Source organism: Electrona antarctica (genome assembly GCF_951216825.1).
Source record: "Electrona antarctica genome assembly, chromosome: 10".
NCBI lineage: Eukaryota > Metazoa > Chordata > Actinopteri > Myctophiformes > Myctophidae > Electrona > Electrona antarctica.
In genome coordinates, this window is record NC_136791.1 from 50,176,334 (window position 1) to 50,299,137 (window position 122,804).

The window sequence follows — 122,804 nt, forward strand, 5'->3', positions numbered from 1 at the left end:
TACTTATTGGTTGAAGCAACTACATAACTAACACATTATTATTGTGAGGTGATTGAGCATGTAGTCCTTTTCATGATCTACCTGAATGTCACTTGGTAGCCAAACCAATTTGTTTTATTGAGGAAGTAATACACTTCCTGCAGGCGACCATGGGAAGCAATAGAATACAGGAAAGGGAAACTAACAAGTGCTCCTCACACACAGGTTCCTCAGTCCAAAGTCAATTAAACACACTCTTGATGTTCAAGCAATTTCAATTCGATTTTGGAATATTAGCTTGTTTTGGTTAATTATAAACTAAACTAAAATGAATCCTTCTAAAAATGAATCCAAACTCACTCCTTTAGCTTACATTTAACAGCCTTACTTAGGGTCTTTTGTATAATTCGCTTTTTCTGAATCTGGCATCATTGGTGGGAACTGCCATGTGACCCCGAGATTTGTTTTAATTCTAAAATGCAAGAATTGATAGCATACATGATGTACAGTATTAGAACTATCCCCCCCAATGTATTGAAACTAGTCCTGGTTGTCTTGAGGATCTTTCACATTGAAGACCTTAACAGGAGCCCTCGTACAAGGTTTCTTTGACTATGCATGCACCTCTTGGTACCACAGCACCTCAAAGGCCCTTAAAACAAGGCTCCAGACCTCCCAAAACAAACTGGTCAGGCTCCTACTTGGCCTCGCCCCCCGAACCCACCTCACCCCTTCCCACTTTGACAGGCTGGAATGGCTTAGGGTCGACGACAGAGTACAGCATCTTGCAATGGGTCTGGTCCACAAGATTCGATACACCACCAAGATACCCATGTACCTGTCTAAATACTTCCTTAATGTTAACGAAGTCCACACCCACAACACCAGAGGGAGTGCAACAAACCATGTACAACCCAGATTCGGCACAAACAAGGGACTAAATTATTTTCGCTCCCATGCCACCAAAATGTGGAACGCCCTACCAACAGTCATTAAGACATGTGAATCCCTTGACTCCTACAAAACCGCTCTCAAAGGGCACCTACGGACGGCTGCAATTCGAAACTGGCCCCCGTAAAATCTGAATCCCCCCCCCCCACCCCTTTTTCCCCTCACTGTATATGTCTCTTTTCCCTTTTTACCTCCTTTATGATGAATTCCTGTTCTGTTCTTTGACTATATAGTAGTGTCCATCTGTACGTCTCTAAATGTTTTGATGAATTGAACATGGTGGACCCTCTTGTAAACAAGTGTAATGCTCAATTGGGTCGTCCACTCACAGTTAACAGTCTTTGTATTGAGTTTGTGCTTGAAATGTACTGTAATTCTGCAAACTGTTAATAAATATTTCAATCAATCAATCAAAATAGGTCAACACAGTTAGGCCTACAGCCAGTTTGAAGGTTTGCACTCAAAAACATGACTAAAGCAAAAAGGCATTTAATCCAGATGTAAACAAACTTGGAAATGACACAGAATTCCACCACGTTCTACCTGAGGGTCCCAGATAAGTACAATAAGTTGGTAGAATTTGAGAAAATAGGCTGCTTCCATACTGTACAATCTCAGGCTTTAAAACAAATGCTGCCATCTAGTGGCCAAACGAATAAAGCAGACAGTCCTGATCACAAGATTTCAGGATCCCAGAATCACCAGTAAACTAATGTTCTGAAATAAACCACTCCATTCTCTCTGTATATTTAAGAATACTACCCTTCTGTTTACATACATCTAAATAGTTAGATGGGAATTAAATACAATCTATACTGAAAGTCAAGAGCATCTACATTTTCATGATAAATTGTAATGTATGTAGGCAGGCAAGTAATGTAACACATTTCACTTATATACAATCACAGATAACATTTTTGACTGGCTTTTTAATGCAAAATAATAAAAATTGATTCTGTATAGTTTTATACCATACAATATAAATCTCTAACATGGAGCGGGGGAAGTATAACTTCGGAAAATTAAATCACAATTGGTCTCTTTTTTTGCAGGGCATCTCACCAATAATAATAATAGCAATAATAATAATAATACCAAACCAAAGGCAAAAGAGGAAAACAATGAATTCAAGGATAAAACCAGTTCAGCCTGGGTAGAGAAAGTGCTTCCCATATAAAAAACACCTCATCTAGAACCAGTGTTGGAGAAGATGCAACAGTACTGCAGTATTTTGGAGAAGTCCAGCAAGATATGCGCCCAAACCATTTCCATTATTGCCAAGCCTTCACCGTCGTTCACATTGCATACTTTTGAGTCCATTCTCTGGCTAATCTGTTGTACCTGGAGAGGGGAGGTAGGGGAGAAACATTTTAGAGGACTAGTTCACTGAATAAAGGTTCAGATAGCACATTTTTCATGCTTTCATACTCACTTTTGTTTGTCAGATTTATAGATGTGTGCAATGTCTGGGACAAGAGGGTCATCTGGGTTGGGATCGCATAGCAAAGAGCATATGGATAATAACACTGAAAAAATGAAAGAAAAAAAATCAATAATCATCACATATCCTTTAACAAATACAAAACATTCTTGACAATGAAACCGTACTCAAATCCAGCCTGAAATGTTTGAAACCACACAATGCATTGTTACCCTTTGATATTGTAAGTGCAGGTGACCACTGTGACCTTAGGATGTCGAGGCAGATGCTACCATTGCTGTTTATGTTTGGGTGATAGATTCGTGTTGTGAAGGCTACCTGTGGAAAGAACACGACATAGAATGGGGCAAAAGTAAATATGAATAAAACAGAAAGAAAGGCATACATCTAATGAGATTTTTTTCTCTGGCCAATCAGAATCTGTGATGTAAATGGGGTCACCTTTGGTGGCTTAAAGGGATAGTCAGTGGGGAAGTGGATAGCCAGGAAGAACACCCCTCCTTGATATGGGCTGTCGGTCTGGAAGAGAAATGCATTTGTGAAACCAACTCTGAAGGGCTGATAGAGCCACACACAATAAACAAGCCAACATATTATCAATGTTCTTTGTCAGGGTGCTTTGTGGCCCAGCCACCCAGCCAGTTATTGCATGGACCATGCTCCTTGTGAACACGGAGACCCAAGTTCCAATCCAACTCCCGTCTTGTCTGTCGTTTCATGTCTCTCTGAAACAGTGGTTCTCAAACTGGATCCCCAAATCATTTTTTTTTTTTTTTTTTTTTTTGCGGCTTACGCCTTTTATTGGTTTTTTGAAGGGACAGACAGTAGGCTGACAGGAAACGGGAGAGAGATGGGGGAAGACATGCAGTAAAGGCCGTGTCGGGCTCGGGAGTCGAACCCGCGGCACACTGCGACTGGATTACCAGTCGGGTGCCCAGACGGTTACGCCGCCGCCTGGGCCCCCAAATCATTTTGAGGGTGTCCCCAGATGATTAGCTAATGTGCAAAGTTGTTTCCTCACACAACAGTAAACAAACCAACACAACAGTAAAATCTATGCAGGTTATCAGCAGATTCTGCACATTACTAAAGTGAATTTAAGGACGTTTAAGCTAAAATTAAAAATGAACGATTACACCATTTCTTCTTCAAAAGTAATTAACAAAACTATATTATAAATATTTTCAAACATTGGCCAAATTGGGAAATATTACCTGAGAAAAAAAAGAGGGGGGGGGGAGCTTTTAGCACATCATCTATTTTCACAATATTTATCTGTGGAATTGAGTCAAACTAAATGTAATGCCTCAACTCCTGCAATTCCAATTGCTTGTCAGGGTGGGGTCCCCCAGGTCCCCCAGTTTTGAGGGGGTCACGGCCTGAAAAGCCTCAGAACCTCTGCTCTAAACTACTCTTATCTAAAATAAAACATAAAATGGCAAAGGAAAAAAAGTATAAAGATCTTATTTGCCTGTCACTAGTTTATATTAGAGGACATTACATGTGCGGACACATGAAGACTAGAGTTGAAGGGTAACAGGTCAGGTCGCCCCAATTCCATCTCGCCCCAGATTTTTTCCGCCGACCTCACGCCAACAGCTCGGTGCGGCGGTTCTTGTATTCTTTATTTTGTTTTACTGAGAATAAGGTTAGAAATAACTTTAGGGTTAGGCATAGTTTTACTGGGGTTAAGTTTAGGAATAGGGTTAGGTTTAGGCATCCGTTTTACTGAGGTTGAGGTTAGGAATAAGGTTAGGTTTAACCGTTTAAGCATAATTTACTTAGATTACTTTAGGAATACCAGGCCGCGCTGTTCCGCCGGCTGTACGCCCAGGGCGAGTTGGCAAAGGGGTGAGCAGTCTCGTATTCAGTTGAAGTACTACTGGGCACTTCTATTGGAACTATGCTATATACAGTACAAGACTGGAACTATGTAGAAACCAGGTTGAGTGATGCTACAGGCTTGAGCTTGTAAGCACTCAGATAGAATGCACCACTCTATGCTCTCTGCGCAACAGGTAGGGTAGTTTGTCAGTCAAAATAAAACACTATTGTCTAAAAGCTCCAGAAGCAACTTGGAACAAAACAAAAAACCAGAAAAAGGGCTCACCGGTCCCATGATGGTAGCTTGCCAGTGAAATACTGCAGAAAGAAAGGAGACAAATACAATCACTGTTTAGGCTTCCAGAGATTAAAATAGGGTGCATTTTGCATCGCAAAACGCAGTTTATAGTTAAGGGACGCAATAAAACAAAGACCTCTGCATCCACGGGATGCACTACTGTACTGTTTTTTATTCTAGTTTATTTTGCTAGCTTTAGTTATAATAATCATTTCTTCTTCTGTTTTCTACATGAATTTAACCACATTATAACCATATAAAATTAAATGGGAGTTAAATGCTGAAATTTGCAAAAAATAGCAAAATATGACTCCTAACGTCGTTGAAGAGTGACTCATAAAATGTCCCTGGGACTCATCTAAAAGACCATCCCTGCATCCCGGGACTCATTACATTGAAAACCTATTTACATCACTGGGCTTCAGATTAATCCATTTTTTTAGACGACAGCTGCATCAGCAGCAAAATGCCCAAATTAGGTGAACAAAATGTGAGGTCTACAGATAAACATTGGCATTTCCATGTCTTAATTTCCACACAGTCAGTCTTACAGATCTACAAGACTTACAGTCCTCCCCGACTGGACCAGCTGAACACTGAGCTGGTGGGTCCCTTTGCAAGTCATGTAGCTCCTGTTAATATTAAACAAACAGAATAACAAATTAGAATCTGTGGATTACACATCACCACTGTTCAGATCTGTTGTGAATAATACCGTATATGAACTCCTCCATTAAGTATTTTGAATGAGCATCCCATCCAAAGATTGTTAAGAGTTTGATTTGTGGATGGAAAATATTCCACTTGGAATTGCCAAAATATAGGTCTGCTTTACACCAATTTTATAAAAATTAGCAACATAAAACAACAAATGTTGTCTAGAGTTAATCCTATCAAGAGGTCTTTGAATAAAAACCACTGATGTTTTTTTGTTTTGCGGTGTTTCACGCGTCTTCATGCTTTCAGGGCGTTATAATAATGTAACAGAGGAGTAAGCGTAAAACACACAACCCATTCCAGAAACGTTTGATTCAGGCCTATATCTTGTGTGGTAGCCAAAACGCCAAAGTTAGCTGGCTCTTAATCACCACAAATGACAACAGCGTTTCTAGCAAGCAGATTAAAGTCACTTGATGTTGTCAACATGTACAAAATGTTACCAACTTGTGATAAACAATCAGTTAGCTAACATTAACCGACGGACTTGATTACGATATGCTACTGTGTGTTTTTCCGTGAGCCCAACATACGCTACATTACGTTAAAAAATGGAATACACTCACCTTCTGTATTCTTTTCAAAGCCATGTCAGCCCTGTCGAATTGTATGTAGTTGTAGTGTGAGGTTTGACAGCTGTCAGTCACCGCTTTACTTGAATTCTTTGACTCGGCTCGGTGTTGTTTTGTTTTGAGAAATCGGTGATTTCTTTTGTTTCCGCTATTTGTTCGACGACGGAGCGGGCCCAATGGATTGTGGGATATGGAGTATCTAGTACGTTTCAGCATTTAAAGGGGCAGTTCAAATTTAAAAAAAAAGAAAGAACCGTGGCAGGAAAGCCACCAGAGGGCTCTACTGTTCTTGATCGCTCAGTTTAAAAAAATCACAAATAAATAATATTCCTCCACCTCGACCTCAAGACAGCCCCATGGAGCACTATCTCACACACACACACACACACACACACACACACACACACACACACACACACACACACACACACACACACACACACACACACACACACACACACACACACACACACACACACACACACACACACACACACACACACACACACACACACACACAGAATAGATCTGACCTGACCAGGTCAGATCTATCCTGACCAGTCAATATTGGATTGGTATATAAAGTCCACTTACCACATTGGCTGAATTGTCTGAGCCTCACTCTGAACTCCACTTATGATACATACGCTCCCTACTGATTGGTTGTCAATAGTGCATTGTGTAATGTAACCATCATCTAGAAGGAAAGGCATTCAAATACACTGACTGTCACTGAGTTCCCTAGTGGCTATTATTGAACTTTAGGAGAATGTGTAACAGAGGAGCACTTTGAGGGGTCAGCAGTGAGTTAAAAGAGGATCACTTTGAGGGGTCAGCAGTGAGTTAAAAGAGGATCACTTTGAGGGGTCAGCAGTGAGTTAAAAGCGGATCACTTTGAGGGGTCAGCAGTGAGTTAAAAGAGGATCACTTTGAGGGGTCAGCAGTGAGTTAAAAGAGGATCACTTTGAGGTCAGCAGTGAGTTAAAAGAGGATCACTTTGAGGGGTCAGCAGCCAGTGAGTTAAAAGAGGATCACTTTGAGGGGTCAGCAGCCAGTGAGTTAAAATAGGATCACTTTGAGGGGTCAGCAGGCAGTGAGTTAAAAGAGGATCACTTTGAGGGGTCAGCAGCCAGTGAGTTAAAAGAGGATCACTTTGAGGGGTCAGCAGTGAGTTAAAAGAGGATCACTTTGAGGGGTCAGCAGCCAGTGAGTTAAAAGAGGATCACTTTGAGGGGTCAGCAGCCAGTGAGTTAAAAGAGGATCACTTTGAGGGGTCAGCAGCCAGTGAGTTAAAAGAGGATCACTTTGAGGGGTCAGCAGTGAGTTAAAAGAGGATCACTTTGAGGGGTCAGCAGTGAGTTAAAAGAGGATCACTTTGAGGGGTCAGCAGCCAGTGAGTTAAAAGAGGATCACTTTGAGGGGTCAGCAGTGAGTTAAAAGAGGATCACTTTAAGGGGTCAGCAGTGAGTTAAAAGAGGATCACTTTGAGGGGTCAGCAGTGAGTTAAAAGAGGATCACTTTGAGGGGTCAGCAGTGAGTTAAAAGAGGATCACGTTGAGGGGTCAGCAGTGAGTTAAAAGAGGATCACTTTGAGGGGTCAGCAGTGAGTTAAAAGAGGATCACTTTGAGGGGTCAGCAGCCAGTGAGTTAAAAGAGGATCACTTTGAGGGGTCAGCAGCCAGTGAGTTAAAAGAGGATCACTTTGAGGGGTCAGCAGCCAGTGAGTTAAAAGAGGATCACTTTGAGGGGTCAGCAGTGAGTTAAAAGAGGATCACTTTGAGGGGTCAGCAGCCAGTGAGTTAAAAGAGGATCACTTTGAGGGGTCAGCAGCCAGTGAGTTAAAAGAGGATCACTTTGAGGGGTCAGCAGCCAGTGAGTTAAAAGAGGATCACTTTGAGGGGTCAGCAGTGAGTTAAAAGAGGATCACTTTGAGGGGTCAGCAGTGAGTTAAAAGAGGATCACTTTGAGGGGTCAGCAGCCAGTGAGTTAAAAGAGGATCACTTTGAGGGGTCAGCAGTGAGTTAAAAGAGGATCACTTTGAGGGGTCAGCAGTGAGTTAAAAGAGGATCACTTTGAGGGGTCAGCGGTGAGTAGGATGGCATATTTACTGTAGCACAAAATTATTGTATACATTTGTCTTGCTAAAGTGACTTCACTTTATAGTCTGGCGAATACATATAACTCCCTTCCCTTCTGGCATTACTGTGAGCAAATATCTTACACAGGAAACTGATTTTTGAGAGGCGCTAGCCCCTCCTAAGGTTTAATGTTTGTTTTTAGTTCAATGTCAAACGCCATTGACAATGAAGGGAACATTTACGTCATCTTGTCCCTAACACAAACATTAAATGCCATTAACAATAAAGATAATTTATTGTTTGTTTTGACACCGTTTGGTTTACATCACCATTACATCACCTAATCATAGCAACATGAGTTAGACTTTAATATATTAGCGCCCCTCACTTAACACAGGTGTGATTTTTTAACTCTAACAGTGATGGTTGTGTAATTAACCAATTTGTAGCTATGCCTGCTAATCCATTTTCACAATGCTGCCAAGCATTTTTGAGTGGTGTAAACCACTCCTACAACTGGCTTTTGTGTGCAGAAAAAAATGAGCATGGTTGCTATGTTCAAAATAATTTCTGACGTAATTAAATCACACCCGGGTGAACTGGATGACCGTAGCAACCATGCTCATTTTTTCTGCACAAAAAAAGCCAGTTGTGAAATCACATCCGGGTGTGATTTCATTACGTCAGACATTACGTCAGACCACAGCTGATCATGCTATATAAAACCTTACACCACTCAGTTCACACGGGTGTGATTTTTTATTATAAGCCCACCATTGAAGCTACATTCATAACACACCATTTTGATGAGCTAAATTCATTGAATTAACAGAGGTCAGTGAATGGGAGAAGAAACCAACAAGATATCACTGGTCTAATTATTCTGGCTGGCACACATTCAGAAAAGAAGTTGAAAGAAACTTTTTAAAATCAGTTTTGGACACACTTGCCTACACAGAGGGAACACGACACTTCTGTTCCAAAAGGACTCCCCATAATACAATTCTTTAATTAATTACTCAAACAGTGAGTGAGTGAGTGAGTGAGTGAGTGAGTGAGTGACTGAAGTGGGTGAGTGAGTGAGTGAGTGAGTGAGTGAGTGAGTGAGTGAGTGAGTGAGTGAGTTCTTTAAAAAAAAGCCACAAACATAATGATGAGTGTGTGTGTGGGTGTGTGTGTGTGTGTGTGTGTGTGTGTGTGTGTGGGGGGGGGGGGGGGTGCATGGGAACATACAAATATGAATGGTTGGTCAAGGAAAGAAGGAGGGAAGCTGTAGTGTGAAAGTGTAGTTTTGTGTGTGTTGAGGGGAATTCTGAATGGTGTGTGCACATTGTGTACATAGGCCTAATAGTAGGTTGCGTTTCAGTCAGTTTGCATGCCAAACACAGTCCATAATGATATCAGGATAAATTTGGATGCTGGCCTGTGTAGCCTACTGGCCTGTGTAGTGTGTACTGTTTTGGTCCTCACTCCATTGGCTACTTATGGCTTTTAGAACTGATTTTATAATATGTTGTTAAAGCACGGAACGGCCTTGCACCTGCTTATATCGCTGATCTTGTGCCCCCCTACGTGCCTATCTACCCGCAAGTTGGCCGCAACCAGATCGGCAGACCAGCTGCTTCTCAAGGTTTTCACCACAGCAAGGCTTGTAACAGAAGGGGATAGAGCAGTTGAAATAAGGGCTCCACATTTGAATGCCACAGACGAAAAACAGTCTAAGTCCACAATATTGATCCATAATGTATAACTATAAATGATAGATAAGGGTTCAGGATAACGAGGCCTTTTCGTGGAGGGGTCAGAATGAAATTGTGGAATCAACTTCCATTGGAAGTTAGACAAGCTACCTCACTGGGCACTTTTAAAACTCCTCTCCTAAAGATTTTATATGGCTTTTTACTAGAGTTGTATTGTATTGCCTTTGTTTTAAATTGAATTGTTTGTATGTGCTATGTCTTTTTGTTTCTTTCTTTTCCCATATATGTTTTTTGCTTTTGTCCCACATTGTGGATCTGCTGTGATTTGTGTTGTGAAGCACTTTGTAAACAAGAGCGTCGCAGTCCCGCCCCCTACCATGGCCCAGGAAATGATTCTCCGTTCATTTTCCTCATAGACATTTCAGAAAGTATTTATTTAAAGACGTTTACGCCGCGGACAAAGCCAACTCGAGTCGTGACAAATCATGACAACAAACACAATTTTTTGGGCCGAACAAATAATTAGAAAGAAGAAGAAAACGGCAGGTTACAACACTTTTTTTGTTGTTTTTCTTCTTTGTAATTATTTGTTTGGTCCAAAATATTGTTTGTGTCATGAGTTGTCATGAGTTGTCACGACTCGAGTTGGCTTTGTCCGCGGCGTAACAGTCTTTAAATAAATACTTTTTGAAATGTCTATGGGAAAAATGCATTGGGTTTCATTTCCTGGGCCATGGTAGGGGGCGGGACTGCGACGCTCTATAGCGTGTGCCAACGTGTACGTCACCAAGAGGGGGGCGGCGTCTAAAAGGCTAGGGACGGCCCCCTGGTGGGCATTAAATTCTAGCCCGCATCACTCAGAATAGAATGACGGTGGTATGTTTTTATAAATATTGAGCTCGTTCTTGGCGATAACATAGTGAACAAACACCAGGATGGATAGAAAGAACGTCGGGCCCAAATACATTACAAGGACAAGGAAAATGTTGTGAACAAACACGGCTGTGCTTAGATACTTTGTTGAACGTTATGTCTCTGCGCCCGTGCGCCGATCCAAGTCATTCTACGTCTTTTTGTAAACTCGTCAATCTGGGTTCCTTGATGCTGTCTCCATGCTGGAAAGCTGAACATCTAATTCCGTTTTCTGGCTCATTTCCTCGACGCGACCTGCTGTGGCACTTATTTACTGAGCAAGTCTGCACCATTGTGAGGTCAGTTTAGAAAAAGAACGTATACAAGCATACGGATGGTCGCTCAATGTAAACAAACCAGACAAGCCAGCAAGTATGGCGGAAGCTACCACGTGACACATATGTTGACGCCCCCTCCAGGAGATTTTGGTACACCCTATAGGCATGACATGTCATTTAATGACATGGCATGGCATGGCATGGCATGAAAGGCACAGCCAGTTAACTGTCAACACACATCAACCAGTGCCCTCATCCATTTCAATTCACATCTGTTTTGTATTGGATTTATTATTGTGCTGTCAAACTATTAATTGTAATTTGAAGCAGCTAGGGTCCCACCACCGCAAAGGCTAATTTATTAGACGGGCTTGCATGGATGAATGCTTTATTCTGATTGGTCAACCACTGCATTCAGCAGTGTTATTTTTCAATATTTACGCAGAACTCAATTACAGACCGCAGTCGAATCACACCCACACAGAGCATCAGGCTCATATGCGTTATACCTCCAAGATGTAGGCATAGCCTATAGTAAGGGCATTTTATCAGGTATTTGACCAATCTGGTAACTAAATCGTTACCAAGAAATTTCTTCACCAATGTGTTTCTAAAGGTGTCTAATAACATATACTAAAAGTTTGAAATTCAACTCCTGTGGGAAATTGAGTTATTAGCATAATATGTGACCATACCATGGTAGCATGTGACATATGAAACTAGGGGGTTTTCATGATTCTGAATCCATTCCAAGCATTAGTTTTGCACAAAAAAACACTCCTTGGGCTAAATTAGGCCATATCCACTTGACCAAATGTGCTGACCTCATCACGTTTGTGAGGCCGTTTTCCTCCCAAGGAGTGTTTTTTGTGCAAAACTAATGCTTGGAATGGATTCAGAATCATGAAAACCCCCTAGTTTCATATGTCACATGCTACTTAAAGAATGATTTGCCTTATATAGGATGTTATGGGTATTATGCTAATAACTCAATTTCCCACGGGAGTTGAATTTCAAATTTTTAGTACATGTTATTAGACACCTTTAGAAACACATTGGTGAAGAAATTTCTTGGTAACGATTTAGTTCCCAGATTTTCATAGATTTCTCTTACTACTAGGCCTATACAAAACATAATGACGTAGGCCTATGGCTTAATTGCGACTGTAGGTCGCAGTTTACTATGAAAACCTGCACGAGGCATCCATCACAACTCGTGACACGCTCCATATGGCCAGTACAGAATTCATTCCATACGTTGATCTGACCTCATCAAACCCTGTACACTATCAAGATACGCTCCATATATGGCCAGTACAGAATTCATTCCATATGTTGATTTGACCTAATCAAACCCTGTCAAGACACGCTCCATATATGGCCAGTACAGAATTCATTCCATATGTTGATTTGACCTCATCAAACCCTGTCAAGACACGCTCCATATATGGCCAGTACAGAATTCATTCCATATGTTGATCTGACCTCATCAAAACCCTTATATCTCCACTCTTCACATCACAGGACGCCAGACAGCAGGATGCGTATATACCTCTTCAGGATTCTACCTTCAAGACAGTAGTAGTTTTCATTGTAAATGTTTTGGTCAAAGTTGATCCAATGCCAAAGAGTCATGCATGTGGACATTCAGACATATTGTGTCAGTCTCATGATAACCATGTGGTTGAGAGACAAGAGTCACTTGCAAATGAACCAATTGGTTGGTATACAACACATGCATCTATGATCTCCATATTATGTGGAGCTGACTGTCATCACCTGGATCTCCATATATGAAGATCACGAGTCACGACACGTACTGGCCTCATTAACCCTGGATATCCGTGGAGAAGACTGGATCATCACCTATAGATCTGCACATGTATATGGAGCCGGCCAGCAACTCTATCTGACCTCACGGCTCAGGGCTCACGGACGGACATTAGATTCATCTTTTTTTTTAATGTTTTTTTGTGGCTTTCGCCTTTATTTTTTTATGGAGGGACAGACAGTAGGCTGACAGGAAATGGGGAGAGAGATGGGGGGAAGACATGCAGTAAAGGCCGCCGGGATCGGGAGTCGAACCCGCGGCACACTGCCAGGCTGGATTACCAGCCAAGGTGCCTGGACCATTGCGCCATGGCCCATGGCCCAGATTAATTTTTTAACTGCTTCTTGTTTCCGATTCTCGCCCATGGTATTACCTACCTAGGTTCCATCTTGCATGGAGGCAAATCTTTCCGGTGATAAAATGGCCACCAACGTAATCAAAAAGGTCAACCAAAGAACACCTGGAAGACCCTAACAGGAGCCCTCGTACAAGGTTTCTTCGACTACGCTTGCACCTCCTGGTACCACAGCACCTCTAAGGCCCTTAAAACAAGGCTCCAGACTTCCCAAAACAAACTGGTCAGGCTACTACTTGGCCTCACTCCCCGAACCCACCTCACCCCTGCCCACTTTGACAGGCTGGAATGGCAATGGGTCAGCACCTTACAGCACCTTGCAATGGGTCTGGTCCACAAGATTCGCTACACCACCAAGATACCCATGTACCTGTCTAAATACTTCCTTAATGTCAACGAAGTCCACACCCACAACACCAAAGGGAGTTCAACAAACCATGTGCAACCCAGATTCGGCACAAACAAGGGACTAAATTCATTTCGCTCCTATGCCACCAAAATGTGGAACGCCCTACCAACACTCATTAAGACATGCAAATCCCTTGACTCCTTCAAAACTGCTCTCAAAAGGGCACCTACGGACGGCTGCAATTCGAAACTGGCCCCCGTAAAATCTGAATCCCCCACCCACCCGTGTTCCCCCTCACTGTATATGTTTCTTTTCCCTTTTTACCTCCTATGATGATTTCCTTTTGACTATAATTATAGTTGTGTATATGCGTACGTCTCTAAATGTTTTGATGAATTGAAAATGGTGGGCCCTATTGTAAACAAGTGTAATGCTTTATGGTGTCGTCCACTCACTGTTAACAGTTTTTGTATTGAGTTGTACTTGAAATGTAGGCCTACTGTAATTCTGCAAACTGTTAATAAATCAATCAATCAAAAGTATATAGGCCTACTATATAGCTAAACAGCAGTAGGCTACACTGAAGAATGATTATGAAATCAGGCGAGAAATGGACAATGCAGTAACAGAATATTCAATATTGAATAGCACCTGGCATAAATTAACAATCGATGGGAAGCCTGTCATTAATTGAGAAATAAACCCCTTCACTTTATCATCTTGCATAAAGACCGGTTCGCTACCCCATCCCTTGCATTTGGGCTTCCCTGTATATGAATAAAGGTTTAGATTGGTAGATTGAATTAGCCTATACGCCGAACAAGCCCCCCCTATCCGTCACAAGTTCAGCAGCACACACATTTCAGAAGAACAAGAAGTTTTGACTGCATGTTTCCCAAACGGGTCGTATAGCTTATTCTTTGCGCGTTCACAGGACTCCGAGAGTGCCGCGCTCCCGAGCTTTGAGCATCATTTTAAGAGGAGGCGGAGGAGAGAGCAGTATAGCCTACCAAGTCTGCATCGAATGCTTGCAGCTTCTTCTCGTTGCAAATGAAATGACTTAACTGCACATTCCTGTATGTCTGCCGGTTGACGTATAGCGCACGCGAGGCACACACAACACAACAATTCTGCAAGGAATCCAGGAGTCCGATCGTGGTCTGTGGGCATTTTTCAGGTAGGCTAAATCATCAATGAACGACATTGCATTGCTGAGCCCGTGTTGCATGCTGGCGACAGACGGGAGAGATTGATTAGGCTACTATACGAGTGCGGGCGTTCTACCGCAGCTGTCCACGGTGCTGAAATGTTAGAGCCATGCGGAATCGGATGGGGGGGGGGAAGAAAGAAAACAACGTTTGTAGACTCGTGTAGAAAACGGGGAAGGTGAGATGACTTTGCTGTTTGTAGACTATACGGGCTATTTAGCGTCGTACAATAATCTTTGTGAGACGTTCACGTGTGGTGGCGTGAAGTGAAGACAGGATGAAATAGGTACATATGCTAACATAATATAAAATTCCTTACACTTCCAGCGTCTTACACACGCTTTGATTGTGCACCTTCATGCACTGCACCCGGGATGAGCGTGGTGTCTGCTATAGGAGTTTTGTGTTAATTTGAGGTATTTGTTGTTTGTGTCTGCATGGGTTCTCACCTTGGCTTTTCAAGACCTCTACTCCCATATTTCCTAGTTGTTGGTGCTATGGAATGGAAATCAAGCTTGATTTTAAATCCTCTATGATAATAACAATAGGCTATGATAACTATTCATGAAACACTTAATTTCAAACAAGGATACAAAGTGCTTTACAACAAAATAAAAACATGATAACACAAAATATAGAGATAAAGGTGTTCCAGAGTTTAGGAGCCCTGACAGCACAGACACCCTTGTATTTGTCTGCAGCCTCTACTCAGGAACAACCAGCTAGTTCTGATACTGCCTGCAGACCCCAGACCGGGCACAGGCTCTTAGGGGTTTAGTAACTTACAAAAATCTTAAAGTCAGTCAGCAGACAAGTCATCTGAGTTCCCAGAAGTTTTATTTTTCACCACCTAGGTGGGCGAGAAAGCAGTAACCAGTTTAAGGGAGTTGAAATAGGAATAATTATTCTCCTGGTTTTAGTTGATAGATTGATTGATGGATTGATTGATTGATTAAAAACTTTTAACAGTTTGTAGAATAAGCACAGGAAAGCACAGTTCAATACAAGGTCTGCGAAGAGGATTAAAAAAACAACCAAGAAAGCACTAAAAGGCTTGTTTTCATTGGGGTCCTTCAAATTCAATTCATCAGAACATTTAGAAATCAAAAGAAAAAATATGTACAGTAATATGTACTTCAACTTTTTACTGGGGCTGCAGTTTGGAATTGCAGCCGCCCGTAAGTGCTCTTTGAGAGCGGTTTTGAAGGAGAGTAGGGATTCACATTCCGTTACGACTGTTGGTAGGCATTCCACATTCTTGTGGCATACTGTGGGAGCGAAAATAATTTAACCCATTGTTTGAGCCGAATCTGGGTTGAACATGATTTATAGAACTCCCTCTGGTGTTGTGATTGTGGACAGCGTTGTTGTTTAGGAAGTATAGTTTTACAGGTACATGGGTGTTTTTGTGGTGGCCCATTTGCAAGTTGCTGTACTCTGTCGTCTACTCTAAGCCATCCAACCTATATGAGCAGAGGTAAGGTGAGTTGTAGGAGTAAGGCCAAGCAATAACCTGACCTGTTTGTTTTGGGATGTCTGGAGCTTTGTTTTCAGGGGCAGGGCCTTTTTGGTGCTATGATACCATAAGGTCCATCGCATAGTCAAAGACACCTTGAATTCAGATACCTTTATTTGCCATTGTGCACACACACACACACACACACACACACACACACACACACACACACACACACACACACACACACACACACACACACACACACACACACACACACACACACACACACACACACACACACACACACACACACACACACACACACACACACACACACACACACAAATTTGCTTTGACATTAACATGAGTGCATTCAATTCTTTTTTTCACAAATACCAACAGACACAAGACAGCACCGTGCAGGGAAATAAATGAGTGTCTTCAAAGTATTCTTACTGACCACTGAGGAGATCCTGTACAAAAACCATGTCTTTGGTTCAAGGTTACTTTATTTTGTCTTCCGAAGGAGACATTTGTGAGATTGGTTGAGTTTTTAAAAGCTCAATATTGATCTGATCTTACAGTACATATTCCTGAGATGAACAACGTGTGTTAATGTGGCTCTCAAAGTATATAGGCTGGGATCAACGAACCTGGCATTGTTGGATAAAGGACCATTGATGACTGGAATTTAGAATGTAAGTAATCTGGGACAATTATAAGAGTTTTCAGTTTTTACAGAGTTCATTTAAAGAAAATGATACGCTTATTACGCTACATAAAGGGTTGTTGGGCTTCACCGGAAGATATTGTGTATCATCTGCATAACAGTAGGAGATGTCTCCCTATGTCCTACAATGTCGGAAAGGGGAAGCATGGGAATCAATTTAACCTTGGTACAAAGTGACCATTGCAAAAGCAGTCCCAGATATGCCCACCCACTGCTGTAATGTATAGATATGAATATTGTTTGCACTCACTCAAACAACAAAATTATGGACCCCTCACCAGTGTCAGTATTCATTAAAAGATTATTTTTGACTCCAATATACAGTCTCTGTACTGAGGTGTTGTCATAACCCTGACAGTGTGAGTGTGTGCGTGCGTGCGTGCGTGCGTGCGCGCGTGCGTGCCTTGAGAAGATGCTGACCACAAGCAATCTCAAAATAATCAAAGACAGATTTGCATCTATATGGAAAATAAGTAAGAGACAATTATTTCCAACACATGACATGTGCATGAAATGTGGAGGGTATAATATCAACAGGGCTGAAGGTTTCATTTGAGCTTAACGTTTTATGGTTAGGGCAAAGTACATCAGTGTATGAGTCATATCAGAGCAGAGATCCCTTTAGCCTAAAGTAAAAAAAGGATTAAAACACTGAAGACATATTTCCTTTGAAGATTTAAACACATTAGGCCTACAATTTACAGGATTTAACCACAACCCTATTCTAAGCATGACATAATAGTTGCATGCTTGGAGAAGACGCGAATATTCAGCAAAATAGCAGATATACAAACTCATCGTTGTGATCGGTTATTTTCGATGAAGAGATTTTAATACACCCCTGGGAGACCCCGGTCACGGTCAGTGAGGTATATCTCATATTCACTAACTTATTGTAAGAGTCCATTTAGACCTTCAATGGTTGGTAGTAGCTCTGGTCCATATAGCTCTAATGCGTTGCATTTACTTCCGCCGCTCGCATGAATGCAGACCAGCCTCTCGTCTTTAGCGTAAATAAAAATAATGTTTTTGCTACTCACCAAAACAAAGGCGGGTTGTGTCATTAGAAAGCCTACTTTCCTTAGTGGAAGCACTCTGAGCCCCCCACCACACATATAAACGGTACTTTTTGGCCAGAAAGGGATTTTTTTTCACCGGAGGAAAAATATTCTCTATGAGGCAATTCTCTGGGCAATATCGGTAGAAGGCGCAGTGGAGTAACTGTAGGAGAAAACTATCGCACACCTAGCAATCAGGCGTAGTGGAGTAACTAAAAGTTAAAAAAAGTCGGCTGAAACAAAATCCTCTTTTGGACAAAAAGTACCGTTTATACGTGTGGTGGGGGGCTCAGAGTGCTTCCACTAAGGAAAGTAGGCTTTCTAATGACACAACCCTCCTTTGTTTTGGTGAGTAGCAAAAACGTTATTTTTATTTACGCTAAAGACGAGAGGCTGGTCTGCATTCATGCAAGCGGCGGAAGTTGAAAGTAACATAGCTCTAAATGAAACGCATTAGAGCTATGGACCAGAGCTAGGTTGGTAGTAGCCTACTGAAGTCCTGTGTTCCTCCACCTACGTTCAGCCCTCCCACATTCTCTTAAAATTGTGGATATTCTCACTGATCCAAGGAGATGACCCTGTATGCTTAGCTCTGGATTTTACAGCCTCTAATTTGGCATGTTGAATCCAACAGAGAAATGGCAATAACAACATACCGCTACACTTAAAAGCCAATAGCTGATAATAAAACAGTAAAAATCCCTCCATATAGACCAGGGGTTCTCAACGTTTTTGGCCGGGGACCCCCGAAAATGCTTTGGCAACGTCTCGGGACCCCCTCCCCGCCCCCTCCCGACCCCCAATATAAATTGACTGCTACAATACCCTTAATAATAGAGACAATACACCATAAATAAATACTGAAACCATCATCATTAGGGAAGGTGTATGCATGTACTATGTGTACTATATGTAAATTCTTCATTTCCACTTTACAGCCATTCAGTTGCAAAAAAAAAAAGTCTTTTTTTGAAAATAATTTGGCGACCCCCCGAGGGGTCGCGACCCACGGGTTGAGAACCCCTGATATAGACTATACCGTTTGTTGTACAGTAGTTAATTCATAGCGAAACTGGACCTGACATGGTGCTGCCATGTATTCATTTGATGTGCTAGCCCCCTTTTTGCACCTAGTTTGAAAAAAAGAATCCTCGCACAGACCTTGTCAGATGTGTGAACATGAGTGCACAGACTGGAACATGGCATGTCTATGCAGGTGATGCATCATAGAAATGTCAAATGGGGCAAAATTGCAAGTTATGATTTGAAGTCTGATTTTCCGATATGTCTCTACTGTCCATGATAGGAGCACCTGATATTTGCCGCAGCAGATTAGACTTCTAGATCATGGCACAGACCAACAGTGTTGGACAGGGGACCAATGGGGTAGCTGATGAGTCGCCCAACATGATAGTGTACAGAAAGGTAAGCAAATTAATTGTCTCCACCAGGCCGAAGGCATGGGGAGAGACTGTGGGCTCCATTTCCGTCACCGCTAAACCCCTTATCCCTAAACTTCTTTGCCTTTTTTTCCTATTTTGAAAAACATCTTTGAATAGTTCAACTAGCCAATCTACATTGACATGTTGTGAGCTTGTAGACTGGCTATTTTAACTATTCAAAAATGTTTTGCAAAATAGTAAAAAAAGGCAAAGAAGTTTAGGGATAAGGGGTTTAGCGGTGACGAAAATGGAGCCCTATATGTTTTGCACTCCATCCGTGTGTGTGTCCGTGAGTGTGTGTGTGTGTGTGTGTCCGTCCGTCCGTTACCAGCTAATCTCTGCCACCGTTGGCCCGATCCATGCCAAACTGTGTACACACACTCCCTGGATTCCACAACGGCCTGTTATAGCGCCACCATAAGGGTGATTTAGGCAAAACACATTTCTGTAGATTACTCATACACATTTTATCCATACACACAATTCGGTATACACCATCTTCATAGTCATGGGATCAACACAGATCTGCAACATTTCCCATATTCCATCCTAATTGGCTAAGATTGACTTCCAAAGCTCGCATGATTGGTCCGTTTCGAACAAAATGCCACAAATAACAAACACAGTATGCAATTTCCGTTAAATTTTACACCCACATTTCCACTAGGCCGAGGACGACATGCCACTCATTTTTTTCCAAATCAGCGTCACAGTGGCGCTATAACAGGGCAATTCCTGTTTTGATCTATAAATGCATCGATCTGTGTACAACTTTACTCGTAAACATTTTGCCAAACATCACACACACTCCTATCCTCCTGGTGGAGACCTGTGCCCACAAGGGCACTTTTTCTAGTTTGACATCTTTTTGGGTCAAACCCTCTAAGGACAACAAACACATTACCTATTTTATGAATTATGAAATACATAAAGACGAGAGGTGCGTAAAATCGAGTGACCCGATAGTTCAGGCAGTCAGGCTGCTCTCCACGCTCAGTCACACACTAATCTCATTCGCTAACCAGCTGTACACACTCATTCTAGGCAGTGTTTGTTAAGCAGAAGACCGGCCACTCTCCATACTACATGCTCAGCAGCATAGATCACAGCACCTCTTCTGTAGCTTGTCAGTGATCAAACTCCTTCTGCCTCCCCAGCCTCCTCCTTGTGGCAGTATGACTCCTCCTTGTGGCAGTATCTTTTAATTGTATGGATTTCTGTGGATTGTATGATGTTATATCTGTTATCATGCCCTTGAAGGGTTTAATGTTATGTCCATGTGTCATGCTTGCGCAGATAAATCTGTAGTATCACAGCACAGGACACTGGCAAATTATTGCAAAAATTAACGGCAGTTTAGTGATAATGTTCCATGATACAATGCTATGCAATGTGAGCTTGTGTGTGTGGAAAAAGGATGCAATACTGTACATGTGCATTACAACATGCATGAAATGCAAACGTACAGCTGTGCTGCCACTGAGATACCTTAATATTATGCTTGTTCCAAGGATCTAGAAAGTGATTAGAAAAGTCTATGGTATCATATGCGACGAATGTTCGTACATCAAAGCCAAGCCCTAATTCAGATGCCCTGGATAATTTCGTTGCTTCCTCTGATTATAGCTCACTGTGCCTCCCAATTTCTTTTCATATGCTGCACTGTAATATACAGAAGCAAAATCAGGGCAGCACTTAGCTGGATGTATGCTACAGGTAATTGTCATAACTTACTTCAGGTTGGCCATGAAATGTCTTTATTGGGGCTACGAAGTGATAATCTTCTTTGTGCTTGTGCAGGACTCTGGTGCACATTTGATTTCTTAATTGCATTCCCTTTGTTTTCATTCACTGTTCGGTGGATGCTCCTCATTCATCTGCGATCACCAGTGGCGTGCACAGATAGACACTAGGGGGTGCTAGAGCACCCCCTGCCCTTTTGGCAATGTGCCCTTTTTTTTTTTTTTTTTGATTTTTCAAAAATAGCAGACCTACAAGCTCGTAGCGCGCCACTCGGTGGCGCGCTATGAGCTTGTAGATCTGCTATTTTTCAATAGCTAAAGCATAACATAATGCTAACACCAAAAGGGGTTCCCGCCCCAAAATGGATTAAGGCAACCGGCCGGTTCCACGCGCTGCACAAGGTGCCCTTTTTTAACTTGAGCACCTGCCCCTCTAAATGTCTGTGCACGCCACTGGCGATCACTTCTACTAACCAGGAAACCAATGTCGTAGATTGCCGGCCGCTTACAGCACACACACCGTCTTAAGCAATATGACCATCAGTGCATGGCGAGGTGCATTTTCTCTCTTTGGCTGTAGCAGAAAGAAATGGCTGCCGTTTCTTTTTCATAATCCTATAAGTAATTTGATATGCTTCATAAATTAGATGTAATCCAAAAGTGTGTGTGGGCGGGATGGGCGTTATTGGTTAACAACATATACATTTATGGATGTGGATGGGTGGAAGGGGATATGGGATCACATCACTTATTTGATTAGGTTTCGATGTGATCCCATATATTCTCTACAAGAGCATCCATATTGACGTGTGGTGTTTCCAGACATTCAATTACATTTTGATGTCTCCTTCCCCCTGCTATTGATTCTGAAAATGATTTGTATTGAGATCTGAGCATGCAAATGCATACAGTATAATATCTTGAACATATAATTACATCAAGCATCCAGTACATATACAGTAAATGCATAGATTATACATGTCAGCAGACATACTCACACTTTACTTACTGTATATAATGTACACAACTATGTACATGGACACATGCTGTATGTGCATACATATATTCATAACATTATCTTAACCAAACCCTATATAGTTTGTTATGTCAAAAATAACTATCGATTTACAAGCTCAAAACCTGTGCATGAGCTTGTAGATGTTCACCAATAGAGGGTATGCGTGATGCGGAAACGCCTACTGAGTGGCAAAAAATTACTTTCTGGCATTGACAGCCCATACTGTATATCCGAACAGAATCTGATTGCATGACGTTAAACAACGTTAAACTCACTTTGCCACTAGCCTCGGTCCCAGGCTTACTTATCTGCGAAAAGAAAAGCCTGGTCACAACGTAAGGCAGAGAAGCTATCGGCGGATGTATCCTCCGGAACATCCGGATACGATATTTTCCCGACCAATCACAACACTTGTTTCATTCGCGGAGAATGGAAACTGATTTGTAAAGCATCAACGTCATTTCCTTGGGCGATACTTCCGCTAAAATCCCGCAACTTCCGCCCAAAAAAATTATAGTCTTTTCAGCGTAGGTCTTGCCCAGGGTGCTTTGCCACTCGATTTGCCATTCACTTCATGCATGCGCATACCCTCTATTTTTGGTGAGTGTTCACCTATTTTTGCCAAATGTTTGCCCAGGATAGACACACTAGAGTTAATGTGGTTAAATTTGCAGCTTTTTAGCCACATACCATGACTGGTAATAACAAGGACCAATCCATGCACTAATCAGGGGCCACTGGGAGGCTCTCTGGATGATTGGTCCCCAGTGATTGAAATCCATGAACCAATCAGGCTGATAGATGGGATGATTGCTGGATACCCATGCACAGCCAATCATCTGTCGGTCCTGACACACTGATTATGCGACAGGGGCGGAGCCTGCTGAATGTAATTGCATTCCAGCAATACGCTGGGGGTGTGCCTGCTCAATCTGTTAATTTCCCATGATGCACTTTGGTGTCAGGGAGCAAGTTGCAAGTTAGTTTGACTGATGGACCAGAACCAAGCCCCCAGGGAGGCTCTCCAACGTTGAAGCGCTCGGCCCTACTGGTCAGAGGTGGGACTGCAGGCGGAGCCGTGGACTTATGACTAGGAAACCCCGTGCAGCTGCAGGCTTTAACATGGAGCGCTCGTTTGCACTTCCGCATTCCGTGGGAGAGTCCGCTGAACGTGAAATTGTACGGCTGAGAAAGATTAATTTGTGTCGGATAAGGGCTTATTGGTGGGAAATACAGTACGTTCAGTTCACGTCATATGAATGCGTGACAACACTGGCTACCGGTAGTTCATTTCGTTCACCAAGACAGTAATATGGTCCCCACTCGTTTGGCACAGTACATATACGTGAAATTTCGGCCTTAAATTCAAGCGCGGGTTTTGGCTTACGCCGATGTCAACGTGTCATTTATCATGTGATCCTAAACAGCTCATTCTATCGTCAATTTGGTAGGAACATTGATAAATGTCACGGGTGAAACCGAGCGTTAAATAACGTCATGAATAACCAGAATACGACCAAACAACATATGGAAAGCATAGAGTTATATGATGGAAAGCCTGTCAGCTGGTCAGACAATGCTGCTCCGCTTGTACGACAGAAAACGGGTGCAGACGAAGAATATGATGTGATGTGAGTTTTGGCATGGCGTACGTCAAAGTTCAAAGTCACGTTGGAATGATAAATGCGGAAAATTGCAGGGATTTCCTGCGTTTCCCATTCCCATTTTTGCGTGTAAATCGCATTGATAAATGAGGGCCTTAGGTCGCCTTCACACCAGAAGGCTTTACTGGGATTAAAACTAATCCTGCTGCGTATTGTCGGAAAGTGCGTTTTGGCAGGTGTGAACTCACCTCATTCGAACTGTGATGCGGATCAAACAATTGTATTCTAGTTTGCCAAAAAACGGGGGTTAGACGAGCACGTTAATAAATTGCTTAAGGAAACATAAAAACACTGCAGTGTACATAATATTCAGTCCACACACACACACACACACACACACACACACACACACACACACACACACACACACACACACACACACACACACACACACACACACACACACACACACACACACACACACACACACACACACACACACACACACACACACACACACACACACACACACACACCTTTACGTCCTAACTATTTCTCGAAGTACAATTTTAACACCATAGATTTCACTGTGTAGTTTATGAATTGAACACATTGACAAAGTTCCCTGCTGCGTTCCCTTGCTGCGGTTGATACAGCACAGTGTGAATGCAAACGCAGCAAATAAAAAAATGCAAGAATGATGCAACTTCTCCCAATTGCAATCGCATCGAGACTACCGAAGTAGACTGCGACCTTAGAGACACTTCTCTGAGCAAGAGAGGTGGACCAGAGAAGTGGTCCTTCATGGACCAGGCCATGACCACTTGACCAGCGATCTATTTTCCAGGCGACCTCTCTACCCATTCAGCCATGGCTGCCCATATTTGTCTCCACCAGGCCGAAGGCATGGGGAGAGAGTATGTTTTGCACTCCGTCCGTGTGTGTGTCCGTGTGTCCGTGTGTGTGTCCTTCCGTCCGTCTGTTACCAGCTAATCTCCGGCACCGTTAACCCGGTCGATGCCAAACTTTGCACACACACTCCCTGGATGCCAACGATGAACCTCTGCCCCACATTTTCCAGAACGGCCTGTTATAGCGCCACCAGGAGGCCGCTTTGTGCAAAACAAGTTTTTGGACAGTACACCTACAGATTTTGTCCAAACATCACACAAATTGGTACACAGTCTCTCTAGAGCCATTCAACGAAACAGGTCTTTCAGATTTCTCAGACTCCATCCTGATTGGCTAAGATTGGCTTCCAAAGTTCGCAGGAGTGCTCAGTTTCAAACAAAATGCTGCAAATCATGAACACATCATGTGATTTCCGTGAAATTGTGCACGCACATTCCCACTAGGCCGAGGAAGAAATGCCACATGAACATTTTCAACTCAGCCTCATGGTGGCGCTATAACTGGCCGAAAAGTGTTTTACCTCTAACTGCATGGATCTGTGGATAACTTTGTATGCCAACTCCCTAGAGGCCAAGGAAAAACCTTTGCCTGGAATTTTTCACATCTGCTCTTTATAGCGCCACCAGGAGGCCGACATATGTAAAACACATTTTCTAATATTACTCCTTCAGATTTTATCAAAATTTCACGCAAATCAGTACACATGTTCTCCATAGTCATGTGATCAAGACGGGTTTGTTTGATTTATCATAATCCACCCTCATTGGCTACAATTGGCTTCTAAACTTTTCAGGAGTAGCCTGCTTTGTACCCGTTTTGTACAAATCGCCACAACTACTCAACGCAGCGTCCGATTGCGGTGAAACTGTGCATGCATATTCCCACTAGGCTAAGAAATGCCACTTGACAGTTTTCGAATCAGCCTCATGGTGGCGCTACAACAGGCCAAGCCGCGTCTCACACACACACACACACACACACACACACACACACACGTTTATATATTACTCCTACACATTTTGCCAAACATCACACACACTGGTGGAGACCTGTGCCCGGAAGGGCACTTTTTCTAGTTTATCCATGGTTTACTTTCATTACTATTTGATGTGTTGTATATACACCAAAAACATATGTGGGTTCAGTTATCCCCTACTGCTCTTTCATCCAATTTGTCCCCTGCTTCCCCATTTCACCTCTCAGACCACATTTAGCCACGGCTCGTGTCCGCGACCTGACCCTACACTTCAGAGCAAAAGTGGCAAAGTCAGTCACAGTGGAAATACCCCTTTTTCTTCTGCAATGGATTTCACTCAAACACAGTGCCGTGGAGCCGAGTGGATACCGGGTGGCGTGCCACAAATGACTCTTAGATGGAGATGACTTGGCAGTGGCATGCATTTCGCATCGATCAGCCCGCGCCAAGATGAGCCACATTCTTGGAAGAGATACAGTACCTTAATGTATTACGTTGCGAGGTAATGCACAGTGGAATGTGAAGCATCACTGTTTAACCACTTAAGCTCTATCTCAAGATAAAGAAAACCCAGGCCCATATAGCAGTAGCCTATACTGTCTCACTGTCGTGGGTAGAGTCCTATAGCTTGTAAAAATGAATTGCCATTTTTGGTTATGGAGCGGTTGTATATGTCTTGAAGTTGCAATTGTTTGCCTCCAATGATCGTACTACTGTACTTACTAGCGTGGTTGACTACCTGGGTGAGCTTGTCCCTATCTCAAACTGAGAACAATTACAAGTTCACAACGCCTCGCAAGTCACGATCCGACACATTGTGAGCTTGTAGATCGGCTATTTTTCATCATTTTTTAAAAATGGATCTGGAATTGATTTGCGTTTTTAAATGGTAAATGGTGCATTTATATAGCGCCTTTATCCAAGGCGCTTAGATTGTGCATTACATTCACCCCATTCACACACACATTCATATATACAAATGGTTTTGATACATGAAATTACGGAAAATTGGACATTTCCCCTGTAATTTCACGGCCAATATATAAGAATGCCAGGATTAAAGTGGCTAAGCATGTTGTATCTGTCTGTCACTAAATGTTCACCATCTTTGACAGAGAAGATACATCATAGGTTGAGATCAGACAGTCATCCCCGCTGACTATTCTAAGAAGCAGTAGTAGCCTATATAGAAGCTTATGTAATATACACAGAGGGAGTTAGGCTGCTGAGGACAGTGTGTTGTGGTTTAACAGTCTGCCTATTGGGAGTCTCTCTCTCTCTCTCTCTCTCTCTCTCTCTCTCTCTCTCTCTCTCTCTCTCTCTCTCTCTCTCTCTCTCTCTCTCTCTCTCTCTCTCTCTCTCTCTCTCTCTCTCTCTCTCTCTCTCTCTCTCTCTCTCTCTCTCTCTCTCTCTCTCTCTCTCTCTCTCTCTCTCTCTCTCTCTCTCTCTCTCTCTCTCTCTCTCTCTCTCCCTCTCTCTCCCCCTCTCTCCCCCTCTCTCCCCCCCCTCCCTCCCTCCCTCTCCTCTCCTCTCCTCTCCTCTCTCCCCCCCCCCCCCTAATGAAAATGGATGGAGGGTTAAGGTGTTGACCTGATAATTACTCTGGAGATGTGCGGTGTGTGCATTCTCCATTACAACACACGCAATAATGTGTGCGCACACACACACACACACACACACACACACACACACACACACACACACACACACACACACACACACACACACACACACACACACACACACACACACACACACACACACACACACACACACACACACACACACACACACACACACACACACACACACACACACACACACACACACACACACACACACACACACACACACACACACACACACCCTCTGCGATAACCAGATTTCAATTTTCAACCAATAAGACAATTCTCTAGTGACATTGAAAATGTAACTGCTCAACGCCAGTCCCCGAGTAAACGCAGACGAATAGGGATAGAAGGAGATTGACTACAACAGACACTTCAAGGCTGCCTCAATCTATCAAGCAAACGTCAATAAAAGTTGATAGATTGGCACTGGCAGCGGGTCATCGTAATTACCTGCAATATGTACGTACATTTCAACCCTTTTGTGATGGCTTCTGCTCACTCATACATAAACAATGCTGAATATCATAGTGTTTCACTGTGTAGTATACAGCGTGTGTTTCTTCATGCATGCTCACATGTGTGCGCTGATTAATGTTGTGGCGTGTGTGCACGCGTGTGCGTCTTGTGCTGTACAGTATGTAGGGCGAACGTTGCAATAGTGAAGAGTAGGCCTACTGAATTTTTCATGCAGGCCAAAAACAGCTCTGTGTGTGTGTGTGTGTGTGTGTGTGTGTGTGTGTGTGTGTGTGTGTGTGTGTGTGTGTGTGTGTGTGTGTGTGTGTGTGTGTGTGTGTGTGTGTGTGTGTGTGTGGAGCTCAGTGGAGGTACACAAGTTAAAAAGGTACGGTGCTTCAAGGATCAACGGGACAACAAGAGAGAAGAGGGGTGATCCGAGCACTATAAAAAGGTCAAAAAGAAGAGGGCAGATGTAAAATCAGGGTAGTTTAAAGCCAAATCCCTTCTTTTTTTCCTATTTTTCTAAAAATGTCTTCTACATCCTGACAGTTTTCTGAAAAAGCTATGTTTCTATGTCGTTCTTCGATTTTTCAAAAATAGCAGACCTACAAGCTCGTAGCGCGCCACTCGGTGGCGCGCTACGAGCTTGTAGATCTGCTATTTTTCAATAGCTAAAGCATAACATAATGCTAACACCAAAAGGGGTTCCCGCCCAAAATGGGTCAATTGTCTAAACAAACATTAAAAATGCCATTGACAATGAACGGAGAATTTATCATATGTGTCTGAGCAAATCACCATTTGTATGTCGGTGGGAACCCTTAATTGGCCAATAAGGGACCACCATTCTTGATGATGATGTATGATGATGTACGATGATTAGAGCGCACCTCACTTCACACGGGTGTGATTTTGTTTAACCTTTTAGTAGTGCTCGATCGGATCATCACCCCTCTTCTTTCAGAGTTTATAATACCTCAAGAAGGTTTCCCGTGTCCCACGGTACACTGTAAACTCGCCTGTACAACTACTGATTCCATACAAAGGCCCTGAACATTTTGTTCTGCGTTCTGCTCCCAAGTGGCATTGATTTTCAAAGGCCCTCCTTCAAATTCGCACCCGAAGGACTATACCCCTCCCCCTTCTTCCACACGAGATCCGATTGAATTTCTCCTTCTTGTCTCTACCCGCACCACAAGATCAGCAGCGGGCCTGATCTCCTTCCAAAGATGTAACTGTTCGCTGTGAAAGAATATATATTATACAACAGGTCGTTTCGAGGAAGCAATCTGATTGGCTGAAACAGCCTTCTAGCCGTGGTTCAAACAAGCACCACTCCACCACACCTAATCAAAACAGAATTCAGCTGCTCTGTTCTCCCAGAGCACAGCAAACTCAGTGGCTAGGCGATCTAGTTTCTTGGGACATTTGTGGTTGTAGTGACTACATCTGTCATTAAAAAAATGCTAGGATGATTGCACTCTCCCATAGTAATAAGGAAAAAACAACAAATTTTTTCCACTCAGTGTTATGGAACTCAGTAGTGGGTAGAATTTCCAAAATCAGCCATAACAGCTTGGCACCTCCTCCTCATCCTGGTCACCAAACTAGACACATTTTACTGTGGGATGGCATCCCATTCCTCAACCAGGTTTTGTTGCAAGTTAGTTAGTTTCATTACACTTACACAATTATTTTCATGGCAAAAATGCAGGTCAACAGTGGCAAATACATTAAAAAACAAATCTAGCGAGACATGGTATAATTTAGTGCCTTGAATGAAAGGTTTCTTGAGCAAGGAGAAGGAGGCCGAAACGTTGTATATCTCTGCTGTCGGGAGGAAACCTCATAACTCCAAAATGTTCATTTTTCAGGAAATGAAAAATATACATTTTTCAGGAAATTAAGAAAAACATATATTTTTAAAACAAAGCAATACAGCCTCATCAAAGTTGGTTTTGTCCAAAGCACTTTTTACTACTTTCCATTGGTTCAATATTTTCGAAACAACACACAGACGTAAAGGGTGTTCAATAGCACTGATTCATGCACAAAAAAAAAAGAAAAAAAAAAGATTAGTTATGAGGTTTCCTCCCAACAGCAACGATATGTTTTTTTTCTGCTCTGGTAAAGCTTTGTGCAGACTTTCTCCTTTTTCAGTTTATTTCTTTTGTTCGAGCTCCCATTGAATTTACTGGGATGTGTGTGTACCTCCTGAGTGACCACTAATATGTTTTGAGCACCCATCCATTAGCTGTTTTTCGATGAAGATGAAGAAAAAAAACTAAAATATATACGAGCATGCATTAGGTGAGTCATTTATTTGGACATAACATCCACTCAAGAGACCCAAGACCCAGAAATAGCTAAAACTTGATGGTTTGTGATAGAGGAAATGTACTCGGAGCTTTATGTTGATGTGCCACTGACGCAAGCTCGCCCCATTACTAACATTGTCCAATTTGTCCCCAACCCTAACCGCACGCAATGCCACGTGTCAGACCAATGTGGCATCGAAATTATGAGTGAATCCCCATTTCTCTATGGCTCAAAACAGCTCGAATGACAAAATATTGTTCTATAAGCCTTCTATGGTAAGTAGTAGTACAATAGTACTACTACTTACAATAGTACTAAGTATTCCCTTATTGTCTCCACCAGGCCAAAAGGCATGGCCGAGACTAGGTTTGGAACCTGTCCGTCCGTCTGTCCATCCGTCTTTTTGTTGTATTTGTAGGCATTTTACAGTATTAATAGATCAGAATTAGAAGTGACTCAGAAAAAAACCCCAAAACTTGATATTTCTGCTTTTTTTTCTTTTTTTTAACTTTTTTTTGCAGGTAAACAAAAGTACAGTCACAGTGTAAGGGTTCATAATACATCATTAATAAGCAACTGTTGATTTCTATATTCAATCCATTTCTCCCATTTTTCAGTGAATAACTCCTCTTGTAGTCTCAATGTACTGTATGAGTTAGTTTCTCCATTACAAATATCTCCTCCACAATGCTCAGCCACTACTCACAGTGTTTCTGGTTTCTGGTTTGTACCATAGCCTAAAGGCCTAAGAGCCATATTTTATCATATTTTTCTGGTTGCTTTGTGTATAGGGCTCCTACCTGTAGACACTCAAATATGATTTAAATCCCAAATTGGAAAACAGGATTAACTTGGCACTCACTTTTTCAGGGAAGGTGGCGCGGGGACATGTCTATTGTCTACACTTTGTTGGTGTAAATCAATAATAAAACTTGTTGGAGTATATTATAAATGACCGAAAGGCATATAAATGTTGATAAAAACTAAAACTAAGGGTATTTTGTCTATAATTTCAGTTAGTTTTGTGAACACACAATACAGTTTCAGTTTAGTTATCGATTTTCTATTTATCTTTATTTAGTTTCAGTTAACTGAAATGTTTTTTTAATTCTAGTTTTCCTTTTTTTAGTTAGTTTTAGTTAACTATTATAACCTTGGTGTCACGGTGGCGGTATACCGTCTTCAGTCAATACGCGAGTGCCAGTTTACATTGGCTGTGCTTTAATACGAGGTTGTCGATACAGCGCATCTTTTAGTGGTATTTGCTCCCTGGTGAAATGTGATCTTCATCTGCGGAGAGGTGATGACAATGCAAAATGTACTATAAATGGTAAATGGTGCATTTTTATAGCGCCTTTATCCAAGGCGCTTTACATAGATTACATAGATTTACATTCACCCATTCACACACACATTCATACACCGATTGTGGCGGAAGCCATGCAAGGTACCAACCAGCACATCGGGAGCAATTTGGGGTTCAGTGTCTTGCCCAAGGACACTTCGACATGTAGACATGGGAGGAGCCGGGATTCGAACCGCCGACCCATGGATCATTGGACGACCTGCTCTACCTCCTGAGCCACAGTCGCCCCCATACTATGATTCACAAATCAGGCATTTTGCTCTTACTGTGTCTATCACACATTGGATGGGAAACACTCTTCCCTTATGATACTCTCGTCATGAGAACTCCATGTCTCTGGAAACAGTGTATAGGGATATAACTAATATAAATATATATTTTTTTCAGAGCGATTTGACCAAGAATACATTGACAGCCAATTAAAATCCATCCGAATTTACAGGGCGGCAGGCATGTTCAACACATGCACATTACATTCAACATGTTTTCAGAATGTTCATAAGTGTGGTGTGGATGATCACATCATTATCATTATACATATAGTTACTGTCGTTATCTTATGGTATCATACATATATTGGTGTGGAATGGATGTCCCTTAATTAATAATACCCCATTGTTTTCTTACTGCCTTTTGATTCTTTCCCCGCATGGCAGGACGAGTGTCTAAGGCCTCACTCAGACCTTTACTGCATTGCTGTATGCTTGTTGGATGAATGTTGTGTAGTGTCATGGCCGCCCCAATGCATTTCCAATGGGAGTTACATGGTTTGACACAACATTTGTGTTGTATGAGGGGGAGGGGCGCAGTCGAAACACAGCCGAAAGCCATACAACAGCTTGTAGTCCAAAATGTGGACTACAAACCATGTGACTTCCATTGGAAATGCATTGGGGCGGCCATGACACTACACAACATTCATCCAACAAGCACACAACATTCATCTAACAAGCATACAGCAATGCAGTAAAGGTCTGAGTGAGGCCTTACACACCTCAAGGGCGTCATTGCAGTGCGGTGAGATTTGTACCAGTTCCCCCTTCGTAGGACTGTAATAAACAACAAGCCTAGGGCAAATGTATTAGTGCATATATACTATCGATCTGCAATGCATATTTATTAAGAGCTTGTGTACAAGCAGTGATTCGGTTGGAATGTGATTTACTTTCTCCTCTGTATTACTATGGCACGGCAGAAACACATGCACAGTTGAGTGATCGGAAACAGCATGGCCTCTGATATCCCACTGGAGGCTTCGCTTTCTTGGAAACTGGAGCGGCGGTCAAAGCACTAAAACAAATTCAACCGAGTGATGTTTTATTTTTAGCCTGATTTGATTTGTAGAACCTAGCCAAAATCAGTTGTGCGTGGGTCAGAGTGAGGGGTACTGAATACATTTGCAGATGCCCTCAGCTACAGATTGAAGGGTTCTTGTACTGCCTGTCTCCCTCAAGTTGCAATCAGACAGTAAGTGAAAGAAGGAGAGAGAGAGTCTAGTAAGAAACAGATAGATTTAAGCAGGGGAGAGAGAAAGGGAGAGGAAAAGAGAGACATTAGGGGGATGATCTATAATTGCCAGCTCAAACAGAAATCTTTTTGTGTCAGCTTGCCAGCATGGCGACTTCTGCTTTTGTGTATACAAACATGCATATGTTGTTTTGTGTACAATAGAGATGATTCTTCTCTCATTCATACGGAAAGTGGGGCAGCCACTGGAAGGAAATTTGACATTTAAGTCGGTGTTGGTGTGTTTGTCAAAGTAATCAGTTTTGCTAGCCCTGCTATTCCTCTAATTGGTGGCTGGCACCATATGCTATAGCCTACTGTGAAGGTAATCCACCACACAGTCGTGCTGTGCCGTGTTGTTTAGCAATGCACTGCATTTCATCTGCATTCCTGTGCCTTGCAGCTGGTACTACCGTATATCAATATTACAAGAAGCCTCGTTTTTGGTCTTCACTTAGACCTTCACAGAATGGTAAGAATCAATTAAAGGACCACTTCACCACTTTTAAACCTATCTTCATATAATAGGTCCTCACTAATAATCATGAAAAAATGGCGCAATTATTTTCTACTCTGTCTGTGTCTCATAGGAGGGCTGTGGGCAGTTCAGAAACAGTCTTCCAGTGACATCATCGATGGGGAATCCAAGCTAATATAAACTTCAGGCTTTCTAGTCCTGAAAAGTTGCAATGCGAAAATGGAAGCCATCGTTCTCACGATAATGAAAATCTAAACATTTTTGTAAAAAAATCTTGTTTAAAATAAATCTGCCTAATGATGTCACTGGAAGACGGTTTCTAAACTGCCTACAGCCCTCCTATGAGACACAGACTAAGTAGAAAAAAATCGTGCCATTTTATCATGATTATTAGTGAGGACATATTCTATGAAGATAGGTTGAAAAGTGGTGAAGTGGTCCTTTAAGGTGCATGAACAGGAAGGTGCTGGGACACACCTTGCTGGTGCAAGAAAGGTGTTTTGAGAAACAAAATGCAGTCATGATGGACACAGCTGAATAGTCACTGTGTACTACTCTGGCTTTGTCAGCACTGGCAATTCAGTCGTGACAATTTAACTCGTCCCCAGAGATTAAATACTGTAATCTTTCTGAGCTAGTCTATATAAAATATATATTTTTAGTACACAATTACATTGATTAGTCTGATTAACCACTGAAAAGGTAGTTCAAGTGATGTGTAAATAAAGGTGCTGTCTCTCCAGCTCTTTTTATAAACAGAGAACAAAGAAATACATTTCCAGGTGGGTTGGCAATTTCATCCAATCAGGATAGAGTACCTACCAGTATTCATCTATTTAAGGTGAGACCCTTGTTCCTTGTACCCTCACCTTTAATAAAATTGCTGTAAAAATAGTTGAAAAAAAAGTACCTTCGGAAAGTGGCGCTGATTTTACATATAAGGTGCACATGGAATTGTTTTTTTTTTTTTTGTATATAACTTTGTAATGCTACTGACGTTTGTGTGCAACATTTGAGCTGACAGGCCTTTTTTATGTCAATCAATCAAGTCACCTTAATTCAAGTGATAGATTATATACATTTAGGGGCATGCCATGTGGTCTACTGGTAGATCACGATCTACCTTTTGGGCACCCCTGCTATAGAGTCTATATCAATGACTACTATATCAGAATATGCAGCTTTTAAACACTGGTACTGTAACTTACATCACATTTTAGGCCACACCCCGTTCCAATGCGCGCACGCACACGGACACGCACATTACCGTACAATACGGTGCGGTGCGGTGCAGTACGGTACGGTACAGTACAGTACAGTACAGTACAGCCTGCTACAGTACAATATGGTACAGTACACTGGCCACCTGGATGGCGTGGCCTGGCGCTAGAGTGAGACCGGCCAAAGGCCGGTCGAATTGTCGTTTTAATTAAAATCAATTATAGATTAAAAGTTGTATAATCGATTAGTTTGATTAACTGCTACACCCCTACAAAAGATGCAGACTCTGGCTGGTATGTGTGTATGGTGTGTAGGCTACAGTGTGTACAGTGTGTTCTACAGTGTGTGTATGCTAGTGTTACATAAAGGGCCGAGGAAGGCTGGGTACTAAGATTAAGAGCGTGACTAATGGCCTCATGTCAGTCTGGTCATTTAATTACCTCTCAACGTCTAATGGGAGTTTACAGGAGGATCCCATAGTCCAGTGGGCTTAGCATGAAACCACTGCCTCAGCTGTCTCTAGTGCCATGGTTTTAACCCATTTTGGGCGGGAACCCCTTTTGGTGTTTTAAGCATTACGTTATACTTTAGCTATTGAAAAATAGCAGATCTACAAGCTCATAGCGCGCCACTCGGTGGCGCGCTATGAGCTTGTAGATCTGCTATTTTTGAAAAATCGTGAAAATGTGCCTCAAATCTTTGAATATATATTATTCCAGAGTGAACATTTGAACTCAAATCTTTGCTTCTGGGGCCTTCTGGAACAACATATTTTCAGATGCGAGTCGGTGGCCAATTACATAAAATGTTTTTGGGGGAAACAGAGGTTTTTCTGAAATTTAGAAATTTAGTCAGGATTTAGAAGACATTTATAAAATGTCGACGTCCGGCCTAAATTGGTTAATGAGGAGTGAGATGTACGCTGATGTTGGGAGTGCACGGAGACAGTGAGCGGACATGTGCAAGGAAAGAGATAAAGACCCGTTAACGGGCTTAGCTCCATTCTTGTGCTGCAGCTGTCTGCCTTCACCTCACAGCTCAGAACAGAACAGCTGTCTGCCTTCACCTCACAGCTCAGAACAGAACAGAAGAAGCTTTTCCATGCCAAGGAACCCCCGAATAGCCACAGCCTCTGGATGCAGCCCCGCTTTTGCGAAATGGCTTAAAAGAAATGAAACTAGAAAAAGTGCCCTTCTGGGCACAGGTCTCCACCAGGAGGATAGGAGCTAGTGTGTGTGATGTTTGGCAAAATGTTTAGGAGTGATATAAACATGTTTGTTTGTTTTTTGCAACAATTTTCTTCATTGTGTTGAGGAAATGCAGAGTCAGATCACTCATAGCATCTCTGAGGATAGAATTCTGGATGAGCAGGACATGTGCAGCATTTTGTACAAAACGGGCCACTCCTGAAGACTTTGGAAGGCAATCTTAGCCAAATCAGTGTAGAATCTAAGAAATCAAACAGACTCGTCTTGATCACATGACTACAGAGATCATGTATACCGATTTGCATGAGATTTGGATGAAATCTGTGCGACTAATATAAACAATGTGTTTTGCAGAAATCGGCCTCATGGTGGCGCTATAACCGGCAGATGTGGAGGGATGCAGGGAAAATGTTTTTCCATGCCTCTAGGGAGTGCGCATACAAAGTTGTACACAGAACGATGCAGTTATAGGTAAAACAGGAATTGCCCTGTTATAGCGCCACCATGAGGCTGGTTTGGAAAAACGGAGTGCAACTCTCTCCCCATGCCTTCGGCCTGGTGGAGACAATTAAAAAATATATATAGCTGATCTGATGTGACGCGTTGTGAGCTTAATAGTTTGGCAGCCAACAGGCTTATTTTGTTTAAAGTGGGAAATTTGGTATTGTTATTTTTATTGGCCTAAAATATTGTCTATTACATTCATGAATCCACTTGCTGACCGGCTGTCAGTATTGACTTAAATGACCAACCTGAAAATGTAGATGACATGTTCGATATAGAGGGTGCAGAAAACAACTTCTAGTTGTCCCTATTCGTTGTCCCCATTTAATAGAAGTATTGGCGGACTGGTCCCATTGAGTGAACAGAGTTTGCGTAACTCTGTCTCTGGTCGACTCCAGGCAGGGTTGCCAAGTTTATGTATTTCTAGCAAAACTTGGATTGTTTTCTTCCCACAGTTGCTTGCCTGGTTTTTGGAGGTTGGTTAGCTTATTTCTGTCACGACAGTTGCCAACACTGGCAACCATATTACTCTGCTGGCAACAACCTTGTGATTGGCTGTCTGCAGTAACACACTCTCATGGCTTGACAGGGAAGGAGTCCGGACTCGCAGTAACACTCACGGCTTGACGGGGAACATTAGTTTTGCACAAAAAACGGTCATAGCCGTCATCACAAATGTGATGAGGTGTTGTGGCACCATATGTTCTGAAGCAAATAAAGAGATAATTTGCACAAGCCACATGGTCGGGAGATATACTGGTATACAGAAGTAAGCAAGACCAGGCAGGAACAAACTGTATGCTGGGCATACATGCTGTACTGTATATGTGACAAGGAGAAAGATAGTTATGCAAACGCATATGATTACACAGCTAAAGGTCCCTGCACACTGGACACGTTTTTCTGTCGGTTTTCCGAAAAACGCGTCCAGTGTGCAACCACCTTTAGGGTGATTAAGTATAGTTATAAGATTATGTACAGATACTGGGTAAGCCTCGTGCATATAAATTGAACAATCACATCTCAGTGGACTAATGTTTGAATCACCTTGACAAACAGATGAAAGTGTGTACAGTAGGCATGTAACGATATATCGTATATCGCGATACATCAATATTATATCCCGATGATATGTATCGATTTATTAAAAATAAAAATCGATTTAAAAAAAAGGGGGTGGTAGTGTGTGATATGAAATGTGAGCTGTAATCATATTTGTCTCCACCAGGCCGAAGGCATGGGGAGAGAGTATGTTTTGCACTCCGTCCGTGTGTGTGTCCTTCCTTCCGTCCGTCCGTCCGTCCGTCCGTCCTTCCGTCCGTCCGTTATCAGCTAATCTCCGGTACCGTTGGCCCGATCCATGCCAAACTGTGCACACACACTCCATGGATGCCAACGATGAACCTCTGCCCCAAATATTCCTCAACGGCCTGTTATAGCGCCACCATGAGGCCGATTTAGGCAAAACACATTTCTGTAGATTACCCGTACACATTTTATCCATACATCACACAATTCGGTATACACTATCTCCATAGTCATGTGATCAACACGGATCTGCACCATTTCCCATCTTCCATCCTGATTGGCTAATATTGGCTTCCAAAGCTCACATGAATGGTCCGTTTCGAACAAAATGCCACAAATCACAAAAAAAGTGTTCAATTTCCGTGAAATTATACACGCACATTTCGACTAGGCCGAGGACGACATGCCACTCATTATTTTCCAAATCAGCCTCATGGTGGCGCTATAACAGGCCAATTCCTGTTTTTAGCTATAACTGCATCAATCTGTATACAACTTATGTATGCGCACTCCCTAGAGGCCATGGAAAAACATTTTCCCTGCATCCCTCCACATCTGCCGGTTATAGCGCCACCATGAGGCCGATTTCTGCTAAACACATTGCTTATGTTAGTCGCACAGATTTCATCCAAATCTCACGCAAATCGGTACACACGATCTCTGTAGTCATGTGATCAAGACGAGTCTGTTGGATTTCTCAGATTCTACACTGATTGGCTAACATTGCCTTCCAAAGTTTTCAGGAGTGGCCTGTTTCGTTCAAAATGCTGCACATGTCCTGCTCATCCAGAATTCTATCCTCAGAGATGCTATGAGTGATCTGGCTCTGCATTTCCTCAACAAAATGAAGAAAATTGTTGCAAAAAACAAAACAACATGTTTATATTACTCCTAAACATTTTGCCAAACATCACACACAGTCCTATCCTCCTGGTGGAGACCTGTGCCCAGAAGGGCACTTTTTCTAGTCCATCATATTCACGTGCTTTTGGAGAGAAATGAGAGACTCCATGCAGTCACTTTCAGTAGTAGAGGCCTGCAGAGGGGAGCTGTATGTGTCTGACTGTGCCCAGGTGATGGTCGTTATTGATGCCCATTAATACATCAAGGAAGGCACTTATGTTTCTGCACTGTGGTTGGGGGGGGAAGATAAATGGGGGGGGAAGATAAATAAAAAAGAAAATATAATTATTTTGGTAATTTTGTCTGGAAAATAATTGTGTTGAAAATATCGTGAAAAATCGTATCGTGAACCTCATATCATGATACGTATCGTATCGTGAGTTGAGTGTATTGTTACATGCCTAGTGTACAGTAGTTAGTATGGCCATGTATGTATATGGGAAATTATAGGTTTAAAGGGGCGGGTGCATTCAAGACATCAAACTCTAAGTCATACTAAATAATACCATTTTGCAATGTAGCTTTCATTTGAGGCACCAGAACATACCCCTATCCCGATCAATCCCAAAATTATGAATTTAATATTCCTTTCGGTATAGACTATACACATAAAACACATTTTCCATTACTGGGAAAATTGCATAAAAAGTGTCAAGAGCATTTTCTCTCTTTTTTTCTCTGGTCTTCCTGACCATCACATAAGGGGATTATCAATAGGTACTGGTAGATATTATAAATATGTGTTAAATTCCATACACAGATAATTATCCTACTAAAATGAATGTATTCTGGATAATTCTTGTAATTGATCAAACCTACTGCTGGTAGAAAAGGCACATTTTGTTTAGTTTTCTGTGATTCTCAAAATGTAATCTGGCTCTTGGACTGGGGGGGAAGCATTCTGCTAAAAAAAATAATTGGAAAGTAAATATGTATCTCTCTGGCAACCATATTTTACAGCAGCCTCAAACCATTAGCTACTGCAAAATCACAGATGTTCCTGTTTTTCTAACCTTCAAAAAGAATCAGTAGTAAGGAGCTGTCACTTCTGCACTGTATTATTTCCCTCCTCCCAAATGTTCTCCCCCCCCCCCCCCCCCAATGCAAGAAATGTGTTACATTATGTCATGTTTGTGTAATGTGTTTCTGCACAAGTCCACCGTATCTCTCGCTTTGTCAGTCATCGTTGCTGTCCCTCCCTCCCCAGACTCATTTTTAACTGCGTCCTAGTGTTCACACCTTATAACACTCTCAGCATCTATGTCTTTTCTGACTCCCTCCTCTTGCTTTGACTCCCACTCTCACTCTCCTCATCTCCCTTTGATGTTTCTTATGCACTCGCAATCTCACACCAACTTAACTTTCGCTCTGCCTCTCTCCTGGTGCGTGTGGGTGGTGCCTTGCCAGCGAAGCATCCGTCCATTCCTCTCTTCCTATCTCCTTCCCCTCTCATCCCTCTCCTCTCTTTGAAGTCAGCCCCAGTCAGCGTCTTTGCCACTCCAATCAGAGCTTTTATCCTCGGAAAGAGGAATAGAGGACTTGTGGTTTTTCAGAAGCACAATCATCTCCCCCTGTGTGAAACTGTACTGGGAGCACTTTAAACAAACAGTAGGCCTAGTTGGCCGTGGCGTTCTTCATCCAAAGTAGACTGGAGCTGTAATCATAGACATAACAAGGTAGACACCTCCTCCGGCTCTGGGACAATATGCAAAATGCAAAAACGACATCAGCCGCCATACATTACACAGTGTAATGTATGGCGGCTGATGTCGTTTTTGCATTTTGCATATTGTTCTATATATGATGTACAAATAAAGTTATTGTTGCCAGCAATCAATCACCGACTTCGGGTGTTGGCCTGATTGAGGACACTCCCTAATCCCCTGTCCCAATCTTTATAAATATCTGGTGTAACTCCTTGTATGTCATTCCCTGAAGAAGGCAACTTGTTGCCGAAACGTTGGAAAAATAAAAATGTGTTGGCATCGTGACTACGAGCTGTGCGGCCTCTCTCCTTTCTCAGTCTAATGTATGGCGGCTGCCATTTTTGTTTCCAATATGGCGGAGGCACAGCACGCCATAGATATAAAAAAAATAGATGCCTCATTGGCCGCTGCAGTTCGTTGGAGCCATGTGTGCATGTCGACGGGAGGGCGGAATAATTTACGGCGGAAGTGCGCAAGAAGTGCGGAAGGCACGCTACGCCATGCATGCCATTCAAATGACTACTGGCCAATCACAGCGCATCTTTTCCGGGACTTATCTAGTCTCGCGTGGCCAGACTGTTGCCTCTCGCAATTTTCAAATGCTTCCGTCATACAGTCTGGAGCAACGGAAGCTCTATCATGAGTAAGCCTCCTGCCCACTTCCGTTTTGTCTTTACAGTCGTGCAAATTTATCCTAATATTTTATCCTAAAATAAATCATCTAAGCATATAGCTTGCTGTTCAGCAGAAATGGAAATACAAAAATAAGCTCTAAAGATATTCGATTTCTGGAGGTGTAGTTCCAGACTCTATATAACATATTCGAAGATTGTGGAATAGTTGTCTATACTCTAGCTATGCGAGACTAGGACTTGTCAGACCCGAACATCCGCTCGGACACACGCGGAAGCTTCTGTGAAGCACCGCCCCAGAGCCGGAAGAGGCGTCTACCTTTCTATGTCTATGCAGCACGCTGCCAGTCAAATTGACTACTGGGTACTGGCCAATCATAGCGCGTCTTTTCCGGGACTTGTCTATGCTCTGGCGCCCTCTGGTCGTTCGTGTATTCGAAACCACCTTAGATTCTGACAAGTCCCGATAAAGATGCACTGTGATTGGCCAGTAGTCACTTTGAGTGACAGCGTGCCATGCCTCTGCCATATTGGAGTTCAATATGGCGGCCTCCGTAATTACATGTCGCTCCAATAAACTACAGTGGCGAATGAGGTATCTATAGGTTTCTACTTTCTATATCTATGGCTGTAATGGTGAACAACGCCTTCATTGCCCCTGCCTGTGTCCAGAGGTCAGTGGCTAGTCAATCTCTCAAGCGCAGTCAGACAACAAGCCATGCTAAAACAACTGCAACAGTGAAAGCCAAACAGCATGCCATAAAATATATTGATCAGCAAGGACAGTCACTTTATGAAGCCAGGCTGCTATCCAAGCACACAACATTTCTATGTATTTAACCTTGATTCAGTCCTCACCATCTGGTGGTCTGGACTGGTGCTCCTTTTAATGTTGCTTCTATTGTGTTTTTATGTAGGCTAAATGTGATTTAATGTGTCCTGTCTGGAAGTGATTGTTTGTTTTAAAGCTTTTTTTTATTTTTATTTATATTTATTCATATAACAGAACTCTGCACATGTAAGGAAAGAGAAATGTCTACCTTTTGCACGCAAAAAAACAGTATGGTTAATGGATTGAAGAGCCATTTTGTATTCATTTTCATAACTGCATTGCCTATAGCTGACGCTGAGGCAGACAGTCATATTGCTCACAACTCTATGGTTTCGGGGCTCAGAGCTGCTTCCACCTGCAGCCTTCCGAGACTCACAGCTTCACACATTAGTTCAGCTCACCAAGTACAGCCATTCACACACAGCCTATAGCCCAGTCTGTGCCGCCATCTTGACTTTACCTGCTTGCCATTGCTGTATTGTGGTCTTTAAACTTTAAACACCCATTGGCATGGTCTGTATTCACTAGTAACTAATGCTAGATATTCAATGCTTTATTTGGATTTAGGCTACTTTCAAAGTGTAAACAATTTACATATTTGTCTCCACCAGGCCGAAGGCATGGGGAGAGAGTGGAGAGAGTATGTTTTGCACTCCGTCCGTGTGTGTGTGTGCGTCCGTCCGTCCTTCCTTCCTTCCGTCCGTCCGTCTGTTACCAGCTAATCTCCGGCACCGTTGGCCCGATCCATGCCAAACTTTGCACACACACTCTCTGAATGCCAACGACGAACCTCTGCCCCAAATATTCCTCAACTGCCTGTTATAGCGCCACCATGAGGCCGATTTAGGCAAAACACATTTCTGTAGATTACTCGTACACATTTTATCCATACATCACACAATTCGGTATACACTATCTCCATAGTCATGTGATCAACACGGAGCTGCACCATTTCCCATCTTCCTTCCTGATTGGCTAAGATTTGCTTCCAAAGCTCACATGATTGGTCCGTTTCGAACAAAATGCCACAAATCACAAACACAGTGTGCAATTTCCGTGAAATTATACACGCACATTTCCACTAGGCTGAGGACATGACACAATTTATTTTCCAAACCAGCCTCATGGTGGCGCTATAACAGGGCAATTCCTGTTTTTACCTATAACTGCATCGATCTGTGTACAACTTTGTATGCGCACTCCCTAGAGGCCATGGAAAAACATTTTCCCTGCATCCCTCCACATCTGCCGGTTATAGCGCCACCATGAGGCCGATTTCTGCAAAACACATTGTTTATATTAGTCGCACAGATTTCATCCAAATCTCATGCAAATCGGTATACATGATCTCTGTAGTCATGTGATCAAGACGAGTATGTTTGATTTCTCAGATTCTACACTGATTGGCTAAGATTGCCTTCCAAAGTCTTCAGGAGTGGCCTGTTTTGTACAAAATGCTGCACATGTCCTGCTCATCCAGAATTCTATCCTCAGAGATGCTATGAGTGATCTGGCTCTGCATTTCCTCAACAAAATGAAGAAATTGTTGCAAAAAACAAACAAACATGTTTATATCACTCCTAAACATTTTGCCAAACATCACACACACTCCTGGTGGAGACCTGTGCCCAGAAGGGCACTTTTTCTAGTTTACTATGATTTGGAAACAAATACCTGAAAGAATAGAATGGTGCCAAAAGTAAATTTGATTCTGGGTGGTGGAAAATTGGCCCACGATAATTGAAGTCAAATTTGTGTCTTTCTGTTCCAACCTTGTAAACAAGGTAGGCTGATTAATTGCAGCTAATCTGCTAATGTAATTGGCAAGAAAATAAATAGCGCAGCAGCGTGCCTATGCATATTCCTAGGAAAGAATGTTGATATGGTGCTGTGTGGTGAGTGTCGTGCTGAGCTATTTGAAATAGTTGGACGAATGTGCTCTCCTCGACACAAGGTGCTTTTTGACTTTGTCAGAAATTATTTTCGAAACAAGCATTCTGATAGGCTGAGGACATCTAGGCAATAAGGTATGATGAATCAACAGTGTAGAGTTTGGCAGAAATAAATAAAGTCAGATTAACATGACCCTTTTGGTGTTAGCAATTAGCATTATGTTATGCTTTAGCTATTGAAAAATAGCAGATCTACAAGCTCATAGCGCGCCACCGAGTGGCGCGCTACGAGCTTGTAGGTCTGCTATTTAAAAAAAATCGAAGAACCACTGACATAGAAACAGCTTTTTCGGAAAACTGTCAGGATGTAGAAGACATTTTTAGAATCTGATCTCAGGTCAAAATGGGTTTAGGCACCATCTTCTCCTCCCTCCTTTCTGCTATGGTGACTGATGACACTCCCATGGCAGTCAAATGCTATTATCTTTGATGCTTATCTCCGCCCCAGGGTCCACCACACACCCTGGGACAAACAGAGTGACTAATAGTGGACCCAGACAGGGGATCAGCCTTCCAGGTTTTTAAACAGCTGGTGGATGGAAAGGACCATCTACCAGCTGTTTGAAAACCCGGAAGAGACAATTTACAATTTACAATTTAGGCATTTAGCAGACGCTCTTAATCCAGAGCGACTTACATTAAGCAATAACAAAAGCATGGCATACATCACATATATAAAAAGTAGTTATCATGAATCATCATCATCGTAAACTAAGAACTTAACAGTGGAGTATCTATGTAAACTATACATACTATACTATATTATATATTATACATGTGTACTATAAAGTGCTATGACTACATAAAATGCAATTCTAGTGCTGTCTACGTAACAAGCTATAAGTCTGTTTAAAATACTATCTAAGTCTACATAAAGTGCTAGGGGCTAGGCTAGGGCAAGTGCTACGGGCCATGGTGGAGTCTGAAGAGGTGGGTTTTCAGACTACGGCGGAAGATTGGGAGTGAGGCTGCAGTTCTGACTGTGATGATGGGAAGTGCATTCCATAGTTTTGGAGCCAGAAGGGAGAAGAGTTTGGGACGTGTGGAGCGTTGTCCCGGCGTTTTTAGTGAGACGCCTGCTCTAGGCGGCATCTTGCCACCTCTTGACGCTACTGTCTGGGTACACTGTGAGTGTGTCATACTATATGTGTGCATAGTGCATACTATATGTTTCTGTGTCACGTGGTGTGCGTGTGGATGTAGTGCACAGTGACATTTACAAGAAAAGGCTTGCTTATTTAGATAAATCCTGCAGTGCAACAAATCAATTGCCTTGGTAGCCAGCAGCAAGCTGGGTAGAAAAAAAACACCAAATGCCCAGCTAGAACATCTAGTTTAAGAGAAGGTGCGCAAGTCCTATTTGAGAACCGCCTAATGTAATAGAGCAGGGGTTCTCAACGTTTTTGGCCGGGGACCCCCGAAAATGCTTTGGCAACGTCTCGGGACCCCCGCCCCGCCCCCTCCCGACCCCCAATATAAATTGACTGCTACAATAACCTTAAACCATTTTGGGCGGGAACCCCTTTTGGTGTTTTAAGCATTGTTATAATTTAGCTATTGAAAAATAGCAGATCTACAAGCTCATAGCGCGCCACCGAGTGGCGCGCTACGAGCTTGTAGGTCTGCTATTTTTGAAAAAAAGTGAAAATTAAATTTAAAAATAAATCTTTTTTTTTTTTTTAAATAATTTGGGGACCCCCTAAAATAATTTGGCGACCCCCCGAGGGGTCGCGACCCACGGGTTGAGAACCCCTGCCCTATACACTACTTTCTGGTGGATGACTGGACAGGCTAACAACCTTTCCAATAGCCATATAAAGCTCCACCACAGAGCTCCTGGACATTTCCATTGCCTATATTTCCTCCCGTTTCGTGCTGCCTTCGCCCGGAGAAGGGATGTAATGTATTCTCCAAGCTGGCTAATGGAAACGTGTGAGGCTGTGAGCGGGGCAGAGTAAAATATGCCAGGTCGATTTTAACAAGGCATTAGGATACGGTGGTAAGGGTCTTGCTGCTATGAATTGATTTGATTTTGGTGCTCGATTGCATCGCCTTTGATGTCAGTGGGGCCCTGCTTTCCTCCGAGATCTGATATTGCAATGAGTTGGACTGAAGAATGTATCACTTTTAACATGGCTCCATACAGCATACGATTTTTGAAAACAAAAGCAGCATATTTTGTATTCAATTTATTCATGTGAAACACATTCACTTTCCTTGTGTCACCTTGGTCTGGTAACTTCAGCATGGACTGGGACTTGCAACCTGATTAACTTGGGAGTTGCCCCAGAAAACGAGTTAAAAATCCTCTCCAGATAAGAATTGCAGAATTTCCACCTCACTCGTGTTAAGGGAGGTGCCACATCTATTTATCTAGCTGTCGAATTGCTACGGCATCACCACCTTAATGGGTCCTATACCTGACGCCGGCAGCAGACCGACTGTCATCTTGAAAGGTTCAACAAAACCTGTCATCCATCATCTCCATAGTCTGTGTGAGTTACGTCACACGAGCTGCCCTTACAATTCCTCTGTGTGTGTGTGTGTGTGTGTGTGTGTGTGTGTGTGTGTGTGTGTGTGTGTGTGTGTGTGTGTGTGTGTGTGTGTGTGTGTGTGTGTGTGTGTGTGTGTGTGTGTGTGTGTGTGTGCGTGCGTGCGTGCGTGCGTGCGTGCGTGCGTGCGTGCGTGCGTGCGTGCGTGCGTGCGTGCGTGCGTGCGTGCGTGCGTGCGTGCGTGCGTGCGTGCGTGCGTGCGTGCGTGCGTGCGTGCGTGCGTGCGTGCGTGCGTGCGTGCATACGTGCGCGCTCATGTAAGTGTGTGTCCTCTCAGACAGCCAAGCCTCGTCTCATATCTTTTCCACAGACAGGGAAGTCAGAGGAATGTCAACCCGACAGCATCCAGCTGCTTGTACCTTATTGGTATTCGGGACACGCGTTAGCCCTCGCTGAGTCTGTTGCACGTGCCAAGGAGGAGTATCGGGGGGGGGCTAGTAGTGGAGAAGGGACAGAGCGAGAAGGAGGAGAAGAGGCCCCCCCCTCGCTCATGGTATCAGGACCTAAAAATAGACAACATCCCCTCCTTCTCCCATGCCTCCATTCCAAATCACTCTCCGCCTCCCTGACCAGCCGTCCCTTCCCCGTCTCTGCCTTTCCCCCCCCCCATCCCTCCTTTCCTCTCTCCTCTCGTCCTTCTCTCGTCTGCATGTTTGGTCTCGGTAAACATGTGCTCTGGAACGATAAGACTCCTCAAGTGCAACTAACACACTTGCCTTGATTAAGGACATTTTGGGGCGGGAACCCTTTTTGGTGTTGGAACCCTTTTTGGTGTTATGTTATGATTTAGCTATTGAAAAATAGCAGATCTACAAGCTCATAGCGCGCCACCGAGTGGCGCGCTATGAGCTTGTAGGTCTGCTATTTTTGAAAAATCGTTAAAATGTGGCGCAAATCATTGGATATATATTTCAGAGCGAGCATTTTTAACTAAAATATTAGCTTCTGGGGGGTCCCTGGAACTGCATATTTTGAGATTGGTGTTCCGTGGCCCAATAGAGATAATTCTGGGTGTACTTGACATTGAAAAGGTTGAGCACCACTGACATAGAAACATAGGTTTTTCAGAAAGATGTTAGGGTTTAGAAGCCTTTTTTTTAATCAAACTCAGTCCAAAATGGGTTAAGGACATACCATATAGGGAAGACATTCATGGTGAAATGATGCCTGATGCCCTCCTTCTCCGAAACAGAAAGCAATAACAGAAATACTGCGTGATAATCTGGAAATAACAAAACCTGCTGATGGTAGGAAAATGTGTAACACTGTCACAGAGCATGCGTAAATTCAACGACCAAACGCCATATCCTCAACACAGCTTTTCGTCACGCTCTATGCCATTTACAGTACAATAATTGCACAAGCTGATAAGGCTGCAGAGCTTTGTTTCACGTTTAATCTGTTAATTTGTGGCAGCAGGCTGTTTGAGTGATGAAATAGCCGTAGGTGGGAGTGTGCGGCCAACTTTGGCTTAGTCATCTTGCCTACCACCCGCCCACCAGGAGTGAGAGAAAGAGAGAGAGAGAGAGAGAGAGAGAGAGAGAGAGAGAGAGAGAGAGAGAGAGAGAGAGAGAGAGAGATTAAGTGATAATCAAAGGTAGAGCAAAAGGAACATCCTGGAGGGGAGGGAATGGCACATGTAGATGTAGTAGAAAGATATAGCTAGATGACTAAATAGATAAGAGAGATGGAGACTTTGCAAGAGAGAGAGAGGATTCAATCCTCTATTTGCCAGGAACACACACACACACACACACACACACACACACACACACACACACACACACACACACACACACACACACACACACACACACACACACACACACACACACACACACACACACACACACACACACCCCCCCCCCCCCCCCCATGAAGCATAGTAACATGGCTTTAGGAACATTTTAGTTAAGTTATAAGTCAAATAGAATTACATCCCCAGGGGAATCTATAGAAACAGAGCCCACAGGTGGACCCTGGATGCTGGGGAGGCGGTGGGATTTGCAACTTCATAAGCAGCAGGTTAGCAAGAGAGGCAAGGAGGCAGCAGCAGCAGCAGCAGCAGCGACGCAGAGCGTCAGCACAGCAGGAGAGAAGCCAGGAATGAGCAGGTAGGCAGAGAAGTTTAAATAGCCGCTCTGATCATGCAAAGAGTGCATGTGACTAGTCACCTGGTAGGCATGCGTAGAGTATATAAAAGGATAGAGACTGATCTGGCGTGAAGCTCCGCCCCCCCGCTATTCATGTCAGTGGAAGTTGCTCAGTGGCGTTTTGAAGCACCCGGAAGAGCCTTCTACTTCCACCTTTTTTTCGATTTGGGCACCAAAATTTGGTGCCCAAAATGCGGAAGTGCAAACGCGCTCAACGTTAAAGCCCAGCTGCACGGGGTTTCCCAATCATACTTCCACGGGTCCGCCTGCAGTCCCTCCTCTTACCACTAGGGCCCAGTGGTTCAACGTTGGAAAGCCTCACTGGCCCCTTGGTTGTCTGCCTGAACTAGCTACGCAGGCTGCGCATCATGTGGTGCAGGTGAATGATGCATTAATGGGAGATGTTTGCTAACTGAGTGTGAGGGGAGATGGGAAGAGGAGGAGCAGGACTTTCTCTTGGCCAAAAGATTCCTGATCACTTCATCAACATTCTGTTAATGTACCGTTATGTACCGTTAATGACCAATTGTTCGTTAATCTGTTATGGTTTCTTTTTTGCTTTCTTGAGACATTTTTTCAGCATAATATGAGCTCAGTTCTGGGGAGCAATAACAGTAGTATAGCAGCAGCAGTAATGTCCTGGTTCAGGAACATCTTCACTGTCAAGAGATGACGTGGAGATACATTAGTGTCTTCGGAAAACAGGAGATGCAAGAGATGATAAAGAGATCATTAGTAGCTTAGTCAAGTTGATTCTGCCGCTGCTGCTTTAACACCTTAAGGGCCCGGGGTTATTTAATCCATTAATAAAATGTGCCCATCGTTTATAGCGCCCGGACCACTTTTACCGACGGACCGGATGTTGTTGTGAATGTGTGTGTAGCAGCTAATAATAGCCACAACACTATCGATGCGATCGACAACAACGGGAGGTAAGAAGCAATCTAACGAGACTAGCGACTGGACAGCAGGGGGCCCGTCAAACACAGGATGTTTTTTCATAATTAGACGGGATGATTTAGATTGCGAGTTATTAACGTTTTAAAATTTCGTTGTCGTCGGCTAAACAGGCAGGGAACATTTTCGATGACGTTGCACTGTTGTGTAACACCGAGGATTGCGCAACATGCGCCTCTAGGCTGTGGAGCGATGTGACTGGTTCACTAATTTGACGGAGATTAATCAATCTCCGTCTCGGGCACATGACCGTAAGTACCATGACGGACATCTACGTCATGGGCCCTTAAACTGTTAACTGCTGCCAAGCTCTAGGAGAAGGTGATGAAATTGAAGACAGATAACTGGTACTACTATAAAACTAGTAAGACGCCTTAAAGGCGAGAAGCGACCACAGGGCTGAGACACTCTACCAGAATAATGTCACTTCATTATGTCAGCACTACAGCGGAGCGGACAGACGTTGAAATCTCTACCGAAGTCCTGATGTCACTCGCCCATCCCCTGGTCCAGGGCCGTAGAAGTTTAATTTTAAATTGTCTCATATAAGCATTGTGGTCCAAAAATAAATAAACTGTCTCAGCAATATTGTCAGGGAGGTGTCTCTGTGTTGTCACAACAGTCAGTCAGTGATATTTGATAGCGTAATTTTTTAATAATTCAACGGCAGTAACATTAGCGTTTTCTCTCATCAGTCAGTTGATTCTTTATATCCATATGAGTCAAACCACCGCGATCATTTGTTTATTTTTGGAACACAGTTCTTATTTGACACGATTATGAAAAGGTTGCGCTCCTGTCACTTTGGGGGATGCCTCGGTACAAATAAACTTCTCAAAATGTACAGAAACAAGGCCGTTTCTGAGGACATGCCTCAATGCACGTTCGCACAAAATACAGAAATGCAACAGTATAAGTACAACTAAAGCATGAAAACGTACACGTGAGGAGGAAAAGGGCAGCATTACAGGCAAGAGTAACAGGCAAGCATTACAGGTAGCAGCGTGTGTGTGTGTGTGTGTGTGTGTGTGTGTGTGTGTGTGTGTGTGTGTGTGTGTGTGTGTGGCAAGCAGCATTACATGAAGAGCGTATGACGGAAGCATCACGTGAAGCGTGACAGGCTTGAGTGTGACAAGCTAAGCTTCCTGCACGTTTTCTATGGTTGGCCCATAGAAAGCTATACAAGCACTACAGGCAAAGCGAGTACAGGAAGTGTGACAGGCTTGAGCGTGACAGGCTTCCTGCACGTTTTCATAGTAAGAATGACTCACGTCATAACTGCCAGGTGCAGCAAGCTCACTACAGTATATGGGTTTTTTTTATCTCCCATTGGCTTAGAGGATACAGCTTCACGTTGCAGCGTTCAGACTATGGGTTTTATCTCCCATTGGCTTAGGGGCACGAGAGGCAGCCAAAATATGTGCGTGTGTGTGTTTGTGTGTGTGTTAGGTTGCGCACAGGTGGTGAAAAACAACCATGCTTTTTTCGTGCTCAGACGCACCCAGCCAGCCAGCCACCCACCCACACACAGTCACTTAAGGAAGTGGTTGCACCATTTAAAAAGTGTCCACTAGGTCCTCACTAGTCTCAACATCGACAGTATAGCAACCTGGCTAAAAACCTGACTTTACTGGCATGATAAATATTAATATAACCAGTTGAGACCGTGTGTTGAAGCATCTGTGTTTTTACACTTTTGAACTTAAGACTTGAGACTGTATTTAACTTGCATTAACAAGACATACAGAGTCTCGGTCTAATTCCCTCCTGTGCAAATGAAAATGGCTCCAGGCAGTTTGCTTAATTAATTCAGTTATCTGGCTAACTGGCTTGAATCCACCTAATAGCCTACATCTGTCAATTTGAAAGAAGAAAAAAAAATAGATTTCTTAGTGGGAGAATTACTTCATCCTTAACATTGGGTTACAATGATATGCATATAGCTTGAGCAATGCCTACATCACCAATGATCAATTAATAATTAATCCCATTTGGTTTTCAGCTTTACAAAGCTCCAGCTGCAGTCCAACTGGTCAGACTTGAGCGCAGGGGGTGTCTTGCTCATGGATCCTTGACACATTTCCAGGGGCTTGAACCCATGGGACCTTCTGTTCCTCGGGCGGCCTCTCTACCCATTAAGCTATGACCCATAGCTAATGTTGCTGAGCTGTGATTGGTGTAACCGCAGCAGTGTGTGAGTTGTAATACCCTGCTAGATTGCTGGGCCCTTCGGCACTATACGCAGTAAAAAGACAGATGGCATGACCTTGCAATTTTTGAGCAAGAAGAGTTGTATATAAAAAAAACTGCTGCTGTGTCAAACGAGGACAAACGCCAGCATTTGTCTTCTGGGAAGGAAGAAGGCTATATAGCTGGTTGGCTATACCTCTCATCCATGATTCAATGCCCACGACTGTATCGTAGAGGGGGCTGTCCCATGGGGAGGGACATGCTGGGGTGTCAAGGGAAATATTGAGCTGCAGTCAACCGCCAATCTATTTTTCCTCAGTCTCTGGAGTTGGGGGGGGGAGGGGGGGGGGGGGGAGAGAGGGGAGGAAGCACCGTGTTCCAAACCGATATCTAAGCGGCAGAAACTGTTTTGTTTATACAGTATAGAATCAAGTGTGATGGGGGACACAGCGCAGGTGTTTTGGTGCAGTGGATCATACCGCCTTCCTTCATCAGGTTTCAAACTCCAGCTAAGTCACTTGTGTGACTTGTGTTGCTTCTGTTGTCCACACTCTTTCAGTGTTCCGATTTGTTTGAGACATTTTATTTTGCTTCTTTTCAGACATTAGAGAGTGTAAGGAAGAATATGGTAACCATTTACTATTTCCTGTTCATTGTTTTGCCATTTGCCAATGCAGTTGTACTTCTTAAAGGTGTAGTGAAACGGAAATGGTGGACATTTATTGTGAAGTTTCAAGTTGAAACACCGCTATGAAGTTTCTGAACCAATCAGAGCGTCGCATCCCTTCAGGCGATGGGACGGTAGCTAGGGAATGTTGCTATGCTATACGCAGCAGCGTGGTGTGTGTTTGTTTACAAATCAAATAGACAGCCAGCTCTACCAGTTTACTGTTATGTGGCTTATTTCTACCCTATAATGTTTTCAGATACATATTTTACCGTGATGATTAAGTTGAAACCGAGTAATACACTGTCTGGATGTTATCTGGAATGGGAATAAAAACGGAGGATTTCTGTAATGAATAGCAGCTGTGCTGCATGGATGCGCACATATTGGAGAGGATACGGGTGAGCTTCATGTTTATTGGCTTTTATCGATGTGGGCCTCGACACGTCATCACGCAGCACGTTTTCGTTTTCAGGAAGTAATAAAAAATATATTTTTATGGACTTTTGATATAAAAACACACAAAAATGAGAATTTTCCCATTTTTTTGGCATCCATTGTTAGGTATGCTCATATGATGACCACGGAGATGGTCTAAAAGTGTGAAAAACGTATTTTTCATTTCACTACACCTTTAACATGTTTACTGCGTTTTATTTTCATGAAAATACACCTGAAAATAGTCCCATCGTTTGTGTTTGAGTCGGGGAATGCATCACAGCGGACGATGCGAAACATATAAAGGAACAGATCAAGCAGGAAGTGGCCGACACGCACCCCAGGAGACCAATCATAGAGTATATAAAAGGATAGAGACTGAACTGGCGCGAAGCTCCGCCCCCCCAGCTATTCATGTCAGTGGAAGTTGCTCAGTGGCGTTTTGAAGCACCCGGAAGACTGCCGGAAGTACCGTCTCAGAACGTCTACTTCCGCATTTGACCACCAAATTTTGGTGGTCAAATACGGAAGTGCAACCGAGCGCTCAATGTTAAAGCCCTGCTGCACGGTCATGAATCCACGGGTCCGCCTGTAGTCCCTCCTCCTACCACTAGGGCCCAGAGCTTCAACATTGAATAGCCTCACTCATAGACATATATACATAGACGCCTCATTTGCCGCTGCAGTTCATTGGAGCGACGTGTATCCCAATGAAGGCGGAAGTGCAGTGCTGAAGGCTTTTTTTTTTTTAACAAATCTTTATAACAGTCATGACAATATACATTACAAAACAAGACAAACAAACAAACACAAACAACAAAGTTATTAACAATACAACATCAGAGCCAGGGGGGATTAGATTACTAACAGAAAACATTAAAAGAGTGAACACAAAGCAACAGTTCTCCGCAGCTTTCTTATTTAGAAGTGCTGAAGGCATTTGCTGAAGGCGACTGCGTCGCTGCCCGAGTGACGTCACTCATGTGAATCCTCCATGTCTCTCGCTGTCACTCAAGTGACTACTGGCCAATCACAGCGCGTCTTTTCCGGGACTTATGTTACGCACGCGGAAGCTTGACAAGCTTCCGCTTTGCTTCCGCTATTCTTCGCAAGGAATGTCGGGAAAATAGTGCCTTCAATTTTGACACACGCCTCAGAGCCGGAAGGGGCGTCTATGTATATATGTCTATGGCCTCACTGGCCCCTTGAGGCCAATAGCAAGAGGTCCCGACTTTGCTTTACTTCCCGTATCTGCGTGAAGTGGGCGGACACATTATTAGGAGACGGGAAGAATGTTGGAGTCTGTTCATGTCCAATGGGAGAATGAATGTGAACACAGTTTATGAACCATTCCTTATACTGTAGCTCCATGGTCACTGAACTAAATACTGGACCCAATCACAAGGCACACAATATTTCCAAGATATGCATACTAAAATGGCTTTTTAGTGAGACAAATCAGGGGAAGATCTACTTTGTTATCAACCTTTCTTTATCACAGCAACAAACTCTCGCGAGATTTGATGAGTCCGGAAGAGTCTCTCTGTCCATCTGAAATTTGACGGATGACACATAGGGGGCTCTGGCCCCATATTTAAGATGAGAATATGTGAATATGTGAATATCATAACGTGAAATGAATGGACATATTAAAAGTGAAATAAAATGTGTGTTCCAATGCTTAACACTTAGAAAGCCCGAGACGGAGGTCCCCGCCTCATTAATTAATTACGTCGGATGCCCGGGACAGAGACTAATCAAAGGACGGACCATTAGCACCATAGCAACAGAGCGCACCGCTCTACAGGCTGTTGGGCAACATTCGATGTCATTTCCGGTTGGGACGTCATCCAAAGTGGTCCCCCTCCATTTCAATGGATGTGATCGAAAATCTTAAAACGTGAATTCATATCTCTTGATCTAAAATCAATGCTTCCAATTCTAACCAAAGATTGTGTTTTTGACGGCCCATTGGTCGGGGGAGGAGCAAACCATGCCTACTTAGGAGACCATTTGTAGGATTTGCAGTCCATTGCGCCTCTAGTGGCTCCAATGAAGTTCGACCATCTTTATAAATTAATAATCTTTGACGCACCGTAGGCAATGCATTGAGCCTTAGCTTGGTTTCCCAGAAGCCTTAGATCCAAACCTGTTACGTGTCACGGATGACTGACGGAAACCCTGTATGTCTTAACCCATTTTGGGCGGGAACCCCTTTTGGCGTTTTAAACATTATGTTATAATTTAGCTATTGAAAAATAGCAGATCTACAAGCTCATAGCGCGCCACCGAGTGGCGCGCTACGAGCTTGTAGGTCTGCTATTTTTGAAAAATCGTGAAAATGTGCCTGAAATCTTTGAATATATGTTCTTTCAGAGCGAGTTTTTAACTCAAATCTTTGCTACTGAGAGGGTCCCTCGAACTACATATTTTCAGATGGGGGTATGCGGCCAATGTCATATATTTGGGGTTTCTTGACATGAATATGTTTGAGAACAACTGACATAGAAACATGTTTTTTTCAGAAAATACATTTTTTTAATTTCGACGTCAGGTCTAAATGGGTTAAGTTCAAAGTTAAAAAAACTGCGAATTAAACATAAAACAAAAGGCGAGTTTAGAGTGTTCCACAGGGAAAGACAAAAAGATGGGTTTAGTGTGTTCCGCAGTCAAACTGTTAAAATATATTATATATTAAAATGTAATTGCAGAGAGAAGAGGTTGAAGAAGTATCACACCGATGGATGCAGGATAGATACAAATGCAGATTGTATGCAATATACTGCACTAGCCTGTCAGTTAGAATCTAACCGTCAGTTAGAATCTAACCGACAGGCTAGTGCAGTCGGATCATTAGCGGCTTCTCAGTGTCACTGTCAAGGATGTTGCTAGCACTTTTTTGTTTTTTTGTTTAATAGAACATGATTGTTTTTCACCTGAGGGCATCCCTTAAGGACAGTCTCGCTCTCTTCAGTCATCTTCACATGGCACGTTCTGTCTGCCTTTGACAGGCGCACTATGTACCCAATTATCCCCAATGGGGATTTATTCTAATATTATACTCCAATGTCTTGGTGTGATTTAGAAATAAAGAGAGGTTAAGACATGCAGGGTGTGCACTAGGAAGGAAAACAAGGTCGCCATTATTCATGATTTACCCTCTGCCGTCCTGTGACAAAAGTATTTAGCTTGCCAGCGAGTAACTTTCCCATTAAGGTTTGCATAGAATTCAGGACTTTTAGTAGCTCAATTTGCAGATCAACTCATGCAATCGCAAGACATTATATATATATATATATATATATATATATATATATATATATATATAATACCCCCTTTCGTGTGGACTTCACCACCTTGGGCGGGAACCCCTTTAAGCTATTGAAAAATAGCAGATCTACAAGCTCATAGCGCGCCACCGAGTGGCGCGCTACGAGCTTGTAGGTCTGCTATTTTTGAAAAATCGAAGAACCACTGACATAGAAACATAGCTTTTTCAGAAAACCGTCAGGATGTAGAAGACATTTTTAGAATCTGATCTCAGGTCAAAATGGGTTAATTTGGAGGCATGGGTGACTCTGTGTTAGCCGCCACTTGTAATACCAATGTACCTTGGGAGTTCCTTGCCTTAGACTTTAAAGGAACCTGATGTACATCCAATGAATGTACTGCAATACTTCCCCATGAATCTGTTCACTATCTTCCTGAAGCCTTATCAGTGTACATCATTCCATCACTCACTCTCTCATACAGTTACTGTAGTGAAATGTTGGTAGGACATGACAAAGTGAGTGAGATCTTATTTGAAGATATGCAGGAATATACGTACTGTATCAGGATAGGATTACATGAATTTGAATTACATGAAATTGGATGATATCACACTACACAACACAAATCATGAGCAGGAATTGAGCCTAGCACAACATAGCACATGAAAAGATCCACCAATTCACCTAGACCCCCCCCCCCCCCCCCCGAGTTAGAAGTCAAAGAAAAGTTTAGAAGAAAACCTTCTGTCAGTTGTAATGAAGACATACAGTATGCTTCAGCACAGTTCCTAATGCAGCCTTTATCTCCCTTTGTTTAATATCCAGAGCCTTTGAAGTCACAGTAGCCCTGTAACCTACCCCAGGGGTTCTCAACGTTTTTGCCCGGGGACCCCCGGAAATGCTTTGGCAATGTCTCGGGACCCCCGCCCCACCCCCTCCCGACCCCCAATATAAATGTACTGCTACAATAACCTTAATAATAGAGACAATACACCATGAATAAATACTGAAACCAGATATAATCATTAGGGAAGGTGCATGCATGTACTATGTGTACTATATGTAAACTCTTCATTTCCACTTTCGGTTGCAAAAAAAAAAGATTTTTTTTTTAAATAATTTGGGGACCCCCCAAAATATTTTGGCGACCCCCCCCCCGAGGGGTCGCGACTCACGGGTTGAGAACCCCTGACCTACCCAACACATTTTTTTTTAAACTATTTGTTTACATTTTATGCTTGGAGAGTGTAGACAGGAAACCAAGAGCAGGGAGATGAGAGACAAGACTGGAGCGTTGAACCCAGCAGGTCCTCACTATACGAGGACGGGCTGAGCCACAGGCAGGCAGATTCAACTTTTGCTTGATGATCAAACACTGGACAAGAGCGCATGCCCCTGTTAATTAGACTCAATTCTTCAAAATCTACTCGATAGCAGCCGTGGCAACCACTCTTATTTTTATCTATTAGCGGGACGCCATCCTTTAGCGAGCTAGTTTAACCCATTTAGGCCTGACGTCGAAATAAAAAAAAAAGTATTCTGAAAGAATATATATTCAAAGATTTGCGCCGCATTTTCACGATTTAAAAAAATAGCAGACCTACAAGCTCGTAGCGCGCCACTCGGTGGCGCGCTATGAGCTTGTAGATCTGCTATTTTTCAATAGCTAAAGTATAACATAATGCTTAGTTAAAACACTAAAAGGTGTTCCCGCCCAGAATGGTTTAAATCAGATCAGAGCTGTCAACAGACCCTCAGTCACGCCTTCGGGAGCACTTCAAAAGCTGAGAGAGGAGCATCACATCACAGGTGTCAGTATCCATTGGCAACCATCTGGAAGGCCATCTAAAATGGAACAAAGACAGTAGTGAGAAATGCCACCTGTCCATCAAAGCTGAGCACGTGTCAATGCTGCTTCTGTGAGGAAAAGGTGTCACAGCAGCAGCTTTGACGCATCGCAGACCTCCCGCACTGGGAGTGATGGTTTGATTGATTGAATATTTTATTAGACAAACAGCACAATGTACAGTCAAGCATCACTTTTTTTAAAGGGGAATACCACTCATTTTCAACATTTTACTATGTCATTAATATACCTTAGAGCTGTTGTGTGGAAATCATTAAAAAAAGTCCCCCCATTCAGTTTCCTAGAACTGGAGGTCTGAAAAAAATTGAAAATGTTGAAAATGAGTGGTATTCCCCTTTAACCCGCTTATGGCCAGTTGACGTATTGACGTAATTAATCATTAAGTAATTTGTCAAATAAGTGGATACTGAGGGCATGGATGGTAAAGTTGCATTTACAATTTTGAATGTCAGACCCATCTTCTAGCCTGAGCCAGCCTATGCTGTCAAAATGCTCTGCATATGTGGGTCATGGGCCCTAGGCGTAGAAGAAGTCGGATTAGTTTGTTTTGGGAAGTTTGGAGCTTAGTTTTCTGTGCCATTGAGATGTTAGAGAACCAGGACATACAGTACAAGCATAGTAAGAAATGGGCAGTATGAGCCTGGCTCCAGCTAAAGTCCTGAGGGCCCTTTTCTTAACAAAGGAGGAGATTCTGCCCAAGAATCTTGTCCTTTGATTTACTCTTTTGATCGCCCTTGTTGCCATGCCCTCCCCTGTCAGTTTATTGTCAAGTATACATCCTATGTGGCCTCTTCTTTGCTAGAGATTACTATGTCATCGACTCGGACCTTACAATCATTTACATTTGTCCCGCTAAGGGAATAGTTGGACCCAAAAATAATTTATTCCGTTTTACCAAGATGCAATGAGAGTTTGTTGTCGGTAAACCAGGTTCGGATTTTGGCGTGTTCTGTACTGAGAGCCTCCAACCTGCGTTTCATGTCATTAATGTCAGAGTAATTTAGTAAGAGAGTGGCGACACTAGCGTTGACTCCCATTGTAACAATGGAATGCGGAAGTGCTCATTCTATCTCAACGGGATAGTTCCAGCCATAGGAGCAATGTTTGGAACTATAGCCCATAGGCACCTAACCTGACTCCGCCAGATGGGGCAGCAGAGAGTACACTGGGTTCCCCCCTCCTACTCCCATCTGGGAACTCTCAGGCAGACTTGATGCTCCGGCCACAAAACGGCCTGGCCAATCAGCAGCAGCTAGAGGCGGGATCAGGGCATACACAGTGCTGCCTTGATCCCGCCTCTAGCTGCCGCTGATTGGCCGTTTTGTGGCCGGAGCATCAAGTCTGCCTGAGAGTTCCCAGATGGGAGCAGGAGGGGGGAACCCAGTGTACTCTCTGCTGCCCCATCTGGTGGAGTCAGGTTAATAGGCACCCGCTTTGCGGCGAGATCAAAGCGTGCCGCTACTCTCCTACTCTACACTCTGATTAATGTATACGGTAGTAGGAAGAGTAACGGGCGACCCTAATATGCTTCCCTGGGGAAACTCACAGTTCACTGGGAGGGGGGAGTACATGGTTCCGTTTATGTCAACCATTTGTTCTCTACCTTCAAGGTAGGACCTCATACAACCTAATGATGTACTATCAAAACCAGTCGGTTTTAAAGGATTATTTTTTGTTTTATTATGTTATGGTTTATTTTTGCTTTCTTCAGATATGTGAATTATGTATGAGCTCAATTTTGTGGAGTCATTTCAAAGGGCACACAATGAAGGATGAGGCAGAGCAGAATTAAAGGAGAAATGAACGTGTTGGTGTCAAGGATAGTCTAAGAAGGATGAGACGCGAAGACCGTACGGGCGACGCCATGTTGCTTATGGTGCTCCATGGAAGGAAAGAAACATGCGCAGTTGAGACCAAGGAAGCTGAACGCGGAAGTGTTGGCTGCATATAGCCCATTGCGCATGTTTCTTTCCTTCCAAAGCAACATGGCGTCGCCCGTACGGTCTTCGCGTCTCATCCTTCTTAGACTATCCTTGGTTGGTGTGAGGAAACCTCTTTGAAGTGTGATCACATGACATGGATGCTGATGTTAAAATGGTACACAATCGTGGCCAGGAACTGGAGAATTAAGCGCATGCTGTCATTGCTGTGCTAAAAGGGCTATAGTCACTGATCAGTCAGCCTTGGTGAGCCTTAGATGAGCCATACGAGATAGATGCACGTTGGTTTAATGAGCAGGGAATTGCCCAGTTGAATTCTGGTGTGAGGTGAGTGGACGCAGTTATGCCAACAAGCCGATTATTATATCCGAGTTCTCAACAAGAGCACAGATATCCCTCTGAGTCTCAACCTACTGGCCTCAATTTTGCTTTAACTTTAACTGGAAGAACATTGATTTAAATGATTTGTGATGATTACTAGATATTTTTGTAATGATGCATAGATGAAGTTGGGACATCGAATAGGCTATGTAATTTTATTTGCAGTAATCTAAAATAGTACGTTTAGTAAACCAGTAGCCTGCCCTGAATAAAGTTTAATTGGATGGTGAACCTTGATGTACAGAGTAAAGAAGCCCCAATTATGAGGATGAACGTAAAGAAAGTCTCCTGCACCCAAGGCCAAGGCTGATACTCTGTATACTCTGTAAATTCCATGGAAGAGGAGAGAGTGATTGAAAGACTACTGTATACCGACTAAGGCAAAGAGCATTCATAGATCAAGGTACCTTCACTACAGGCGAAAAACTGTTTAAGTCCACTCCACACTAATTATCCATAATGTATAAATGATGAATAAGGGGTCAGGACAACGAGGCCATACACATTATGCATGCATGTCAGATCGTCTCTTTGGGTTTATGTATATATATGTTGCAGAGGCAGGGAAATATAAAATACTTTTTGTGTCAAATAAATTCAAGTGTGCATGTCATCTCTTCAGTTGTCAGAAGGTGCAAAGAATGTGGCAGACAAATGCTTGAGATGAGTTGAAAAGATTTCATTAAAAAGGAGAATTTCAGACTAGAAGGCTTTCTTACATTCATTTGTAGTTGTTACGTCTATAAGCCCTCAATGGGGGTTGGGTTTTTGTGCCAATTCGCTCATTTCCATCGAAATAAGTAGTAAAGTGTGCCGCTTGGGATACTATTTACATTATGAAGAGAGGATATATACAAAATTGATTTTTGAGCGATGGAAATGAGCGAATTAGCACAACACCCCAATGCCCCATTCAATTAAATGCAATTCAATTCATTGAGGGCTTATGGTAGGGGAAATAGCCAATAATGCGCTGTTGCACAAAATAACACCTGGACCTCTTTGGTGGGGACGTAACAACTACAAATAAAGGTAAGAAAGCCTACTAGTATGAAATTTAAAATCAGATACCATTTGGGAACAAACTTTCAGTGGTAAGATGCATTTTTAATCACTTAAACTTAGTTGACCGGGGTTTCCCAGGGCTCTATACTAGGTCCGCTAGTATTTCCCTAAAAGCTAAAAATAGAAGATCTACAAGCTCACAAGTCACATGTTGAAACTATCTGCTATGTTGCCAAATGTTCTCCCCAGAATATGGAGTTCAAGTGTTTTTAAGGCAACCATTGGTTGCGTTCTGTGTCACTGCTACATAAACAAAACTCCATAGGTTCTGTCTGCTTATGATAACAAATTGGATCGTAGAAAGGGTAAATCAATCTATGGAACAGGCAACAACAGGTTATAGTCAGAAATATTCTTTGACTGAAACAGAGTCCTGATTTTACTCTCCCCTGCCTGTGTAAATCTATCACACTGCCAACTGCGAGCATACTTTCTGGGAATAAATGCAGTCAGAGTGCCAGCATTCACAGCACCCCTCCCCCTCCTCGGTGTGATTGCCAATGGCAGTTACACAAGCAAACTGAAATTGTATTATGCTTCACTGTCATTCATTGCTTTTGCATTCCTATATATTCCTCTGCTACTGTAGGTATGAATGGGCAATTGGGCATCACTACAAAAAGGGTCCGTCACGCCGCTCTACTAGCTAAAATTGAGCAATAGCATGCGTTGCGTTGTGAGCTTGATGCTATTAGCATCAAGCTCACAACGCAATGCATTGGCTATGAGCAGTGAGCACTGTCCAGGCTATTTTGGCAGAATAGTTCAAGGCTGGCCAGTTCAGTATAATATATATATTTTTTCATATATTCTTTCGTCATTTTTTTTTTCTTAAGTAGACCATTTACCTGTTGGGCACCGGCCTACTCAGGAATTATGTAAATCGGGGTGCCCGCTGGCAAATGGTCCAGGCCTATGCCACATATAGGCTTTGGCCTGACAGCGCGTTGCATGTTCGAGTCCCGTTCATGACGACCGAGGAGACTGACAGAGGAGACAGACAGACAGACAGACAGACAGACAGACAGACAGACAGACAGACAGACAGACAGACAGACAGACAGACAGACAGACAGACAGAAGTACTTTACTCATTGTCCTCTCAACAAGTCAGAAGAACTTAGAGTGAAGCTATTTTGGTTGCTCAAAGCTCTATCTGGGTTGTCGCAGACTATTGCTTTAGCAACAACTAACGTGCAGTCACGTTCGTTCGTTTGACAAATTAGAATATCTCTCTACCACTGCAGATATATGGACTGCAAACACTTATTTTTCTGTAATGTCAGTCTGGCAAAGGAGTGTAGTTGATTTACTTGAATACTGCCAAAATGGTATTGTTAACTTTACGGTGTAAGAAGAGTGTACTCATTTTGTATTTGATTATTATTTATTTTCTTCATATTGCACAGCACCATTTGTTTTGAAGGCAAGTTGAGGCTACAATAAAGATGCCTGTCAAAATCTCTGACCATGTTTTATTGTATTGTTCTACATTTCATAATGTTAGGAGGGAGTTGTCTTTTCTCTTACTGTGCGACAGAATAAAAAACCTTCTTTTAAATCGTTTATATTATTATTTTTTAAAGTAAAGTAAAGTAACTTGAAATAAGTAACTAGTTACTTTTTTAGATAAGTAACTATAACTATAACTTTTTAAAAGTAACTTGAACAACACTGGTAGGCAGCTGTCAAAGGGCTGGTATAAGTTCGGGGGTGGGAGTCGGTGCTTGAGCACAAAGTATCTTAATTCGGGTACCACTTTTTATACTGCTGATATTATATTACATTATATTATTGATCTTCTCCTTACTGAACTGGCACACTTCGTCGGTCTTTCCCTGACACTGGTACACTTAGTTAGTCTCTTAGATCTGGCACTTCTGAGTTAATCTCCAACTTCTGGCACACTTCTGAGGAACTCGCTGGAACACTTCTGAGGAACTCGCTGGCTGGTACTTCTGTCTGACGCACTCGCTGGCTGGTACTTCTGACGCACAGTCGGTCTTCTGAGCTATACTTTATAGGGTGACGTGACGTCGTGGCCTGACGTCACACCACCAACCGTTTCCGTGGCAACACAGCCTATAAAAATATATCTGGTTATTGAAAACCTCAAGGGATGCGACCATGACTTATATACCGTGCGACCACTTTGACTCGAGTATATTAGAGTTAGTACATTGTGGATTGTATATCGAGATGGCAGGTATGTGACATTGAAAAGGACAAATCAAAACATGATGACTTGAGATTTACAATGCTAGCCCTTTTCACAAACTGATGGAGTATATTATAGTACATTGTGGATTGTATATCGATATGGCAGGTATGTGACATTGAAAAGGACAAATCAAAACATGATGACTTGAGATTTACAATGCTAGCCCTTTTCACAAACTGATGGAGTATATTATAGTACATTGTGGATTGTATATCGAGATGGCAGGTATGTGACATTGAAAAGTACAAATCAAACATGATGCCTCTCATAAGGATTGCATTGACAGCTGCAGTACACCGTTCTAACAGACCTGAAGTGGGGCCACTGTCTCATTTGGGGGTGTGAAATTTGTAATTGCTTAATGCAACGCCACCCACAGTAATTAAAAGGGGGACAGCTTTTTATTGAAGGAAGGAATGTATTTGAGGAAATACGGTATTAAAGAACATCTCTCATATATTATGTGTCAAAATTGCGGGGGTCCGCAGATCGGCGGGTCCAACGGGGGTCCCCGCGGAGGTCGGCACGGGGATCCGCGGTAGTCAGTGTGGGGGTCCGGGGTTACAGTGTCTCGACTGAGACTCAAATGTGTTACTGTTACCCATTAAATCAGCGGGTGTCACTGTTTTGCTGCTCTGCACTATTATGCTGAAATGAGTTAGCCTAAATAATTATGAGGCGCGGTGGCGGTGCTCGCGCGACCGTTTAGACGATGGCATATTAACCCATTCAGGCCTGACGTCGAAATTAAAAAAAAAAAATGTTCTAAATCATGACAATTTCCGGAAAGATTTGAGGCACATTTTAACGATTTTTCAAAAATAGCAGACCTACAAGTTCATAGCGCGCCACTCGGTGGCGCGCTATGAGCTTGTAGATCTGCTATTTTTCAATAGCTAAATTATAACATAATGTTTAAAACACCAAAAGGGGTTCCCGCCCAAAATGGGTTAATGGTTAATGTGGTTAAACGCTAACGTGACATGGATGCGTTCCAGGTCTCAATGGATTAAAAGTGTCTGGTTGCGTAGAGACGACGACTAGCATGTTGATCTGTCGTCTAGTTTTCATGGGCTTTCATAGACCAGCACTTTTCAAGCCGCTGGTAAGAAAAAAGGATTGATGTAAATCAGGAACGATGCAAGGTAGAAATGCATACCCCAACCAGTTATGCAATAGGCCTACCGAGTATACCAGTTGTACTCGTCTGTCTGTTGGCATCTCTTTTATGCCCATATATCACAAATAATGTAGTCTAAGCCAGTCTGACGTCATATTGATGACATCAGCATAGCCCATTATGGGGCATAACCGTCGGTTCTGCATACCCGGATCTCCTATAGATGGACGTATCTATCAGATTGGCAGTTCTGGACAACATCCGGCCACACACCCTCTGGTCCTCTGCAATGCACCGCGCGCACTGGATTTGAAGTTGGTCGGCCGGATGGTTCTCTAGATAGGCCTACGTGAACTACAGACGGACACAGACATAACATATTTGATTTGATATTTATGTTTTTTTCTTGTACTTTAAAACATTCTGTTTATTTATTGTGTCAAGCACATACAAGGCTATAAAACTTTCTTTATTGAATAATTATTTTATATCTTCGTCTCCGTCCTTCCTATCCTCCAACAGATTGGATGCTGGGAGCAGTAATGTACAAAAGGTATCTACGGGGCAGGACATAATTCTCTCTCGCTCTCTCTCTCTCTCTGATGTCCTTGTGATAGTGGTCCCCATCTATGTTGCTGTGGTAACACAGAGACGTATGGTAACCCAGCAGGGATTTAAGATTCATGACATTGGTTAAACAACCTTGTCAGAGGCAGACAGGCAGTCCAATAACTTCCAACTGTCCGCAAACTGCGCAAAGTCATTTTAGGTGAATGCTGTTCCAAGGCTCCAAGCTATATACAGTAGTCCTGTGTGGCCAGCCCTCAAGTCTTGCTCCACTTCGAATGGAGGTCTGGAGAAAGTCTCATTTGAAGCAGTGGATAGAAGGAGTGAGCAGCTCACTCGCTTGGGTGAGACTAATTAAACTGTGATTAAACTGTGGTTAAACTTGGGTGAGACTAATTAAACCGTGATTAAACTGTGGTTAAACTGTGGTTAAACTTGGGTGAGACTAATTAAACTGTGATTAAACTGTGATTAAACTGTGGTTAACAGATTAATCGCCCAGGACGAAGTTCTTTGTCCTTTCTATTAGTAACGCCCGACGCTCAGGACGAAGTATTGTCCTAAAGACGAAGTTTATTGATACGAGAACAGATCGCCTGGCTGTATAGCCCAGGCGCGCCTGCTGGGCTCTCCTCGGTGACGCGCAAGACTGAGACGTCATCAAAAAACTCCCTCCTCTGTTTAGCTGATGAAAACGAAAATCTTAAAACGTTCATAAATCGCGATCTAAATCATCCCGTCTTTTTCTGAAAAAAGATCCTGTGTTAGACGGCGCTCCGCGGTCCAGTCGCTAGTCTCGATAGATTTATTCTTGTCTCCCGTTGTTGTCGATCGATTCTAAAGTGCTGTGGCTATTGTTAGCTGCTACACAACATCATGAACTTCCGGCCGGTCCGTCCGGAAAAGGCGTCCGTGTTTATAAATCGACTGGGCGCATGAATGTAATGGATTAAATAGTTCCGGGCAATTAAAGTGTTAAACTTGGGTGAGACTAATTAAACTGATTAAACTGTGATTTAACTGTGGTTAAACTTGGGTGAGACTAATTAAACTGTGATTGAGTCGTGACAGGACCAGAGGCCGTCTGTGTTTTTCTGACCGCGGGTGCAAAGAAATTTTTGATTGAACAATTTCTATCCAACAGAAAAATGTAAAGAGAATTGTATTAAAACATTGCCTGAGATATGTGCCCTGCACAATATAAACAACACATTTGAAAAGCTTTTGTTGGTGTAAGTTACTTATTACTACTGTCACCATTGTTTGTTTCACGTATAATTATAGACGTCTCATTGAAGATGACGACATATGTAAGGTTTCAAGTATCTTGAAATATGTTGTCTTTGCTGATGACACTAACATCTTCTGTGCTGGGGAGAACCTTCAGCAATTGTTGAAGGAGGTCTCATTTGAACCGAGTAAACTAAAACTATGGTTCGATACAAATAAAGCACCTGAACAAAACAAAATTCATGATCTTTGGAAATAAATCAATACATTCAAATTCACTAGTTGAGTTAAAGATTGACAATGTAAACATAGAAAGAGTTAATGAGAACATATTTTTGGGAGTGATTATAGACGACAAATTCAGTTGGAACCCCCATATAAAATATATCCGTTCAAAATGAGCGTGTTGTATGAGGGGGAGGGGCGCAGTCGAATGCGCCCCTCCCCCTCACACAACACAATGTTGTGTCAAACCATGTGACCTCCATTGGAAATGCATTAGGCGGCCATGACACAACACAGCATTGATCCAACGAGCACAGAGAATTGCATTAACCATGTGAATGCACCCTTAAAATGTGTGAGGTGAATGGTGATAGTCACATGGTACAGTTATGTGTGACCTGGGAATCCAGGGGCACAGGAATGAGCTAGGGAAGGGGGTGTGCGAGGGGTGTACCTTCCCCTGAAACCAAACAACCACTCACAACTGGACAACCTAAGGAACTGCCTCACAGATATTAAACACTGGATGTCACAAAACTTTCTGCAGTTAAACGATACCAAATCGGAAATCATAATATTTGGTCCACCTGACTCCACCGCACAGATCCAGACGGACCTAGGCAACCTCTCCCACCTGGTCAAACCTCACGCAAAAAACCTGGGTGTGTTTTTCGACTCAGAATTCAAACTAGATAAACAAGTAAATGCAGTTGTTAAATCAAGCTTCTTCCACCTCCGCTCCATAGCCAAAATAAAACCATTTCTCTCCACTCCCAACTTAGAAACCGTCATTCATGCCCTCATAACATCCCGTTTAGATTACTGCAATTCCCTGTTCACCGGTATCAGTCAGTCAGCCCTAAACCGCCTCCAACTTGTCCAGAATTCAGCAGCTAGGCTCTTAACTGGCACCAAGAAGAGAGACCACATCACCCCCGTCCTGGCTTCCCTCCACTGGTTACCAGTGAAATTCAGAATTCATTTCAAATCCCTTTTATTTGTTTATAAAGCTCTGAATGGCCTAGCCCCTGCCTACATCACAGACCTGGTAAAATACCCGCCCACCACTAGGCACCTCAGATCCACAGACCTTGAACTCTTAGACGTCCCAACAACCAAGCTGAGGCTCAGAGGTGACCGTGCCTTTTCAGTTGCAGCCCCTAGGCTGTGGAACACCATCCCCTACTCCATCAGAACCTCCCCCTCCATTGACATTTTTAAATCCAGACTTAAAACCCTGTTTTACTCCCAAGCATTTGATTCCCCGTGACCTTGTTTGTTTTTGTTTTGTTTTTTTGTTTTTTAATAGTATATTGTTTGATTATTTTTTAATTTTCTATCTGTGGTGTTGATGAAATGTCTGTACAGCACTTTGGTACAATGGAAATTGTTTTTAAATGTGCTTTATAAATAAAGGTGATTTGATTTGATTTGATCTGTATTAGTTAGTTGATACTGTATGTGTACACAATAAGCACTATAAACACTAACAACTCCACAATTTGGTGTTCTAACATCTTCTCACTCGTGTTGTCAAATGAGACAGCGGTATAGGCTACTGAGAATGAACAGGGACCGAGGGACAGGACGAGCGGAGACTGTCAGCAAGTTAATCATTCGCAGTTCTCTCAAAAGTAAAATATAGAAATAGAAACTTCAAATAGCCTATACCTCGGCAGCTGTCCCACCTAAAGCAGTTTGTTAAACACAGAATTGACTGTTAAATAACAATAGCAGGTATTGGTATTTAGATTCTGACCAATCAGAAAGCAGTAAATTGGAACTGGTTATAATAGAGCGTCGCAGTCCCGCCTCCTGTCATGACGACGCCAGGCCCAGGAAATGAATCCCAATGCATTTTTCCCATAGACATTTCAAAAAGTATTTATTTAAAGACGGTTACGCCGCGGACAAAGCCAACTCCAGTCGTGACAAATCATGACAATAAACACAATATTTTGGACCAAACAAACAATTACAAAGAAGAAAAACAAAAAAGCGTTTTTTTCTACTTTCTAATTCTTTGTTTGGCCCAAAACATTGTGTTTATTGTCATGATTTGTCACGACAAGAGTTGGCTTTGTCCGCGGCGTAAACGTCTTTAAATAAATACTTTCTGAAATGTCTATGAGGAAAATGAACGGAGAATAATTTCCTGGTCCATGGTAAGGGGCGGGACTGCGACGCTCTATAGCCAGTGGGATCCGCTGTCTAACCGATAAGTGAATGCTCTTGTTGGTTATAATGTACATCTCACTGCAGCTCTCAAGGTCATGCCGTAGCAGTTCACAGTGTTTTGTAGCCAGGCTGCCTCAGGCGGTCTTCTCAGCTGCCATTTCGGCTCACATAGGTGTCATTTCTAATTCGAATCCTGACACAGAGGGTGCCTTCTACCACGCTTGATCCAAAAGCCATCGTGATCTTATTCATCTATTTCTGTCAGGAAATGCATCGCAGCTCTGGAGTCTGGACTATTGTAACTGTTACTCTGTACTCACTCCAGCATCCACCATAAAAAGTGTTAACAGAAGAACAACCTGTCTCTATAAATAAAACTAGACAGTTTAGTCTTTGCTTCATTTAAAACCTTTCTGTATAAACACTCTTTTATTTGATTTTGTTTTATATGTATCTGTACGTTAGTTGTTTCCATTGTTTATCCAATTTGTTCTTTTACACCGCTATTTAACCATTTTCACTGTACAACTATTTGTTTTTTGTTCTCCCCATACGGCTGTGGCAGCGCTAGACAGAGGGAACAGAGGAGACAGATGGGAGAGGGGGAGCAGGGATAGATTATTTTCTTTTTCTTCAATCTGAAAAGACTGCAGGCAGACATAAAGCGTGAATACTGCAACCGCAGCTTCAGGAATTGACAAGGGAAGCTGACTTTGATGGAAAAAACATGAGTCTTGTTAAAATGTACAAAAATGTATAAAAATCTACAGTATTCCCCCTGACTGACTGACATTAAGCCCAATGAACATTATGCCCAACTTCTGACAGAGGCAGAAATGTGTTTTTGTTCAGTCCAGTTCAGAGTAGGAGAGGAAACGGCTATATATGCTGAGAGGATTGAGGGAGAGTGAACAGTTAAAGCATTTTGACCTGAGATCAGATTAAAAAAAAGCTCTACATCCTGACAGTTTTCTGAAAAAGCTATGTTTCTATGTCAGTCGTTCTTCGATTTTTCAAAAATAGCAGACCTACAAGTTCATAGTGCGCCACTCGGTGGCGCGCTATGAGCTTGTAGATCTGCTATTTTTCAATAGCTAATAACACCAAAAGGGGTTCCCGCCCCAAAATGGGCAAATGATGCAAATAAAAAGAAAGAGCAGGGGGTGCCAAAAGATAATTACTATAGTTAGAATTGGTTACTGTTGCAAATAAGATGAAAATCTGAGGGTACTACCGTACTCCCACTGACAAATTGCCCAAAATTGACAGGACATACAACCCCATCTGAATATCTCATGTTGCATGTTCAGGGGCCTGGGTCACTGGCACTGCTCGAGACAAATACATCTTTGTGAAATGGGAGACTTGCAGCCCACTGAATTACAATGAAGATGCTGTGTATCAGATAAATTGGTTACCAGTTGTTCCTCTTTATTAATAATAATAAAAAAGAAATGCTTAGTTGGATGACGAAAGGAAGCAATTAAATGAGAAACGCTTGCCTGTCTTGAGAGACGGAAATGTTATGTAAGAGGAAGCTGTGATGTAATTACGGCGGCACAGTAAATTAATGTCTTCATCAAAGAATGAGGACTTCTCCCCCATCGCCCTAAATTTAGGTCACCATTAGAAGAGGATCATCATTTATCATGGGAAGGAATCTATAGTACCCGTACGCATGGGTATCTCTAGATTTTTGAGTGGTGCAAACCACTCCAACAACTGGCTTTGTACCCGTGTACCCGTGTTTGTTCGTACCAAAAAAACTAGCATGGTTGCTATGATTAGCAACCAAAAAAACGAGCATGGTTGCTATGGTTAGTATGTGACGTCACTGACATCACAGATATCACGTCAGAGTGAATCAATCTCTATATAATTGCACCACTCAGTTCACACGGGTGTGATTTTTTTAATACCAATAGAGTATCACCAAATTTGGAGCGATGCCCCCGATTTTGTAACCCATCTTTCACCGGCACTGGATCAGGGTTAGACGGTAGGTCTGGTCCATAGCTCTAATGCCTTCTTCCTGCACTGGATCAGGGTTAGACGGTAGGTCTGGTCCATAGCTCTAATGCCTTCTTCCTGCACTGGATCAGGGTTAGACGGTAGGTCTGGTCCATAGCTCTAATGCCTTCTTCCTGCACTGGATCAGGGTTAGACGGTAGGTCTGGTCCATAGCTCTAATGCCTTCTTCCTGCACTGGATCAGGGTTAGACGGTAGGTCTGGTCCATAGCTCTAATGCCTTCTTCCTGCACTGGATCAGGGTTAGACGGTAGGTCTGGTCCATAGCTCTAATGCCTTCTTCCTGCACTGGATCAGGGGTAGACGGTAGGTCTGGTCCATAGCTCTAATGCCTTCTTCCTGCACTGGATCAGGGGTAGACGGTAGGTCTGGTCCATAGCTCTAATGCCTTCTTCCTGCACTGGATCAGGGGTAGACGGTAGGTCTGGTCCATAGCTCTAATGCCTTCTTCCTGCGCTCGCATGAAATGCAGACCAGCCTCTCGACCAGGGCAGGAATTTCACGGCGGCCACGGCGGCCATGGCCGTCGTTGCCCCTCTCTTTGGCCTTGTGCCCCTCGAAAAAGTATATGCCCAGACGGCCACAGTGGCCGCGGTGCCCATGTGCCCCGACCGGCGCCCACAGCAGTTCATTTTACCGTTTTTCCTCTGCGCAATTTTCCAGTCATTACGGTAACCTTCCCCAAACGTCTCGCGCAGACTTGTATGTCTGTAGGCTATTGTAGTTGTGTTGCCATTTGCCAAGTGGTTTGATTATTTTGCGTTACTTTGCCTCCTCCCTCCTCCTCCTCCGCTCCATGCACGCATACACGCACTGACAGCTCTCACTCACACTGACACTCAGCGCTTCAGGATTATTATCACACAGAGCCCGTGTGTTAAGACCAACGTGACTCGTCTTCATGGACATATAAACTCACAAAACAACACCACGCAACAGCATAGACTGCAGGACTCCTCCACCATTTACCACGCTATCGTCTGCTACGTTAGTTGACAGAGTAAATTGTTTAAACAGCCAACGCTGGCCAATACACGGCTAATATCGCTAGCCAAACGCTAGTAGCCAAGCACCAGAGCGCGCTCACTGTACACCACGCGTCGCTCGCTTAATAATCATTCATTTCTGTATCAATGCGGACATAACGTGGTAAATGTTCATAAGCACACAATTGTACAAAATGCTTTTTACACTTGACTTATCTCCAGAGTCCTCAGTCCTGCAGCCCCACAATGCCATATGCCAGTCTAGCCTTAAAATCTACATTTATATGTTATTCAATATATTACTTTAGCACAAAATATAGGCTTTTCTAAACCAAGCCCTCATTCAAAAGTTATGTAAGTAATTAAGTAAATGTTATTTATAAAGCACCTTTTGAAACAAAGTTAGAAGGTGCTGAACAATTTGCACAGTATAAACAATAGAAGAAAATTAAAAACAAGGAACATATCACACAGTTGTGAGTGACTATAGCAGAAGAAAAACAAACAAGGCAGAACAGAAACATAGGGCTATAAAAATGAATGTAGCCTATTTAAGAAGAACTATTCTGAACCAATGTTCGCCTTTAAATTAAAAAAAATGTAATCATCCTTAACCTTTAAGCTAAAATAATGATGACCGGGGACTTAAAATCATTGTTTTAATTGATGGCCTTCATGCCCTGGCACTTGGCCTTGTGCCCTCAAAAAGTTGACCACACTAAAGGCCAAGTGGCCTTGCCCCTAAAAGGATGAAATTCCAGGCCTGCTCTCGACTGTAGCGAAAATAAAAAGAACGATTTCGCTACTCACCAATACAAAGACGGCTTGTGTGATTAGAAAGTCACTGCGGGTTATGAGATGTAGACGGACAATTTGTGTTGCAGCTATAGCTTAGCCTGGCTAATAAGCCAGACTCAAATCACACTGTCGTGTGGTATTTGAGTCTGGAGATGCTGTGTATGGATCTTATTTCCCAGGGGGCGGGTTCAAACATTTTCTCTTTGACGCAATTGGTCAGAGCTACTGTCAGTCAAAGGTCTCAAGCATTGAACGTCACTGTACCAAAGCCCGCCCATATTGCATACCGTGTCCCGATTGGCCACACCAGTTCTCTGGTGTAGGAAATGGGCGTACAATTGAGCCTCTCCAGACCGTAATCCGCCGGCAGGCAATTTTTTTTTTGCCAACGGCTGATTCGGTCTGGCTTATTAGCCAGGCTAGCTATAGCTACCATCATACAGTAGCTTTGTTGCAGAATCTTTTCTTAGAATTTGAAGCTACAACCAGTCAGAGAAAATTACACAATAAACAGAAAATAGATAGAAAGCGTTGCTAGTAAAAAAACAAACAAAAGCCAAAGAAAATAAAAAACCTGTTGGATACTCTATGTGTTTACTCTGAACAAAAAGGGGACTGGAGGGACAAAGACTGTCACTAGTTATAATCGATCGTGGAGGCCACTTGTTTTCTTGGACTGAAAATAGAAATAGAAAATTGCTAAAATGGGTCTTCATATATACCGTGGCACTACTGTTATACAGAGTGGTCCAAGCCATATTTTGTGAAACACTTTGCTAAAATGAATAGACGCCTTAACAGACGACGTCACACTGATAAGCAGTAGCACCAGCATGTGCACGCAGGCCGGCAGCACAAGAACACCACCTCTCATAAGATGCAATGGAAAAGTTCTAGCTGCACTCGCATGTAAAAAATGCCCCATCAAACTTTTAGATGTTGTTTTTCTCCCAGTGTGGAGGAAGAATGATTAGGATTTTTATTGTATTCTCTCACTCTTGAAATATATAATCCATTGGTTGTGTGTGATCAATAATAGCAATTCAAAGCAAAACCTACATTTGCCGTCATAAGAACGGGACGTGCGCTCATGATCACGGCAGCATGCAGAGCCTGTTTGTGCACGGCTGCACACGCACCTGCAGCCCATCAAGTATAATTTATGCTTCATCCCGGGTTGGTGTCGTGCACGCAGACCTATACGCTCACAACAGTGGCATGCACGACGCGATGTGAGCTTGTATATCAGCTGTTCTCTGCGTGCAATACTGTTGCGCAATGAAGTATACATGTCTCCTAAGCCAAATTCCAATACCGCAACTTTCACACTCGCTCACTCCCCTCGCGTCCTCCACTCGCTCCTCGGCTCCGCCCCCAGCGAGGAGGAGTGGAGGAGGAGAGGATTCAATGCGAGGACAGAGTGGTGGAGTGGATTTGCCTCTAGAATCGGAATGTACTCCGCTGTCATTTCAAAGCGACGGCACATTCCGCGATCACTTATGACGTGAATCAATTAAATTCAAAGGGCTTTATTCATAGATATATATATATGGCTTTATTGGCATGGGAAAACATACGTTTACATTGCCAGAGCAAAAGTGGTGGAACAATACAGTGTCACACAGCTGGATCACTGGAACTCTGAACCCAGAGCCGTACAGTCTACAGAATAGACAATTCATTTTTGTGCATGTAACCGAGGCCAATGTGTATGTATTGGTAACATGTGCAACAAGGCTATTTATTCCTGAAATAGTCAATAAGCGCCAGGATGCGCACACTTTTATATTATATGATTGTGAATGTGAAGGGAATTCCCGACCTGCCCGCAGCCCGCGTTCCTTTTTGCTCGTATAAATACCCCCCCCCCCCCCCCCCCCCCCCCTCGGACAGTCCCTCCTCCGACGGTTTTTGCAAATAACGGACACTATAACAGGAATTATTATAGGTAGTCTCTCTGACTTACATATTCAGTTCAGTCCACATATAAATAAATACATATTTGTCACCGTCATAAGGCGTCATTCATAGCAGTCTGTGCATTCAGGCATGCACAGAGAGAAATTAACTATAGCTTTTGAGGTGCGCACAATATAGCCTACTTTTATTATGCTTATATCACACAACGCAATAAAGCCAGTGGCTTGTTGTGGTCCTTTCACTTTCACATAGGCTATAGGCTACTGTATCATTCTGAAGCTCTGCTCTATTAATTCAGCGAAAATGTGTCTCTTCAACTGAACAAACAGCAAAGCTTTTTAGTTTAATGTGTGTGCGTGCATGTGTGTGTTGGGTCAGCGACAGCGTCTCATCAGCCGCAGCGGCCGAGAACATGTCAGCGGCCGGCAGCTAGTGGTTGGGGGGGGGGGGCGGGTGCATAGTATCGGGTTTCAAGCAGTGTTTTCTGTGCCACATGTGGAGGAGGCGGACTTATGTCACTGGAGAAGGAAAAAAACATGTACACGTGATGCGGAAATCCGCAGCGAGGAGACAACATACCCCACCGAGCCTGCACCTGATGTACACTCGCTCTATGCGGTCTCGGAGAGCCCACTCGGCTCCTCCACTCGACTCCACTCTCCTCCTCGATGGGGCACTTTAACAATCGGAACGTTAACCATTTCCGGGTCAAGCTGGAATGACCCCGAGTGATCGAGTGGGAGTGAGCGAGTGGCCGAAATTTTGGGTATTGGAATTTGGCTCTAGGGTGCACCTCACTAGCCAACACACAAGAGGAGGTTGACTGAACTGAAACCAGCACTCCCCAAAACAACAAGTTTGGAGATCTGTTGGGAAATGATTACATGAAACAGTCACCCGTGTGCCCAGTCCCAATGTTTGTAAACAAATAATTGGTCTATTGACTCGGTTCCGGAAAGACAGTCAGGAACCAGTGTTGAATTCGTTGACTAAAACTATGACGACAAATCGACTACCTTTTTTCACTGACGAAAACAAAATAAAAGCAAAATAAAAACTGAGGTGCGATGAATAAAACTAAACTAGACTAAATATGTCAATTTCGTGAACAAACAAAAACTATACTAAAATGTTAGGGACAAGAGATCCAGTTTGTTTGGTGGTTTTGCGCTCTGAAAATAGCAGATCTACAAGCTCACAACGCGTCATGCTGCAACGCACTATGAGCTTGCAGATCGGCTATTTTAGCATGCAACCATATATGTAAGATCAGGCATTACGATGCCATCAAGGCCTGCCAAACTACATTTGTCAACAAAATCAACTGTAGATTTTGTTTATTAAAATTGTATGATATTTAGTCGAATAAAACTAGACCAACACTCAAACATTTCAGATGACTAAAATATGACAAACTAAATTAAATTGTATTAAAAACAACTATGACTAGTCAGTCAGTACAGTGGGATTTGCCGTCTAACCCAGGGGTTCTCAACGTTTTTGACCGGGGACCCTGGAAATGCTTTGACAATGTCTCGGGACCCCCGCCCCACCCCCTCCCGACCCCCAATATAAATTGACTGCTACAATAACCTTAATAATAAAGACAATACACCATAAATAAATACTGAAACCAGATATAATCATTATAATAATAATAATAAACTTTATTTATAAAGCACTTTTTAAAACAATGTTACAAAGTGCTTTCCAATACAGGTTAAAATACAGTAGTAGAATAAAACAACAATAAGCAATATTAATACAAGTAAACAGGTGAACACAAAATAAAACGATCAATAATTTAAGTAAAAGCCATCGTGAACAAGTGGGTTTTTAGCTGTGATTTAAAAGAGCTCAATAGGGTGATTTGTCTTAGGGCCTCTGGTAGGGCATTCCACAGCTTAGGTGCACGGGCCGAGAAAGCCCGGTCACCCATGGTGACACGCTGGGTAGCCGGAACTACCAGGAGAGCCTTGCTTGCCGATCTAAGGCTACGTGTTGGCCTATGGGGCTCCAGCATATCTTTTATATAGATGGGGGCCAAGCCATTTAGTGCCTTAAAAGTGGTAATTCAAATTTTAAAATCAATCCTAAAATGAACAGGCAGCCAGTGGAGGGAGGACAGGGACAGGGGTAATGTGGTCACGCCTTCTGGAATTGGTTAATAATCTGGCTGCTGAGTTCTGGACCATTTGAATGGAAGGTGTATGCATGTACTATGTGTACTATATGTAAACTCTTCATTTCCACTTTCCAGCCATTGCAAAAAATAATAATAATAATTAATAATTTGGCGACCACCCTGAGGGGTCGCGACCCACGGGTTGAGAACCCCTGGTCTAACCAATAAGGAAAGGTCAAGGTCATTGCAGTACACAGTGTCTTAGCCAGTCTGCCTCAGGCACTGCAGCCTTTTCAGCTGCCATGGTCATTTCTCAGTCAAATCCTGAAACAGACGATTCCTTCAACCTAGCTCTGGTCTATAGCTCCAATGCGTTGCATTTAGAGCTATGTTACAGATGACTTCCGTGGCTCGTATGAATGCAGACCAGCCTCTCGTCTTTAGCATAAATAAAAAGAACGTTTTTACTACTCACGTTTAAAAGGCGGGTTGTGCCACTCTGAGCCCCCCACCACACGTAAAAACGGTTCTTTTTGGCCAGAAAGGGATTTTTTTCACCGGAGGAAAAATATTCTCTATGCAGGTAATATAGGTAGAGGGCGCAGTGGAGTAACTAAAAGTATATTTTTTCCCCGTTTATACATGTGGTGGGGGGCTCAGAGTGCTTCCACTAAGGAAAGTAGGCTTTCTAATGACACAACCCGCCTTTGTTTTGGTGAGTAGCAAAAACGTTCTTTTTATTTACGCTAAAGACAAGAGGCTGGTCTGCATTCATGCGAGCCCCGGATATCATCGGTAACATAGACCTAAATGCAACGCATTGGAGCTATGGACCAGAGCTACGTACCTTCAACCAGGCTTGATCCAAAAGTAATTCTTTTTTTCTTTTTCAGGAAACGCATTGCAACTACTAGACTATTATAACTATATTTACTCTGGCATCCATCCAACAGGTGCTAAGAGACCACATGTCACATCACATAAAAGACCACATTACCCCTATTTTATCCCCCATCATTTTGATGTTCTTTATTGGGGAAAAAAAAAGAAGGAAAAAAAAAGAAATTATATATATATATATATATATATATATATATATATATATATATATATATATATAGCCAGTGGTGTTTGACACGTGTCAAACCAGCTTTAATTGAGACTCAAAACTGTAATGTTGTCAAGAGGCAGGAGCTGCTCTGCTGACAATCTGACGGGACACTTGTTGACAGTATCATTATATCCTAAAACCTTTGTTGAGTGCTGTCGCATGCTTTTGTCACATATGAAAGGCGGGACAAGTCTTTCAATTATTTTCACTTTCACTTCAGGCAAGTGGTGACTATAAAGAAAGCTAAAAATGGGGGCATCTTCCCGGTCCAGATGGCTTTGAGTCAGCAGTCCTCCGAATTGATTATCCTTTTGTTCTTCAGTTCCTTCAAAGTCGGTATAGACTTATGTATGGAGCACTTAAAAACCAAGAGCCTGGCATTGTGTTACAAAGCTGGTTCTGAAATGTTGTGTAGAAATGGTGCTTAAGTTCAGACTTCAGAGCACGGTGAGTACGCCCCAAAGTGCCCTCTGTGATGGTCTTTGAAGTGTCCCAGCACTGTGGCATAGATAGACGGCCTGTGCTCATGCAGACAGAGCTTTTGTTTTGTCGCTTCATAGCTACTGAGTCCCATTATTATTCAATGATTCACACTGTGCACTCGCTCTAATCTGTAAAGAGGCTGCAAAGACACAGACGGCACTATGAGAAAGAGCGCGGGCGCATGCGAGAGAGAGAGAGAGAGAGAGATTCTAAATCCTCTTGTGAGAAACCATTTTGCTCCTCACAATATCGTCAAGCCAGAGAGTATTCCAACTTCAAGCACGTTTAGATCCTGAATATTTACGCTGATGGCATTTCACCAGGCGTGGGTGGCGAGGGCAGGGGTGTTTGTGTGAAGTATTGATCAGCTCTGCTCTGTTGTCCTTGTTTGCTCTGTGTCTCACCAAAACCGCTAACTCTCACAGAGAGAGGGGAAAGGAAGCAGGGACCTTTGTTAATCTTGCGGGGGATAATTCAGTTTCAGCTTCAACCAGCTGATGGCTTCCCAAATTGTCATATGAGAGAGAGAGAGAGAGAGAGAGAGAGAGAGATCACAGAAAGCGGGGCTATTTTTGGGAATGAGATTTGGTGTAGTATAGAGGGGAAAAAAAGGAGTGGACCTAGTAGAGCCCTGGGGGAAGTCCGGTCTACGATATACTGTATGGGTATAGTGTTTAACATCAGCAATGAGTCGGCTGCCGTTAGGAACAGCTTATAGACAGTGGTTCACACCACAGGAAATATTTAATCAGTTTGCCTGTAACAACCTGACAGCCACATTGGCTGTCTGTCTGTGTGTGCAGAATGCTGCCATAATAGTAAAACAATAGTGAGGTTGAGGTTTGGAGCACATACTTTATTACGTTTGAACCAAATATACTTAATTGAACGGGGTCCTCCAGAGGCCTTTACTCACCCCATCTACACCACACTTCTGAATTTAAATATTTAATAAATGTTATTCTTAATACTTTCTATGCCAGCTAACATTAGCATTTATGAAGGTAAGCTGTGCTGCCATCCAAGAGAACGATTTTGCCCACCCCCCCACACTCAGTACACACACTCTGCTATCATCAGTGCAAGCACACACTGCTTACCTCTCGCCAGAAGCATTTACTGACGCGGTACAAAGTCACAAATTAGATCCAAACTTTGGATGGCAGAAGATCCACCAAGGACAGCTCTCCAAAATTCCGATTTATGGAGCTTTGAAAATCCTAAGTGACAAGGCGTTGCCATAGCAACCGGATCAATGCCACAAGCTGCCTTGGGGCTCAACCATTACATTCACGGAGTATACCGAGGGGGTACGAGTATATTTGTAAATCAGTTAAGAAAAAGTGTATTATAAAGCCCCCCCTGTCCTATTAGGTATTACCATGGCACATGTGCACAATTGAATCTGATATATTTTTTTAGATGTGTGTTAGATGAATACATTTCTTCATTTTATTACATTGTTTCAATTCATATGGATGTCCATCAGATCAGGTCAAGTTTTGCATTGATTGAATTCTCTTATATGGTTTATGGATATGGAAATCTGACATATACCGAGACCTCAAGAGACCTCATGAGACCTCAAGAGGTGGCTATTCGTAGTGGAGTCCAGTTAGTACTGCTGTAGTATGGGGCAGAGACATGGACACTATCAGCACAGTAGGAAAGGGCCCTGGATGGCTTCTACACAAGAATTCTACGAATGGCAATTGGTGTCACATGGGTGGAACATAGCAGAAACGGGACGTCTACGGGGACATACCAAAGACATCACAGACAAGGTCAGAGAGAGAAGTATGAGGCTGCTGCTGCGTCTGGCATCCAGAACCGGTGACAAGCAAGCTGACACTGTGGGAGCCAAATCAGCCAACTAGTCCACAGCCAGGAAAGCAAAGAGGTGCACCACCTCCATCATTTTTGGATACACTGCATCGCGACAGCCGAGTTAACAACATGTCTGATCCTAGAGCGCAGCGATTCAGGAGTCGCCAGTTAGTTTTGGCTCTCTCTAGGTCGTCCTCAGACGACCTAGATGGAACTCCCATCGAGTGCAAACGAACGCTACAAATACCTTGGCTTTTGGTTGGATAAACACCTTAACTTCATATTTCATATTGATTCCTTGTGCAAAAAGCTTAAATTCACTCTGGGTTTCTTCTACAGATTGAAGGCTTATTTTGCTTGTTGGTGCTAATGTTTTCAAAACTTAAACAAAGACTACCTAAGAGTCAGGATTTTGGCAGCTCATAAAGCATTGCATTGCCTGTAAGGAAGACACGCACTGATCGGCTACTTGCTCACGCCTACATCATTGGAGTGAATGGTACTATATGCATGGGTACAGTGAGTAGCACTATAGCATATTGTTATACTGAAAAACTTACAGTTCATCAAACACCCTAAGGCTTGAAACCATCCCAGTTAGTGGGCCTTAATTGACAATGATGAAGCACAGGCATAGAGCTAAAGAGCTGCTGCAGGAGAGAGCTACAGTATGGGTCAGACAGAGAGAGAGAAGAGAGAGAAAAAACCCTGACTTGATATTACATTTCTATATTATTTGGTGTTACTGAGACAGATAAGCTACAGACACCGTAGGCTATATGATTCATTGGAGAAGAGAAGGGGCCCAACCTGGCAGATGCATACAAAACCCTCCTTTCATAAATATTGAATAATGAATCAAGTCTGGAAGCCGGAATCATAAAAATCACACCCGTGTGAAGTGAGAGGCGCTGTTACTACCAATGTATATATACATATTTTATGACGTAATTATCAGACAAAACAAACATGGACAAAACAAACATTAAACTCTGTTCATTGTTAATGGCATTTCATGTTTGTAGACAATTCCCATAATGCTTTGGTGCACTGCTCCTCCTTGTGGATAGTGGGAGGGCTGTCTTACTGAGACAACATGTAGTCCAGGAAGGAAGTGAGCCCAGTGTCCATGACAGCAGAGACACTGGGCTCACTGCTAAAATATAAAATATCTAAAACCACTTATTACACATAGACGCCCAGGAAAGTGTTCTAAATCTTCTAAACGTCATTAACATATATGATTTTGCAAAATGGGTGAAGTTTCCCTTTAATGTTTGTTTAAGGAAAAACAAACATTAAACCTGTATATAGGAGGGGCTAGTGCCCCTCAAAAATATAAATAACCTATTCCAATTATGATCCAGCCATATCCTGTACTGGATTTTGACCTCGTCTTGTTTTGGTTGCTGTGGATTAATTCTCACTGACAAATAACCAATCTAACCTACCAGCTGTGTGTGCATGAACATGTCCAATATGTCTGTAAATATCGCCAATTCTTGTACGTTTGTATGTTTGTATCGCCAATTCTTGTATGTATTCTCTGTATGTTTTTGCATCTTTGTTTGTCTTCATGTTGCCAAGTCTTTGTGCTGTGCTTTTATGCAACTGATCATGTGTGCGTGTCTATGTGTGTGATATTTTTACTGTATTTATTCATGCCAGAGGAAGGAGTTTGGGGAGATCCATGAAGGCTGACATATCACGGCAAGGCTCTGCTGTCCGCTCTGCTCTGTTCTGTTTGTTCTTGGAAGCACAACTACTTGGCTTTGCCATTGCCAAGCGGCAAGCCACAGTGCAGCGGATACGGTTTTTGTCCCAGTGCCTGGCCTTTGTGTGTATGTGTGTGGGCGACAGTGGCTCAGGACTCAGTAGAGCGGTTGTCTTGGAATTGGATGATTCCCAGATCGATCCCCATCTCTTTCTGACTTCATGAAGTGAGAAATTCACTCTGTAGCTACTTGTGATGAGTGAAGGTGTGAAGGTGAATGTGTGGTAGAGCGATATGGGGTCTACACTAGTTGACTAGAAATGTGCAATATAAATTAAGACGGTATAAAACCATTAAAAAAATTGCATTTGAGAGTCTATGTGGCTAAGTGCCAGTCAAAGCTGGGGCCATTAGGGTAAAAAAAATTGCCTGTTTCAGAGCTCTGTTTTGGGACTCTTGGCAGATTGTATTGCATAATATGAGTTCCAAAAAGGTAATTGTCAAAAATGTGCATAAATTCCTCACTTTTTTTCATTCAAACCTGTATTTATTCTCGAAAGACATTGAGGTCAACCTCATTTGCAGTGTCGTCGGGATTCACACCCATGTGAAGTGAGGGGCGCTAATATATTAAAGTCTAAGTCATGTTGATTAGGTGATGTAATGGTGATGTAAAACAAACGGTGCCAACACAAACATTAAATGCCATTAACAATAAAGAGACAATATGACGTAATGAGGGACAATATGACGTACATTTTCCCTTCATTGTCAATGGCGTTTTTAAAACAAACATTGATCTAAAAACAGCCATTAAACCTGTATATAGGAGGGGCTTCAATAATATGTAAAAAAATCACACCCGTGTGAACTGAGTGGTGCAACTACACATTTATTGTCAAGGATGTTCCTAGAAGCTTTGTCATTGGTCGAAAAAAACCCAGAAAGTAGACAGGCAAAGGACAAAGCTCCTAGGAAAATCTTTGAATGCAGATTGCGGCCCCTAGATGTGTCACAAAGGCTAATTATTTTGGGAGCGTTTTACCCATTGCTGGTTGTCTGAATACAAAAAATCACACCCGTGTAAAGTGAGGGGCGCTATGGTCACATTGCAGGATCTTGGTCAAAAATGTTTAACACTTCCAGAACGTTGACAGCAGTTGTTTTCGTAAGAAGCCACAGCTGTGAACATATCACAAGATCCAAGAATATCAATTCTGACTCACAAAACAATGACAGAATACCTTCACAAATAGTAATGGTACACCATTGTAGAAAGAAAGAAAGCAAGAAAGAAAGCAAGAAAGAAAGCAAGAAAGAAAGAAATGTATGAGCAGGCATTAGTCACCAACGCCCTCTCCAGCTCCCGCATTTTCTCAAGAGACGCGTCTGAACCACACTTGAACCCATTTCCAACCGTCTCGTTTCCTCCCTCATTTATCCAGGCAAGGTGACTCAAATCTATTTTTTCTCTTTTCCCTCGAACCCCCCCCCCTCCCCCTCCCCCTCTCTGTCCCTCTGTTGCTCAGATGGAGGATGTAATAGCCCGCATGCAGGAGGAGAAAAATGGCATCCCTATCCGCACGGTGAAAAGTTTTCTATCCAAGATACCCAGTGTTTTTTCAGGTAAGTTTCTTGCTACTGTACAGGTATGTCGGTGCCAAGAAATCATAGGACGCATTTAGAAATATGTCTGCTTGCATATCAGACGGACACAAAAGTATCAGGCCTGACGTCGAAATTTAAAAAAAAAGTTTTCTAAATCATGACAATTTTCTGAAAGATTTGAGGCACATTTTAACGATTTTTCAAAAGTAGCAGACCTACAAGTTCATAGCGCGCCACTCGGTGGCGCGCTATGAGCTTGTAGATCTGCTATTTTTCAATAGCTAAATTACAACATAATGTTTAAAACACCAAAAGGGGTGCCCGCCCAAAATGGGTTAAGGGGGTGTTTGGGTGGAGCAGGGCTACAGTAGTTTGAATTATAAAAGGTATCAAGTTGCAGTAACTGAATACAGCAGCAATTAGATATCAAAGCGAAAGTTCAAGATTTGTAGATTGCTTAACTTATAACTAAGTGTTGTTGCAAAATTTGCAGTTTCAGTTTCCAGTCCACTACACGGACTTACACAAACATTACTAATGTCACAGCACAACACAACTCTGGGAAACATGATCATGCTAATACATGGGTTAGGGTCAAGTCTGCATCCAAAAGTTATGAGCCTACCTGTTGGCTTGCTCAACTGGCACCGATCCAAATATGTCCGTCACTTGGTCAGCTCACTGTGGTCCAAGTCCAACACTGTTTAGTATCCAATACTCCATTGACATTATTACATGTGGACAATAACTTGCAGGAAAAAGTGGAAACTGTTCTCCATTGCGACTCTCAAACATTTCTCTCCCAACTCCAGACCGACACCTGTTTCGAATAGACTCCCTAAAGGCCTAAACACTCTGGCACTCCCCCTTTCAAACTGACACCTGCTTGGTGACTAGGTAAGCCCACTCCCCTATAGCCTGACAGCCATGTAGACCAGCCAGGAGGGAGATGGTGCACTAGCTGTGAGATTGGATTAGTGTCTGTCTAGCAACTTAAAACCAACGCCTATAACTTTCATTTTTCACACCTTCATTCTGAACTGCACATTACAGGAACGGATTGTGGTTTTGGGAGAATTGCATTAATGCAGCAATCCAAATGTTATTTTAAGCAATTTAACACATCTGCAGTGGTTGGAGGTGGCCTTTCTACACTTCCATGGAGAATTTTAGATCCTGGTGTTGGGTGGTGTGACACCTAGGCCTATTGGTTGAGTAGCCCTGCCTGAATCTCTTAACAATCTCAACATCTCCCATGGCCAAACAGGGATGATGTATCTCCCACATGGGAGGTTGCATGGGTTCCCATACCAGCTGGCTAGGACATGAAACCTACAGATTGTAGAGCTTTTTTCTTTTCTTTTTTAACCCATTTTGACCTGAGATCAGATTCTAAAAATGTCTACATCCTGACAGTTTTCTGAAAATGCTATGTTTCTATGTCAGTCATTCTTCGATTTTTCAAAAATAGCAGACCTACAAGCTCCACCGAGTGGGGCGCTATGAGCTTGTAGATCTGCTATTTTTCAATAATAAACATAATGCTAAGGGGCCCAAAATGGGTTAGACATTATTTTTCAATTATATAAAACATTACAGTTATAGCTCTCTTGTTAATAAAATGTCCAGAAAAAACACAAACATAACAGATACACAAATACAATACAAATACAAAAAAAAATCATAATAATAAACACAACTCAACAATCAAAAACAAAAACAAATAAAACAGATATGGTCCCCATTTTCCTCCCCACATTACTGTGGATTATAATAATAATAAAACGTTATTTATATAGCACCTTTCAAATTTGCATCACAAAGTGCTTTACAACAACAAACAAAATATACAGCAGAAGACATTTCAATAGAAAACAAAAGCAGGAAAAATATATATACTAAAATATTAGATTGGCAGTGAAGGCTAATCTATAAAATGTTTTTAAAAGGGATTTAAAAGAGGACACTGATTCAGCACGCTTGATCTGTAAGGACAGTGTGTTCCAAAGTATTGGCGCTATGGTGCTGAAAGCCTGGTCTCCTTTGGACTTTAGCCGACACATTTGAGTGTGAATAATGTCCAATGCACAGGAGGTGGATTTCATGTAAGTGATGGTTTTAGACAGGGATTCTAAAGAAATACTCTCAAAGGAGGAGAAAACACCATTCGGGAGGCCAGGGGTAGACCCAGCATCAGTGGGGTTATTTAGAGAGGATTGAGCTGAGGCCATATTCGATCTAATTAGATTAATTATTTCTGTAAAAAAGGTTAAAAATAGCTCACAGAGATTATAATCTAATACAGATCCTAATGGATTGCTTTTCATAAAACACATGAACTGTCCCCATATTTCTTGAAAGTCATCAGATTTCCCTTTAATGGCTAAAGTCAATTTCTCTAGTGCAAGACAATTTGACAGTTCTTTGTACCATTGCTTGATATCTGGTTTGTCTGGGTTTTTCCAAAAGAGTGCAATTGTATGTTTAGCCTGTAGAAATGTCTCCCAAGGGAGACCAATAAAGACAACCTTGAACCTTGAGAAGAGAGTAAGTACCGGTAATCATACTCTTCTTTTTACTAAGTTATTAGGAAATATACCCGAGATACACAGTTGTGGACAAATAGGAATATCCTCTAGATTGTAGAGCTTTAGATTAAAGGCTTAAAGAGTGAGTAAAGTTCCCCAGGATGCATCAGTAATACGGTATGGCATCGCAATGGTGACAACTAAATGTACAGTATGTTGATATCATAATGTTGTGAAATGTGATTTGAGTGGAATTCCTGGAACCTTGACTGGAGTGCTCCACACCTGAGGGAACAAAAATGTGTGCAATTGTGCACTCTCACATCATGTCTGAGTGCGATTGCATGCTCTCTCTCTCCCCTTTCCCCTCTTTTTCACGCATGTTGGCTTGTGCGGGTGTACCACTCAGAAATCCACAAGAGACTAGGAAGAATTGTCACATTCATTCAGAAGCAGGGGAAGACATGTCTATTTTGTGAACCCATTAAGACCTGAGGCCGACGGGGGCACGGTGGCACAGTTGGTAGTGCTGTCGCCTCACAGCTAGAAGGTCCTGGGTTCGATTCCCACTCGGGACGCTGTGGGTGCTGCTGGCGGCGTGTTTCCTCCTCCGCGTCATCAGTGCCCATACCCGAGGCGGGGTTGGCGAAAGGGCCTTTCTGTGTGGAGTTTGCATGTTCTCCCCGTGTCCCCTAGGGTAGGTACCCTCACAAAAAACATGCAGTAATCCTGGTCTCTAAACTGCCTCCCCCTGGAGGGGAAAGGAACTGGTTGGAATAACGTGTTCCTTCCACTCGCTACGTCCAACCAGGGAAACTCCCCCTGTCAGGTGTAAAGGAGCAACTTGGACACTCAGGCATGAAGGAAGGATGAGTTCAAGTCCGTTGCTCTCCCCATGTCCCCCATATATGGGGACTAGGTTGGCGGAGGGTGTGTAGAGCCCAGGATCACATTAGATAATTGACACGGGGGTGAAAAATTAGTTACAAAATCGTGGGATAAACATTATTTAAAAAAAAAAGTTGCACTCTTTCGTGCTAAGGACCCCTAAAATGTATTTGCAGGCCTCGGAACCCACATCTGAAAATATTTTGTGCCAGGGAGCCCCAGAAAAGATTTACATTAAAACACATATATAAAAAATATTCAAAATTGTCCAAACATTTTCAATATTTTTCAAAATAATTCAAAAATATGTTCAAACTCGCAGCACGGCACGAAGCCATGCATTGTGATCTTGTATATCAGTTATTTTTGAAGACCACTGTTCTAAACGACTGTTCTAAATCCTAAGAATTTTCTGAAAAACGTATGTTCTTTAAAGCTAAAATCTAAAATGACACAGATAAGATGCTTACACACACACACACACACACACACACACACACACACACACACACACACACACACACACACACACACACACACACACACACACACACACACACACACACACACACACACACACACACACACACAGGCTTATTCTTCACTTGCGAAGATCATAGGAGGAGTTTAGAGCTTTGCTTTGCGACAGGCACGTTCATGTTGGTATAATCCGATCCTTGATTCGCAGATTCTCGGGCAACTGGTGCACTTGAACCCCTGTCCTGATGCGGCTGTGGTAGAGGTCTGGGTGGGTTTGTCACCCTTTCGACGAGCACGTTTGTGTGCGTGCGCACACACACACACACACACACACACACACACACACACACACACACACACACACACACACACACACACACACACACACACACACACACACACACACACACACACACACACACACACACACACACTGCGTGTGAATAATTGTAATCAATCTGGACTGGAGAACAGGCGTGTTAGGGGATTACCGCACACATCTCATTTAAGCTCTATCCTTGAAATTGGGTCATCACATTACATCACGGAAGTGTGAAAATGGGGGTTGTATTAATGATACTAATCCCCAGCAAAACCCATCCAGTTATGCAGTCCATGTTCACTGTAGCTGCTTCCATGAAGACAGCTGCTATCCCCTCATTAATCTGCACAGTTCATACTGTACGTATGCAAGAGTTGATACACAAAGTTATGTTGTGTTTTCGAGGAAGTTTCGTGGAAGTTTTCACAGAGACTGAGAACAGAATGTTCAGTGTACACAGTAAACGTCCTGACTATAAAACTTATACTGGCAGCTGTTAGTGGGTAGAGATGCCGTTGGGTAATTAGAAGGATCCCTGAGACAGACACTTTTTAGGCCTGACGTCGAAATTAAAAAAAATGTCTTCTAAATTCTGAAATAGAAATACCTCATGTTTCTGTATCAGTGGTGCTCAAAATTTCATGTCAAGGACCCCAAAAATGATATGTAATTGACCCCCATCTGAAAATATGTTGTTCCAGGGACCCCCCAGAAGCAAATATTTGAGTTAAAGACGTTCGTTCTGAAAAAATATATGTTCCGAATTTGCGACACATTTTCACGACTTTTCAAAAATAGCAGACCTACAAGTTCGTAGCGCGCCACTCAGTGGCGCGCTATGAGCTTGTAGATCTGCTATTTTTCAATAGCTAAATTATAACAATGTTTAAAACACCAAAAGGGGTTCCCACCCAAAATGAGTTAACCCTAACAACTCTCCCCTATCTGAGCAGCCATCGGCTGGGTGAATCTGACACGGAATTACTAAAAAAAATATATTATAATAAAAGAATATTAATAAATACAATCTCACATACAAAGAAAGCAAAATTCAAGATTGCTTTCCACCTGCAAGCAGCCTCAGAAAAACTACAACTAAATTAAGTTTCTCCTAGTTTTAAGTGCTACTCTTGTCACGTATGTTGTTGTTTGCTGCTGGGGGAAAATGAAAAATAAACAAGAATCCTATTGGATATAACGTGAGTGCTGGTATTCTTTTCTATGGACTCTCCTAGTTAAAAGACAGCATAGATTCATACAAGAATAAAATAAGTAATGCAGAAAAATACTCTGAATTAAAGAAATTTAGAAATTTAGAATTATATCATAAAAATCACACCTGTGTGAACTGAGTGGTGTAAGGTCTTATATAGACTGATCAGCTGTGGTCTGACGTAATGTCTGACGTAATGAAATCACACCCGTGTGAACTGGGTGACCATAGCAACCATGCTCATTTTTTTTGGTACGAACAGACACGGGTACATTTTTTGAGTGGTGTAAACCACTCCTACAACTGGCTTTGTTAGTCTGTCTGTCTGTTCGCAAGAAATGAGCATGGTTGCTATGGTCACCCAGTTCACACAGGTGTGATTTAATTACGTCAGACATTACGTCAGACCACAGCTGATCAGGCTATATAATACCTTACACCACTCAGTTCACACGGGTGTGATTTTTTTGGTACGAACAGACACGGGTACAAAGCCAGTTGTTGGAGTGGTTTACACCACTAAAGAATAAGCATAGCCAGATAAAAATAACAGTATAAAAACTGAGCAAATTCAGATACCGATTACAGACACGGAGAGGCAACGAGTTCCAGACATGGACATACACACTGCTAGAATGATGGAGAGTGTCTGTATTGTTGTGAAGTGCACAGAGACCCCTTGGGGTGATGTTGCACTATAAATACAAATAAACTGAACTAAACTGAAACTCTGTCTCACCATGTGTTCTCCTTTGACCTTGTCCCTCTCCTGTTCACACTTTTGGTGCATCTTCCCAGCCTCCAGTCGCCTATACTCACTGCCACACCTGTCAACATGATAGACAGCGGTAATAGCTTGGATGGTAATTTTAGCCAGAACACCTATATGTCAAATGTTGCGTGAGGGTATAGCATACCCACAGGGCAGAACATTGTGACGTGAAAATGACTAATGCTTTTGACACTTTCATTTCTAGATGAATTCATTAATGAATTCATTAACCTTAACGTTGAAAATTGCGCACCGGAAAAAAATCTCTTCAAAAGATAATAAAGTGCGCCCGCTGGCCTAGCGGTCCAGGCGCATGCCACATACAGGCTCTGGCCTGACAGCGTGTCGCGTGTTCGAGTCCCGTTCACGACGACCTTTGCTGAATGCCTCCCTCTTTTCTGTCCGTCTTCACTGTAACTATCAATAAAGGCACAAAAGCCCAAAACAAATCTTTAAAAAAATAATACATAGTCCGGCAGCCGAGGTGGACGGGTGGGAAATTTGGTATAGTCTTTTTCATTGACCTAAAATATTGTCTATATCCATACATTCATGAATCCACTTGCTGACTGGCTGTCAGTATTGAGCATTTTGTATAGGGGTTTCTTGTGACCCTACCATTAACATCCTATGGCAGGCAAAAATGTCAATTTCAAATTTTCCTTTTGCTTTAAGTAGCATGTGACATGTCAAACTAGGGTTTTTTCATGATTCTGAATCAATTTCAAGCATTAGTTTTGCACAAAATACACTCATTGGGCTAAAACAGCCATATCCACCAAATGTGTCTACAATGTGCTGACCTCATCACATTTGTGCTGACCTCATCACATTTGTGCTGACCTTATCACATCTGCCTACTGTGGGCAGTGGGCAGTCACCCAAAGTGAGGGGCGCTCTATACACCATCATGCATCACATTCCGTGCTCAGCCAATCAGATGAGCACATTCCGTGCTCATATACACAAACACACAAAGCTGTGCAATGGAGGGGCTAGCGCCACTCAAAAACAGGGCTTTCCCTGTTTTTGAGTGGCGCTTTGGACCCACTTCAGACAACAGCAACATTATGAAAATCACATAATTACAATTGTTTGGGTTTAATTCACCCAACGTTAGTGTTCTAGGGTTAATGCTTCCTGCTTCTATTTTATCATCGCTGTCAGGCGCAAAAATTGTATGTCCAAAACTATTACTTTTCAGGAAATGGAAGAAAAGAACATCCAATGTACTGTAGCTATTACAATAGCTAAGCTCTCGATTTATGTACGATGGAGCTCACAACACGTTCCATGTGTAGTGCGCAACTAACTGCACTGTGTGTGTGAGCTTATAGGTAGAGCTTAAACGGTTATGTCTTGTCGTAAATCTTTGGTCTGAACTATAGGTCTATACGTCTATACGTCTATACGAACTATACGTCTCCACCCCTCCCTGACACCTTCAGCAGCTGAAACCCTCATCCACGCCTTCATTTCATCCCGACTGGACTACTGCAATAGCATCCTCTACTACGGCATCACCACAAAAACCCTCAATAAACTCCAGAGACCACATTCATGACCTCCACTGGCTCCCCGTCAAACAACGAATCGACTTCAAATTACTCCTCACCACCTACAAATCACTACACAACCTGATAAAACGCAAAACCTGGGACGACAGGGCCTTCTCTGTGGCCGCCCCTACCCTCTGGAATGCTCTCCCCAAACACATCCGAGATGCCCCCTCACTTACCTAATCTGCACTGAAAACCCACCTGTTCAAAATTGCATTTCCAAGCTGATGTGTTTTTAAACCTGTTATATGCACTGTTTTATTGGTTTTACTCTTTTAATTGTTTTTTTTCTATTAAAGTTGTCCTTTTTCTTGTTCCCCCCCTGGCACCAACACATGTAAAGCGTCTTTGAGTGTCATGAAAAGCGCTATATAAGTCCCAGATATTATTGTCTCCACTCCGTCCGTGTGTGTGTCCTTCCTTCCTTCCGTCCTTCCTTCCTTCCGTCCGTCCGTTATCAGCTAATCTCCGGTACCGTTGGCCCGATCCATGCCAAACTTTGCACACACACTCCATGGATGCCAACGACGAACCTCTGCCCCAAATATTCCTCAACGGCTTGTTATAGCGCCACCATGAGGCCGATTTAGGCAAAACACATTTCTGTAGATTACTCGTACACATTTTATCCATACATCACACAATACGGTATACACTATCTCCATAGTCATGTGATCAACACAGATCTGCACAATTTACCATCTTCCATCCTGGTTGGCTAAGATTGGCTTCCAAAGCTCACATGATTGGTCCGTTTTGAACAAAATGCCACAAATCACAAACACAGTGTCCAATTTCCATGAAATTATACACGCACATTTCCACTAGGCCGAGGACGACATGCCACTATTTATTTCCCAAATCAGCCTCACGGTGGTGCTATAACAGGCCAATTCCTGTTTTTACCTATAACTGCATTGACAACTTATGTATGCGCACTCCCTAGAAGCCATGGAAAAAACATTTTCCCTGCATCCCTCCACATCTGCCGGTTATAGCGCCACCATGAGGCCGATTTCTGCAAAACACATGGGTTATGTTAGTCGCACAGATTTCATCCAAATCTCACGCAAATCGGTACACATGATCTCTGTAGTCATGTGATCAAGACGAGCCTGTTGGATTTCTCAGATTCTACACTGATTAGCTAAGATTGCCTTCCAAAGTTTTCAGGAGTAGCCCGTTTTGTACATGATGCTATGAGTGATCTGGCTCTGCATTTCCTCAACAAAATGAAGAAAATTGTTGCAAGAAACAAACAAACAAAAAAACATGTTTATATTACTTATAACATTTTTCCAAACATCACACACACTCCTATCCTCCTGGTGGAGACCTGTGCCCAGAAGGGCACTTTTTCTAGTTATTATTATTATTATTATTATTATTATTATGCCACTAAACGAAGGTTACGTAGGTAACCATGGTTATGTGAGCGATTGGATCACTCCAATCTAGTCACGGAGATCTATCGCGCCTCGGAAAGGGTACGAGGAAGGGGAAGTGACGTACGCGGGCAAAGTGCCCTTGGAGGCGGTGCCTATACTCGCACGTCACTTTCCCGTGTATAGCACGGGAAATCATCGGTAAGTCGGAAGTCCGCTCGATGGCTCCGCCTAGCGGAGGAACTATCATATATTGGAGTGATCCAATATAGCGTTACATAACCACAAAACAGACTGCTGCATCTTAGAATTGGCTCAGACAAATTATGTTGTTATACAACGGGTACTTTGAGCATGCCCTTGTGCCACTATGGACATTTGTATTAATGGGGTAAAGCCAAGGAGAGGTGGCTTGGAGGGGGTGTCGGTAGAGTATATCTGGCACTGGATGGCCTATTATCTACCCACACAGTGCTAGACGAGAGGAGCAGCATGCAGTAAGCTATAATGAGTTGAGGTGGGCAGGGTCAGGAGGAGATGCAACTGTTTTGCCTTCCATTTCCATTTTCATGCAATAAGGTATGTTTGGTTATATATCTTGACTGCACATGAGTGATACGTATTTAATTTTCTCTCGTTCCAGGTTCAGAAATTGTGCAGTGGATGCTCAAGAATCTAAACATCGAAGACCAAGGTAACGCACCAGCAGAGAGTCAAGTTTTCATTTGAGTGAGATGACAAATCCTAGCTTATACTCTTGAGATGTTCCTTTTCATAACTTTTAGCGAAAAGGCCTTGTGCACTCCTACAAGGACAGGTGCGTCAGAGCCGGCAACCAAATGTGAATCATGAGAAGAAAAGTGTTCACCTTGTGAAAAGTTAATATATTTTAAGTTGAATAGTAAGGCAAAAAAAACTCCTCGTCCTGTTTAAGTCTTACCTGAGATACTGGAGCTTGAACAATATTAGTTTACCAAACTGATCAACTATCTACACCCTCTGATCTGTGCAAATTCTCTTTAACCCATTTTGGGCGGGAACCCCTTTTGGTGTTACCATTATGTTATGCTTTAGCTATTGAAAAATAGCAGATCTACAAGCTCATAGCGCGCCACCGAGTGGCGCGCTACGAGCTTGTAGATCTGCTATTTTTGAAAAATCGAAGAACGACTGACATAGAAACATAGCTTTTTCAGAAAACTATCAGGATGTAGAAGACATTTTTAGAATCTGATCTCAGGTCGAAATGGGTTTTAAGACAGAGACCTTCTAGGCAATATATCCAAACAAAAGACTGAGAAGAGTCAATAGACGTGCCCTAACGAGGAATATATGGCATCCAACCGAGAGAGAGGATAGGCCTGTCTGTCATCCAACAATGTGGCCAAACACAGAAAACAAGAAGTAGACTGCAAGATGCCTGGCAGACTAGAGATCAGTCACACATTTGATATTCCCTCCTCATCACCCACAATAAAAACATTCATGCTATTGGTTCTCTTTCCCCTGGAGAAGGCAGCACAGAGCTAGCCATGATAGAACACTGAGGCGGGCAGATGCCAAGTCGTTCATTAGCTTGCCCTTGACCTTTGTTAATGGTGATTGAGAAAGCCACAGCATGACAACATCTTCACTGCATAGTGTGCTACCGTCTGGGTCTAAAGGTCCTGCATGGCTGGCAGCTCAGTCCTAGTGATTTGCTGTGCTTGTTTTAACCACTTCACCTTGGCTTCCGGTCGTGAGTGGAGCGTTTTCCATATCAAGCACTGAGCACGTGAGCCAATCCTTAACAATGGTGGCCACATGATGTGAACAGTTTAGATCTATACTGACGTGAAGCCAGAGGAACCTGATGATATATACTCACTTATCACGGCAGCCCCGTTGAGATTGGCACGTGCTCCCTAGAGCAGGGGTTCTCAACCTGTGGGTCGCGACCCCTCGGGGGGTCGCCAAATTATTTTGGGGGGTCCCCAAATTATTTTCTTTCTTTTTTTTTGCAACTGAATGGCTGGAAAGTGGAAATGAAGAGTTTACATATAGTACACATAGTACATGCATACACCTTCCCTAATGATTATATCTGGTTTCAGTATTTATTTATGGTGTATTGTCTTTATTATTAAGGTTATTGTAGCAGTCAATTTATATTGGGGGTCAGGAGGGGGCGGGGCGGGGGTCCCGAGACATTGCCAAAGCATTTCCGGGGGTCCCCGGCCAAAAACTCCGGCCCTGCCCTAGAGCTCCCAGTATATGGCGCAGTGTGGACAGCAACCTAGTGGCCATCTGGAACAGCAATGGACTGTTTATACTAGTACAAAGTGTACAAATTCTATGGAAATGAAAAGGGTAAGGAAAGTAACCTGTGCATGAACACCTCCGTGGAGCCAAATTTTGGAGTGATGCTGGATTGAAAACTCAGCACATGAGCGCCCAAACACAGGTTCAATTGAGGGCCACAGGTCACATACTGTATCTGGCATCGGTTGGGGAAGCCTTTTAATATGTTTTAATTGTTCTCTGTGATTGTCAAAAATAGATACAATGCATAATTGTGAGCTATTTCTTTTTTTGGGGGGGGGGGGAGTGGGGGGGGGGGGGGGGGGGGGTTGAATATTCTCTCTCTCTCTCCTTTGAGCCTTCGGTCCTCTCTTGCTGGGAGCTTATTCTGGTGATGAGTTACAGTAGTGTCCAGACCAGGAACCCAATAAACGTGTGTGTGTGTGTGTGTGTGTGTGTGTGTGTGTGTGTGTGTGTGTGTGTGTGTGTGTGTGTGTGTGTGTGTGTGTGTGTGCGTGTGCGTGTGCGTGTGCACGTGCGCGCGTGCCTGCGCGTGTGCGTGCCTGCGCGTGTGCGTGCCTGCGTGCGTGTTTGTGTGTGCGTACTGTACACAATGTGTCTGTCACTTTTTGTTTATGTATGTGTACATTCCAGTGCCGTGTCTGTGTGGTAGAGGGTGATTCACACACATTAGTGATGTATTGTTCACACATAGCTGACTCTACATCCCTCTGCAGTTCCTTTGTGTGTACAGGTGCGTGCGTGCACATAATGTGCATCCCTGTATGTTGTGTTCATGGCATCTCTCCCTCCCTCTCTCCTTGATATGAATTAAGGCCCATTTGATAAGATTTTCTTTCTTTCTTTTTCATCTCTGGAAACCCAAACTACACTGTAAAATCCTCAAGTCCATTGGTATGCAATTTGCAATACTTGCATGTCTTGCAAATACTGTATACTGTATAGGAAAGGTTATAGATTGCCTTGCAGAAATCAGATAACTGCTTGAGGAATGCTAAATATTATGAAGTGATATATTAGTAGTAAAGGAGTAGAAAATAAGTAGGAATTGTATTCCTATTCGAAATGATCCCATCATCTTATCTAAGTAACTCTGCGGTCCTACGTTCTCCCACTGCAGATTTTCATTTGATAACTAAAGTGCCCGGCCTTCCAGGTTCCTTTAAACATTTGTATCTAAGTCTGTGGTGACATTATATTCTCAGTCATTCTAATGGCTGGCTTTGTTGTCGATGTTCTAAGTTTGGTTTGGTTTGGTTTGGTTTGGTTTATTTATCTCAGTCATTTTTAAACAATACAATTGAACATTCAGAATGAGGGTTACAAAGTTACAGTTTGACTGAAAAGGTTTGGGCTGAAGCCGAAACTTATTATGCCCACCTTAATAATTCAAATAATAAAAGGAAAAAAAGGAATAGTCACCAAGTTCATGGCCATCAATGGATTTGTCCTTCTCTCTCTACACGCTATTGCGTCTATAAAAATAAGTATCAACTTTTAAAGAGAGTCAGGATGTTCTTGAGCATTGTCTTTAAAATCGGGGGTTTGGATATTGCTATTGGTTCCTTGCCCAGAAATGTGAAACACAAAAAAATAGAGAAGATAGATAGACAGTACAGATACAGAAAATGGAGATACAGATGGGAGTAGAAAGACTACTAACTAGAAAAAGTGCCCCTCGGGGCACCGGTCTCCACCAGGATAATAGCATTTGTGATGTTTGGACAAAATGTGTATAGGAGTAATATATGAAGAGATGTGTGTTGAACACGTGACTGTAGAGATAGTGTAAACCAATTTGCGTGATAAAATCTGTGCTATAACAGGCCTGGATGCCAAACAAAGAGGTTCGTCTTTGGCATCCAGGGAGTGGGTGTGCACAGTTTGGCATCGTCCGGGCCAACGGTGCCGGAGATTAGCTGTACATGGACGGACGGACACACACACACGGTCTGACGGAGTGCAAAACATACTCTCTCCTCATGCCTTCGGACTGGTGGAGACAATAATAAATAAGGAGTAAGCAGGTAGTCACGCACAGGGACTAGGAGAGGAGTACCAGAACCCCAAGTATACTACTGAAAGAACCCTTTGTTAGCGGGAATCAGCAGTAGCATATATGTGGTTTAATCAGCATGATGTACTTAAAAGAATGGTATTCCATTTGTCTATTGTAACATTCCTGTATAAGTAGTCTGTGCCCAGGATCCTATCTCCTGTTTCCGTAGGCAGCTCGTTGTACAAGTACACCCGATATGACGCTAGTATGATGCAAAGACTTAGTCCCAATCCAACCCTTGATGCTGAGTGCCAAGCAGGGAGGCATGATAAATGATTATAGGTACCATTTTGCAGTCTTTAGTTTGACCCGTCCGGGGATTGAGCCCCCGATCTCCAAAATCTCAGGACACGCAGACACTCTTAGGGCCGATTTATACTCCTATTTTACCGCTGTTTCGGCGCTGTAGTGCCGAAATGATTTCGGCTCGTCAGAAATTTTCAGTAGCACCGAAGAGCCGACTTTAGGACGGTACCCCGCCCCCCCGAACCTCAAATGACGTCACATTGTAGGCTCTACAGAGCCGAACCGACTTTTATTCGGCTCTAAAATAGGAGTATGAATCGGCCCTTAGCCTGGCATGGACAGACTAATGATTTCGCTCTGGCAGATTTGGCTATAGGACAGCAGGTCACTCTAACCTCAAGGCGACTGTGCTTGTATCAATACTGTATGGAGCAATGTCAATTGGTCCCAGTGATATGTTTTTCATCATATAAACCTTCAACTATGACTGAACGTAATTATGAGGGCAAAGGCTTTTCCCTTTGGACTGATTTAACTGAAATGCCACCTTTCGTACCACCTGCAATTAATGATTTACTGATTACAGCCAGAAGGGCCAGTGGAATTCATATACAATACAACCATGGATCAGCATTTGATGAAGACAAATCATTTCAACAAAAATGTGAAGCTCTTACAGTATATGTCTAGTTCATATTTCCGTAAGGCAGATAAAACCTCAAAATCTATAGCTCTGTTCATCATAGAGATGGGCATGACAGACATTGTCTAGCCTTTCATCTAAATTACACAAATACAATTTAGATTTCTCACCACTTTTCTTTAAATATATAACATGGCTTAAGAAATGTAATTGCATTATATTTGGCCATGCTCCAAATGTTTGGGTTTTTTCGCAAGTATACCCGGCAATACCTCCTGTTCAATCTGTGGGATATTTTCCCTGAGGGGTCTGAGGTCTGCCTTTCTTGGCAGCCGTAAGCCGGATTTATACTTTTTGCGCAGCATGTCTTGCACAGAAAATGGCAGATCTACAAACTCACAACATGTCATAGCGTGAGTCTGTGTGACACGCTGTGAGCTTGTAAATTAGCTATTATATGTTTTGTGCATATGCTCATCATCACACTTCGCTGTCTGGATGAATGAATGGCTATTTAACCGATTTTGGGCGGGAACCCCTGTTGGTGTTTTAAACATTATGTTATAATTTAGCTATTGAAAAATAGCAGATCTACAAGCTCGTAGCGCGCCACCGAGTGGCGCGCTACGAGCTTGTAGGTCTGCTATTTTTTTTAAATCGTGAAAATATTTATTTCAGAAAACTGGAGGATTTAGAAGAATGTTTTAAAATTTTGAGGTCAGGCCTAAATGGGTTAATGGCCTCTAGATCCAGCGGTGATAAAAGCGATCGCCGATGCCTTCCCGAGCGTTTCTGAATATCTAGCAGATTCGATTTTTGACTCTCTCGCCAACTGACTACAGTATGAACGGGGTTGTGGCCGCACACCGAGAAGGTCTGTATTACAGCCAATGAGAGCACAGGACAGCTGTGCTCACAGACAGAAAGTCTGTCTGTCTGTCTGTCTGTCTGTCTGTCTGTCTGTCTGTCTGTCTGGATAGATCATAGATAACCTTTATTCCGTGGGTAAATCCAGGTGTCATACATATTGGTAGCTATTAGCCTAATATTGCTGTTATAGTCTATATAAAACCAACGCATCTCACTTGAATATTGTTGATAAAACCTTGGAATCTACACTGCAGTGCAAACATTGTGTGTGTGTGTGTGTGTGTGTGTGTGTGTGTGTGTGTGTGTGTGTGTGTGTGTGTGTGTGTGTGTGTGTGTGTGTGTGTGTGTGTGTGTGTGTGTGTGTGTGTGAGAGAGAGGTGGGCATCACAATTATGAGCTCAAAAGAGATTTTGAAAAGGAAGAGGGACTGAAGAGTGACTATAACAATTAATGAGAACAAATGGGTGAAATAATTTGGGGTCAGAAAAAAAGATTAGTTTAAAATAAACTAAAGTGACAACATGACAGGGATATTCTAGGTAGCATTTGCCATGCTCACCTATAATGATCCCCAAAACAGGAATGTGTCTTGCGCATGTATCATGGGATCCTGCATCTACATGAGTCAAAATGAATTGGAATAAAAACGCGCGCACACACACACACACACACACACACACACACACACACACACACACACACACACACACACACACACACACACACACACACACACACACACACACACACACACACACACACACACACACACACACACACACACACACACAGCAGCAACATAGTACATTGGAGCAGAGAAGCAGAGTATTGTATTTATGAGTAAACATATAATTATAAATGTATGGGTCATGGTTTATTCATGTTCCTATAGGGCCAGTCTGGCCTAGAGAGACCTAGAGAATGTATAACAAATCTGAGGGGTCAGGAACGTGTGTATGAATATGTGCACATCAGTGAATATTAATGTACACTTCATGTGTTTGCAATATACACATGTACTGTGTGTCTGTGTGTGTGTGTGTGAGTGTGTGCGCGTGCGCGTGCGTGCGTATTTGAGTGTGTGTGTGTGTATGTGCGTGATACCTGGGGTGCATTTCTCATGCGCTCTCACCAAGACAGTCTACAGTCACGAACAATAGAAAGGACTGTGCTTGTTTGTTCCAGTGGAGGCGTTGCACCTAGGGACCCTGATGGCCGCCCATGGCTACTTCTTCCCCATCTCAGACCACGTGCTCACTCTGAAAGATGACGGCACTTTCTATAGGTTTCAGGTAAGAAACGCTCAATCATGTAATGATATTCTTGTCATGGTAGAAAGTGACGGCGTAGCCTTGTCTGTAGAAGTATCAAAGGATATACAGTATGGTAATCTGAGTATTAGTGTCAGTTGCTTTACAAAAATCATGTGGCTCTTTTGACCCGTTAAGAGCGGGAAAGCAACTGTGTCATTTTAGATTTGAATCACTTTAACCATTAATTTATACTTTGCTTCTCACCCTCAGGCGTCTTACTGGTTATAATATACTGATACTCTATGTTGTAGTGACAGACAGGGAGAGCAGCTGGCATAGGGTGAAAACAGTCTTTTTAACGTCAATTTAGACTCTAAATTGACGTTAAAAACAGCTCAAGCACCACCAAGCTCTACTGAATCGCCCGAGGCCCTAGGTGCGTGTGCGCGTGTGCGTGTGCGTGTGCGTGTGTGTGTGTGTGTGTGTGTGTGCACACATACACGTACACGTACACGTACACGTACACGCACACCAGGCTACACTTTCCTCTTAACATCTTATTTAATCACATTCAGTCAGTATGATGATGCCCAGAGATGGCTGTGGGTCTTCACTGAGTGCTCACCCAAAAGCACTTACGCACAGTCCCTTTATGACTTGTTTAGTAGCCAATCAGTTAATCACCACAATATAGTAGATTGGTGGGCTCAAGCACACTGATGATATATTAGCTTTTTATTATTCCACTCATGTTTTGTCTCCAACTACTACCACATAAAATGCCAATCAAACTTTAAAACGGTTCACCTTTTAGTGGTCTGTGGCAGTTCTTTTTGTAATGTTTTAAATATTTGATGAAAATAATATTTGATGAAAAAATGTATTTAAGCCATTTTGACCTGAGATCAGATTCTAAAAATGTCTGTTTGAAAATGACAGTTTTCCCTGGATTTACCAGTCCTTACTGATCCACAAAATGTCAATTTGATAAAACCAATTACAAGCAGAGAAGTGGACTCAGCCATTTCCAGGCTAAAAGCAGGGAAGTCTCTGGGTTCAGAGTTGTCCCCATTGTTGCTCAATACTTTCAATGGGATTCTGTGGGGAGGCGATGCCCCGCCCTCGTGGAAGGAGGCCATTATCTCGGTCATTCCAAAAGAGGGAAAAGATCAACTAGAATGTGACAATTATCGACCAATACGTGTTTTAAATTTAGATTATAAACTTTGCACCTCTATTATGGCTCGGAGGCTGGAGGACATTTTGTCCTCCATCATAAGTCTGGACCAAGCAGGCTTCTTATGTGGGAGGCAAACCTCAGACAATATAGGTCACTACACATCTTAGGTCAAACTACTAAGGACAATTCCAAATCAATCCTAGTAGCCCTAGATTCTAGGAAAGCCTTTGATTCTGTTCGGTGGACTTTCCTTTACAAAGTAATGGCGAAATTTGGTTTTCATGAAAATGTTATAAAAGTTATCCAGGCCCTATACGACAAACCTAAGATTAATGGAGATTTGTCTGATGCTTTCTTTTTGAAACGTGGTTCGAGGCAGGGGTGCGTAGTCTCCCCTCTCCTCTTCGATTTATTTATTGAACCCCTAGGCCAATTAATAAGACAGAGTGAAGCCGTCAAAGGCATAAATATGGGGGGTATCCGAAAATGACAGTTTTCTGAAAAAGCTATGTTTCTATGTCAGTCGTTCTTCGATTTAAAAAAACTTGCAGACCTACAAGCTCGTAGCGCGGCACTCGGTGGCGCGCTATGAGCTTGTAGATCTGCTATTTTTCAATAGCTAAAGCATAACATAATGCTAACACCAAAAGGGGTTCCCGCCCAAAATGGGTTAATGGGCGTAATTTTTTCACTCAATCTCGTCTTTCATATTTTCACCTAGAAACGTCATTATAACTTTAAAATGTTCAGCTGCAATTGGAATAGAATAGATCTTTCTAGTGGGAAGAATGTTCAAATCCATTTATTCTTGCACCTTTTTTGCAGTGCTTGAGGATAGGGATCCTCGATCCGATCCGATCATGTTATTTTGAGCATCTGCCGATGCCGATTTCTCCCGATCCGATATTAATATTTTATAGAACACGTTTATGCCATATCACAATAGCACAATATCCCAAATCACTGACAATATCCAGTCTAATATCATGATAATGATATAATATTGATACTAGGGATGTCCCGATCACGTTTTTTGGCTCCCGATCCGATTCCGATCATTTAAAAATGACATGATCGGCCCCGATTTCCGATCACCCGATCCGATCGGGACAACCTTACTTGAGGAACATCATGTGCACGTTCCAATGTATTTTAACAATATACAGTAACAGACTAAATAGAGACACTGAGGCCAATCAGTACATGATGACACACACTGCTTTACAAAACACAGTTCAACAATACATAATATTCCACCAACAATGTTTTCACGATCGTTAACACACAAAAAAAGTGCACAACCTTCACTTCATGTACCTAATCCCTCAACACAATTTGCACTACTTCACACTCCCTTATCTGCATTAGACTGCTCAGACTTTCCTTCTTTACACTCCGATGTCAATTACACATCACCTTGTTGTCCAAACACTACACACAATGTTCAGTTGTTGCACACACTTCTCACGTAAAATCTCAAAGCATCAACCTACGTACAACACACAAATATTCAAATCTCTAAACATTCAGGTCTTTTGAGCAATTTACTGTCTGGGACAATGTGAGCTTCCACTGGGCTGCTCAAGTGCGTGAGTGGTTCCTTCCAGGACCATATTTCTCGTTTCCTGAAATTTGTCTGCTGTTTTGACTATGAAAAAAGTAGCTACACTTGAAAGAATTGCTCATTCTCCAGAGTCAATGGCATTCATAGTCAATGTCATTTCTATGATTGTGTTTTGCACTTCATTGTGCTGGTAGTGTGCAGCAAATGCTTAGTTGTGCGTCCTCAATGAATGGTATGTGTGCGTCATTTGAAAATATGGCTGTGTGTACCAAATGAAAGCACAAGTTCCATTTTGGGAACAGTTAAGAGATTTGATGGCAAAGAGTCATCATGGAAAAGGGGTGTCAGGGTTTAGCATTTTGTGTGTTAGGTTTTCAGTTTTGTGTGTGCAGTTTTGAGAATGCCGTTAGGTTGTGAAAAACTTGTGTTAACAATAGTGGAAAAACTGTATTAATACACTCCTCTTTTTTCCCAGACTCCTTACTTTTGGCCATCAAACTGCTGGGAACCAGAAAACACAGATTACGGTGAGAGAGAGAGAGAGAGAGATTGAGAGATCAGATTGTTCTATTAGATGTTTAATGGCTGCATTGTGCGTTGTGCACCATTTACCCAGGATGATAATGTAGACAATATGTTATCTAATAGAGAGCACCCTGAAGGAGTTAAGATAAGTTAGCAACAGAGCAGTCCCTGTAGTGTAGAGAGATACAGTATGATAGTCATTTTAAATTGTGCTCTGGTCTAATCAAACACACATGCAGTGGCCCATTGCACAGAGAGATGAATTAATTACATTTTATTGTGTATAATATGTCTCAAAGCCCCACATTCTAAATAAATACAGCTGATTACACTAAACTTTAGTGTAATCAGCTGGGGGGGGGGGGGGGGGGGGGGGGGGTCCGGTATCCTATAGTTCAACGAACCATTTTTTATTTCAATAGTAATTAGACTGATGCTACACTCTTAATTACCTGATTATCTCTGGACAGGACCGTCTGCTAAATGCCTAATTGACAAGTACAATTACAATTTAGCCATTTAGCTCTTAATCCAGAGCGATTTACATTAAGCAATAACAAAAAGCATGGCATACATCACATATATAAAAAGTAGTTATCATGAAACATGCGTAAGCTGCGTAAGTCTCGAGTACCACAGCAATACATATCCTCAGCTCAACCCTCTCATCCAAATATGGCCACTTCGGGTTGCAAAGATGTGCTGCTAGATCTTTCGTCTGTTTTTAAGTTGTAGGAGAACTTAAGTAACGGATAATTAAAGATGTGGGCAAAGAAAGGCCTGTGTGTTAGGGATTCAGGAATGTCTTTGTATCATGCTTTTCGAAACAAGGTTACAAAGTGATTTACAAAACAAGGATAAAAAGAGAACGCCCTTGCTTAATTTGTCATGCATGTGGAGGGGTGCATATGGCAGGCATGCACACACACACACACACACACTTAGGCACATGTGGAAAAACAGAAAAAGATATACTCCCACACACCTGCTTGCATATGCAAACATTAAAATGCGCACACGCACGCACGCACGCACGCACGCACGCACGCACGCACGCACGCACGCACGCACGCACGCACGCACGCACGCACGCACGCACGCACGCACGCACGCACGCACGCACGCACGCACGCACGCACGCACGCACGCACGCACGCACGCACGCACACACACACACACACACACACACACACACACACACACACACACACACACACACACACACACACACACACACACACACACACACACACACACACACACACACACACACACACACACACACACACACACACACACACACACACACACACACACACACACACGACAAAACTGAGCTCAAGTTGTCTGCATCTCCTGACTCTCTCTCACTCTCTCAGCTGTTTACCTCTGCAAAAGAACGATGCAAAACAAAGCACGACTGGAGCTTGCCGATTATGAGGCGGTAAGTAAAACAGGTCCTTAGAAACAGATGTTTACTGTATATATCTCTCAGCTAGCACTGCTGTCAATATTTATCTCTAGTTTGTTGTTGTTCATTTTGTACTCTTTTCCACAAAACCGGAGAAAGAAATGAATCACTAAGCTGGTGTTTTTCTTTTTTTCCCTCCTTATCCTAGCAGGATCCATTTATGGACCTTTTAGACACAAGACACATAATTAACCCACATGTCTGAAAAGCTTTTCACTTTTGTCACATTTTCAGGAGAGCTTAGCGAGACTACAGAGGGCATTCGCCAGAAAATGGGAGTTCATATTTATGCAAGCAGAAGCACAAGCAAAGTAAGCGTTTGTTGAGAACCACTGAATGTTCACACGGCACGACAGTTTCCACTTGTGTCACACTTAGATGGGGGAAAGAAACACAACCCTCTGATATATGTGACCAGGTCTAGCAAAATGGTCCTCATCTCGCCTATAATGAAAAGGCAGAAAATCTAAAATAAACTTGATTTTTTTTTTGTGATTTTCGTTTCGTTTCATATTAACACAGCTTGAATGTTGAAGAAAGTTTTCATTCCAACAGATTATTGATTTGGTCAAATTAAATGTATACATTGATAAGTCAAAGTAGGCTAGCCAGCTCTAGGTGTTGAAATGTTGTGAACATTGTGAAGGGGATTTTCTCAGCTTTGGGTAAAACGGCACAATCATTTTAAAATGGTCATATCTCCTTCAAATATTTTCCAATTCCATTGAATGATACATCATATGAAAGCTTACATTCTGTACTTTAATAATCTGTAAAAATTACTCTGGTCGAGATGAGGCCCTATTTGCCAGACCCGGTCACATATGACCAAAATAGCCATCGTGTGAACATGGTTATTTCAATCAAATCACGATCATATTGTATACTCCTAATGCTAGCATTGTGTAATGCAACATCAAATGCGAGGTGAATATAGCGTGATGGAGTACATGCTATGGATAATAGTCATCTTATTATCGAGATAATTAAGCATTGCGTTAGTTCTTTGCAGAAACATGGCAGTCATACGTGCCCAGCTGTCAGCCTGCTGAAAGCCTTTCTAATCAGCCAAGCTTTTCTACACACCAATCACAGCCCCTTCTTTCTCACAACAAGGTGGTTCCATTTAAATATGGCTCCCTCCTACACTGGATCTCTGCTACTCGATTGCTGCCACTCACACACTGCTTCTGGCAAAGCTTTGCCTCCATGCACCTCTAGTTTAGTGTCTTGCATGGCTCCAAAGTTAAAACCGAAAAGGTTCATCTGAAATTCAATTTATTCTAAAGTTAAACAGAATTTCAATGTTTGTATTGGTCTCGACTTAAGCTTTGGCCCCACTCTTGTATAGCCATTGGGGGTTTCTGCATTGCATTCCCTGATTTAGCGTGAGTGTTCCTGTCAGAATGTATTTAATAAATGTCTATCTATGTCTCAGAGTGGACAAGAAAAGAGACAAAATTGAGAGGAAGATCCTTGACAGTCAAGAAAGAGCATTCTGGGATGTGCACAGACCTGTGGTGAGTGGCACCTTCCTCCTTGTAGATCATCATCGTGTGCATCGTCTCTCTCATCAGCGCCATCGTCATTTTGCAAAACCTAAGTCACTGAATTCCCAAACAAAAAGCCATTATCAACCATCATTTGCATCATCAATCTCACTGTGATGAAGATTTTTGTGTGAACACAAATCATGTCCTTTCATTAATTTTGCCTGTCTATTATTAACCCATTTTGGGCGGGAACCCCTTTTGGTGTTTTAAACATTGTTATAATTTAGCTATTGAAAAATAGCAGATCTACAAGCTCATAGGGCACCACCGAGTGGTGCGCTACGAGCTTGTAGGTCTGCTATTTTTGAAAAATCATGAAAATATTTATTTCAGAAAACTGGAGGATTTAGAAGATTTTTTTTTAATTTCGAGGTCAGGCCTAAATGGATTAAGCCATTATTATTATTCATGTGACACAGTCTTCAGCTGAATGTGTGATTCACTCCGGTGCATGATGTTGGGGTTATATATAACCTTGTGCCCACTCCGCGAAGAATTTCAGCACTCAGTCATTTACCGTGTCTGGCTCATTTCAGCCTGTTCCACTCTGGGGGGGGTTATGAATGATGCACACTTCACAGTGTCTCCACAAAAGGCACTCTGAGGACATTATGGAGAATGACAAAATGTATGAAATGAAAAAGGAAAACAAAGAACATTGAAATTCCTGCCACAATGAAGGTCCGTACAAGGTACACACCAGGAGCGTTTATTTTGTGTGTTTGTGCGTTTATTCACTTCACTCCTGGTGTGTAATAATGACCTTTAAGCCACTGCACCAGGGGACTGCGCTACACTTTATTTAGAACAGGTCAGATCTGGTCTAGGGCCAATCGCTTTCTGACTTTAACAACTTGAATCACCCATGGGCAGTAGTAAAGTAAAGTAGTCAGTGGCGTGCACAGATAGACACTAGGGGGTGCTAGAGCACCCCCTGCCCTTTTGGAAATGTGCCCTTTTGAGAAAAAAAAAGGGCACATTTTTTTTGATTTTTCAAAAATAGCAGACCTACAAGCTCGTAGCGCGCCACTCGGTGGCGCGCTATGAGCTTGTAGATCTGCTATTTTTCAATAGCTAAAGCATTACATAATGCTAACACCAAAAGGGGTTCCCGTCCAAAATAGATTAAGGCAACCAGCCGGTTCCACGCGCTGCACAAGGTGCCCTTTTTTAACTTGAGCACCTGCCCCTCTAAATGTCTGTGCACGCCACTGAAAGTAGTAATTACTACAACATGGGCTCTCTGGGTGTGAAAATGACCACCGTTTTGAGTGTACAAATGGAACCAAATGGACCCTAACGGGTCCATTTAGTTCCATTTGTACACTCTCAGAGTTAAATTAACATTGATTTTACAATATAAATTGGGGTCTCAGAGATAGAAATCCCATTAAATGGGGGTCCGTAGCCTAATGCATATCAAACTAGGAGTGAAAATGGTTGAAAATCACTGCTAGAGCCATACAAATCTTCTGTTATGGGGGTCCTTGGCATACCTTTTCAAATGGGGGTCCGCAGGCTAATGAGTGTCAATTTGGGGGGTCCTTGACATGAAAAAGTTTGGGAACCACTGATCTATCTATCTATCTATCTATCTATCTATCTATCTATCTATCTACATTTTAGAGGCATTAAAAGGTCTTCAAAGTCCTTAATGGTGACTTTAGTGTCAGTCACTTTAGTGTCTATTAAATGTGCAGATACCCTGTACTGTATGTGTGTACACTGTATTATGCAGCATGTTGATTTGTTTTCTGAAAGAAAACAATTTTACACATTAAGCAAATCATGATTTTGGGACCCCCCAAAATCATGTGGGTTTGAGAACCACAGTGGAGGCTGCATGGTACAACCAGGGACTGAAGTACACGTGGGGGAAGTTGTAAATTAAAGTTAAGTTTTAACTGGGGATTACATTTTAACATTTTTTGTCGACTAAAATTTACAAAAAAGGTTTGATTACCTTTTCACTGACTAAAACTAAATAAATACTAAGCTATGATGACTAAAACTATGACTACAAGAAGAGATCCAGTAGAGCTAAAAGTAATTTTATGTTTGGTTACGCTCGGTTGTTGCACTTTGTCAAATAGGTCTACATCTATTCTAAGGTAGCATATAGACATATTTCCCTGCTCATTACTGTGCACAGATGTTATTATATATTATATATACATATACATACATCTTGTTTGAGCACAAATGCTTTTTGAGAACCCACACATTTTCAGGCTTCGCGTGCATGCTGTGCGGCCCCCCACACACATTCATTCTACAGTTGTGGCCCCCAGCCTAATCTAGTTGAATATCCCCGGTCTAGGTAGTATTCCTGACATAGCGATAGTGTTCGCTCCGTACTCCGGGGAATAATGGGCAGAGGACTCTGCTGCATTCCTCCACAAGCTGCACCTCCATGGGTAATTGAAAAAAATAAAACATAAATAACAAGTTCAATATATGCCTGCTTGGAGCAACATAATCAATATTAATTCTGATTTCACAGTGACTCCGTCAGGCCACTTACCACTGTTCCCTTGATGATGGACCTAACTGTATATTAAGCTTGTTCAATCAGCTGGAATTTACCCACTGAATGCTTGATTACACTCTGGTCTGGTCTACTTGTTTTTGAAGAATTTGATGGACCATTGTTTGCCTGTTACCTCCCAGTAAAATACTGTAGCATTATGCAGTAGGAAAAATGTCGTGACTCATTTCAGAGTTTTAGTCAGTGGTACAGTGGCACAGCTTGATGTAACTGCATGGAGTCCCTTGCAGAAACTTCACCGAATATAATTAATGAATGGATGAAATAATTTAGAAATGAATAGAAAATAGAAAAAAACTTGCAAATCTACACACAGCACGATGTGATGTGATGCGATGCAACGCACATGTGAGCTTGTTGTATAGGCTGACAGCGATAATGAAATGAAATGATTACTATATTTACCCAGGGTATCTGGGCTAAGCTCAAGAACTTGTTTCCAGCCAGGCCCTGCTCATAGAACACATTTCATCGTAGTGGTTCAATGCCTTGTTCAAGGGCACTTCAGCGGTGGTAATTTTAACGTGTCGGACCGCTGATTCGAACTGGCTCCGCTATCCGTTCGGCCACCGCTGCCACCAATACATCATACAGTTAAGTAATAGCTAGGGTTTAAGTGGTTAATGCATACGGTATGGAAGCCTTCAATTATGTTCCGTAAAGCCAGCAAAATCCTCGACAGACTCCAGTATATGCAGCACTCGAGCTGCCGGGGTTCTCACCCGCACCAGGCAAGCCCTCATCCAGCTTCACTACCCATTTTAAATCTCTCAACGTCCTGGTTCGAAACAGGTGGTAAGCATTGAGGGATTTAAAATGAGCGCTCCCCAACCTGAACAACACTTGTTCATGGCTACACCGATTTTATTCAGAAACTATAGTAAAATACGCACATCACTTCATGGAGGTGCTGGGTTCAAAAAGTAACATAGGAAAAGAGAGGAAGCCGCACACTCATATGCTCCGAAGGATAAGTTTATTGACGACGTTTCGAGCCAAGGCTCTTCATCTGGTCAAACTCAAGATGTCAGTGATCCACCCACTTAAGTAGACACCCATGGGTCACGTTACTAGTGTGGGTGGAACCAACACAACATGGTCATTAGATCAATTAATGAAATATCATTAAATATAGTGTTACACATTTCTCAAATCCACAGCCGTGGAATAAGCAAAAGGACATCATGATTATTATAGAATCTAGGATAGTGATTCACATAATCAGGTATTATTACTTAGGCAACAATTCGAATATATACAGTGTACAATAAAGAAATTATAAAAAATGGCTGATGGGGAAGTCCTCGTTCATTCCCTTTGGGGACATTGTATTCAAAGTGTAAATCCAAAAGGATTCACGTTGTAGCAATAGTCTATTTTGATCCCCTCCTCGCCTGGGGGATTTTACATGTTCAATCCCCTGATATCTCAGAGTGGCCACAGTATGTTTAGCGGACAAAAAATGCATTGCAACCGGGCTTTTTGGATCTTGGTTGCGAATGCTACTTCTATGCTCGCTCATGCGTGTTTTTAACGCCCTGTTGGTCTTGCCAACATACCCTAGACCACATGGACATTTGAGCAAGTATATAACATTTTTGGTTGTGCATGTTATAGTGCCCTTGATGTCATAGTTTTTACCCGTGAGTGGGTGCGTAAAAGTGTGGCTCTTAGTGGTGAAGTTGCATTGTGAGCAACGGCCGCATTTATAATTACCATCAGGGATTTGAGTCAAAAAGTTAGATTCTGGCGAGATAGGAGTGAGATCTGATTTGACAACCGTTTGCCTAATATTGGGAGGACGTTTGTAAACAACCCTAGGTATTTCTTTAAAAGTATTGGCCAGTTTGGGGTCGCTGCTGATGATGTACCAATGTTTCTTTATAGCACATTCAAATTCTTGAGTTTGACCAGATGAAGAGCCTTGGCTCGAAACGTCGTCAATAAACTTATCCTTCGGAGCATATGAGTGTGCGGATTTTATTGACACAAAGTTGCTCATAACATGACAAAGGTGGATTTTGTTTTTAACCCATTTTGACCTGAGATCAGATTTTAAAAATGTCTTCTACATCCTGACAGTTTTCTGAAAAAGCTATGTTTCTATGTCAGTCGATCTTCGATTTTTCAAAAATAGCAGACCTACAAGCAGTGGCGCGCTATGAGCTTGTAGATCTGCTATTTTCCAATAGCTAAAGCATAACATAATGCTAACACCAAAAGGGGTTCCTGCCCAAAATGGATTAAAATGAGCGCTCCCCAACCTGAACAACACTTGTTCATGGCTACACCGATTTTATTGAAAAAAGGTTATCTTTGAAAAATAACCTTTTTTCAGTATGCTTTATTGCCCTACGCACCTGTCAATAGCCTTGAGGTGTGCATCTGCCTTTTGCTAAAAAAATACACCGATTTTATTGACACAAAGTTGCTCATAACAGGACAAAGGTGGATTTCGTTTTTAAACATAGCCTTGACAGAAACAAAAAGGATAGAGGTGCAATATTGGTGAGTTTATCGTCGTCTAATACGATCCGATGGGTCTTTTCTGTTTGGTGAATGGGGCTGTCAAGGGAAGGAATTGCAATTTAAAGGTTGGATAGCCTCTTAAGTTTCTTCCAGCTAACTTCGTTCCAGAATCTGCAGTCCAGACTAGTTCACGGGTCTGCAGTCCACCACATAACACCAGCAGCCTGCAGACTCTTGGGGAAAGAGCCCCACCCGTTGGAACTCACTCTTGGCAAAGACCTGCAACGTTGCATCTTTGGCCACTTTAAAAAAATAAAGTGAAAACTTTCCTGATTACCAAGGCCTATGGTCTCGTTAAATTGTTCATCTGTTCTTGCATTGGTTTTGTCCGTCTCACTTTGTGCAGAGTATACTTGGGTCCCTTGAAAGGCACTATATAAATTCCATTATATTACCGTTATTAAAGATTGATGTTCTGCTGCCATCTCAGTATAAATTCATCCAAGACTGTTGTGAAATTCTTTTAGAGACGCGTTCCTCTTTGATTTATATATAATGTACATGTACTTTTTATTTTCACAGCCTGGATGTGTGAACACAACAGAAGTGGACATAAAGAAGTCCTCCAGAATGAAAAACCCCCATAAGACAAGAAAGGTACAGCTTTCTACCATCGGTGCCTTTTAGGGGGATGAGGCTTTGATAAGGGTGACAAAAATAGCAGATCTACAAGATAACAATGCATCACGTTGAGATTCTCGTGATACATGCAATTGTTGACACACGATAGCCTCGTACGATGAAGTATACATCAGGCTTTAGTACCCAGTGCCGGCCATGAGAAATTTGGTGACCTAGGCAAGATTTTTCCTGTGTTCCTGGCACCCCCAGGTGGCTGATGGCTTGGCCGGGCCGGTACTGTTAGTACCAAGGGATTAAATTAATTTCGCTCCAATGCCACTAAAATGTGGAACGCCCTACCAACAGCCATTAAGATATGTGAATGTCCTTGACTCCTGTTTTCCTGGCACCCCCAGGTGGCTGATGGCTTGGCCGGGCCGGTACTGTTAGTACCAAGGGATTAAATAAATGTCGCTCCAATGCCACTAAAATGTGGAACGCCCTACCAACAGCCATTAAGATATGTGAATGTGAATCCCTTGACTCCTTCAAAACCGCTCTCAAAGAGCACCTACGGACGTCTGCAATTCGAAACTGGCCCCCGTAATAAAAATCAAAGTCCCCCCACCCCTTTTTTCCTGTCCATGTTTTTCCCATCTTTTCATCAAACAACAATTGTCTTGTCAGCAATGGTAAAGCAACTTTTCGGCTATTTCTCCTTTTGTCTCACATTAAGTCTGTATACGGGCTTCAGAACGATGTCCGCACCCACAGCCCCACCCACACCCCGGCCCCTGAGGCCAAGCAACCCACAGAGGAAGAGCTACAGGAACAGGTGAGAACCATTACGCCACTTGAACACCATTGTAATACGGTAAGCTCACCGAGCTCCCTCCGTTGAGAGCCAGAGATTAATATCACTAGAGCTAGAGCACACCTACTGTACGTCATACCGCCGATCCAACCGATATGTCTGAGTCATAGTATACTGTAGTATATAATTTATCCCACTCTGAATGTTTAAAGGACCACTTCACCACTTTTCAACATCTCTTCATAGAATTGGTCCTCACTAATGTTCATGATAAAACACCACCATTTTTTCCTACTCAGTCTGTGTCTCATAGGAGGGCTTTGGGCAGTTCGGACACCCATCCACCAGTGACATCATCATTAGGCAGATTTTTTTTAAAACAAGATTTGTTTTAAAATATATTTAGATTTGTATTATCGTGAGAACGATGGCTTCAACTTTTCAGGAAAAGAAAGCCTGCTGTTTCTATTAGCTTGGATTCACCATCGATGATGTCACTGGTGGACGGGTTTCTGAACTGCCCACAGCCCTCCTATGAGACACAGACTGAGGTCATCACTGTAGTAGTGAGGACCAATTATAGGAAGAGAAGTTGAAAAGTGGTGAAGTGGTCCTTTAATGTACTTCTCCCATGAGCTCATGTATTAATCTTCTATCTTATTACGAGAAGTGCCTTGTGTCTCAGTTTGCCTCAACAAAGAATGTTATAGGTTACAGCTGGTTTGTAAACACACTGCCTAAGCTCCCATTCAACCGTGCATTTGCAAGGCTGTACAAACCTCTTCATGAACGTCGACTCGTGAGTGGCCAAGAGTTAACAACAGGCTGGCTCCCAAGAATATTTATACTAATCAAACCTTATTCCTGGTTACAGATCACCTTTTGGCAAGTGCAATTAGACAGGCATCGACTGAAAATGTCCAAAGTGGCAGAGAGGTGAGTTATGTTCATTATTGTCTTTATTCAGTTTAGCGATCGACATACGTTTATTTGGGGTGTGCTGAAATATCGATATGGCGATATATATCGATACGTCCTCCCGCGATATTTTTTTTTTTTTTTATAAATTTGAAATGTTGTTCATAATGAAGTGATGAACAACATGTTTAGAAAAGGAGGAAATTACAGCTAAAATAAAGCAAATCCCACTCAGATTCCACAGCAACCAGAAGTACTGAATTACTGGATGGTGATTTGTCCAAAGTCTCCAAACAGCTTTGTGGGAATACAAAATGCTGCATTTTTTCAGTTCCAAGTATTTTGTAGTTGCAGATATCGTGATATATCGTTGATGAAATTTCATACAATATATTGACATATCGCAAATATTGCAATATATCGAATATCGTGCTATTATCGTTATCGAGGGCCTAATATCGCGATATATATCGTATCGTGAGGAACCCATATCGTCCCACCCCTAACGTTTATCAAACGCTTAATTCTGGCACAGAATTAAGAGTTCCACTGAACTTGGGGACAGAATGATCTGCTACTGCAGATTTTGTACAAAGCCTCAATTTGTGTACCCTCCCGACAAGACGAGCATACATGACATTCAACAAAGTATATATTCACGTGGCGATCTGTTCCCAAGCACAGGGTCACTCCCTCGGAGGCAAACGAGTGCTCCATTTGCTCTGGAGAGTTATTTCCTTCTCAGGGTCACCTGATGCAGTAACAGCACACATTGCGGATAAATCCATGAAATGAACCCAAGCTTGAAACATGAACACCGCATGTACAGTAGGCTACACACAGCACACAAGAGTTCAAATCCTCATCTCTCTCTCTTTCATATATCTTTGTATTGTCTGTACGCAGTTTGCTGGGATACACAGAGCAGTACGTAGAGTATGACCCCTTTCTCACACCGCCGGACCCCTCCAACCCTTGGATCTCAGATGATACCACGTTGTGGGAATTGGAGGCAAGGTATGCATGCACGTACTGTACGTGTGCGTGTGTGTGTGCGTGCGCACGTAGCCTACTACTGAATGTCTTTGAGATCAGCCCATTTTGGGCGGGAACCCCTTTTGGTGTTAGCATTATGTTATGCTTTAGCTATTGAAAAGTAGCAGATCTACAAGCTCATAGCGCGCCACCGAGTGGCGCGCTACAAGCTTGTAGGTCTGCTATTTTTGAAAAATCGAAGAACGACTGACATAGAAACATAGCTTTTTCAGAAAACTGTCAAGATGTAGAAGACATTTTTAGAATCTGATCTCAGGTCAAAATGGGTTAAATGTGTATTTGTGTGTCCTCTCCACACCCCCAGCAAAGAGCCAGGCCAGCAGAGGGTGAAGAGGTGGGCTTTTGGCATCGACGAGGTTCTCAAAGACCCTGTGGGGAGAGAGCAATTCCTAAAGTTCCTGGAGTCGGAGTTCAGCTCAGAGAACCTCAGGTGACTGGACAAATACAGTATACTCTCTAAATGCACGCATGGACAGATGGAGATAGACTGTACCGCTTTACCTTTTACAAACTGTTAATAAAGTACACACACACACACACACACACACACACACACACACACACACACACACACACACACACACACACACACACACACACACACACACACACACACACACACACACACACACACACACACACACACACACACACACACACACACACACACACACACACACACACACAGTGCACCCAGGTGTGCCCACATAAGTAGATGTGCACATACAATCACTCACAGGCTCACAGCCATGTATTAGTGTGTTATTTGCATGCTGAATAGGATGTATCTACAGATCCCTCTAGTGGTTAATTTCGGTACTGCTTTTGCCCATGAGCTAAGTTTGAGGGCAATTCAATAAAGCTAATTTAGTGTCCTCATAACACAGCTGTAATTGGATCTTATGGATAGTATCACTGACAAAGGTCTTATTTATAACCAACTAAACCAAGTTATTTAATTTAACTAGACAGTAGATAATTCTATTTGCCTGTAATACCTGGGATTTGAACCTGGGTTTCCGCGTGTGAGAAACCCCTGATGCTCACCCAAGACGGAATCTCTGCTTGACCAGGGGGTGATATTGGGCTTCTGCACTGCAAATTAGGCAGGGAAAAAAGAACAGAACCGGTTCAAGAAGTAGGTCGGGAGTGGCTTATTGACGGTATTGATAATTTTAGGTCTGTTTTTTATATCCTTGTTTGTGTTCTTTGATTGTGCGAAATAAACAAAACCTCTATGCGAGTGGCTTATTGACGGTATCAGCCGGTATTTATTTCTCCCAGCTCGCTTTGATGTGAGGTGTTTGAATAATTCCCTTACTTTTCACTACGTCTGCACGAACTGCATTTTGGGATTCAGTTTTTTTGCTTTGATGTGAGGTGTTTGCATGATTGCATCATGTATTTGTCACTACGCCTGCACAAAAGTTTGTTACATCTTTCTGTTTTTGATAATTTTAGGTCTGTTTTTTATATCCTTGTCTGTGTTCTTTGATTGCGCGAAATAAACAAAACCTCTATGCGAGTGGCTTATTGACGGTATCAGCCGGTAACACGCGGGAGTCTCGTCCCCGTTACAATGCGCTAAACCCCTGGGAGATGAATTGCTGAGGTGGAGCGCCACACCTATGTATGTATACCATCAGCTCCCAGTACTTCCCGCACCACTAGTCGGGCTTCTCATACGATGAGTTGGCAGTGCCCGGGATCGAACCCATGAAATTGTGGTCCAAAGCCAAGGGCTCTACCAACTGAGCTACCCGGACAAAAAACAACCCCAATGGAAAAGGGTCTTCCGAGTCCTACCCGACACCAGGGTCTACATTTCTCAATGAAAAAGTCGGAAGAACACGTCCAATCACTGCACATGTGCTAGTTATACAATTCAAGTGTTAACCTACTCTATACAGACCGATAATACAAAATAATGTATTATTCAACTGTTACGTTAAGACGAGCTGAATCTTTTTTTTTTTTTTTTATCCATATTTAGAAAATTCCTCTAATCTGGTGTGCAGGTGATGACATGCACATGACATGCACAATAGAATTACATTTTCTTTCTTTTATCCCATTATAAAATGGGCTTCGGTGGCACCCAGGACCAAAACTGGTGTCCACCAGGTGGCGCTGATAGTTAAAATAAGTTCTGTATTGCAGCTATAAACACTAGGCTACACCATTTCTGGAAATCACGGCTGACTATGTTTTCCAGGTTCTGGCTGGCTGTCCAGGAGCTTAAGAACCGTCCCATCAAAGAGGTTCCGACCCGGGTGCAGGAGATCTGGCAGGAGTTCCTCGCCTCTGGAGCCGCCAGCGCGATCAACGTGGACTCCAAGAGCTACGACAAAACCACTCAGAATGTCAAAGACCCCGGACGTTACACCTTTGAGGATGCACAGGTTGGGTGCACATTCAATGAATATTATATTCAATGTAGAATCATTCAGACTACACAAGGTTATAACCATATAATTTAACAAAAGTATATTCCTCAACGGTTCACACCAGTGGCGTGCACAGATAGACACTAGGGGGTGCTAGAGCACCCCCTGCCCTTTTGGCAATGTGCCCTTTTTGATTTTTCAAAAATAGCAGATCTACAAGCTCATAGCGCGCCACCGAGTGGCGCGCTATGAGCTTGTAGATCTGCTATTTTTCAATAGCTAAAGCATAACATAATGCTAACACCAAAAGGGGTTCCCGCCCAAAATGGATTAAGGCAACCGGCCGGTTCCACGCGCTGCACAAGGTGCCCTTTTTTAACTTGAGCACCTGCCCCTCTAAATGTCTGTGCACGCCACTGGTTCACACTACAGTTGAAGAAAGGGCTGAAAACATACCGGATGTATTGTTTGATGTCATTTCATTGTGCAGTACATTGTTAAAGGCTCTAGGAAAAACAACTTACAGCTTTCATGTGGGAATATTATTTCATCACAAGACATCAGTTCACTTGAGCTGTTTTCTGCTTGTCAGCCTGATTTGTTTTTCTGTTTCGGTCACTATTTATTTTATCCCAGTTCGCTTTGATGTGAGGTGTTTGAATAATTCCCTTACTTTTCACTACGTCTGCACAAACTGCATTTTGGGATTCAGTTTTTTTGCTTTGATGTGAGGTGTTTGCATGATTGCATCATTTATTTGTAGTGACAAATAAATGATGCAATCATGCAAACACCTCCCAGCACAAAGGTTTGTTACATTTTTCTGTTTTTGATAATTTTAGGTCTGTTTTTTATATCCTTGTCTGTGTTCTTTGATTGCGCGAAATAAACAAAACCTCTATGCGATCAATGATTTTGACCAGTTACTGAGAAGAACAGCTACATTTCTTCATTCTAAATCATTCTTGCTCATTGCATCACACAACTATCTATTGCAATTTCGCATTACTTTCGCACCTTTCTCTGATGGCTGTGGCCCTTTTTTAATATCATGTGGGTAAACATGGTGTGTTTCTATGACAGGAGCACATCTACAAGTTGATGAAGAGCGATTCTTACAGCCGCTTCATCCGTTCTAGTGCCTACCAGGAGTTACTACAGGCCAAGAAGAAGGTAAGGAGGCTGCAGTCTGGCTGAACAGTTTCAGACACCGCCTGTAAATAGAATAGAATAGATAAGAAATAATCCACTACCATGCTTAATTACACATAGAGCAGACATGGTGCATTTGTATATTGGTGCCACATTTTCACGATTTTTCAAAAATAGCTATTTTTCAATAGCTAAAAACACCAAAAGGGGTTCCCACCCAGAATGGGTTAAAAGTGATATTAAAATGTATAGAATGCACATAGTGTTCATATAGTGTGCATCACAATATTTTTCACCACCATCATCATTTTCTTTATGAAAAAAAGAAAGGGAAAAAAAAGACTAGTTTCCTCTTCATCTCTTTCATTTCCTCTATTCAGGGTTATGGGTTAACTTTGCATTCTTTTTTATTTCTTTTATTTCTTGTCCTTAATTTGGACAGATATTTTTTATAAATTCACTATAAACATGGTAAGTGGACATGCTTCAGTCTGATACGCTGAAACAGGTGTATGTACCAGATAAAACATGTCTACAGTACCACCTTATTGCCCCCACTCACTCTTTGAGCATGATGCAACCTTTTTAGTTTTTCTTTTTTTTGGCGTCACCTCAACAATTCATGATCCGTATTCTTCTGCTTCTAATATCAAATAGACTCAGTGACTCATATAAATAACATATTTCATTATAAATCATTTTTAGAAGGTTTGTTGTTTGTTTATTGTAGCCTATGATGGTTCATAAGATTATATTGTACTTTTTAGTATAGACTTTAATCCTGTTCCATCTCTAAAGCCCAAACCACAGCAAAGGGGTTGGGTCGGGACAAAACGCTTGGTCAACCACACCAATGCAACTCCTTGCAAACTCAATGAGTTGCATTGGCATGGTTTACATTACAAAATGGTTTGTCCCGACCCGACCCTTTGGTGTGGTTTGGGCTAAAGACAGCTGTTGTATGCAGCCGTCTGAGCTGTGAGTCTTTCCCTGGCTTATTCATTGTCTCTGACAAAATGTCTTATCTCATTCCTTCCACAGAAAAGTAAGCTCCTGTTCTGAAGGATGTTGCTTCCAGGTAATGTTAAACACAGGTTATTTGTTTGATTGTCCATTCATCCATCCATCTTTCAACCACTTATCCAGAGTCGGGTCGTGGGCGCAACAGTTCCATCAGAGAGCTCCAGACTTCACTCTCCAAAGCAACAATAGTATAACTTCCTCCTGGAGGCGTTCCGAGGCCAGTGTGGCAATGAAATCCTCCCATCTGGTCCTTGGTCTTCCCAGGGGTCTCCTCCCAGTGGGACGTGCAGCAAGGACCTCCCTAGGGAAACGCTCGGGAGGCATCCTTAAGGCCTATTCATAGTCTGGATTTTCGGTGGTGAGGTGACCACCGCTCCGGTGGTGAGCTGACCACCGGAGCTGAAATAACGTTGAGCGGTGGTGAGTAAAAACAGAGAGAAGGGCTGGAGCGGTGGCGGTGGTTTGCTCTTCACCGCGGCTCGTGACGTCATGTTGTAGTTCGGTGGTCACCTAACCACCGAAAATCCAGACTGTATGAGCCTTTACTAGATGCCAGAACCACCTAAGATGCCCCCCCCCCCCCCCCCCCCCCCACACACACACACACACACACACATACTTTACCCCTGTGACATTGGGGACCAAAACATGACCTCCTTAACACAGAATGAAGAATGGAGCAGCAGAATGGAGCAGTGAGAGCCTCAGGCGCTCTCACTTTTTTTTACTAGCCTATCTTTTTTCTGTTTCAACAAAACATCCATAAAAAGAAAATGCAATAAATATATTGTTTAAAAAAAAAAAAAAAAACATCCATGAGGGTAGTTACTAGTGCCCTCACTCACACATATCTCTGCAATTTCTCGCCAAGAATTTGTAGACATTGATTTGGTTATAACCTGCCTGGGGTGATATAAATTATGATACATTCTCACTTGCTCCTCTGCCAGACTCTCCTCAACCTGCTCGGAGCCTTTTGTTTTTACACCAGAATGGATGTGGTGTGTAACATGAAATCTCTATCCACTACTACAGCAACTGGATTTTGGTAAATGTGTGAGCGCCAACAGCTCTGTGCACAGCTGCACACGCGTTGTCACTAAAGTAGCGATAAACTAGGCATATCAGTGTAACACCCTTGTCTATGGTAAGTTAAATTAAAACCTTCATTATTTATTTTAACCGTTTCAGCTTGGCATCCATATTTAGGTGTTTTGAGCTTTTTGTGGCTATTCACTACTTTCACACGAAATGGACCACATAAAATGCACTTAATGTTCAAACTTTAGTTTATTTTCGGTGTAAAACAAAAAAAGGTCATGAAACCTAAGTGGTTAATGGCCATTTTTTCCATATCTTTCTTTCTCCTCCCTCTCAGCAGGGGAAAACCCAAGCTCCCCAGAGGCTGACCAGTCTTGTGCCATCATGCTAGAAATCAACGCTGTTCGTCTCTCTCTCTCTCTCACTCTGAATCACAGAGTATGGATCATCTCACCTCTTCATCATCATCGTCGTCCGTCTCAGCAGCTCATGGTCCAGCCAGGTGATGAGCTGGACCGGCCAGCCGTTCGTCCGTTCATCCATCTGTCGTCCAGCCAGATGTTGCATGTCTCAGGGAGAGGATATTTCTCCCCCTTCCTCTCTCCTTCTACGGTTCCTGATGTATGTTGAGTGTTCTCGGAGGAGAGGTGTCCCCGGCTCGGTTTTTAGGACAGTGACAGACTGGAGAGATGAGGTGAAGAAAATGCCAGCACTCATTGTATGTCCTTTTACATGATTTTATTTACCTCTGAGAATGAAAACGTACGCGTTTCGGCCTGTATGGCCTTCCTCAGCGTTTGTCAAACGCTGACGTTGAGGAAGGCCATACAGGCCGAAACGTGTACGTTTTCATTCTCAGAGGTAAATAAAGTGCTGGCATTTTCTTCACCTCAACTTATATCTTCGAGCCTTGCACCTAGAAGGATTGTGTTTGAACCTGGAGTGCTGCGGGTTGTCTGTTACGGCAGTACTTCTCTCACAGACTGGAGAGATGTAAAGAAAAAGGCCTGTAAAAAAGAAAAGAAAAGAATCTATTCTATTGTTTCAAGTTCATTCCATGGTCACTGCCAGGCCCTATGGAGTTGCCCTCTTATTTCTCTCCAGCTCAAACTAATGTCAGAGAGAAAACTGGCGGGAAAACATCAAAATTGTGATAAGATTTAAAAAAAGAAAGCAACAGTAAGCTAGACTGCAGAATCCGACCAGTTCATCATTGCTATACACAATCTGAGATCACAGATAATTTGTCACGCTATGGGAGTGTTGTGCTGTATGCATATACAATACTGTATATTATAATCATAAAATTATGATTTGTTTTTGTGCATTTATTTTGCATTGCATTGATTTTAGTGCACTACAATAATTAGCACATGTGGTTTTCATTGCATTTGTAAGGTCGAAATGAGGAAAAATGCTGTCTTCTGTCTAATGTAGAACATAATTCTTTGTTATTCTCCTGCATTTATTTTTATACCATATTTAAAGACACTTTTACTTAAAATATATGATTAAAGTTGTGGCCCTTTATCTGTTTTAGTGGTCTGGACTTGGATTTATCTACCTTCTCATATCGTTGCTGTTGGGCAGAAACGTCCTATATTCTAACATTTTGCGTTTTTTGTTGTTGTAAATGAATGCCCTACTACTGTACTTGATCATACTACAACATCACGCAAAAGTAGCAGATCCACAAAAAGCTTGTAGATATTCTACTTTTGAATTTGAATTCTGAAAATGAACAGGTTTTGACATAACGAGGTTTCCACCCGACAGAGACGATATGACAAATAAATGAAATAATACTGTATACAGACTGGTAAATTACTTGCAGCATTTATTCTGTCAATAAGCCTATCTCACAGAATTTCCCCGCCCCCTTAATACGCCCCCTTTCGGGGTTAGTGGTGATAGCGTGACGTCACTCCATAGACGCTACATGTTAACAGAGGTAATTTAAGAAGTCTACAACTTTTGTTTTCTCAAGGTAAAGTTTGTTCTATCTGTTCGAGCTGATTTACCATCTTGTTTGCTTCATAATAATATTGGTCTGTCACATTTTTACATTAGGAAATGTACTTAGATTCTCCAGAGAAAATGACTAATGTTAAATGACACCACTATCTACCGGAAGGGGGCGTGGAAAGGGGGCTGTGAGATAGGCCTATTGTAATGGAGACTCAAGAAGAACACTGACCCAAGGCAGTTTTCTTTGTCACCACTAGATGGTAATGTACCATTTCTTAGAACAGGGGTCGGTCAGCCTCTCTTCAGCTCCTCCACCTCCTCAAGCTAGATCAGCAAAAGGAAAAACAGTGACATGATGACAGATGAAGTTTTGTCATGCGACTAGTGTCATCATATATCTGTCCCACTCAAAGGCTTATTGTTCAGACAGTGCCCGGCTGAGGTTTTTCCACGGCCCTGCTGACGTTTCATCTCTTTGATGGCAGGGGTATAACAGTCAGACAGTGTTTTTGCATCTTTGTGCCCCAGTCAGTGGTCAGCTTATGGAGAACCACAGACAGATAAACATTGTCTCAGTCGCACTTAAGGAATGTGAATCATGGCCATTTGAAAGCATCCCATCAGTGCATCTGGGTACATACATACACACACACACACACACACACACACACACACACACACACAATGATTTATGGATTGTGGCTTATTGTACTCCACTGATTGTGGAGGTTAACTGTCCAAATGAATGCCTGTTAAGAGGACAGAAGCAGAAAGAGCTGAAATGGAAGTTGGAACGACATCAAAGTGTTGTGAATGGTCCTTCTCGTACCTTACCTGTTCATTGTTCAAAGTGACTTTACTCAACAACCTACCCCCCAGTTCGAACTTGTGGAAGGGCTGTGTGGAAGAGGGAGG

At 42.6% G+C, this 122,804-nt stretch overlaps 2 protein-coding genes across 2 annotated transcripts; one reads left to right on the forward strand and one right to left on the reverse strand.

Annotated features, from left to right (window-relative positions):
• Positions 1 to 1,403: 1,403 nt before the first annotated feature.
• LOC306930648 (ubiquitin-conjugating enzyme E2 D4-like) lies at positions 1,404 to 5,956 on the reverse strand. Its single transcript, XM_079511718.1, has 7 exons — positions 5,777 to 5,956; positions 5,062 to 5,125; positions 4,482 to 4,513; positions 2,813 to 2,890; positions 2,584 to 2,689; positions 2,363 to 2,456; positions 1,404 to 2,271 (listed from the first exon to the last, which is right to left on the reverse strand). The coding sequence occupies exons 1-7, from the start codon at positions 5,798 to 5,800 to the stop codon at positions 2,226 to 2,228; spliced, it is 444 nt and encodes a 147-aa protein (XP_079367844.1). The 5' UTR covers positions 5,801 to 5,956; the 3' UTR covers positions 1,404 to 2,225.
• Positions 5,957 to 14,435: 8,479 nt separating this feature from the next.
• rgs7a (regulator of G protein signaling 7a) lies at positions 14,436 to 117,902 on the forward strand (the record flags this gene model as incomplete). Its single annotated transcript, XM_079511963.1, has 16 exons — positions 14,436 to 14,462; positions 19,047 to 19,165; positions 83,002 to 83,098; positions 92,871 to 92,921; positions 99,532 to 99,638; positions 102,819 to 102,870; positions 104,248 to 104,312; positions 104,574 to 104,650; positions 105,778 to 105,859; positions 111,492 to 111,566; positions 112,267 to 112,365; positions 113,219 to 113,280; positions 114,169 to 114,279; positions 114,623 to 114,748; positions 116,534 to 116,720; positions 117,789 to 117,902. Exons 2-16 carry the CDS (start codon positions 19,088 to 19,090, stop codon positions 117,900 to 117,902), a joined length of 1,383 nt encoding a protein of 460 aa, XP_079368089.1. The 5' UTR covers positions 14,436 to 14,462; positions 19,047 to 19,087.
• Between the last annotated feature and the right edge of the window lie 4,902 nt (positions 117,903 to 122,804).

Excerpts from the sequence above, each read along its gene's own strand:
- LOC306930648 (XM_079511718.1), bottom strand. The coding sequence starts at position 5,800 with ATGGCTTTGAAAAGAATACAGAAG. Across the intron at positions 2,690-2,812 it reads ATCCCTTTAAGCCACCAAAG|GTAGCCTTCACAACACGAAT; the intron begins GTGACCCCATTT and ends TTCTTTCCACAG. Across the intron at positions 2,457-2,583 it reads TGCACTTACAATATCAAAGG|TGTTATTATCCATATGCTCT; the intron begins GTAACAATGCAT and ends TCATTTTTTCAG.